The sequence below is a fragment of the Oncorhynchus mykiss genome, chromosome 2 (assembly GCF_013265735.2).
Source record: "Oncorhynchus mykiss isolate Arlee chromosome 2, USDA_OmykA_1.1, whole genome shotgun sequence".
Classification (NCBI taxonomy): Eukaryota; Metazoa; Chordata; class Actinopteri; order Salmoniformes; family Salmonidae; genus Oncorhynchus; species Oncorhynchus mykiss.
Window position 1 is genome coordinate 67,381,952 of NC_048566.1, and position 108,878 is coordinate 67,490,829.

At 43.7% G+C, this 108,878-nt stretch overlaps 2 protein-coding genes across 3 annotated transcripts; one reads left to right on the plus strand and one right to left on the minus strand.

Annotated features, from left to right (window-relative positions):
• Nucleotides 1-21,189: 21,189 nt before the first annotated feature.
• Nucleotides 21,190-104,075, minus strand: si:dkey-246g23.2 (solute carrier family 66 member 2). 2 transcript variants are annotated; one of them, XM_021569669.2, is made up of 5 exons: nucleotides 103,822-104,075; nucleotides 98,714-98,972; nucleotides 98,350-98,483; nucleotides 55,365-55,581; nucleotides 21,190-21,979 (listed from the first exon to the last, which is right to left on the minus strand). In XM_021569669.2, the coding sequence occupies exons 2-5, from the start codon at nucleotides 98,920-98,922 to the stop codon at nucleotides 21,805-21,807; spliced, it is 735 nt and encodes a 244-aa protein (XP_021425344.1). In that variant the 5' UTR covers nucleotides 98,923-98,972; nucleotides 103,822-104,075; the 3' UTR covers nucleotides 21,190-21,804. The 2 variants fall into 2 exon arrangements, with proteins under 2 accessions (XP_021425344.1, XP_021425351.1); XM_021569676.2 differs by lacking the exon at nucleotides 103,822-104,075 and adding an exon at nucleotides 103,688-103,815.
• A 101-nt stretch (nucleotides 104,076-104,176) lies between these two features.
• hsbp1b (heat shock factor binding protein 1b) lies at nucleotides 104,177-106,254 on the plus strand. The gene is made up of 4 exons (XM_021569688.2): nucleotides 104,177-104,384; nucleotides 104,894-104,960; nucleotides 105,444-105,570; nucleotides 106,115-106,254. Exons 1-3 carry the CDS (start codon nucleotides 104,340-104,342, stop codon nucleotides 105,566-105,568), a joined length of 237 nt encoding a protein of 78 aa, XP_021425363.1. The 5' UTR covers nucleotides 104,177-104,339; the 3' UTR covers nucleotides 105,569-105,570; nucleotides 106,115-106,254.
• The last annotated feature ends 2,624 nt before the right edge of the window (nucleotides 106,255-108,878 follow it).

Genomic DNA, 108,878 nt, shown 5'->3' on the forward strand with positions numbered 1-108,878 from the left:
CAGGACTGGAGTTCAGGACCTTGGCCGCAGGAGCAGGGTGGAACGACAGGGCTTTGATAGACCATTTCCGATGTAGCCTCAGGGAGGACGTCCGCAGGGAGCTAGCGTGTCGGGACACCACCCTCACGTTGGATGAGCTTATAGACATGTCCATCCGTCTTGACAACCTGCTGGCTGCCCGCGGGCGTTCGGTACAGGCCCTGCCGTTTCCACCTCCCGGCCCTCCTGCTCCCATCCCCATGGAGTTATGGTGGGCTGTTTCGAGGGGGACTGGAGGAAGAGTTTCCTCCTGCACCAGTTGTGATCGGCAAGGACACATGGCCGACCAGTGCTGGAGGAACTCGTCTGGGAGTCGGGAGGGCAGGCGGAGCACTACTCGGTCACCCCAGGTGAGTCAGCACCAGACTCACCCAGAGCTTCCTGTCGGTCATATGTATGTGTTAACCTCTTTTCCTGGGTTTTCTCCCTCTCTACAGCATAAGGCGCTAGTCGATTCAGGCGCAGCTGGGAACTTCATGGATCGTGGGCTCGCGTTAAGGCTAGGGATTCCTCTTGTGTCGTTAGACCTACCTTTCCCCGTGCACTCCTTAGATAGCCGGCCATTAGGGTCAAGTGTGGTCAAGGAGGCCACGGTGCCACTGGACATGGTAACGCAGGGGTCATTAGGAGCAGATTAGTCTATTCCTTATCGATTCACCTGCGTTTCATATGGTGTTGGGAATTCCCTGGCTAGCTCAGCACAACCCGGTGATTTCCTGGCGACAGGGGGCTCTTAAAGGGTGGTCAGAGGAGTGTTCAGGCAGGTGTATAGGAGTTGCCGTTGGTGCAACTACGGTGGAGAGTCCAGACTAGGTTTCCACCGTGCGCATTCCCTCTGAATATACAGATTTGGCTATCGCCTTCAGTAAAAGGAAGGCAACTCAATTACCACCCCATCGTTGAGGGGACTGCACGATAGACCTCCTGGAGAATGCTGCACTTCCTAGGAGTCACGTGTACCCATTGTCCCAGGAGGAGACAGTAGCTATGGAGACATATGTTGCTGAATCGCTGGGACAGGGGTACATTCGGCCCTCCGCATCACCCGTCTCCTCGAGCTTCTTTTTTTGTGAAGAAAAAGGAGGGAGGTCTGCGTCTGTGCATTGATTATCGAGGTCTAAATTCTATCACAGTGGAGTTTAGTTACCCACTACCTCTACGGCGGTGGAATCATTTCACGCTTCTTCACAAAACTGGACCTGAGGAGTGCGTATAATCTGGTGCATATCCGGGGAGGAGATGAGTGGAAAACCGCATTTAGTACTACATCTGGCCATTATGAGTACCGGGTCATGGCATATGGGTTGAAAAATGCTCCAACCGTCCTCCAATCCTTCGTAAATGAGATTCTCCGAGACCTGCTTGGGCAGGGAGTGGTATTGTACATCGATGACATCTTGATCTATTCTGCCACACGCGCGGCGCACGTGTCTCTGGTGCGTAAGGTACTTGGGTGACTGCTGGAGCATGACCTGTATTGCAAGGCCGAGAAATGTGTGTTCTTCAAACAGGCCGTTTCCTTCCTGGGTTATCGTATTTCCACCTCCGGGGTGGTAATGGAGTGTGACCGCGTTTCAGCCGTGCGTAATTGGCCGACTCCGACCACGGTGAAAGAGGTGCAGCGGTTTTTAGGGTTTGCCAATTACTATGGGAGGTTTTCCGGGGTTTTGGTCAGGTGGCTGCTCCCATTACCTCACTGCTGAAGGGAGGACCGGTGCGCTTGTGTTGGTCAGCAGAGGCGGGCAGTCGTCTGAAGGAGCTGTTCACCAATGCACCCGTGTTGGCGCATCCGACCCCTCTTTAGCGTTCATAGTGGAGGTGGACACCTTTTCCCTGTGGAACTCTCTGCCTGATTCCTTCCTCACCCACCTAGTCCCGCGTGACAATCATTGATGAGAATGTCTCAGATGACAACCGAACTGACATCATATTCATTAAGTACCACTGCATATGTTCAATTGTTCGGATTACCAGAATATAGTTAATTTCCCCCCACCTTCTGATGTTCCCAGAATCTCTATGTTAACCAAGGGTTTTGCAAATGTAACCTCAGTAGGGTAGAGAGAGGAAAAAGGGGGAAGAGGTATTTATGACTGTCATAAACCTACCCCCCAGGCCAACGTCATGACAATGTCCTGTAGTCCATGATCAGCTTTTTTGTCTTGCTGACGTTGAGGGAGAGGTTGTTGTCCTGACACCACACTGCCAGGTCTCTGACCTCCTCCTTATAGGCCAGTGGTCACCAACCATGAGTCAAGATCACTTTCTGAGTCAAAATGCAAGCCGTGATCTACCATTAAGATTTTATTTAAACATGACTTAGAACACTTAAGCCTATGCAATATTAACCTATTAAAAACAGTTCTGTGGCAATAAGGTTAGTGCAGTAGGCTATAGTCACAATATATTATCACTGCCTATTGGCTATGCATGAATTGCCCTGCCAATGTTATTCTTCTCAGATCATTTGAAGTTATATTTTTAATAACTATATGATCACACTGGTAATAGATCAATTGTTGTATTACTTGTGAGGAACAAGTGAGCATAATAATTTGCTTCATTTTTTTTACTGGACTGATGGCCTGAAGGGAGGGAGCAGCGGCGAGGCTGCCTCTCACTTGACTCACCATCCCTCCGCTCAACTCAAGTTGCACTGCATTATTTCTGCCTCATGAACCAATTCATGTTGTCCAGAGAAAGTGAAATATTCCTCGATATTAAAAAAGTTCTACCTTCAAAATGGGAACACTTTGCCTTCCAGGCGCTAGGGCTGCTGAATCAAATGCACCTAACTCATTAACTAAATAAAACGAATAGGAACACAAGGCTTTATCACTGTTTTAAAAAAAAAAGTTTGGTGATTGACTAGGAATGCCTCGGAGCAGCCCAATGCAAAGTGTTCCCATTTCATGTTGGTGACCACTGCTATAGGCTGTGTCATCGTTGTCGGTGATCAGGCCTACCTACCACTGTTGTGTCGTCGGAAAACTTAATGATGGTGTTGGAGTTGTGCACGGTCACGCAGTCATGAGTGAACAGGGAGTACAGGAGGGGACTAAGCACGCACGCCTGAAGGGCCCCATGTTTAGGGTCAGCATGGCGGATGTGTTGTTGACTACCCTCACCACTTGGGGCGCCCCATCAGGAAGTTCAGGGTCCAGTTGCATAGGGAGGTGTTCAGTCCCAGGGTCCTTACCTTAATGATGAGCATGGAAGGCACTATGGTATTGAGCTGTAGTCAATGAACAGCATTCTCACATAGGTGTTCCTCTTGTCCAGGTGGGAAAGGGCAGTGTGGGGTGCAAAAGAGATTGCGTCATCTGTGGATCTTTTGGGGCGGTATGCAATTTGGAGTGGGGTCCAGAATGTCTGGGATGATGGTGTTGATGTGAGCCATGTGCTACGGGGCAATAGTAATTTAGACAGGTTACCTTGGCTTTCTTGGGCACAGGGACTATGGTGAAGTTGAAAATGTCAGTGAAGACACTTTTGCTTGTAAGCAGGAATCAGAAAGATAGAGTTATGGTCTGATTTGCCAAACGTGGGCGAGGGAGAGGCTTGTATGTGTTTCTGTGTGTGGAATAAAGGTGATCTAGAGTTTTGTCACCTAGTTGCACTGGTGACATGCTGGTAGAAATGAGGTATAACAGATTTCGGTTTCCCTGCATTAAAATCACTGGCCGCTAGGAGCGCCGCCTCTGGATGAGCATTTTCTTGTTTGCTTATGGCCTTATACAGGTTGTAGAGTGCTGTTTGTGGTGGTAGATAGACATCTATGATACATAGATGAAAACTCTCTTGGTAGATATACTCAGCAAAAAAATATGTCTTTCAAAGATAATTCGTAAAAATCCAAATAACTTCACAGATCTTCATTGTAAAGGGTTTAAACACTGTTTCCCATGCTTGTTCAATGAACCATAAACAATTAATGAACATGCACCTGTGGAACGGTCATTAAGACACTAACAGCTTACAGACGGTAGGCAATAAAGGTCACAGTTATGAAAATACAGGTACAGGATGGCAACAACAACTGCCAGAGTTGGACTGAGGGCTTGTAGGCCTGTTGTAAGGCAGGTCCTCACCAGACATCACCGGAAAGAACGTAGTTCAAAAACTTCAAACCTCAGATTTCCCACTTCCTGTTTGGATTTCTTCTCAGGTTTTTGCCTGCCATATGAATTATGTTGAGTTATGTTATACTCACAGACATCGTTCAAACAGTTTTAGAAACTTCAGAGTGTTTTCTATCCAATACTAATAATAATATGCATATATTAGCATCTGGGACTGAGTAGGAGGCAGTTTACTCTGGGCATGCTTTTTATCCGAAAGTGAAAATGCTGCCCCCTAGCCCAAACAGGTTAAGAAAGACACACACACTTCCACCACCCAACGCTACTGTTCTGTCCTGCCAATGCATAGAAAAACCAGATAGATGTATATTGTCCATATCCTTGTTTAGCCATGACTCAGAGAAACAGAACATTTAGCAGTTCTTCTGAAGATGGGAGACAGTGCACATGAATAGATCTCAGTTAATGGAAAGCAACTAATTTAGCGGACAATCCACCATCTACAAATTGACAATTTAATCTCTGCATATCCCTCTTGACTTCCCCTTTAAAAGTATTCTTAGCTATTCTATCTCCTTAAGAAATGAAATCCTCTATCAATGTACTTAACAAGCAACTACAAATAATAGGGGAGAGTGGAGTAAGTTGAACCATTTTCTACATTCAACCTCACTCCGTCAAGGTAAATATAGCATTCTTTCTAAAAAAAGACATATACATATATTTCAGGATGTTGTGTATCCCTGGAAATAATCAAAATTCATGTAAACGTTACAGTTTCGAAAACATAGCTTGTCCCAAAAAAGTGGTCGTAAATTGAGTTGCGAGACAGGGTAAGTTAAGCCGCCTATACATTTCGGTACTAAATTAAATATCACCACTACCTTTTTAAAACCATGTCTATCTTTATTTCCCAAACACAATTCAACACAATTACAATAGCTTTTTGGTCTTTCAATCATTTTAAGCATCTTTTAAGACAGGCTTAGCACCTAACAAACACTTTGTACTTTTCCCCCCTTCACTTTTAACATAGGCCAGGCTCTGTTGTTACATTATATCCCAGCGATAATTCCTTGCATTACACCTGAGGAGAAAACACTTCAATTTGCTCAACTTGCCATTGGCACAACATTTCAACAATTTTAGCCCACACAGCTTCAATGATGCATTTTCATGCATTGTTAAGGACCTCATATTGAAGCTAATAGAGACCCCAACTGATGTGTAGCACAATCTTAAAAGTATCTACTTTGGTTTAGATGCAAGCATCATGACACCTCTAACACAAAATCAGTTTTTGGGACCTAACTTTTCCATGTGGTTTCTTCCATTCACAGACTTCATGAAATGATGACCTCTTCCTTAAATATTGTGTCAAAATATACACTTTGGTATGGTTTCCTAGAAACAAAGGTGGCTCAACTTACCCCATTGGCTCAACTTACCCCACTCTTCCCTACATGCATAAGAAAATGGGGATCCATAATAATCGGATGATCAAAGGATTTCCACACACTGAATCAGAGGCGCGCTTACAGTGTAAATGCGGTGCTTGCACTTTGTAACCTCAGAACAGGCATGGAGACTGTGTGAAGCCATTACAAGGTCAATACCAGTCCTTTCTCTGGTTCCCTGAACACTTCTTAAAGAAGCCTGCTGCTGTAACCCCATTGCCCAACACACCCCATGGATCACTTTCATTGATCTCACTCTTTCCTGGCATCTGGTTCCCTCCAATAGGACATTAATTATTCAGGAAAAAAAAGTGCAATGAGGTCTGTGTTTGGGGAGGACAGGGGAGGGTCGCCAGCAATCCCTTCCCCAGTAAAGGCCAGTGATGCAGAGAACATAATACTGTCTCCTTTTTTCAAAACTCTACACACAATTCCCAAAACTGCACACACAAAATGCAAAATGCCTCACATCTTCTTCAAAATGTAACACTGCATTCAAAATGCCATAAACACATGTCAGAATGAAGCATTTGCATCAAATGGCAAACACTGCTTTCATAATAGTACATTTTTGGATATACCATGGAAACACTGCTGTTCTAAATCTAAAGCTCTTTGGTCTTTCATAGGCTTATATCTACATTTCAATACAATGTTCTACAGTGAAAGTAATCTGCTGAGAGGGGTAACAAGTACACTGTAAACACCAATGTAATGTAGAAACAGAAAATATTTATTAGGCCAAACATAACTGTTGTATTCAGTAGCATACAACAAAACCATAAACATATGTAAACCAAAAGTATATTCTTTAGAATACAGTAAAGAACATAATTGTGTGTGTGGGGTCCCGGGGGGGCAGGGGGGGCAGTCCAGGAATTGGTAGGGGGGGGGGGGGGGGGCAGTCACCAGTGCTCAGCTACGCTTCATCTCTTCTCCGGCCTGGGTCTGGCCACAATACCACAATACTTCGTCCACATCACAAGATACGTTTTCTTTTGCCAAACATCGAGGGAAGTATCTCCTAGCATGGCGTATCCAACCTTGGATAGAGGCAACCTCTATGTCCCCACATGCGTCCTCCATTGCCTGGAGAAGAGGCATGCGGGCATAGGGTTGGCGATCATACACTTTCCAGCGCCAGGCTGAGAAGGATTCCTCTATGGGATTTAGAAAAGGTGAATATGGGGGTAGGTACAAAACTACAAATTGTGGATGGGTGGCAAACCAGTTTTGGACCAGAACAGCCCGGTGAAAACTAACATTGTCCCATAAAACCACAAATCTAGCAGGCTCCTGATCTGGATCAGGGACAAGCATTGTGTAAATTGAGCATATGGCCGGTGTTGTACGGACCCAGTGTGGCATCGTGATGGAGGACCCCGTTTTGAGTGATGGCAGCACACATAGTTATATTATCCCCACGCTGTCCAGGGACATTGGTAATTGCCCTCTGTCCTATTACATTTCTTCCGCAGCGCCTGGTTTTGGTGAGGTTGAAGCCAACCTCATCCACATAAATACATTCATGGTGAATTACATGGGCATCCAGCTTCAAAACGATCTGTAACAAACAAAATGATATACAGATAAGTAAATATGGTATGTCTGAAGTACTGGAAGTAGTGTTGCATACATACCTCTACAAAGTCATGTCCTCGTCCTCCATGATGTCTTTGCCTTTCCACTCTGTACAGAATTCAAACACAGTATGTGTTCAGCATAGGAACTGTAAACAATGAACAAAAAAATGTAGTACAGCATGATAACCAACCTCATTCATTTAATGCAGTGCAGTAAATGGATGGCTTAGAGTTACAAATGTTTATGCAATACTATGCAGTCATACGTATTTTACAGTACATTACTGTAATGCTAAAATAGTCATTAGATAGTTGCATGTTCTCATTTCTGAAGGTTCGGATTATGTAAATCGACTCTCTCATGGTCAAACCGTGGTTGATCACATTTTTATTTTACCTTTATTTAACTAGGCAAGTCAGTTAAGAACAAATTCTTACTTTCAATGACGGCCTAGGAACAATGGGTTAACTGCCTGTTCAGGGGCAGAACGACAGTTCAAACCCCACTTGTCAGCACGGGGGTTTGAACTTGCAACCTTCCAGTTACTAGTGCACCGCTCTAACCACTAGGCTACCCTGCCATGATCAAAAAATATTGCCCTAATCTCATCAGAGATGGCTCTCCTTCCTTCTCTTCTTTGCCCTCGTCCTCTTCTTCCTCTTCCTCTCCCTCCTACTCCTCTTGCTCTCTGTCCATTGTTGGCATCCATTGTTCAAAACAGGTCATCTGACCTTTGACCTATTTATAGGCCTATACTACAGTAAAGCAGTGATTGGTTAGTGAAAAGCTAGTGATTAGTGGTAAGCTATTAGTGTTTGCACATGTGAGGAGTGTGTGTGTGACCTGGTGAATAAGTGTAGCATTTTGATTGGTTGTGTTTGGAAAAGGAAAGCGAGTCACTTCCTGTTCGATTTTTGTGTTTTAGGTAGGGAATTGTGCGTAGTGTTTTGAAAAAAGTGTTTTATGCAATTGATAACTGAGTCAAAGGCTGAGAAATATCTTATGGTTTTGGATATTTGGTGTGTAGTTTTTCACTTTGAGTGAGAAGTTTCAAAAATCGTGTGACATGAAAAGATTTTGTGTGTAAGCAGTTGGAAAAAACTGTAATCAACACTCTATGCATGAACCACAGTACCGTCACAGTACCGTCATAGTACCTTCATAGTCCTGTTGTACACCAACAGGCCTGTGAATTTTTTATGACCTCTCCTGAATGGAAGGTGAAGACCAGGCCTAAAAGCCTTATAGAGGTTGACTTCTCTGACGTAAAAAAAACTAAACATACATTTCTCAAAGTGAAGAGAGTTGAACCATCAGAACAATAATGACTGCCTCTTCTGTAGCTGTAAAGCCCCTGTCTGTCCATCTGTGATCCCCAGGCATTAGGGAGTAGTTGGCTAGCCAGATGACAGACAGCCTACTCCCTTAAGCAGGACAGGGCCCCTCTACAACCAACATCCTGCAAGCAGAGATGAATACATGAAACATACTGTATAGTTTGGGTTAAGGGTAAGGTGAGGTGTTATGTGATTTGTGAGGTGCTTTGTGTCTGAAGTCACCCCAAACGTGATTAGTAAAATAATGTCATCCTCACTGATTGGCAGTTACTGTGAGCTGCAGTGCAAGGACACTGGATAGTCTCTGGATGGAGAGAGTGTTCAGATGACAAAAGAGTGTCAGTTAAGATTGCTGAGCCATTATCTTTTCTTAAAGAGTCACATGAGACATGTGAATGAATGAGAACATAATATGAGTGTGTTTTTATTTGTGACAGCAAGATAAGAGCAAAGAGGAGAGAAGCAATGAAGAGAGAATAAATTATTATAGTCATGATATCCCAAGACCAAATCAATAAAAAAGTAAGGTACAGGACTAAACAGTCATTTTCTGGTTGATCCAGCTGTGGTGTAGCTTAACTTTTAACTTCACCTTCAAGCGCAGTGCATGCAGACTGTACTGTGTGTGTGTGTGTGTGTGTGTGTGTGTGTGTGTGTGTGTGTGTGTGTGTGTGTGTGTGTGTGTGTGTGTGTGTGTGTGTGTGTGTGTGTGTGTGTGTGTGTGTGTGTGTAGGAGTGCGTACATTTTTGTGTGTGTGTGCAATTTATAATGCCCAGGGTAATTAGTCATTGTGGGATTAGTGTCTGGTAGAGGGCGTGTAATCGTTCCTGGATGAGGACTATGGCTGCCCTCCACACACCTCAAGCACTCAGCAGAGAGAGGTTTGTGTTGCCCTGTCCCGTGGGACAGCCTGGCATGGCATCCTGTAAAGACAGGGGAACAATGGAAAGGACAGGACACAACAGGGGGAAAGCATGGTGAGGGAGAAACTGAGGGCAGTGGACATGGAGAAAGGCATATAGCTGAAAGATACTGTACACATAGTCCAATACTGAACCACTGTGACAGAGGATGCATGCAATTTGATTGGAAGCCTGTCAGTAGTATTCAATTTCTATTCTATTTCCATTGAATATACCATTATCTTGATGTAAGTTAAGAGCACAGAAATGCAATTTCCTATCCACCGTCACTAACAAGCATGCTTTCATTGCATGAAATACAAAGGAGAACCAAATCATGTTAACTACATCTTAGAATTGATCCTCTGGGGACCAAAATCATCAGTGAAGAATGAAGGGGGTACAGCCTTAATCATGGATACATAATTGTTACAGAGGTTAAAGCAAGACAGTGTGTGTGTGTGTGTGTGTGTGTGTGTTAGATAGGTAGCATGTGAATTGATTCTCCATTAGTTAGAGGTATATGTGGGTGTAAAAGTACCACATGGACATTGTGCACTTGGAAAGTGCATTAATTTACCCAGCACGCCCTCCAACATCCCCTTCCCTCTCCTCCATTCATCATCTCCTCCTCCACTCACAAACAGCTCAGTCCAGCACGGCAGGGAAAGAGAGGACACCTCAAAAGTCTGAGCTCAAGAGCATCACCAACATATGTGCATCACATCCTAGCACTGGCAGTAACCTGCTTAGCAAACCCAAAATGCACCGCGGTGAATTATCGGCCAAAAATACATAAACAACCCTTCTGTTCCTTTTCTTCCCTGGTCGCACCGATTCACAGTAATGGTAGTTGGACCCTATCGACTGTGACATCCATGACTCTCAGGAATTTCCCTGCTTCCCGTTTGAGTGAAATAATAACCACGGATTGCAGCCTGGTGATGGTTATGACCCATATCAGTCACGTTGATGTATGCATCATCACCATGCTCAATTTCCCAAACTGCTCTTTTTTCATTACAGGGGGAGAATGGTGCCTGCGCTACGTCATAAACTTATACAGTGCATAAAAGGAAGTTCTAATTACCTGAGAGTAAAAATAGCTCCTGTGCCAGATTAATAGTCAGCACATCATGCTGGTATGTTCAACGTGCTGATTAGAGGTTATTTAATTTGAATCTGAATTGATGAAAAATAATTGGAATCAAGGGAGAGAAATTGGAATTGATTAAATTGTTACAGAAAAATGGAAACACAATGGGATGGAGACGACTGAGAATCACTGAAATTGACCTCAAACTAATTCAGCGCTAATTGCTTGGGGATACAGTTATGAGGTGGTGGCATGGCATGTTAAGGAGAAAAGCCTTGGTGGTCTCTCCTCTTCAGGGAAAAGCTCTGGTGAGCAGCTGGAGGAGTGGAGCGCAGTGTGGTTTCAGCAAGAGCAACTTCCTTGTCTGCTGAGAATGCCACTGTACTTTGTCTTTGCAGAGAGAACAGCTGGTGTGCGTGGCTTGACGCATGACCTTACATGCCATACGAGGAGAAAGGAGCAGTGAAAGATAAAGTAATGAAGAGAAAAAGGCATGGCCTCCATCTTCCCTGGCAACAACCCCAACGCTTCGCCCTCAATGGCTCAATGTTCCAATCAGGCGGGCAGCTGCAGTCCAGTGACATGGTGGATATTTCACCCTCTCTCTACCCGCCTCTCTCATGGCCCTTCTCATTACACTACCATATTGAGTAATTTAGCCCAAGTCCAGGGAGGGGCACTTATGAGCGTTTATACAACGGCTGGGTCTAATCCTGAATGCTTATTGGTTAAAAGCGCATTCCAGACGGTGTGTATTTCACAAGTTACCACCGGCTAGATCTTTGACGTTAAAATGCCTATTTACTCTGTTCCATCTGACTGCGCAATCCACGGTCTCATCTACCCAGCCAGGCACTTTATAAACTTGATCTCCACTATAAAAAGCATCTAGACATTATCTCACATTTCTTTTAGACTAACATTTAGTTTCCAACAGCGGAGATTTGTATAAACCTTGCTGTCTGTCTCTCGACATTTTCAACATTGTTTCAATATTCAAATTTGATCTCCAGCTATCCTATAGTAATGAACGTGTCGGGAGTCGGGATGAGCCAGACAGGCAGCGTTTCTCAGCCAGTCGAAATCAGGAATCAGCTGGCATCATTCTTATGGATATATACAAAGAAAGGTCAATTGAAAAAAGGTCAAACAAAACTAAGTGCAGCTAGTTTGCAGTCTTTACAGCTTCAGTGTTTGAAGTGATTGTGTTAGCTGTGTTGTTGGCTAGCTCCTCTGACCAACAGTGTCCTGACGAGAGAGAGCGTTTTCTATGCCAGGCGAAATCGTGCCTCATTAGGTCATTGTTATGGATGTATCCAAATAAATGTCACTAGAAAACAGATTAAACAAATGCAAATGCAGCTACTGTTGTTATTCTTTTTGACATTTGACGTGAATGTAAGTTAGCCGTAGTTGGCTAGCTAGCGAGCAAGGGATAAGAACGTTGCCAGCCAGTATGGCAATGGAACATTTAGAACGAACCACTGTTCTGTATCCATAGATACAGAATAAAAAGACTGAACGACTGGGTCGAGTCTCTGGCAACCAAACCAATAGAACGAACAACCAGCCAGCTTGAGTAGCACAGGGGCCTACAGTAACAACAACTGTGCCAAAGATCCTCCAAACACCGGCCTCTTGGGCATTATCACTTAATTAAATATATGACCCCAGTGCCTCTCTCTCTCCCTCATCCACTGTGTCTGCTCATGTCATTCATTACCCAGTGCCAGGGGGTAGGGGGTTAAGGGTTGGTTAGGCTGGTAAATAAATGTTACATGGTGGAATATTCAGGGTATTACAGAGCCCTTAGCATGCCTGGAATGAGTGAACTTGAACTGGGGAACGGCGATGGAGAGGACAGCCTTGCTCGTAACACGGCTTTACAGACAATTTGATTTTAATGTGATGACTCGGAGAGAGTCGCATGCAGAAAGAGCTGCATGACTTGCATGATGAGCACAACGACATACTACATGTCACTTCCCATCTAGAGTTCAGGTCATCTCTAAGTCCATGAGTTCCTTTAGAGTATGAGAAAGCAGCATCTTAGCCCCAACCCCCATCTCTTCCATCAAGACACCACATCCAGCCTTTACTGACTCTTCTTCCTATCGATGCTTATCTGTTATCTTCCATCTTGCTTGCCAACTCGGACACAACAGTATTGTCCTCTTGCTATATGACACTTCTAGCATTTTCCTGTGATAAATACACTGTACTCTGGGAGCCTGCATTTCATGTGGGACACCACCTACTACAGCCGGTTAATAGAAATATAAATCTCTACACGGAAGATGGATGTACGGAACATATTTCCCCACTCCAAACTTAATCTTGGAGGGAAAATGGTAGTGAAAGCTAAGGACAACAGTTCGATATATCTTGATACAGAAAACCCATTTGACACAGGAGGGTTTCTCAGTTAGACTGACTCCCAAAATACTGTAAAAGACTCAGACTTAGTAAAAAAATAAACATTTATCCATTTCAAAATCTCATTTCATTATGTAATAAAAAATCAAATATGGCTTAACATTACTGTGAATTTACACAACAAAAAACACTATAGGTTAAATGACCAGAAATAATGCCTTTATATTTCCTACTATGCCATTTTATTTTTTAGGTGTGCTCAGCTGTTTGCTTGGCCTAGGCTATATGTTAGGTCAGAGATACAGTATGTGCTTTAAACTGCCAAGCTCTCCATCACTGGGCTGTCTGTTGAGGCCAAAGTCAGAGGGTCAGATGAGGCCATCCATCACAGAGCAGGGCTTCCTGGCCTGGTCCTGGCCTGTTCCCAGCAGTGGCAACACCACTTCCCCACTGTCTGCATTCCCACCCCGGACCACACACCCCTCAACCCGGAGTCAACGATGATTACCCAGCAATCCCAGCATTGATCATTTGACACACCATCATTAATGGATGGGCCTGTCTATAAGTGGGGAAGAGGGTGGAGAATTAGAGAGGAGACATCTCATCTATAATCTAGAGACCCTCCCTCCCTCCGGTTTGAATATTTAATTTATATTCTCCTGGAGATACTGTCCACCTGGACCTCCTCTACATAGACTTATAGCTAGCTATGGTAATACATTATCCAGTTCATCTGAACCATGACAAGGAGAAGAGGCTTTGGATATACACTCCCCTACCTATTTATTTGGACAGTGAAGCTAAAACTTTTAATTTGTCTCTGTACTCCAGCATTTGGGATTTGAGATCAAATGTTTCATAGGATTTAGGATTTTATTAGGATGCCCATTAGCTGGGGTCCACACAGAACATAAAACATTACATAATACAGAACATTAATAAACAAGAACAGCTCAAGGACATAGCAACATACATTTAAATACAACAATTCAGAAGGTTTACAATTTACAATAAAAGTTACTCCAAAATGACATAATACATTATTTATCATTAATTTCAAGCACAACATAATCTGAAACACAACCAAAACAAACTGCAAATGCATCCAACAAGTTTATAGAGCCACAAGCAAGTCATTGCATTCTAGGAATATGGGACCAAATACTAAACTTTTGACTACTTATAATTGAATTTGTCTAAATACTTATTTAAAAAAATGTGTTCAAATGGGGGGACTAGACACATAAAGTGATTTCATATCTAAATGGTAAAACAGATATGAATGAAAATATCCTCAAATAAAAGGTGCCATGTTATACTGTCGTCTCATATAAAACATTTAATCTCAAATCCAAAATCCTCAAGTATTAGAGACAAACGTAACAATTTTAGCTTCACTGATTTGAACAGTGTTTCACAGGCAGGTTCCTACTCTCATCAAACCCACCCAAAAAAAGACTTGCCTGTCACCTCACTCTGAATACACATCACCTTACACAAACCTGACAAATGACCAGGTGTTGCTATGAATGGTTTATAAAAACAGTTGTTTGGGCTAATACAAATGTTTCCTAGATACACACTTTTGATTATATTACCTACAACGGACAGTAATTGATCATATGACACACATTATTATACATTATTTCCTATGAAGTAAAAAAAATATTGGGCCATCCACCATCCTCTTTGTTTTTACAGCTTTTCCTTTTTTGTTACATGTACATTCTACACACATTTTACATACATTGCACTTTTGGTTTTACAATGTAGTTACATAGCAGGAATATAGTAATTTGACATACATAACATCTGGATAGATAGTACTTTAACACATACGGTATACACAAGTGTTTTCGTGTGTATCAAGAATGGTCCTCCACCCGAAGGACATCCAGACAACTTGACACAACTGTGGGAAGCATTGGAATCAACATGAGCCAGCATCCCTGTGAAATGCTTTAGACAAATTGTAGCATCAATGCCCTGACAAATTGAGGCTGTTCTCAGGGCAAAAACTTGATATTAGTAATGTGTTCTTAATGTTTTTTTATACTCATTATACATTACAGTTGAAGTCAAATTTCTTGTAAACAAACTATAGTTTTGGCAAGTCGGCTAGGACATCTACTTTGTGCATGACACAAGTAATTTTTCCAACAATTGTTTACATACAGATTATTTCACTGTTTCACTGTGGGTCAGAAGTTTACATACACTCAGTTGACTGTGCCTTTAAACAGCTTGGAAAATGCCAGAAAATGATGTCATGGCTTTAGAAGCTTCTGATAGGCTAATTGACATCATTTGAGTCAATTGGAGGTGTACCTGTGGATGAATTTCAAGGCCTACCTTCAAATTCAGTGTATCTGCTTGCCATCATGGGAAAATCAAAAGAAATCAGCCAAGACCTCAGAAAAAATAATTGTAGACCCCCACAAGTCTGGTTCATCCTTGGGAGCAATTTCCAAATGACTGAAGGTACCATGTTAATCTGTACAAACAATAGTACGCAAGTATAAACACCATGGGATCACGCAGCCATCATACCGCTCAGGAAGGAGACGTTTTCTGTCACCTAGAGATGGATGTAACTTGGTGCGAAAAGTGTAAATCAATCCCAGAACAACAGCAAAGGACCTTGTGAAGATGCTGGAGAAAACAGGTACAAAAGTATCTATATCCACAGTAAAACAAGTCCTATATCGACATAACCTGAAAGGCCGCTCAGCAAGGAAGAAGCCACTGCTCCAAAACCGCCATAAAAAAGCCAGACTACGGTTTGCAACTGCACATGGGGACAAAGGTCGTACTTTTTGGAGAAATGTCCTCTGGTCTGATGAAACAAAAATAGAATTGTTTGGCCATAATGACCATCGTTATGTTTGGAGGAGAAAGGGAAACTGCAAACTGAAGAACACCATCCCAACCTTGATGCACGGGAGTGGCAGCATAATTTTGTTAGGGTGCTTTGCTGCAGGAGGGACTGGTGCACTTCACAAAATAGTTGGCATCATAAGGGATGAAAATTCCGTGGATATATAGAAGCAGCATCTCAAGACATCAGTCAGGAAGTTAAAGCTTGGTCGCTAATGGGTCTTCCAAATGGACAATGACCCCAAGCATACTTCCAAAGTTGTGGCAAAATGGCTTAAGGACAACAAAGTCAAGGTATTGGAGTGGCCATCACAAAGCCCTGACCTCAATCCCATAACAAATTTGTGGGCAGAACTGAAAAAGCGTGTTCGAGGAAGGAGGCCTACAAACCTGATTCAATTACACCAGCTCTGTCAGGAGGAATGGGCCAAAATTCACCCAACTTATTGTGGGAAGCTTGTGGAAGGCTACCCAAAACGTTTGACCCAAGTTAAACAATTTAAAGGCAATGCTACCAAGTACTAATTGAGTGTATAAAAACTTTTGACCCACTGGGAATGTGATGAAAGAAATAAAAGCTGAAATAAATAATTCTTTCTACTATTATTCTGACATTTCACATTCTTAAAATAAAGTGGTGATCCTAACTGACCTAAGACAGGATACATTTTACTAGGATTTTAAATGTCAGGAATTGTGAAAAACTGAGTTTAAATGTATTTGGCTAAGGTGTATGTAAACGTCCGACTTCAACTGTAACTTGCCATTGGACGGGTGTGTGTATAGATGGCCATTATTTCCTGGTGTATACAAGGCTGCCAACAGACCCCGTATTTAAACATAGGGAGGAACACAGGTATGCAAACATGCTGAGCTCAAAGAAAAACAATCATCCTGATAAAGATCAAGATAACAGCCTATAGGATATAAAAACAATAAGAAAACAACGCAAGAAGCCTTCTTGCATCAACAGCCTATATTATATGGCAGAATAAAAAGGACGATAAATAATGTAATTGTTTTTTCTATACTTACATAAAATCATAACACAAGAGCAAAGAGGTTTTGGGGATTGGGGTTACCTACACTGTATACCTACACTGTATTTTAACACCTCTTGAAATAGCACCAATAGAAGTCGTGCCAATTATTTTCTTTATTTGGAGGATGGCATCACACACACACTTTACAGGCAATCTGTCCCTGGTTTTCAGCTTCATATTGCCAGGCAGAGGCAGGCAGGGCCGTCAGCTACAGATGGGAAACCTAACGAGACAGGGACACTTTCTGCACGCTGTGCAAACATTAGCCACGTAAATGATTATCACTGTCCCAGCACTGGGAGGCCACAGGCACATATAGCCTGGCCATTCATGGAGGACAGTTGAGGAAGACAGGTAGGCAGGCACAGACATTCAGCATTCATCTCTTGATCTCTCTTCATTTCAGCAGTGTCTAGTGTTAAACTACTAAGGAAACAATGTAAGGAGAAAACAAAATGTCAGTCTGATGACCATAAAGCTGTTCCCTAACAAATCATAGGTGGCTCCGTCTTCTCGGATGGCTCTTAATAAAACTAAACAGCATGGAACTGATGACGACGCCAGTGTGACCACAGAGACTAACTGAGCTGGAAAGCCTCCATTCTAGTCTCTCTAAATGACCAGACTCAGAACACCATCACGATTTACTCCAAAACATTCCCTCCACTGACCATTGGAAGTTCTTAAAATGTGGCTACAGTACTCGTTAGCAAAGCTTAAAGGAACAATCCATGACTAACAGTATGTTTTAATGGATCCTTTGTTATCATTGTACTGTCATTTAGGTAGCTGTGATCCCAAGTATTAAATGTTCAATATAGTTCCTTTCCCTCAGTCACAGGCCAGCAGTTCTGCTTTGTGAGGAGAAAGCTGCTCTCCAGAAATAGCTGTTTGACAGTGATGAATGTGGGCCATGCTTCCTGTAGATGTACTGTACTGTATACATTCTGAGCATTGTATTTGTACCTCGGCTGAATCTGGTAATGAATGGTGTGGCTGTTGAACAAGTTGAGGAGACTTAAACCGTCATGGTCAAAACATATAGATTCAATGGTTATAAAGATGGGGAGAGGTCTGTCCGTAATAAAGAGATGCTCCGCTTTTATGACACCGCACTCTATAAAGCAAGTCAAGCAGGCTCTTGATCATTGTCCAGTTGTGTGGTCGAGTGCTGCATGAAAATACATAGTTAAGCTGCAGCTGGCCCAGAATAGAGCGGCACGACATCTTGCTCTTCATTGTAATCAGAGGGCTAATATAAATACGATGCATGCCAGTCTCTCTTGGCTGAGAGTTGTGGAGAGACAGACTGCATCACTTGTTTTTATAAGAAACAATTCAAAAATGTTTGCATAGTCAACTTACACACATCTCTGACACACACACTTACCCCACCAGATATGCCACCAAGGGTATTTTCACAGTCCCCAAACATAGAAAGTGTACAGTATTATATAGAGCCATTATCTCAAATATAACTCCCATCTCAAATTGCTGAAATGAACAGCAAACATGGTTTCAAAAAACAGATAAAGCAACACCTCACGGCACAACGCCTCTCCCCTATATGACCTAGACAGTTTGTGTGTATGTATTGATATGTAGCCTACGTGAGTCATTTTTAAATGCATGTAGTTCTGTCCTTGAGTTGTTCTTGTCTTGTGAAGGTAGGGAACAACACTCCACTACGCTGATCCTCAACACAGGGGCCCCACAAGGGTGCATGCTCAGCCCCCTCCTGTACTCCCTGTTCACCCATGACTGCATGGCCACACATGCCTCCAACTCAATCATCAAGTTTGCATATGACACAACAGTAGTAGGCTTGATTACCTACAATGACGAGACAGTCTACAGGGAGGTGAGGGCCCTGGCGGAGTGGTGCCAGGTAAATAACCTCTCCCTCAATGTCAACAAAACAAAGGAGCTGGTCGAGGACTTCAGGAGAGCAGAGGGAGTACGCCCCATCCACATTGGCGGGACCACAGTGGAGAAGTTGAAAAGTTCCTTGGCATATACATCACTGGCAATCTGATGGTCCACCCACAGAGAGTGTGATGAAGACAGCACAACAGCACCTCTTCAACCTTAACAGAGCCTCTTTGGCCCCTAAGACCCTCACAAACTTTTACAGATGCACCATTGAGAGCATCTTGTCGGGCTGTATCACCACCTGGAATGGCAACTGCACCGCCCACAACCGCAGGGCTCTCTAGAGGGTGGTACCGTCTGCACAACGCATCACCGGGGGCACACTGTCTGCCCTCCAGGACACATACAGCCCCCGATGTCACAGGAAGGCCAAAAAGGACATCAACCACCCGAGCCACGGCCTGTTCACCTGCTATCATCCAGAAGGCTAGGTCAGTACAGGTGCGTCAAAGCTGGGACCGAGAGACTGGAAAACACCTTCTATCTCAAGGCCATCGGACTCTTAAATAGCCATCACTAGCTGGCCTCCACCCAGTACCCTGCCCTGAACTTAGTCATTGTCACTAGCCGGCTACCACCCAATTACTCAACCCTGCACCTTAGAGGCTGCTGCCCTATGTGCAGTGGGGCAAAAAAGTATTTAGTCAACCACCAATTGTGCAAGTTCGCCCACTTAAAAAGATGAGAGAGGCCTGTAATTTTCATCATAGGTACACTTCAACTATAACAGACAAAATGAGAAAAAAAATCCAGAAAATCACATTGTAGGATTTTTTATGAATTTTTTGCAAATTATGGTGGAAAATAAGTATTTGGTCACCTACAAACAAGCAAGATTTATGGCTCTCACAGACCTGTAACTTCTTCTTTAAGAGGCTTCTCCACTATGGCCAAGACCAAAGAGCTGTCAAAGGACACCAGAAACAAAATTGTAGACCTGCACCAGGCTGGGAAGACTGAATCTGCAATAGGTAAGCAGCTTGGTTTGAAGAAATCAACTGTGGGAGCAATTATTAGGAAATGGAAGACCACTGATAATCTCCCTCGATCTGGGGCTCCCACGCAAGATCTCACCCGGTGGGGTCAAACTGATCACAAGAACGGTGAGCAAAGATCCCAGAACCACACGGGGGGACCTAGTGAATGACCTGCAGAGAGCTGGGACTAAAGTAACAAACGCCTACCATCAGTAACACACTACGCCGCCAGGGACTCAAATCCTGCAGTGCCAGACGTGCCCCCCTGCTTAAGCCAGTACATGTCCAGGCCCGTCTGAAGTTTGCTAGAGAGCATTTGGATGATCCAGAAGAATATTGGGAGAATGTCATATGATCAGATGAAACCAAAATATAACTTTTTGGTAAAAACTCAACTTGTCGTGTTTGGAGGACAAAGAATGCTGAGTTGCATCCAAAGAACACCATACCTACTGTGAAGCATGGGGGTGGAAACATCATGCTTTGGGGCTGTTTTTCTGCAAAGGGACCAGGACGACTGATCCGTGTAAAGGAAAGAATGAATGGGGCCATGTATCATGAGATTTTGAGTGAAAACCTCCGTCCATCAGCAAGGGCATTGAAGATGAAACGTGGCTGGGTCTTTCAGCATGACAATGATCCCAAACACACCGCCCAGGCAACGAAGGAGTGGCTTCAAAAGAAGCATTTCAAGGTCCTGGAGTGGCCTAGCCAGTCTCCAGATCTCAACCCCATAGGAAATCTTTGGAGGGAGTTGAAAGTCCGTGTTGCCCAGCAACAGCCCCAAAACATCACTGCTCTAGAGGAGATCTGCATGGAGGAATGGGCCAAAAAAACAGCAACAGTGTGTGAAAACCTTGTGAAGACTTCCAGAAAATGTTTGACCTCTGTCATTGCCAACAAAGGGTATATAACAAAGTATTGAGATAAACTTTTGTTATTGACCAAATACTTATTTTCCACCAAAATTTACAAATAAATTCATTAAAAATCCTACAATGTGATTTTCTGGATTTTTTTTTCTCATTTTGTCTGTCATAGTTGAAGTGTACCTACAGGCCTCTCTAATCTTTTTAAGTGGGAGAACTTGCACAATTGGTGGCTGACTAAATACTTTTTTGCCCCACTGTAAATAGATATGGAATCACTGGTCACTTTAATAATGTTTACATACTGTATTTTAGTCAATGCCACTTCGACATTGCTCAACATAATATTTATATATTTCTTAATTCCATTCTTTTACCTTTAGATGTGTGTATTGTTGTGAATTGTTAGATATTACTGCAATGTTGGAACACAAGCATTTCGCTACACCCGCAATAACATCTGCTAAATATGTGTATGTGACCAATAAAATTTGATTTGATGTTCTGTATTATGTCATGTTTCATGTTCTGTGAGGACCCCAGGAAGAGTAGCTGCTGCTTTAGTAACAGCTAATGGGGATTCTAATAAAATACCAAATACCAATACCTTGCCATTTTGATTTATTTAACGTTTATTTAACTAAGCAGGTCGATGAAGAACATTCTTATTTACAATGACAGCCTACTTGTAAAGCCCCACCGGCCAAACCCTCCCCTAACGATGCTGGGCCAATTGTGCTCCGCCCTATGGGACTCTCGATCACGGCCGGTTACAGCCTGGGATCGAACCCGGATCTGTAGTGACGCCTCTAGCATTGCGATGTTGTGCGCTGCGCCCCTGTGGCACTGGAGAATGCCGATGGCTAAAATCAATTCATGCTGAAACGCACACACACTGACACACATATGCATATGTCTATATTTCATCTTAAAAACACACTGAGGTACACAGTGAAGGAGGCATCAGTCAGAGTAGCCTGTCGTGTCGTTCAAGCTGCCTGTGGAACTGGTAGAGATTGACTGATGGACACACTCTGCCCTTCAGTAACTAGCAATGCAAATGACCTATGACGACACAAATGACTGGTATCAAATAGTAAAACATACACAATACCTCTGGCATTCTCCATCTAATATCTTAAAAAAAATGCATGTTAAGGCACACATGTTTAGGTATAAGTCTTTGATTAAGAGCATTTATGTATTGGAGGATGATAAGGTCATAGGGTTCATCCCAGTTTGACCCTGATGTCCTGGCCGTAAAAGAGCACCTGCAGCAGGATGGCAATGTCTATGAGGATCTGGACTGCCCCACACACCCAGAACTGGGACGGGCTGTGGTTCATCACAAAGTACGTTGTCTTGAAAATGTCTCCAGCAGTCCACAGCAGCACCATCTTCACACTGATACAAGAGAGACAATGAGAAAGAGTAAATATGTAGCAAGCTATGACAAAGAACAATAATTATCCACCATTTTATAAATGTTTAAGGTCATTTTCCCTGTAAATAGCCATGTTATTTTCTACTTGTTATTCACTGTGTATTTATTTCTTGCGTCACTATTTATATTTGTATCTTATCATTAACTCTGCATTGTAGGAAATGGACCCATAAGTAAGCATTTCACTGTTAGTCTACACCTGTTGTCTACAAAGCATGTGACAAATAAAACGTAATTTAGATTTAGATTTGATCCACATTTGGGAAAACAACATCTGTGGTCCACACGTAAAGATAGGCACATCAATAAACTGATGCCAGGACTCAACAGTATCATTGTTTCCTAAATGCAATCTGAAATCAGTACACAACAGAACGTCTGAGGAGTAAAAGAGAACAGCAGATAAACAATCAAGGAACAGAGTCAAGTGGCCAGCAAAACAATGATTGATCAGGCAGAGCGCTGCCTGGACATCAGCAGTGCAGGCTAATAACCTCAAGAGGAGCACAGCAGCTATCTCCACAGCAAAACTTATTCAAAGAACATTTTGAGTGAGAATGATTACCATTGAACTGAAGACAGACTGCTGAAAAGCAATTAAAGGCTTTATTGTAGAGTGATTCTATAGATTTGTTTACTGTGAGTTTTGCCTGAGTCCATGTTGTCATGCAGATGAGATATTTGCTCAATTATCATTGTGTGTAAAAAAAATATAAGTGCAGTATCAAAGGGTAAACCGTTTCTTATTAACTTAAAACAGCTGAGACTTGCTTTCACTGTTCTGCTGATTTGTATTGCATGTTTATCAAACTTAAGTTGAGAGTTGATTCAAAGATACTGTATTTAACATCAGAAACCTGCTTGATTCACTCTCCTTTGATCAAAATGCTGAGTGATGCTACCATTGTCTGTTGTCTGGAGGAAAAACAAATCACTGAGGTCTTATTTATATTCAATGTCAAGCATGTGTTATCACCTATTCTACAATTGAGTACATGAGTAAATGCTTAGAGGTTTGTATGGGTTGAAATAAAGGTGAGGGCATGTGTATGTGGACACATCTATAGCATATGATGTGTTTGTATACAGACCAGGAAGAATACCTTCACTGTACACGAATGTGTAGGTCAGCAAAGGTCAGTCTGCACTGTAGAGGCTGTAAGGGTGTGAGGAAAAACTCATATGTTGATGCATTAGTGGACAAAGGATGACTATACATAAACAATTCAAGTCACATACAGACAAATCTGTGAATAGGCTACAGTACAAAACAGTTATGCTGGCTATGCTCACAGATGGGGACTCTCCGAATTGCCATTCCACAGGGAAATCCAGTCTTTCTGATGGGCTAAAAGTTTTCAGAATATGTCCTCTACCGCACAAGATGAGCTCTCCTTTCCAGCAGAAACCCTCCCACTAATCCCCCCCACTTACATGTTAGATTTTTTTACATTCCCCCTCTCTTTTCTCTCCCGCCGTCATATTTGCTAATTTCTTTGCTCTAGAGACGGCAAACATCATTAACAAGGATGAATCATTAACGAGGTAATTAACAGGGGCGGGTCATCTGTACAAGAGCAGCACATCACAATGGAGACATTTATATGTCACTTGTTAAGTCCTATTCAATCAGTGTAGCTGAAGGGGAGGAGACGGGTTAAAGAACGATTTTTGACAATTGAGACATGGATTGTGTGTGTGTGCCATTCAGAGGATGAATGGGCAAGACATAAGATGTAATGCCTTTGAAAGAGATATGGTAGCAGGTGCCAGGCTCACCGGTGTGTGTGTGTCAGGAACTGCAACAGTCTCTCGTGTGTATCAAGAATGATCGACCACCCAAAGGACATCCAGCCAACTTGACAACTGTGGGAAGCATTGTAGTCAACATGGGCCAGCATCCCTGTGGAACACTCAAGACACCTTGTAGAGTCCATGCCACAACACATTGAGGCTGTTCTGAGGGCAAAAGGGTGTGCAACTCAATATTAATAAGGTGTTCATAATGTTTTGTACACTCGGTGTATGTAAATATGCTGTCCACAGACTACAGCTCAGCATTCAACCACATAGTTCCCACCAAGCTCATCACCAAGCTGGTGACCTTGAGCCTTAACACCTCCCTCTGTAAAAATATCCTGGACTTCCTGACAGGACGGCCCCAGGTGGTGAGGATAGACAACAACACCTCCGCCACGCTGACCCTCAACACAGGGGCCCATCAAGGGTGTGAGCTTAGTCATCTCCTGTACTCACTGTTCACCTACGCATGACTCCAACATCAAGTTTGCTGACGGCACAACTGTGGTAGGCCTGATCACTGATGGCGATGAGACAGCCTACAGGGAGGTCAGAGACTTAGTGTTAGTGTGGTGCCATGACAACCTCTCCCTCAACGTCAGTAAGACCAACGAGCAGAATGTGACTACAGGAGAGAGGAGAGAGCACCCCCCAATCCATAGGTTGTCTGGAGGTTAGAGCAATGGGCCAGTAACCGAAAGGTTGCTAGTTCAAATACCAGATCAGGCAAGGTGAGAAAAAATGATCTGTTGCTGTGCCCTTGAGCAAAGCACTTAACTCTAATTGCTCCAGGGGCGCTGTACAATGGCGACCCTGGCTGTGACCCCACTGTGACCCCATCTCAAAAAACATTGCCCGGGTCATACCATCACTCTCCCAGCCAAATGCAGAGAAACTCATTCACACCTTCGATTTCTCTTCGATCAACTACAGCAATGCACTGTTTGGGGGCCTCCCAGCCAATCACTACCAAAGCTCTCAATATTAGGAAAGTGTTCCTAATGTTTGGTATACTCGGTGTACAGGATCGATTTCAAAATTCTCGTGCATTTAAAGCCTTGAATGGATTGAGCCCCACCTATGTCTACAACCTCATCTCAATAGCGAGCCACCTGACACTCTCCTCTACAGCCACTGCCTCAAGTCCCCAAAACACATCTCCAAACTATGGGGGACCGAGCCTTCTGCTCCCTTGCCCCTCACCTATGGAATGCTTTCCCTAATAATCTGAGAGCCGCTCCATCAATCAAATTTCAATCAATCAATCAAATGTATTTATAAAGCCCTTTTTACATCAGCCGATGTTACAGGGTGCTATACAGAAACCCAGCCTAAATCCCCAAACAGCAAGCAACAGAAGCACGGTGGCTAGGAAACACTCTCTATAAAGGCAGGAACCTAGGAAGAAACCTAGAGAGGAACCAGGCTCTGAGGGGTGGCCTGTCCTCTTTTGGCTGTGACGGTGTGGAGATTATAACAGTACATGGCCAAGATGTTCAAACATTCATAGATGACCAGCAGGGTCATATAATAATAATAATCACAGTGGATGTAGAGGGTGCAACAGGTCAGCACCCCAGGAGTAAATGTCAGTTGGCTTTTCATAGCCGATCATTCAGAGTTAGAGACTGCAGGTGTGGTAGAGAGAGAGAGAGCTTCGAAAACAGTAGGTCTGGGACAGGTAGCACATACAGTGGACAGGTCAGGGTCCCATAGCCGCAGGCAGAACAGTTGAAACTGGAGCAGCAGCACGACCAGGTGGACTGGGGATCACTCAGAACTTTTAAAACGGGCCTGTCACGCTATCCAGATTCTCAAACCGTCATACCGTTTATGTACCATACCAGGGTATACGGTATTACTGAATGTGCACACAAGGGGCACTATTTTTGACGCACAAAACAATTAAGGCAACAGGGATCTTGATCCAGGAGGGGGTTGAATGTCTCTGCTGTAACCAAGAAGCTTGATCTTAACATCTAGACAAAAGCATAGCTGGGGCCCTGAAATGGACATAATTTATCTGACACATCTTAGATTACTTATAGTTAGAAGCAATGGCGTAGCACATACCCCCACAGCACCTGCTTCTCAAATTAAATGTATTATTATACTGTATAATTTTTTTATTTATTTTACCTTTATTTAACTAGGCAAGTCAGTTAAGAACAAATTCTTATTTTAAATGACAGCCTAGTAACAGTGGGTTAACTGCCGGTTCAGGGGCAGAATGACAGATTTGTACCTTGTCAGCTCGGGGATTTGAACTTGCAACCTTCCAGTTACTAGTCCAACGCTCTAATCACTAGGCTACCCTGCCGCCCCAAGCTAACATAGCTGCTGTCACAAACTCCAAACACTACACAGTTGTTACTGCCTAGTTGGAAAAACAATTTCTGTATTTACAGCATTCATATAAATAGACTATTATCAGGTTTTTGCTTTGGTGGACCTTTTTTAAAAGTGTACATTTGTAAATAAAACTCATGAATTAAACTATTTATATCAAATTGTTCTTCTTGTAGCCCTATTTAACATTGTTAAATAGTTAACTGTGAGATTGAACATAAGGCATCCAGATAAATGCTGATTTTTGCTCGGGTCTCGGGACTGATAGGGTTATGATGGTCCACACACCCACACAGTCGTGAAGAGAGCACAACAGCACCTCTTAGGAGGCTGAAAAGATTTGACATGATCCTCAAAATTTTCTACGGCTGCTACAGTACATCGAGAGCATCTTGACTGACTGCATCACTGCTTGGTATGGCAAATGCAGCGCACTCAACCGCAAAGCGCTACAGAGGGTGGTGTGGACAGCCCAGTACTTCACTGGGTCCAAGCTCCCTGCCATCCAGGACCTCTACATCAGGCGGTGTCCGAAGAAGGCCCGAAAATTGCCAGACTCCAGCCACCCAAGCCAAAGACTGTTTACTCCGCCACCATCCGGCAAATGGTACCGGAGCATCAGCTCTCGGACTACACAGGCTCAGAGACATATTCTACCCCCAAGCCATAAGACTGCTAAATAGTTATCAATGGTTACCTGGACTATCTGCTCTGACCCCATCTTTCACCAACTCTATGCACACTCAGAAGATACACACATACAGTGGGGCAAAAAAGTATTTAGTCAGCCACCAATTGTGCAAGTTCTCCCACTTAAAAAGATGAGAGGCCTGTAATTTTCATCATAGGTACACTTCAACTATGACAGACAAAATTAGAAAAAAAATTCAGAAAATCACATTGTATGATTTTTAATGAATTTATTTGCATATTATGGTGGAAAATAAGTATTTGGTCAATAACAAAAGTTTATCTCAATACTTTGTTATATACCCTTTGTTGGCAATGACAGAGGTCAAACGTTTTCTGGAAGTCTTCACAAGGTTTTCACACACTGTTGCTGGTATTTTGGCCCATTCCTCCATGCAGATCTCCTCTAGAGCAGTGATGTTTTGGGGCTGTTGCTGGGCAACACGGACTTTCAACTCCCTCCAAAGATTTTCTATGGGGTTGAGATCTGGAGACTGGCTAGGCCACTCCAGGACCTTGAAATGCTTCTTACGAAGCCACTCCATTGTTGCCCGGGCGGTGTGTTTGGGATCATTGTCATGCTGAAAGACCCAGCCACGTTTCATCTTCAATGCCCTTGCTGATGGAAGGAGATTTTCACTCAAAATCTCACGATACATGGCCCCATCCATTCTTTCCTTTACACGGATCAGTCGTCCTGGTGCCTTTGCAGAAAAACAGCCCCAAAGCATGATGTTTCCACCCCCATGCTTCACAGTAGATATGGTGTTCTTTGGATGCAACTCAGCATTCTTTGTCCTCCAAACACGACAAGTTGAGTTTTTACCAAAAAGTTATATTTTGGTTCATTTGACCATATGACATTCTCCCAATCTTCTTCTGGATCATCCAAATGCTCTCTAGCAAACTTCAGATGGGCCTGGGCATGTACTGGCTTAAGCAGGGAACACGTCTGGCACTTCAGGATTTGAGTCCCTGGTGGCGTAGTGTGTTACTGATGGTAGGCTTTGTTACTTTGGTCCCAGCTCTCTGCAGGTCATCACTAGGTCCCCCATGTGGTTCTGGGATTTTTGCTCACAGTTCTTGTGATCATTTTGACCCCATGGGGTGAGATCTTGCGTGGAGCCCCAGATCGAGGGAGATTATCAGTGGTCTTGTATGTCTTCCATTTCCTAATAATTGCTCCCACAGTTGATTTCTTCAAACCAAGCTGCTTACCTATTGTAGATTCAGTCTTCCCAGCCTGGTGCAGGTCTACAATTTTGTTTCTGGTGTCCTTTGACAACTCTTTGGTCTTGGCCATAGTGGAGTTTGGAGTGTGACTGTTTGAGGTTGTGGAAAGGTGTCTTTTATACTGATAACAAGTTCAAACAGGTGCCATTAATACAGGTAACGAGTGGAGGACAGAGGAGCCTCTTAAAGAAGAAGTTACAGGTCTGTGAAAGCCAGAAATCTTGCTTGTTTGTAGGTGACCAAAATTTGCAAATAAATTCATAAAAAATCCTACAATGTGATTTTCTGGATCTTTTTTCCTCATTTTGTCTGTCATAGTTGAAGTGTACAGAGGCCCATTATCATCAACCGTCACTCCTGTGTTCCAATGGCACATTATGTTAGCTAATAGTTGAGTGTCTGGAGCATTTGTGGGTTCAATTAAAGGCTCAAAATGGCCAGAAACAAAGACTTTCTTCTGAAACTCGTCAGTCTATTCTTGTTCTGAGAAATGAAGGCTATTCCATGCAAGAAATTGCCAAGAAACTGAAGATCTGGTACAACGCTGTGCACTACTCCCTCCACAGAACAGCGCAAACTGTCTCTAATCAGAATAGAAAGAGGAGTGGGAGGCCCCGGTGCACAACTGAGCAAGAGTACAAGTACATTAGAGTGTCTAGTTTGAGAAACAGGCGCCGCACAAGTCCTCAACTGGCAGCTTCATTAAATAGTACCCGCAAAACATCATTCTCAACGTCAACAGTTAAATTGTGACTCCGGGATCCTGGCCTTCTAGGCAGAGTTCCTCTGTCCAGTGTCTGTGTTCTTTTGCCCATCTTAATCTTTTATTTTTATTGGCCAGTCTGAGATATGGCTTTTTTTTTGCAACTCTGTCTAGAAGGCCAGCATCCCGGAGTCACTTCTTCACTGTTGACGTTGAGACTGGGGTTTTGCGGGTTCTATTTAATGAAGCTGCCAGTTGAGTACGCCAGTTGAAGTGTCTATACACTACATACGCACACATAAATACACACGTATCATATGCTGCTGCTACTCCGTTCTTTATTTTTCTTGTATTATTATCTATCTTGATGCCTTGTCAATTTACCCTGCCATGTACATACAGTGCCTTCAGAAAGTATTCACACCTTTAGGCTTTTTCCACATTTTGTTGTGTTACAGCCTGAATTTAAAATAGATTACATTTCGATTTTGTGTCACTGATCTACACACAATAGCCCATAATGCCAAAGTGGAATTAAGTTGTTATAAATGTTTACAAATTAACTCAATGAAAAGCTGAAATGTATTGAGTCAATAAGTGTTCAATCCTTTTGTTATGGCAAGCATAAATTCGTTTAGAAGTAAAAATGTGCTTAAGAAGTCACATAAGTTGCATGGACTACCTGTATGCAATAAGTGTTTAAAATTATTTTTAAATGACTACCCCGTCTCTGTACTCCACACATACAAACAGTTCCCAAAGTCGAGCAACAAATTTTAAGCACAGGTTCAACCACAAAGACCATGTAGGTTTTCCTGTGGTTTGCAAATTACACCTATTGGTATAGTGGTAAGAAAAGTTTACATTAAATATCCCATTGAGTATGGTGCAGTTACTAATTTTACACTTTGGATGGTGTATTAATACACCCAGTGTTATGGGTATGTCATGCCCTGATCTGTTTCCCCTGTCTTTGTGCTTGTCTTCACCCCCCTCCAGGTGTCGCCCATCTTCCCCATTATCCCGTGTATTTATACCTGTATTTTCTGTTTGTTGCCAGTTTGTTTTGTTCGTAGAACCTACCAGTGTTTTGTTTCCCTGCTCCTGCCTGTTCCCTTGCTCCTGTTTTCTAGTTCCCCGGGTTCTGACCGTTCTGCCTGCCCTGACCCTGCCTGTCGTCCTGTACCTTTGCCCCACTACTCTGGATCACCGACCTCTGCCTGACCTGACCCTGCCTGCTGTTCCGGTGCCTTACACCCTCTCTGGATTACCAACCTCTGCCTGACCTGACCTGTCATTTGCCTGCCCCTGTTACATAATAAACTTTTGTTTCTTCAACACTGTCTGCACCTGGGCCATACCTTAAAACATGATAGGGTAGGCTTGCATGTTATGGGTATGCTTAGGGCGTTTTTTTAGGGGATACAACTAAACGGAATAGAGCTAAGCACAGGCAAAATTCTAGAGGAAAACCTGGTTGTCTGCTTTCCAGCAGACACTGGGAGCTGGGAGCTCCCCCTGTTTTGCACTCAGAACAGCATCAATTCTTCGGGGCATTGACTCTACAAGGTGTCGAAAGCGTTCCAAAGGGAAGCTGGCCCATGTTTACCGCAATGCATCCCACAGTTGAATCAAGTTGGCTGGATGTCCCTTGAGTGGTGGACCTTTCTTGATACACATGGGAAACTGTTGAGCGTTACAGTTCTTGACAAAACCAGTGCGTCTGACACCTACTACCATACCCCGATCAAAGGCACTTAAATATGTTGTCTTGACTATTCACACTCTGAATGGCACACATACACAATCCATATCTCCACGTCTCAATTGTCTCAAGGCTTAAAAATCCTCCTGTGACCTGTCTCCTCCCATTCATCTACACTGATTGAAGTGGATTTGACAGCAATAAGGGATCATAGCTTTCACCTGGATTCACCTGGTCAGTCTATGTCAAGGAAAGAGCAGGTGTCCTTAATGTTTTGTACACTCAGTTTTATTTTCCATTAATCATTTTAATCCCAATTTGTAATACAACAAAATGTGGGCAAAGTCAAGGGGTGTGAATATTTTCTGAAGGCACTGTATCTACCTCAAATACCTGCACATTGATCTGGTACTGGTACTCCCTGTATATAGCTACGTTTTTGTGTATTTTAATCCTTAAGATAATGTTATAAAAAAAAGGTGAAACTCTGCATCGTTAGGCAGGGCGAGTAAGTGAGCATTTCACGGTTAAGTCTACACCCATTGTATTCGGTGCATGTGACAAATAAAATTGACACACAAATGTCACATACAGTACATACATACATACTGTACATACAGTTGAAGTCGAAAGTATACATACACTTAGGTTGGAGTCATTAAAACTTGTTTTCAACCACTTTACACATTTCTTGTTAACAAACTATAGTTTTGGCAAGTCGTTTAGGACATCTACTTTGTGCATGACACAAGAAATGTTTCCAACAATTGTTTACAGACAGATTATTTCACTTATAATTAACTATATCAGAATTCCAGTGGGTCAGAAGTTTATATACACTAAGTTGCCTGTGCCAATAAACAGCTTGGAAAATTCCAGAAAATTATGTCTTTAGAAGCTTCTGATAGGCTAATTGACATCATTTGTGTCAATTGGAGGTGTACCTGTGGATGTATTTCAAGGCCAACCTTCAAACTCAGTGCCTCTTTGCTTGACATCATGGGAAAATCAAAATAAATCAGCCAAGACCTCAGAAAAAAAAATGGTGGACCTCCAAAAGTCTGGTTCATCCTTGGGAGCAATTTCCAAACGTCTGAAGGTAAAACGTTCATCTGTACAAACAATAGTAAGCAAGTATAAACACCATGGTACCACGCAGCCGTCATACTGCTCAGGAAGGAGACGCATTCGGTCTCCTAGAGATGAACATACTTTGGTGTGAAAAGTGCAAATCAGAACAACAGCAAAGGACATTGTGAAGATGCTGGAGGAAACATGTACAAATGTATCTATATCCACAGTAAAACGAGTCCTATATCGACATAACCTGAAAGGCCGCTCAGCAAGGAAGAAGCCACTGCTCCAAAACCGCCATAAAAAAGTCAGACTACGGTTTGCAACTGCACATGGGGACAAAGATCGTACTCTTTGGAGAAATGTCCTCTGGTCTGATAAAACAAAAATAGAAATGTTTGGCCATACTCACCATCGTTATGTTTGGAGGAAAAAGGGGGAGGCTTGCAAGCCGAAGAACACAATCCCAACTGTGAAGCACGGGGGTGGCAGCATCATGTTTTGCTGCAGGAGGGACTGGTGCACTTCACAAAATAGATGGCATCATGAGGGATGAAAATTATGTGGATATATTGAAGCAACATCTCAAGACATCAGTCAGGAAGTTAAAGCTTGGTCGCAAATGGGTCTTCCAAATGGACAATGAACCCAAGCATACTTCCAAAGTTGTGGCAAGATGGCTTAAAGATGGCTTACAGACAACAAAGTCAAGGTATTGGAGTGGCCACAACAAAGCCCTGACCTCAATCCTATAAAACATTTGTGGGCATTACTGAAAAAGCGTGTTCGAGCAAGAAGGCCTACAAACCTGACTCAGTTACACCAGCTCTGTCAGGAGGAATGAGCCAAAATTCACCCAACTTATTGTGGGAAGCTTGTGGAAGGCTACCCAAGTTAAACAATTTGAAGGCAACGATACCAAATATTAATTGAGTATATGTAAACATCTGACCCACTAGGAATGTGATGAAAGAAATAAAAGCTGAAACAAATAATTCTCTCTACTATTATTCTGACATTTCACATTCTTAAAATAAAGTGGTGATCCTAACTGACCTAAGACAGAGAATTTTTACTAGGATTAAATGTCAGGAATTGTGAAAAACTGAGTTTAAATGTATTTGGCTAAGGTGTATGTAAACGTCCGACTTCAACTGTACACACTTAAACAGTCATGTCACTTGTCCTGTGGATCAACAGGAGATGAAAGTAATACTGAGTAAACAATTGATCGGGGCCTTGGGGGCCTTTGTAGGTAGGAGAAGTGATTATGGTATTGATTAGAAATACTGAAAGCGCTTTCTCTACCCACTCACTAGTCCTGACAAGTCCCCTATTGATCCCATCTAACCTGACACCTTCATCTGACCTACGTAGCAGAGCATGGGAGGGAGAACAGAGAGAGAGGGAGAGTGAGAGTCAAGGAAAGAACAGAAAATATGTGTGAGAGCGAGAACGTGTGTGTGTGAGAGACGGAGAAAGAGATTAGACACCTAATCTTCATCTCCAAAATATATATTCATCTCACGCAAACACACACTTCACAAACACAGTGTCAGCAAATCTCTCTATACACCACTTCACTAGATGCAGAGAGAGCAGGGGGATATAGTGGTGCAGATGCCAAGGATAGATGACCGAGAGACAAATGGAGGGAGGGTGTGAGTGAGGTGATAGAGGGTAGCCTGATTGGTACCTGGCTCTGGCTGTAATTGTACTCTGTGTTGAGCCAGAGCTGTCAGCCCTCCTATTAGCTTCTCTTTTGGATGCCTGGGATAGATGGAGCATCTGAAAGGTTGCAGAGGCGCTAAGAGTGCAGATAGCGACATTTACAGTAAACTCCTCCTGAACTTCCTCAGAGCCATCAGAGGAGTTAGACCACCTGACCAGCAATCCCCTCGGCTCCCTGCATCAGGGCTCATCTGTTCCGTCCTTCTTTCTGAGCCTCAGAGCTAATTACTGTACTGACGGGGGAGGAGTGGGGGAGAAGAGAGGAGTGCCGGAGCTGAGGAAATAAGTGAGGGGGAGAGGTGGAGGAGAGGAGAGTGGAAGAAAGGGAAGGAAGGACAGGAGAGAAGAGGAAAGAGGGAGGATATGAGGGAGGGGAGGGAAAGGAGGAGTCTGGGTGGGACTTTATTAAAGCAGCTCTGTTCAAACCACTGCGGTCACATTGAGACACGTCCCTCATTCCCCTGTTCTCCCTCGCTCTCCCCTTCGCTGAGGAGGCGACTGACACACAGCAGTCTAATGTGGGCACAGATGTACAGGGCTGCTCCAGGGAAGTCAACCCACTGAGAGGACTCAGTGTAGGACACTCTTAACATTCTCACTGGCCTCTCATAGGGCAGAGGTTATTGGCATAGTAGACAGTGGTTCACAATATCATGTGTCCAGCCCTATTGTAATCTGTTTTGAAGTAGACAGCAAACAGTAGGCTGCTGCTTTAATGCCCTGTCTGTAGTGTTACCATTGAGAATTCAGACACGTTTACCAAATGAAATTCAATTACGAACAAAACCGCTGTTCCTGTGGACACAAAGACTGCCCTGAGAAAGACTAGAATGTAACTGTTAATGGGGTCATATTAATGCTAGCCAGCTAACGTACTACAGTACTGTTTCTCAGAGTCAGAAATGGCTCAGCACCAGAGTCTGGTGTGATTACCCAGAGAAAGGCCTTCAGTTGAAACAGTATTACATCGCTACTTGGTGGAGTGATTAACCGTGGGACCGCAGACATCCACACCATTTTCCCAGTGGGGTGATAGAGGAGCAGAAATCAAAAGGCACAGCAGGGGGAAAAGATTCTGCTCTTAACCCAAAGGATGAAATATGCATGTGTATCGATTGTCAGGAAGCAAACACTGGAAGGTCCGCAAACTGCCAGAGAAAGATGGATCTGCTTTCCCAAACGAAGGAGGGGGGAGAGTTTGCCCTCAGATATTTCACATTCTTTACAAGAAAGTAAATAAGTCCACATTCAGGTGAGACAGACAAAAAGGGGCCCTTGACTGTGCAAATTTCCATCCATAAAAATAGTGTACAAATATTGTTGCCAGATCCTCAAAGCCCAGATTTACATAAACCTGCAGTCATTTTTCTGCCCAGAAGTAGGAGAAACACTTGCATATGCATGCAGAGTGACACTTTCTAATTCCCAGCTTTAATGTATTAGTCAAACTTCTGTTATCAACGGCCCCCGTGAGAAGCATGGTCAAGATGAAGGGAAGAGGAGTACGAGGAGGAATACTGATACAGGAGAGGTACAGATTACAGGTAAAACGAGCAGAATAAAAAGTGTTGTTTCACATTAAACCTAAAACCAGGAAAATATTTAAGTCAATAATTAAATTTGCAGTGCAAAAAGCTAACAGCAGGGTATTTAAAAAAAAAATCTATATAAATTTATTATTTTATATAAGCAAAGACAAACTACTACAAAACTGAAATCCAGGACCTAAAGAAGAAAACTCTGACTAAAACTATACACGTCATCAGATTATAATTTTATGATTCTAATCAATTTCATACAGTTGTAAGGTTTCAGAGTGGAATTATTTTATCATTATCTTTCACATATACATTATTTTATCATCATCATCTCCCGCGCCCAGCATTTCTCGTTCATCAAGTCTGTGCTGGGAAGACTGTTGGAGCATGATCTATATGTCAAACATGAGAAACTTTTGTTTTTCCAGCGGACTGTGTCCTTTTTGGGTTACCTCATATCCACGAAGGGAGTGGCCCATCTATTCAGCGATTCCTGGGGTTCGCCAACTATTTCCGGAGATTCATCTGGGGCTTCAGCACGGTGGTTGCGCCTCTTACCTCCCTGCTGTGAGGAGGTCCCCAGCGGCTTCGTTGGATGGTGGAGAGGGTGTTTGAGACAATGAAGGCACGCTTCACCACGGCTCCCGTGCTGGCACATCCCAACACCTCATTCCGGAGTTATAGATGGGCCATGATCTGACTGCGCTGACAGGTTGTCATCACGGCAGGTTAACTCCAGCTGTACCTCCTCCCGCAGTCCGCTGCGGAACACGGTGATCAGAGCCGACTCGTTCCATCCGGTGGAGGCTGCGATAGTCCGGAACTCCAGGGCAAACTCTGAGGCGGTGCTAGATCCCTGGTGTAGTCGGAGTAGACACTCACCCTCCTCCACAGGATGATAAAACACAGAGAGGAAGAGGAGAGTGAAGCGTTCGTAGGACTCGACCTCGGAGATGACGATGGCAACAAGGCACCAGCAAGGCACCTGCAAGATCCCAGACATTTCTGGGGGTATGGCCCTAGCTCTCACCCTCCGATCCAACAGGTCCCAGATGTGCTCAATGGGATTGAGATCCGGGCTCTTCGCTGGCCATGGCAGAACACTGACATACCGGTCTTGCAGGAAATCACACACAGAACGAGCAGTATGGCTAGTGGCATTGTCATGCTGGAGGGTCATGTCAGGATGAGCCTGCAGGAAGGGTACCACATGAGGGAGGAGAACGTCTTCCCTGTAACACACAGCGTTGAGATTGCCTGCATTGACAACAAGCTCAGTCCTATGATGCCGTGACACAACGCCCCAGACCATGATGGACCCTCCACCTCCAAATCGATCCCGCTCCAGAGCACAGGCTTTGGTGTAACACTCATTCGACGATAGACGCGAATCTGACTATCACCCCCGGTGAGACAAAACCACGACTCGTCAGTGAAGAACACTTTTTGCCAGTCCTGTCTAGTCCAGCGATGGTGGGTTTGTGCCCATAGGCGACATTGTTGCCAGTGATGTCTGGTGAGGACCTGCATTACAACAGGCCTACAAGCCCTCAGTCCAGCCTCTTTTAGCCTATTGCGGACAGTGTGAGCACTGATAAAGGGATTGTGCGTTCCTGGTGTAACTCAGGCAGTTGCAGTGGAGTAGGCTGAGAGCTTCAAGTTCCTTGGTGTCCACTTCACCAACAAACTAACATGGTCCAAGCACACCAAGACAGTCGTGAAGCGGGCACAACAAAACCTATTTCCCCTCAGGAAACTGAAAAGATTTGGCATGGGTCCTCAGATCCTCAAAAGTTTCTACAGCTGGAACATCGAGAGCATCCGGACCGGTTGCATCACTGCCTGGTATGGCAACTGCTCGGCATCCGACCGCAAGGCACTACAGAGGGTAGTGCGAACGGCCCAGTACATCACTGGGGCCAAGCTTCCTGCCATCCAGGACCTCTATACCAGGCGGTGTTAGAGGAAGGCCATAACAATTGCCAAAGACTCCAGCCACCCTAGTCATAGACGGTTCTCTCTGCTACAGCACGGCAAGCGGTACCGGAGCACCAAGTCTAGGTCCAAGAGGCTTCAAAACAGCTTCTATCCCCAAGCCATAAGACTCCTGAACATCTAGTCAAATGGCTACCCAGACTATTTGCATTGCGCCCCCACCCTCTCCACACCCCTGCCACCCTCTGTTGTCATCTATGCATAGTCACTTTAATAACTCTACCTACATGTACATACTATCTCAACTAACCGGTGCCCCCGCACATTGAGTCTGTACCGGCACCCCTCTGTATATATTGTTATTTTTTACTGCTGCTCTTTAATTACTTGTTACTTGTATCTCTTATTCTTATCTGTATTTTTTTTAAACTGCACTGTTGGTTAGGGGCTCGTAAGTAAGTATTTCACTGTAAGGCCTAGCAACTGTCACCATGGACGATGACTGTACTACATGCCTCTACTTCCTGGTAGCCGTCACCATGGTGGCCATGAATGGCATGAGGACCGAGGAGATGGAGAGTTACTCACTATGGTCATGGCTAATGGCTGTATTCGCCATATGACCAATGAATTAAGTGCCATTAAGTGCCACATTTTAATGTTATTTAATGTTTAATGTTATTTAACAAAGATAATAATTACACCTGTTGTATTCGGCGCATGTGACTAATAAAATTGGATTTTGATTTGATATAACTGCCAAAATAAAGCAAACACCAACAAAGTGTCTTAATACGGCGCTGGGCCACCACGAGCCGCCAGAACAGTTTCAATGTGCCTTGGTATAGATTCTACAAGTGTCTGGAACTCTATTGGAGGGATGCAATACTATTCTTCCATGAGAAATTCCATCAGGTGTTTTGTTGATTGTGGTGCAAAATGCTGTCTCGGACGCCGCTCCAGAATCTCCCATAAGTGTTCAATTGAGTTGAGATCTGGTGACTGACCCACACACACGAAACCCCCTATGCTCCTTTGAAATAAGATCCATTTAAGATATACAATATACTGTACCACACCCCCATTCCATGAATTAAACTTCGACCAACCAGCACCATCACCCACTTATCCCAAGGCAGCTCAACTTACCCTGACACCAATTTTTTTGGGGGGACAAGCCATGCTTTAAAACATGTTTACATGAATTCTGATTATTTCCAGGAATAAACAAATTGCTGAAATATGTGTTGATATCTTTGTTATAAAGAATACTATTTCCCTTGATGTAATGATGCTAAATGTATAAAATGGCTCAACATACCCAACTCTAATCTATATCTTTGTAGTGAGTGATTTTCAAGCCAGTAACACAATGACATAAAACTGAGGGACATACATGACACAAGTAACAAAAAAGAAAGTATTTTAATAGCCTTTTTTTTATTGATCTATGCATTATATTTAATACTTTTGTTCACTTTCTAGCATTCAAAATAACAGATCTCTAATTTGCTTACCTTAAGTACTTTAAAGATTGCATAAACAAAGTTTTGCAAATAAAAGACTTGCATTGTTTTATCATTGATAAACGGATCAATATGAACTAAAACATGTATGATGTGTGACTATGTCATTTTAAAGTGTTTTTCATGGTTGCAAAGTCCAGGGCCGCAAATACCACTGTAATTCAAGAAAAACCCACCAAGCACATGTTTTTAAGTGCATGGACAAACTGTTACAAACTGTCACAACATACAGGTGGAGGATAGTAGCTATTTAGATACTTCCAATTTATTAAAGACAGTGCCACACACACACACACACACACACACAGTGAGCTGCAGTCAGCCAGGGAAACTGCTAAACTGACGAGCTCTCCCCTGTCATTTCATTGCCCCGCTCCTCTCTCTCTTCTTTCCCCCTTCCTCCTCTCCTGTGCTGGCCTGGAGGGGATATTAATAATTCGGCTGATTTCCCTGTAAAGGCAGGGCCTCTAATTCAATCATGTGGCCGGGTTTGATCAATGACTCTTCAGCAGCTACAGCACCAGCCTATCAGCCTCCATCCCCTGGTTAAGACATGTGGGCTCTTTCAACTCCCTCAAAACTCCCATCACCATGATAAAATGTACCACCACACACTGCAAACAGTTCTCCAACAGGTGCAAATACACTCATTCACCTAGAACTGAAAACAGATATAAACTCACCAAGGCAAGGCAGACATTTGAAATGTCACACTCCAGTGAGAGCAAGATAACAAAGAAAGGAAGCAAGAGAGAAAGAGAGAATTTGACCCCACACACAAACAAACGATATCCTCTTCCGGTATTCACTCAATTTGAGGTAGTCACTCTGGGCTAGGGCTTATCCCAGAAATTGCCTGAGAGTAGGTGAGAGTTTCATGACGTGTGTGTGCATCCTCTTTCAAGTCATCCAGAGGAGAGGACTGGGAGCCCTTACTTGGACAAATTATTGTTATTTTATTGTTACCATTTCCTTTTTTTTTTCTCTTTCTTACTTTTTAACTGTGCGTTGTTGGGTGGGGGCTCGTAAGTAAGCATTTCACAGTAAAGTCTACGCCTGTTGTATTCGGTGCATGCGACAAATACAATTCGATTTGATTCACAGGTCACAGCTGGAAGTAGTCAGAGGACGTCATATCTTTATTCCATATCCCCAGAGCATTCCGTATGGAGAAGATGTGAAATGTACCAACCTTATGTCCTCAACTTTATAGCACCCTATAGATCACCAAATACTAAGACGCACATTAGCACCAGAGAGTGGTGTTCACAACTGTATGTGCGCTGGGCGATCTGCCCCTTCATGTTGCATTTTTATTTTACCTTTATTTAACTAGGCAAGTCAGTTAAGAACAAATTATTGTCTTCAACGACGGCCTAGGAACAGTGGGATTGATCAAAGGAAAGAAGTTATTCACATACTGCAGGACTCCATGACAGGCTCAGTATGATTGGAGAGGAGAAGGAATTAGAATATGACACACACAAACATAAAACACACACACACACACACACTACATGGCTCTATGCTAAAAAAAACAAGGCGTGAATCTGTGGAGGTAGCTAGTCTCGTGAGGTAGATTCCCCAAGTCCCCTATGGTGAGTAATTTCCACACAGCCATGCAGCACTTGGCTATTTTTATATTGTAAATCAGGAAAATGTTATTTTTCTCCCTGGGCCTCCCATGTGTAATCAGCTGCGGTATGGGCTGGGCGTCTCTAGCAATGGCCCATGGAGAAGCAGCCTCACCAGGTGGCCCCATGGGAGGGAGGTGTCTACATGTCCCTGCTTATTTAAGAGACAGATTAAAGCTTTCTCAGCTCAGCTGCACAGCAGGGACCAGCCACTAACTACCTATTTGACTTAAAGAGAAGGACCAGCACTGTGCTATGTGATCAGCACTGTGACCAGCACTGTGCTATGCATTCAGTACTGCAAGGTAGGCTCTTGTTATGGAAACCAAAACGTCAATACCTTGCTCTCACTGCTTCTCGCTCACCCCCCCACCCCATGTCTCTTCATCCTCCTCTCCATGTCTCTACTATAGTGACACTGCAGCACTATTTACAGCACTATATTGCATGATATAAAGCAATAGCATGTAATCTTTTAGAGACTCCCAGTATGATGTCACCATCTAAAAGCTGTAATAGGTCAAAAGGGACACTGTCATCACAACGTAAATAACTTCACAGGAGGCATCTGGGAATCATCACCATCAACCCACCAGCAGCAGCCCCAGCTCACCATCAACCCACCAGAAGCAGCCCCAGCTCACCATCAACCCACCAGAAGCAGCCCCAGCTCACCATCAACCCACCAGAAACAGCCCCAGCTCACCATCAACCCACCAGAAGCAGCCCCAGCTCACCATCAACCCACCAGAAACAGCCCCAGCTCACCATCAACAAACCAGCAGCAGCCCCAGCTCACCATCAACCCACCAGAAGCAGCCCCAGCTCACCATCAACCCACCAGAAACAGCCCCAGCTCACCATCAACCCACCAGAAGCAGCCCCAGCTCACCATCAACCCACCAGAAGCAGCCCCAGCTCACCATCAACCCACCAGAAACAGCCCCAGCTCACCATCAACAAACCAGCAGCAGCCCCAGCTCACCATCAACCCACCAGAAGCAGCCCCAGCTCACCATCAACCCACCAGAAACAGCCCCAGCTCACCATCAACCCACCAGAAGCAGCCCCAGCTCACCATCAACCCACCAGCAGCAGCCCCAGCAGCCCCAGTGAAGGTGTAGGCTATATGTCATGGATTTATTAGACTTTTTAAAATGGCTTGTAGGCTATGTGTTTATGTTAATTAACGGTCAATTACCATGAAACCGACAGATATTTGCTTGACAATCACCGCCACAGCCCTATGTGGGAGTGCCCTGCAGTTAAACAATTTTGGGAAAAAGTTGTTAAAAAATATTTCAAAGAGCATGAATGTAAATATTCAGTGTCCCCAACCATTATGTTACTTAATGATGATTGAATCTCTCAATCAAATAAGAGAAGCTTACTTCCAGCAGGTAGCACTGCTGCTAAATAAATCAGCTCTAGGAAGAGTCTCAGTGTTCCAAACGTCTTCCATTTAAGAATGATGGAGGCCACTGCGTCCTTGGGACCTTCAATGATGCATACGTTTTTTGGTACCCTTCCCCAGATCTGTGCCTCGACACAATCCTGTCTCGGAGCTCTACGGACAATTCCTCTGACATCGTGGCTTGGTTTTTGCTCTGGCTTGGTTTTTGCTCTGACATGCACTGTCAACTGTGGGACCTTATATATTGGGCTCCCGAGTGGCGCAGCTGTCTAAGGCACTGCATCTCGGTGCTTGAGGAGTCACTACCAGACAACCTGGTTAGAATCCAGGCTGTATCATAACCGGCTGTTATTGGGAGTCCCATAGGGCGGCGCACAATTAGTCCAGCATCGTCCGGGTTTGGCCGGTGTAGGCCGTCATTGTAAATAATAATTTGTTCTTAACTGACTTGCCTAGTTAGATAAAGGTTTAAAAAAGGTGGACAGGTGGACTCCAATCAAATTGAAAAAACATCTTAATGGAAACATGGTGCAACCTGAGCTCAATTTCAAGTCTCATAGCAAAGGGTCTGAATACTTGTGTAAATAAGGTATCTGTTTTTTTTGTTTTTAATACATTTGCAAACATATTCACATTTTTTTTTCTCGCTTTGTCATTATGGGGTATTGTGTGTAGATCGCTGAGGAAATTGTTTTATTTAATCGATTTTAGAATAAGGCTGTAACATAAAATGTGGAAAAAGTCACGGGGTCTGAATAGTTTCCCAAGGCACTGTACAAAGCAATTATATTTAATTAAAATGTTGTTACTTTGAGTCACAGGGGACCGGGTTGGTACAGGGGTGGGTTCTCTGGTCGTTGTGGGGGGATGGCGGGGGGATTGGGGGGAATGTAAGGAGAGACTCAGGGGATGGACACGTGATGAGCAACCTAGTTTTCTGGGTGTGACGGGAGCGGGCAGGAGGCATGCTTTCTTCAGGTAGAGGGGTAGGGAAGATGAAGATGTGGGAAACATGGTTTCTGGGTTGGGAGGGAGGGAGGGAGGATGCTGTAGGTCTACAGAAGACACACTGGGCTGGATGCTGCAGTAGGTCTACATATATATATTACTCATTTAGCTATTCTTCAGAGTGACTTACTGGAGCAACTAGGGTTAAGGGCCTTGCTCAAGGGCACATTAGCAGATTTTTAACCTAGTAGATTCAAACCAGAGACCTTTCGGTCACTGGCCCAACACTCTTAACCGCTAGGATATCTTCACAAAGAATGAAGACATCTCACCAGGAGTATCACCCGTTCCACACCATATGCATGTATGGTACATCCCTAGTTTCATACACAGAGTCCTGTATCTCTATAGAAGAACTCTGGGGCCTGTGGGGATTGGTGAGGAATATTTATCCCCTGGGGAGTTCCTCAATGACGCGATCATAATTAGTATTAGGCTGAATATAATTCCTAGGATAATTGATGTTATAGCCTCTACCTCTCTATTAAAAGGCCTTTTATATTATTATGAACACATAGCTTATTGGCTCTGACTTGACCTTGGGTCTGAGTTGGACTACAGTACTGTAGTCTAGGCTTGGGTGGTACCGAGATTTTCATACTGCCAACCCAGGATTTTCATATTACTGTCATGGGCTAAAAACACAAAAAAAGCCCTTTGGGCGTCTATTACCAAAATTATAAAAATATTTAGGACAAGTAATAGTGAATTCTCATGAATGCTTTTAGCTAAATGTTAACGAACACAAATTAAAAAACGAATTGCAAATATAGGCAAATCCAGCTCATGAAGTTATACAATTATAGTCAAAAATCCCAGATTACCGATATTTAACATTTTAGTGACCTTTTAAGCATTCTAGTATAGCTAAATAGTTAACACACACACGGACGCAGTGGTCTAAGGCATTGTATCTCAGTGCAAGAGGCGTCACTACAGTCCCTGGTTCGAATCCAGGCTGTATCACATCTGGCAGTCATTGGGAGTCCCATAGGGCTGCGCACAATTGGTCCAGCGTCGTCCAGGCTGCCATTGTAAATAAGAATTTCTTCTTAACTGACTTGCCTAGTTAAATAAAGGTTAAACACACACACACATGCACGCACACACACTGACCAAAAAAGTATTTTGTTGGCATTTACGTATGTCCCCATTACCAGTAAAGCATAATCAAACCTATTTCTTTCACTAACTTGCAGTGCTGTTTCATTGTTCATTTGTTCAGTCATTTCAATCTCAAGCAGGATTTCTATGGAACGCCGTTTGGGTCTTTGCGTGACAAAAAACACTATTCGAAGTGTCAAATAACACTATTTGATGGGTGAAATAACCTTGTTGACCAATCAGGACCTGAATATGACTGCACGTCACATAATAATTTAACGCGTTCATGAATTTTTTACGGAGTTATTACACCTTGATTACACTATCACTCGTATTTCACGTCACAACAATTCATCGATACGTATGCTATGATGCTGGAAAAGCTGTTTCGCGCACCTACAGTGCTGGTCATTAAAAGAAATTGCTAGCTCATGGATTCAAACAATGTGTCACGCCCTGACCATAGAAAGCTGTATATTCTCTATGTTGGTTGGGTGTGATAGTGACTAGGGTGGGTCATCTAGGTGTTTTTGTATTTCTATGGTGGCCTGATATGGTTCCCAATCAGAGGCAACTGTTTATCGTTGTCTCTGATTGGGGATCATATTTAGGTAGCCATTTCCCCATTGGTATTCGTGGGATCTTGTCGACATTTAGTTGCCTGAGTGCACACCAGTAGCTTCACGTTTCGTTTGCGCCTCCGTCTACTCATAACGACGATCGTGACAGAAGATCGCACCTAAAACGGACCAAGCAGCGTGGCGAGGAGGAATGGACATGGGAGGAAATCCTGGATGGAGAAGGACTCTGGACGCAGACCGGAGAGTATCGCCGTCCAAGGGAGCAGTTGGAGGCAGCGAGAGCGGAATGGCGACGATACGAGGAGTTAGTACAATGACGGAAGCGTGTGACCGGTCAGGCACCGTGTTATGCGGTGATGCACACGGTGTCTCCAGTGAGCATTCACAGCCCGGTGCGCTCTATTCCAGCTTCCCGCAGTTGCCATGCTAGAGTGGGCATTAAGCCAGGACGGATTGTGCCGGCTCAGTGCTCCTGGTCTCCAGTACGTCTCCTCGGTCCAGGATATCCTGCGGTCGGCAGGCCGGAGCCTCCAGCGATGGTCTGCGGTCCAGAGCCTTCAGCAGGGGTTCTCTGTCCAGAGCCTCCCGCGACGATCTACAGTCCGGTTCCTCCGGCGACGATCCACGGTCCGGTGCCTCCAGCGATGACCCACAGTCCATTGGTATTTGTGGGATCTTGTCTACATTTAGTTGCCTGAGTGCACACCAGTAGCTTCACGTTTCGTTTGTGCTTTATTTTTTTATTTTTGTGAGTTTCAGTTTATTAAAATATGTGGAACTCTACTCACGCTGAGCCTTGGTCTACTCATTACGACGATCGTGACACAATGTTCTTCCCCAAAAACATAGAAATATGACACATGTTTCAGTAGCTATAGTTAGCTAGCTAACTGTATAGATAGGTATCATCTAAAATAACCCACATTTATAAGACAGTTCATATTTGATTGAAGGTGGTCGGACCAATCTACAGTTGAAGTCGGAAGTTTACATACACCTTAGCCAAATACATTTAAACTCAGTTTTTCAAAATTCCTGACATTTAATCCTAGTAAAAAGTCCCTGTTTTAGGTCAGTTAGGATCACCACTTTATTTTAAGAATGTGAAATGTCAGAATAATAGTAGACATTGATTTATTTCAGCTTTAATTGATTTAATCACATTCCCAGTGGGTCAGAGGTTTACATACACTCAATTAGTATTTGGTAGCATTTCCTTTAAATTGTTGAACTTAGGTCAAACATTTTGGGTAGCCTTCCACAAGCTTCCCACAATAAATTGGGTGAATTTTGGCCCATTCCTCCTGTCAGAGCTGATGTAACTGAGTCAGGTTTGTAGGCCTCCTTGCTCGCACACGCCTTTTCAGTTCTGCCCACAAATGTTCTATAGGATTGAGGTCAGGGCTTTGTGATGGCCACTCCAATACCTTGACTTTGTTGTCCTTAAGCCATTTTGCTTTACTTTGGAAGTATGCTTGGGTTCATTGTTCATTTGGAAGACCCATTTGCGACCAAGCTTTAACTTTCTGACTGATGTCTTGAGATGTTGCTTCAATATATCCACATAATTTTCCTTCCTTCATGATGCCATCTATTTTGTGAAGTGCACCAGTCCCTCCTACAGCAAAGCACCCCCACAACATGATACTGCCACCCCCGTGCTTCACGATTGTTCTTTGGTTTGCAAGCCTCCCCCTTTTTCCTCCAAACATAACGATGGTCATTATGGCCCAACAGTTCTATTTTTTTGTTTCATCAGACCAGAGGACTTTTCTCCAAAAAGTACTATGTCCCCAACTCCAAAAAGTTCTGGGACACTGTGAAGTCCATGGAGAACAAGAGCACCTCCTCCCAGCTGCCCACTGCACTGAGACTAGGTAACATGGTCACCACCGATAAATCCATGATTATCGAAAACTTCAACAAGCATTTCTCAACGGCTGGCCATGCCTTCCGCCTGGCTACTCCAACCTCGGACAACAGCTCCCCCCCCCCCGCAGCTACTCGCCCAAGCCTCTCCAGGTTCTCCTTTACCCAAATCCAGATAGCAGATGTCCTGAAAGAGCTGCAAAACCTGGACCCGTACAAATCAGCTGGGCTGGACAATCTGGACCCTCTATTCCTGAAACTATCCGCCGCCATTGTCGCAACCCCTATTACCAGCCTGTTCAACCTCTCTTTCATATCGTCTGAGATCCCCAAGGATTGGAAAGCTGCCGCAGTCATCCCCCTCTTCAAAGGGGGCGACACCCTGGACCCAAACTGTTACAGACCTATATCCATCCTGCCCTGCCTATCTAAGGTCTTCGAAAGCCAAGTCAACAAACAGGTCACTGACCATCTTGAATCCCACCGTACCTTCTCCGCTGTGCAATCTGGTTTCCGAGCCGGTCACGGGTGTACCTCAGCCACGCTCAAGGTACTAAACGATATCATAACCGCCATCGATAAAAGACAGTACTGTGCAGCCGTCTTCATAGACCTTGCCAAGGCTTTCGACTCTGTCAATCACCGTATTCTTATCGGCAGACTCAGTAGCCTCGGTTTTTCGGATGACTGCCTTGCCTGGTTCACCAATTACTTTGCAGACAGAGTTCAGTGTGTCAAATCGGAGGGCATGCTGTCCGGTCCTCTGGCAGTCTCTATGGGGGTGCCACAGGGTTCAATTCTCGGGCCGACTCTTTTCTCTGTATATATCAATGATGTTTCTCATGCTGCGGGCGATTCCCTGATCCACCTCTACGCAGACGACACCATTCTATATACTTCCGGCCCGTCCTTGGACACTGTGCTATCTAACCTCCAAACGAGCTTCAATGCCATACAGCACTCCTTCCGTGGCCTCCAACTGCTCTTAAACGCTAGTAAAACCAAATGCATGCTTTTCAACCGTTCGCTGCCTGCACCCGCACGCCTGACCAGCATCACCACCCTGGATGGTTCCGACCTTGAATATGTGGACATCTATAAGTACCTAGGTGTCTGGCTAGACTCTAAACTCTCCTTCCAGACCCATATCAAACATCTCCAATCGAAAATCAAATCAAGAGTCGGCTTTCTATTCCGCAACAAAGCCTCCTTCACTCACGCCGCCAAACTTACCCTAGTAAAACTGACTATCCTACCGATCCTCGACTTCGGCGACGTCATCTACAAAATTGCTTCCAACACTCTACTCAGCAAACTGGATGCAGTTTATCACAGTGCCATCCGTTTTGTCACTAAAGCACCTTATACCACCCACCACTGCGACTTGTATGCTCTAGTCGGCTGGCCCTCGCTACATATTCGTCGCCAGACCCACTGGCTCCAGGTCATCTACAAGTCCATGCTAGGTAAAGCTCCGCCTTATCTCAGTTCACTGGTTACGATGGCAACACCCATCCGTAGCACGCGCTCCAGCAGGTGTATCTCACTGATCATCCCTAAAGCCAACACCTCATTTGGCCGCCTTTCGTTCCAGTTCTCTGCTGCCTGTGACTGGAACGAATTGCAAAAATCGCTGAAGTTGGAGACTTTTATCTCCCTCACCAACTTCAAACATCTGCTATCTGAGCAGCTAACCGATCGCTGCAGCTGTACATAGTCTATTGGTAAATAGCCCACCCATTTTCACCTACCTCATCCCCATACTGTTTTTATTTATTTATTTTTATTTTTCTGCTCTTTTGCACACCAATATCTCTACCTGTACATAACCATCTGATCATTTATCACTCCAGTGTTAATCTGCATAATTGTAATTATTTGCCTACCTCATGCCTTTTGCACACAATGTATATATAGACTCCCCTTTTTTTCTACTGTGTTATTGACTTGTTAATTGTTTACTCCATGTGTAACTCTGTGTTGTCTGTTCACACTGCTATGCCTTATCTTGGCCAGGTCGCAGTTGCAAATGAGAACTTGTTCTCAACTAGCCTACCTGGTTAAATAAAGGTGAAATAAATAAAATAAAAAAAAAAAATGTGAAGTTGCAAACCGTAGACTGGTTTTGATTTTGGAGCAGTGGCTTCTTCCTTGCTGAGCGGCCTTTCAGGTTATGTCGATATAGGACTCGTTTTACTGTGGTTATAGAAACTTTTGTAGCTGTTTCCTCCAGCATCTTCACAAGGTCCTTTGCTGTTTTTCTAGGATTTATATACACTTTTCGCACCATAGTATGTTCATCTCTAGGAGACAGAACACTTCTCCTTCCTGAGCGGTATGATGGCTGCGTGGTCCCATGATGTTTATACTTGCATACTATTGTTTGTACAGAAGAATGTGGTACCTTCAGGCATTTGGAAATTGTTCCCAAGGATGAACCAGACTTGGGGAGGTCCACAATTTATTTCTGAGGTCTTGGCTGATTTCTTTTGATTTTCCCATGATGTCAAGCAAAGAGGCACTGAGTTTGAAGGTATGCCTTGAAATACAACCACAGGCACACCTCCAATTGACTCAAATTATGTCAATTAGTCTATCAGAAGCTTCTAAATCCATGACATCATTTTCTGGAAGGCACAGTCAACTCAGTGTATGTAACTTCTGACCCACTGGAATTGTGATACAGTGAATTATAGGTGAAATAATCTGTCTGTAAACAATTGTTGGAAAAATTACTTGTGTCATGCGCAAAGTAGATGTCCTAACCGACTTGCCAAAACTATAGTTGGTTAACAAGAAATTTGTGGAGTGGTTGAAAAACAAGTTTTAATGACTCCAACATAAGTGTATGTAAACTTCCGACTTCAACTGTATGTGAAGCTAGCCACAATAAGGATCAGCCACAATAGTGGACTTTGCGGTTAACCTTCAAAATAAAAGTGTGGCATAATTATACTACTTGTATTCATTTGCATCACTGTCAATGACAGACTGTAATTTGAAGGCAAACCGCAAATTCCACTATTGTGCCTAATCCTTATTGTGGCTAGCTTTACAACACATAACCCGGTCCAGGCAAGCCTCACTAGCCAGATGAAGCTAGCTGGCTGCTTATAACGTTAGCTTTGGACAACAGGGTAGCTGGCTAGCTATTTATTTTCTTGACCTGAAGTTAAATTTCAATAGGCAAATAACAAGTGGAAACCTAGTGGAAACCTAATACTTACTCACAAGGATTCCTAAATCATTGCTAAGATTAATGAAAATTACTGCAGTTTCTACTGGTCATTGTTTTCAGGCTGGTTGTATTGGTGCTAGCTAGGTACCAAGCTAAAGCTAGCTACCCCAGAAGTTGCGGTCGAACAAATTATGCTTTATTACCAACGCAGTATTGTAAACACATCGTTCGTGGTCGGTGTTTGCTTGTCTGCAGACTTTTTTTGTACAGCTTTGACAGTGCTGCTGTATCTTTTTTGACACGCAAAGACCCAAACGGTGTTCCATAGTATGTATGTCATGAAGCTAAGAGCAGTGATGCTATTACTGTGCAACTCCGGTAGGGAAACCTCTGAAAAATAGCGCACTTGGTGTGTGTACCGGAGCTCGACCAGTTGGCGAAAGCCAACAGCACCAATGAGAGAGAACGGTTGATAGTCAAGGGCAATGAATTCTATTATCTTGGCTTTAATGGATTCCGCCTTTGAGTTGTCTCACTGAAATGTTCTTACTCTTTCAAATGATGGCTCGACATGTTGACTACTCGATCCACACATCAGACATTGTGGGTTAGGTTAGGAATGCTGTGTTGCACGTGTAGAGCCAAATTTTACGTGGCGTCATGTACCTACGTTATATAGGTATGCACGGTAGCTTTGACATCTGTTAATAACATCGGCATTAAACTAGACATCGGGCAGATACTGATGTTGGCATTTTTAGCTAATATCGTCCGATTCCAATATGTTCACCGATATATCATGCATCCCTAGTTATTGCTGGTGTAGCTAAATTTTTGTGCTTCTAGTTCCGACAGTGCAGTAATATCTAACAAGTAATCTAACAGTTCCACAACAACTACCTTATACACACAAATGTAAAGGAATGGAATTAATATGTAAATATATGGACGAGCAATGTCAGAGCGGCATAGACTGAGATACAGTAGATAGTATCGAATACAGTATATACATATGAGATAATGCAAGTAATGCAAGATATGTAAACATTAAAGTGACATTATTAAAGTGACTAGTGTCCTATTTATTAAAAGTGGCCAACGATTTCAAGTCTGTGTATGTAGGCTGCTTCCTCTTTGGCTGTTTAATTAACAGTCTAATGGCTTTGAGATAGAAGCTGTTTTTCAGTCTCTCGGTCCCAGATTTGATGCACCTGTATTAACCTCACCTTCTGGATGATAACGGGGTGAACAGGCAGTGGCTTGGGTGGTTGTTGTCCTTGATGATCTTTTTGGCCTTCCTGTGACATCGGGTGCAGTAGGTGTCCTGAAGGGCAGGTAGTTTGCCCCTGGTGATGTGTTGTGCAGACCGCACCACCCTCTGGAGAGCCCTGCGGTTGCGGGCAGTGCAGTTGCCGTACCAGGCGGTGATACAGCCCGACAGGATGCTCTCAAGCCACATTTCTTCAGCCTCCTGAGGTTGAAGAGGCACTGTTACGCTTTCTTCACTACACTGTCTGTGTGGGTGGACCATTTCAGTGATGTGTACGCCGAGGAACTTAAAACGTTCCACCTTCTCCACTGGTGTTCTGTCTATGTGGATCGGGGGGAGGGGAGTACTCCCTCTGCTGTTTCCTGAAGTTCACGATCATCTCCTTCGTTTTGTTGATGTTGAGTGAGGTTATTTTCCTGACATCACACTCCCAGAGCACTCACATCCTCCCTGTAGGCTGTCTCATTGTTGTTGGTAATCAAGTCTACTACTGTTGTGTTTGCAAGCTTGATGATTGAGATGGAGGCATACATGGCCACACAGACATGGGTGAACAGGGAGTACAGGAGGGGGCTGAGCACACACCATTGTGGGGCCCCAGTGTTGAGGATCAGCGAAGTGGAGGTGTTGTTTCCTACCTTCACCACCTGGGGGCAGCACATCAGGAAGTCCAGGACCCAATTGCACAGGGCAGGGTTCAGACCCAGGGCCTCTAGCTTAATGATGAGCTTGGAGTGTACTATGGTGTTGAATGCTAAGCTATAGTCAATGAACAGCATTATTACATAGGTATTCCTCTTGTCCAGATGGGATAGGTCAGTGTGCATTGCAATTGCATCGTCTGTGGATCTATTAGGGCGGTAAGCAAATTGAAGTGGGTCTAGGGTGTCAGGTAAGGTGATATAATTCTTGACTAGTCTCTCAAAGCACTTCATGATGACAGAAGTGAGTGCGGGGCAATAGTCACTTAGTTCAGCTACATTTGCATTCTTGGGAATAGGGACAAATGGTGGCCATCTTGAAGCATGTGGGGACAGCAGACTGGGATAGGGAGAGATTGAATATGTCCTTAAACACACCAGCCAGCTGAGGACACGGCTAGGGATGTCGTCTGGGCCGGCAATCTTGCAAGGGTTAACACGTTTAAATGTCTTACTCACGACGGCCACGGATAAGGAGACAGTCCTTGGTAGCTGGCTGTGTCCGTGGCACTGTGTTATCCTCAAAGCGAGCAAAGAACGTGTTTAGCTTGACTGTGAGGAAGTCATTGGAGTCCGCGACGTAGCTGGTTTTCCTTTTGTAGTCCGTGATTGTCTGTAGACCCTTCCACATACATCTCGTGTCTGAGCCGTTGAATTACGATTCCACTTTGTCTCTATACTGACGTTTCGCATGTTTGATTGCCTTAAGGAGGGAATGACCACTCTGTTTGTATTCTGCCACATTCCCAGTCACCTTGCCATGGTTAAATGCGGTGGTTCGCTGCCAAAGGTGATTCAACAAAGTACTGGTTAAGGATCTGAATACTTACATTGGGGCAAAAAAATATTTAGTCAGCCACCAATTGTGCAAGTTCTCCCACTTAAAAAGATAGGGCCTGTAATTTTCATCATAGGTACACTTCAACTATGACAGACAAAATGACTAAAAAAATCCAGAAAATCACATTGTAGGATTTTTATTGAATTTATTTGCAAATTATGGTGGCACAATTGGTGGCTGACTAAATACTTTTTTGCCCCACTGTATGTACATCTGATATTTCAGTTTCTTATTTTTTAAATTAATTTTCATAGTTTTTTTTCAAAAAACCTGATTTGCTTTGTCATTATGGGGTATTGTGTGTAGATTGATGAGGGGAAAAATTTGTAACGTAACAAAGTTGTAACGTAACAAAATGTGGAAAATGTCAAGGGGACTGAATACTTTCCAAAATGCAATGTAGAACGCTATAGACTCATCAGCTCCCACTTTCTCCCATTGTGCTCTTTATAACAAACTATTCTGGGGAAGTACGGTAAAGCTTCATAATGTAAAATAATGTGACACGGTGAAATTAACTCAATCTGCTTTCTCTCGTAATATATTGCACAAGTTGACTGCAGGTATTTACTTAAAAAGTAGTTAGAAACATTAAAAAGTATTAAAAAACTTCCAATAAATAGTTTCAATGGTATTGATGGTATATGAAAACCATCCCGTAGGTATTTCCAAATACCCTGGTATACGGTATACTGCCCAACCCTACTGTAGTCCAAATACAATCAGTTACATTTCTCCTCAAGACAGAATAACCATACTATGAGACAGCAGTCACAGCTCAGCACATTAACAGAAGCTATCCTTCCTCGTCCGTCCTCAGTTCCATGTAGATAAGTCAGAGTGGAGACATGCTTCAGGCAGCACAGCCTTTTATGAGGCAAATGAACCATCAAGAGCACAGTTTAAGCATGCAACGGAGGAATGAGGGCTCATTTATATGGTTTCCAACTGTAATTCATATTTTATATTAACACAATAAATATGTCACAGCCCTGGTGCTAGACTGTAATGTCTTTGTCCTTGACGTGATTGCAACGTGGCTCTGGGCGGCAACTTGCTCACCCAATCAGTGAGAACATGAGGCCCGGTTCATCTCTGTCTCTGGGTGTCTCTACAGTGGTGGATCAGTGGGTAGCATGCTCTCTCAGTGTGTTATTCTAGTACTATAGCTACTATCACTACTATGGTCACCTAAGTGTGGTCCCTCTTTCTAGGAGGCCAGCCTCTGTTCCGTATTGCCTCGCTTAACTTCAGGGTCAGCTTCAGCATGTGAAGTAACCAAAAAAGTGTTAAAGAAATCAAAATATATTTTATATTTGAGATTCTTCAAAGTAGCCACCCTTTGCCTTGATGGCAGCTTTGCACACTCTTGGCATTCTCAACCAGCTTCATGAGGTAGTCACCTGGAATGCATTTCAATTAACAGGTGTGCCTTCTTAATGCATTTGAGCCAATCATTTGTGTTGTGACAAGGTAGGAGTGGTAAACAGAAGATAGCCCTATTTGGTAAAATACCAAGTCTATATTATGGCAAGAACAGCTCAAATAAGCAAAGACAAACGACAGTCCATCATTACTTTAAGACACGAAGGTCAGTCAATACTGAACATTAACAACTTTGAAAGTTTCTTCAAGTGCAGTTGCAAAAACCATCAAGCGCTATGATGAAACTGGCTCTCATGTGGACAGCCACAGGAAAGGAAGACCCAAAGTTACCTCTGCTGCAGAGGATAAGTTCATTAGAGCTAACTGCACCTCAGATTGCAGCCCAAATAAATGTTTCAGAGTTCAAATAACAGACATCTCAAAATCAACTGTTCAGAGGAGACCGTGGATCAGGCCTTCATGGTCGAATTGCTGCAAAGAAACCATTACTAAAGGACACCAATAATAAGAAGAGACTTGCTTCGGCAAAGAAACATGAGCAATGGACATTAGACTGGTGGAAATCTGACCTTTGGTCTGATGAGTCCAAATGTTAGATTTTTGGATCCAACCGCTGTCTCTTTGTGAGACGCAGAGTAGGTGAACGGATGATCTCCGCATGTGTGGTTCATCTGTATGCCATCTGTAAATACGAAATTACGAGCCTTGTTGGTTAAGCCACAGAAAAAGTTAGCAACCTTCCCACTAGCCATGATTGGCTGATATAAATTAGTGGGCTGGACATGCCGAGAGAGGAGAGCGGATTGGTCTGCCATATTGAAGGCTGCTGTCTATTTGAGCTCGTCAGTCTGTGTTGGTAATCCTGTCAAACACTGCTTTTTTATGTATTGTGTAGTGGAGCTGCATAAGTGTTGCTCTCCACTTTCTGGAGGATCAAGTTTTGAAATCTGTGGAATTAGAGTATGATAGCTAAAGAGATGGAGAAAACACCTGTCTCCGGATTACATCTTCAAACTAAGGGCAACTGTGGTATGGCATTCCTGACAGGGAGAAGCGTTCATCATGCATGATGATGTATACAGGTAAGATAGTCTAGCAATAGCTATCTACCTTTTTAGATATCACACATTTTTAATTTTGACAGAAAGTGGTTTCATTTCAAGCTAAAGTGTACTGTTAGCTAACTAGCTAACATTAGCTGGCTGGCTCCCTAGCTGACGTTACTATTTGTTTCTCAGAGCTGTTTGCTTTTCTAGTTAGAGTCTAATGTTAGCTAGCTCCCAACACTGTGGCATTGTTGGCACTTTGTTCATTGTTGTTTAACTACCTAATGTCAGCTGGCTGGCTCGTTAGCTAACATTACGTGTGTGATCTTAAACGCTGTTTACCTAGCTAGATTCATGGTTTACCTTGCTAGCTAGCTAGCTGAATGTCTTAAGCTAAAGTGCACTGTTAACTAGCTAGCTAACGTTAACTGGCTGGCTCCCTAGCGTATTCTATTCTACAATGTAGAAAATAATACAAATAAATGAGTAGGTGTGTCTGAAATGTTGACTCCTACTGTATACACACCCACACACACGACAGACAGACCAGGTGAAAGCTATGATCCCTTATTGATGTCACCTGTTAAATCCACTTCAATCAGTGTACATGAAGATGAGACAGATTAAAGGATTTTTAAGCCTCAAGACAATTGAGACATGGATTGTGTATGTGCGCCATTCAGTGGGTGAATGGGCAAGACAAAAGATGTCAGTGCATTTGAACAGAGTATGGTAGTAGGTGCCAGGCACACTGGTTTGAGTGTGTCAAGAATTGCAACGCTGCTGGGTTTTTCACACTCAACAGTTTCCTGTGTGTATCAATAATGGTCCACCACCCAAAGGACATCCAGCCAACTTGACACAACTGCATCCCTGTTGAATGCTTTCGACATCTTGTCAAGCCCATGCCCTAAGGGCAAAAGGGGCTGCAACTCAACATTAGGAAGGTGTTCCTAATGTTTTGTAAACTCAGTGTACCACACAGAGGTTTCATGGAGTGTGTGCCAGCCTGCCAGGCCACTCACTCACCTCATGCCACGGGTGGAGTGGTTGTGGAAGTTCTGCAGAAGCTGTGGCACCCCCAGCATGGCCTCAAACAGCACGGCCAGGGAGCCCAGGCCCTCCACGAACAGCACAGAGTCCAGCAGGAGAAGGGTGAGGAAGGCACACAGCACCGTGAAGGCAAAACAGAATAGCAGGTAGTCCTCAAACGCACTCCAGCTCCAGAAGTAGCGCAGGTCCAGATCTAAGAGAGGGGGGGAGAGAAGGGGGAGGAAGAGAGAGGGAGTGATAGAGGGAGAAGGGGAGGGGGAGAGATACCTTCATTAGAAAATGCACCATCACAGACATTCATTGAACACACCACACAAATCAATAGATTGCAAGTAAGTGAATGAAACAGAGACTCAGAAGCTTTTTCATCAAATCAAAAACAATCTGGCTCTGGACCCTGCAAGTGTCATCACTGGGCCCTTTCCACCACGTAGAGCCAATACAAAGCTATAGAGAGCTATTCCTTAAATCATTTAACCAGATTGTGCTTTCAAGCTCTGCTTTTTCAAAGTAAAGTCAAATGTAGCCGTTGAGGCGAAGCCTACACTCTGACCAATGAGAAAGGGACGCAACATGGCAGCAGAAAGAAAATGTGGTCACAGACCGAGAGCTCTTTTCTCACTGTAACAAATATTCATTATTCAGATATTCTAAGAATATTTAAACTTCCATCCATTATTTTCTGTTTGCACTGGCAGCCCAATAGGGTCGGCCTACTGTATATAGTAGCAGAGCCCTAGAGAGAAGACTGTTCACAGAAAATAGAGGCATTTAAATACAGTTCCAGATCTGCTTCAGTGACGTTATTATTGCCATTGTTCATCTAACTGTATTCTAATGCAATTCATGGACAAACAACCTAAAAGGAGAGAGAATGAGGAAGACTACATGACATAAAAGCCAAGAACAGTCAGAAAGAGAGAGTACTAAAGAGACCCCCCTGAGGGTCACAAGCTGAAATAAGAGTGGCTAGGAGTGACCTAAAATCCAGAGACAATCATGCATACAGTGTCAGAGGTTCTCTGTCTGGTAATGGTATATATAAAGCCAGTCAGCTCTTCACAAGACATACCACATGATCAATGGCCTCATATTCCTTTGAAATTACTGGAGAGGGGGGAATAGAATGAGCTGACATCAGCTGAATGGGATTGATAGTTAAATAAGAGCCCATTTGTTAGTGAGCCGACTGGACTGTGACCTTCCATATAGGAAGTGGTTGTGTTCCGCGTATTGTCATTAGGTTCTGCATTCTGAGCACCTGCACACAACACACGGCAGCACCTGCCAGGGGGAACAGTGGCGACGGTGGGACACACCTGTCAGGAACACAGACCGCTACACACCACCTCCGTTGCCGGGCCCACGGCACTGTGGAAGAGGCAGAGTGAGACGTCTCATAGCGAGCACCGAGCAGCGTGCATGATTAATGATTACGCTCCTACAGATCCAACACAGAGATAGGATCTGGGGGGGGGGGGGGGGGGGGCAGGATGGATGAAGAACAGAGAGGGGGACAGGACGCGTACACTCGCTTATGACAGCACGCACACGCATACGCACACACAGTGTCGTGTCCGTCCTTGCAGGGAGGGCCAGGGCCCACCACCATGAATAATATCTGTAGAGCCAGACGCTGACACTGATAGAATCTGAACAGGGCCTAGCAGAGAGGCCTTACTCAAAAAATAATCCTCACAGGACTTCATTTTCACCTGCAGAAAATTCTGATTTTACACGCCCCCCCCCCCCCCCCCCCCCTCTGTTCTAGTGTGCTTGAAGCTTCAGGTAAAAGCTCTGCCCTTTGTCGGGCACATGAAAGCTTCTCTCCCCTTTCATTTTGACGGGCTAATCACTACTGGCACTACTACAGCTTGCCCTGTTTTCCAAACTGCGGCCTGTTTTTCCCAAATACAGCCCTCTAACTATTCACTCCTCTCGCTCTCCATGCACTCCACCTCTCCTTTTAAAAGCCGAATAGTTTTATTTGCACACTCAAAAAACACCTACAGTAAATTGTCAAGTAAAACACAATGAAGAAACATAACCAATGAATCTGAATCACATCTAAAAGAACAAATCAGTAAATGTCCCTCTCATCTCCCCCTTTTTCTCTCTCTGCCATCCAGGCTGCTACAGCATCAGAGGCAGGCCGGCCTTCCCAGTGAGATCCCTGGCTTAGCTTAGCCAGTCTGGAGAGGAGAGCAGACTTGTTGACAGGCCGCACTTCGAAAGACCCACACAAGAAGGTACTGTACTGAGGAGGAAAAGTGGGGAGGTGAGGTGCCTCTTTTTTCAACAGCCCTTCAAAGATCAAACATTTCAATTACTAAAACAGCAACAAACAAAAGTGCTCAATGGAAATACTTCAAACATCGTGACAGTGTCGGTAACCCAGGGCAAACAGGTTTACAGCGGAGTCCACCCTAACCACATCTAGGATGCCATCTAGGGTTTACATTCTGCCAGTCATCTGGAGGACAGACAGTACAACAAACAGCTGCCAGTGTTAGCAGTGTTACAGCGCCCCATCAAGATTGTCCATCTCAGCCCACAACAAGGAAAAGGAGAGGGAAAGAAAGACACATTTCACTCGAAGCATTTCATGTCATGCAGAGTAGAGATATCTAGAGAAAGACAGCTAGAGAGAGACAGCTAGAGAGAGGCCCAGAATATCCAAACTCATCATCCATGATGGGTCTACTCCATCACAGCCCACCCCAGGCTCCAAATCCCACCCCAGGCCCCATGCCCCAGTTCCAAGGGAGTCCCAGTTCCAGATGCCATCCCTGCACTGCTGTCCTCCTGCAGGATCACCAGGGCCAACCCAGCCACCCTCTCTGTCTGTCTTCTGAGCCCATGACTCTGGGACAGGTCAACCATCGGCACAGAGATACTGCCATTTCAGCTCATAGTACGCCCACGTGTATCGATTATTCAAAGGGAGGTTGGATCCAGTTAGGTTGGATCCAAGATAATAAAACCATTAAATCAGATCTGCCAGACAAACCAAGAGAATAACAGGAAGTAAGCGTACATAGTCAGCGTGGTCTGCACACATTTTACTCAGCATCACTGACTGTGACTAATAAAGCACCTCTCAATTAGAAATCTTAACAACATGGCACCTATGCCCAAGTGCCATGGGCTATGGGCAGAGATCTGGCTGTCAGAGGGGAAGCCTGCAGGACAGGCTGAGGTTTGGAGAGCACAGGCTTTAACGAAGGCAGCAGACACAGAGGGCCTGGTTTCCTCAGTCAGCAGTGGGACTGATTGGCCTCTCATTAGGAAACACTAGACCACTGTCCTGTCTCATATTACACAAGTAGGTATGTTACTGCACATACTCAACATGGAAACAAAACATACAATATGTTTCCTCTTCAAGCTTCACCTCTTTCACGTCAGACTTTACATAGGAACACTGCAGAGCTCAAAAAGTCATTAAAATCTTGCCCCTAGTCAAAAAGTAGGATTTCTTTGTATTCATCAAGTTGAATTTGAACGAATGTGACAGGGGGTTTTGATTACAGCTGTATTACAGCATCTGAGACTGACTGGGTACCAGACAGACTGACATGGACATAACTGCTGATCAGAGAGCAGTAATGTGCGCCTGAAAGTGGCTCTACTCAAATTCTACCGGAGAAAGAAAATGTACTGTACCCTTCTCATAAGCTCTTTGAATATTCTGAACAAGGACAAAGACCGTGCTGATATAGCTATGTTATTAAGCTTATATTCAATTAAGCAGCTCTAAGTACACCGATTAAATTGGAATTAAAATACAATTTCTAAATCATTTAGCCATTCAGGCATATCCATATTTGCATTTTGCTATATATATTAGATGACTGCAGTACTATTCTATTGTATTGTGGCCCTGCTGCAGTGTCCTATGGTTCTGACCTGGGTCAGTCACACATCAACCCCTGCCTGTGTTCAATTAACATTTATTCAAATAAATAATGAGGACTGATTTGCATTATATGTCATTATAATATTCATACACATAGTAGTACACAATTTTATCCTGGAAGATAATTTCACAGGCAACACAAACCAAGGCAATCACATCCCTGAATGCTCACTAAAGCAGGTCATGTTAGATGGGCCTTTTCAAGATACTTTCCATAAAAGTATGGTTAGGATTTGTCCTCGACTCCTTTTCTGAGGTAGCCTACAAGACAGACACAGTCACCTAACCTACTACAATAACAAATGTTTCTATTCTGTCAGAGCAGCAGAGATAGACTAGTATATTTGACAATGTGGATTGCAATGACCTCATTGGCCAAACAGGTTAGAACTGATCAATCAATCATCCAGAATCCTCCCAGAACACATCCTGGTAAAGGCCTGTGCAGCACTCTGACGCCTCCCAGAACACATCCTGGTAAAGGCCCGTGCAGCACTCTGACGCCTCCCAGAACACATCCTGGTAAAGGCCCGTGCAGCACTCTGACGCCTCCCAGAACACATCCTGGTAAAGGCCTGTGCAGCACTCTGACGCCTCCCAGAACACATCCTGGTAAAGGCCCGTGCAGACGCCTCCCAGGACACATCCTGGTAAAGGCCCGTGCAGCACTCTGACGCCTCCCAGAACACATCCTGGTAAAGGCCCGTGCAGCACTCTGACGCCTCCCAGAACACATCCTGGTAAAGGCCCGTGCAGCACTCAGACGCCTCCCAGGACACATCCTGGTAAAGGCCCGTGCAGACGCCTCCCAGGACACATCCTGGTAAAGGCCCGTGCAGCACTCTGACGCCTCCCAGAACACATCCTGGTAAAGGCCTGTGCAGCACTCTGACGCCTCCCAGGACACATCCTGGTAAAGGCCCGTGCAGACTCCTCCCAGGACACATCCTGGTAAAGGCCCGTGCAGCACTCAGACGCCTCCCAGGACACATCCTGGTAATGGCCCGTGCAGCACTCAGACGCCTCCCAGGACACATCCTGGTAAAGGCCCATGCAGCACTCTGACGCCTCCCAGAACACATCCTGGTAAAGGCCTGTGCAGCACTCTGACGCCTCCCTGAACACATCCTGGTAAAGGCCCGTGCAGACGCCTCCCAGGACACATCCTGGTAAAGGCCTGTGCAGACGCCTTCCAGGACACATCCTGGTAAAGGCCCGTGCAGACGCCTCCCAGGACACATCCTGGTAAAGGCCCGTGCAGACGCCTCCCAGAACACATCCTGGTAAAGGCCCGTGCAGCACTCTGACGCCTCCCAGAACACATCCTGGTAAAGGCCCGTGCAGCACTCTGACGCCTCCCAGAACACATCCTGGTAAAGGCCCGTGCAGACGCCTCCCAGAACACATCCTGGTAAAGGCCCGTGCAGCACTCTGACGCCTCCCAGAACACATCCTGGTAAAGGCCCGTGCAGCACTCTGACGCCTCCCAGAACACATCCTGGTAAAGGCCCGTGCAGCACTCTGACGCCTCCCAGAACACATCCTGGTAAAGGCCCGTGCAGCACTCTGACGCCTCCCAGGACACATCCTGGTAAAGGCCCGTGCAGCACTCTGACGCCTCCCAGAACACATCCTGGTAAAGGCCCGTGCAGACGCCTCCCAGAACACATCCTGGTAAAGGCCTGTGCAGCACTCTGACGCCTCCCTGAACACATCCTGGTAAAGGCCCGTGCAGACGCCTCCCAGGACACATCCTGGTAAAGGCCTGTGCAGACGCCTCCCAGAACACATCCTGGTAAAGGCCCGTGCAGACGCCTCCCAGGACACATCCTGGTAAAGGCCCGTGCAGCACTCTGACGCCTCCCAGAACACATCCTGGTAAAGGCCCGTGCAGCACTCTGACGCCTCCCAGAACACATCCTGGTAAAGGCCTGTGCAGCACTCTGACGCCTCCCAGGACACATCCTGGTAAAGGCCTGTGCAGCACTCCGACGCCTCCCAGAACACATCCTGGTAAAGGCCCGTGCAGCTCTCTGACACCTCCCAGGACACATCCTGGTAAAGGCCTGTGCAGCTCTCTGACGCCTCCCAGAACACATCCTGGTAAAGGCCCGTGCAGCTCTCTGACACCTCCCAGGACACATCCTGGTAAAGGCCTGTGCAGCACTCTGACGCCTCCCAGAACACATCCTGGTAAAGGCCCGTGCAGACGCCTCCCAGAACACATCCTGGTAAAGGCCCGTGCAGCACTCTGACGCCTCCCAGAACACATCCTGGTAAAGGCCCGTGCAGCACTCTGACGCCTCCCAGAACACATCCTGGTAAAGGCCCGTGCAGACGCCTCCCAGAACACATCCTGGTAAAGGCCTGTGCAGCACTCTGACGCATCCCAGAACACATCCTGGTAAAGGCCCGTGCAGACGCCTCCCAGAACACATCCTGGTAAAGGCCCGTGCAGCACTCTGACGCCTCCCAGAACACATCCTGGTAAAGGCCCGTGCAGACGCCTCCCAGGACACATCCTGGTAAAGGCCCGTGCAGCACTCTGACGCCTCCCAGAACACATTCTGGTAAAGGCCCGTGCAGCACTCTGACGCCTCCCAGGACACATCCTGGTAAAGGCCCGTGCAGCACTCTGACGCCTCCCAGAACACATCCTGGTAAAGGCCTGTGCAGCACTCTGACAACTCCCTGAACACATCCTGGTAAAGGCCCGTGCAGCTCTCTGACGCCACACAGAGTGAAAAACTATAGACTGCGGAAGGAGGAAGTAGGCAGGTCAATGCACTCCTCATCTAAATAATGACTTTTTAATGAAGGCCGGATGGTAATTAGACAGGGGTCAGACTGGGTGATGCGGTAATCACACCCCGAGAACGCCTGCCACCTTGGTAACGTTCTGACAGAGCAGCAGCTGGAATGTGCATTCAGAAAAGTATTCAGATCCCTTGAATTTTTACACATTTGTTGGTATTACATCCTTATTCTAAAATGGATTACATTAAAAAAAAACAATCCTCATCAATCTACACACAATACCTCATAATGACAAAGTTAAAACAGGATTTTAGAAACAGAAATACCTTATTTACATAAGTATTCAGACCCTTTGCTATGAGACTCGAAATTGAGCTCAGGTGCATCCTGTTTCCATGTATCATCCTTGAGATGTTTCTACAACTTGATTGGAGTCCACCTGTGGTAAATTCAATTGATTGGACATGATTTGGAAAGGCACACACCTGTACATAAGGTCCCACAGTTGACAGTGTATGTCAGAGAAAACACCAAGCCATGAGGTCGAAGGAATTTGAAGAACACAGGGAGAAGTTTAGAACCACCAAGACTCTTCCTAGAGCTGGCTGCCCGGCCAAACTGAGCAATCAGGGGAGAAGGGCCTCGGGTCAGGGAGGTGACAAAGAACCCAATGGTCAATCTGACATCTCCACTGAGGAACACTGGAGCCCTGGGAGAACCTTCCAGAATGAGAACCATCTCTGCAGCATTCCACCAGTCAGGCCTTTATGGTAGAGTGGCTAGAAGGAAGCCACTCCTCAGTAAAAGGCACATGACAGCCTGCTTGGAGTTTGCCAAAAGGCACCTTAAGGACTCTCGGACCATGAGAAATGGTTTGCTGAAACCAAGATTGAACTTTCTGGCCTGAATGCCAAGTGTCACGTCTGGAACAAACCTGGCACCATCCCTACAGTGAAGCATGGTGGTGGCAGCATCATGTTGTGGGTATGTTTTTCGGGAGCAGGGACTGGGAGACTAGTCAGGATCAAGGCAAAGAAGAACAGAGCAAAGTACAGACAGATCCTTGATGAAAACCTGCTCCAGAGCGCTCAGGACCTCAGACTGGAGTGAAGGTTCATCTTCCAACAGGATAACGAAACTAAGCACACAGCCAAGACAACGCAGGAGTGGCTTCAGGACAAGTCTCAATGTCCCTTAGTGGCCCAGCCAGAGCCCAGACTTGAACCCGATCGAACATCTCTGGAGAGACCTGAAAATAGCTGTGCAGGCACACTCCCCATCCAACCTGACAGAGCTTGAAAAGATCTACCAAGAAAGTGAGAAACTCCTCAAACAGGTGTGCCAAGCTTGTAGCGTCATACCTAAGAAGAGTTGAGGCTGTATTCACTGCCAAAAGGTGCTTCAACAAAGTACTGAGTAAAGGGTCTGAATTTTTATTTCATCTTTATTTAACCAGGTAGGCTAGTTGAACAAGTTCTTATTTGCAACTGCGACCTGGCCAAGATAAAGCAAAGCAGTGTGACACAGACAACAACACAGAGTTATACATGGAGTAAACAATAAACAAGCCAATAACACAAACAAGTCAATGACACAGTAGAGAAAATAAAGTATATATACAGTGTGTGCAAAAAGCATGAGGAGGTAGGCAATAAACAGGCCATAGGAGCGAATAATTACAATTTAGCAGATTAACACTGGAGTGATAAATGAGCAGATGATGATGTGCAAGTAGAGATACTGGTGTGCAAAAGAGCAGAAAAGTAAATCAAATAAAAACAGTATGGGGATGAGGTAGGTAGATTGGGTGGGCTATTTACAGATGGACTATGTACAGCTGCAGCGATCGGTTAGCTGCTCATTTTTTATTTCAAATTAGTTTTTTTGCAACATTTTCAAAAAACCTGTTCTTGCTTTGTCATTATGCGGTACTGTGTGTAGATTGATGAGGGAAAATTGTTTATCCATTTTAGAATAAGGCTGTAACATAACACAATTAGAAAAAGTCAAGGGGTCTGTAATACTTTCCAAATGCACTGTGTAGAACAGTCCCTATTATAGAGTTGTCAGTTCATTTATATGTTCTAAAGTCTTCATATTGGAAAGCATAAAGTAAACATTATCACAACAATCCTTTAATGGTCTTTGTACACACATTCATGGCATAGACTTGGTTCAAGACAGAGATACAAAAACAGAGGACAAGGTCATTCCTCAACAACAGCCTTTGACCACTGTCTAGCTGTCCAGTCACGAGCCAAATGAGAGAAAAAAAACACCACCAGGCATAGTCAAGGTGACATTGCCATTTCTATATCTTCGACAAGAAAAGAGCCTTGTCTGGAAAGTGGTCTGATAGATAGATTCAATTGTCTGACCAGAAATACCTAAACTCACCCCCCTCAGCCTTTTCTCAGATTATCTATTATTTACACCGGTCTTATCTGACCAGGAAGTCTTCTATTGATAATGTGTCTGCTGGGTAGCAGATAATTCACAGGCGTCATATCGAGCAGGACCTGCTAGTCCCTCTGTGCATTTTCCCTTATCAGGACCCTCCTCACTGCTCCAGCTGCTCACCTGGTGATCACTATCACACAAGTCACCTTCACATGGATTAAGTGTGTGTGTGTGTGTGTGTGTAAACACACCAGCAATAAGAATTGACCAAACCTTGTCTACTAGGCTCTTTGTTGACTGTTATGCCTACCTCTTAGAATGCTAAAAACGTACAGAGCAGTACACTACACGCTTGACCACCCTCCTTCACCAAGGTCAATCCTCTGTGTTCAACCACTCCTCTCTCCTATCCTGATGTCATCCTCTAAACATGCAGCTGGCCTGCCTACCCCGGCTGATGTTCAAATAAAACGTACCTCACAGTGCAGTGTGCAACATGCCGCATCACCTCACACTCTCCTCTCCTCTCCTCCCTCCACACACTGCTATTACAATCGGTCTGCCCTGCGCCTACATAACAGCCTTCCCTCTAACCACTTCTACAAGAGCACAGCAAGATTACAGCCTCATCCATTTGTGAGTTTTACCTGAACTCTCCTGCCATACAGGGAATGATGAGTCATTAAACTCTATTTATTTAACTCTAATCTCTATATTCTCGTTTCCACATTGTTCCCGATTGTGTGCTATTACAGTGAAGTGTCCTGGGGGGACAAAGGGAGCATGGGCTGTAATGTCACCGTGACCTTATGGTCAGGAGAAACATTATGGAAAAGTCACCATTTTATCCTTACCTACAACATGCCTTTCTGGAGAAAAAAAATTATAATTCCTAGCCCCGAGGGGGAAAAATAAAAATAATACTTTTTCAACAATGTTTTGAGGGCAAGTGGTAGCTGGGGAGTCAGTAATGACTTAGTATGGGTAGAATCAGGACAAGACAAGGACAGAGACAATAAAGGGCTTTTATCTCTAGTTCTCTGAGCTAAATGGAAGTTACACAGCAGGATTAAGACTGCAGGATGATGAGAGTGTGAGAGACAGAGCGACAGAGCGCGAGCGATAGAGTGCGAGAGCGACAGAGCGCGTTGAGCGACAGACAGAGCGTGTTGAGCGACAGACAGAGCGCGTTCAGCGACAGACAGAGCGCGTAGAGCGAAAGACAGAGCGAGCGAGAGAGAGAAAAAAGCAGTTCTGATAAGAGTTACATAAGAACAATGCAAGCCAGACAGTGAGTGGCTTCAAGGGCAAAGCATAACAGCAACACACGCACTGCAGCAGGGTTTCCTACCGCAGCAGGGTTTCCTACCGCAGCAGGCAGATGACACCAGCCAGGCTCCAGACTCTAATCTATACAATGCCAAGCTACACACCTGACTGGGACCCATTTAGGGCCAACTAACTAACTTATAAACTCATTTATGTCTCAAGCTCTGTCAGGTTGGATGGGGAGCGTTGCTGCACAGCTATTTTCAGGTCTCTCCGGAGATGTTTGATTGGGTTCAAGTCCGGGCTCTGGCCAGGCCACTAAAGGACATTCAGAGACTTGTCCCAAAGCCACTCCTGCGTGGTCTTGGCTGTGTGCTTAGGGTCGTCGTCCTGTTGGAAGGTGTACCTTTGCCCCAGTCTGAGGTCCTGAACACTTTGGAGCAGGTTTTCATCAAGGATCTCTCTGTACATTACTCCATTCCTCTTTCCCTCGGTCCTGACTAGTCTCCCAGTCCCTGCAGCTGAAAAACATCCCCACAACATGATTCTGCCACCACCATGCTTCACCATAGGGATGGTGGCAGGTTTCCTTCAGACGTGATGCTTGGCATTCAGGCCAAAGAGTTCAGTATTGGCTTCATCAGACCAGAGAATCTTGTTTCTCATGGTCTGAGAGTCCATTAGGTGCCTTTTGGTAAACTCCAAGCGGGCAGAGGAGTCAACACTACCATATAGACCTGATTGGTGGAGTGCTACAGAGATGGTTGTCCTTATCCCATCTCCACAGAGGAACTCTGGAGCTCTGTCAATGACCATCAGGTTCTTGGTCACCTCCCTGACCAAGGCTCTTTTCCCCCGATTGCTCAGTTTGGCAGGTGGCCAGGTCTAGGAAGAGTCTTGGTTGTTCCAAACTTCTTCCTGTGTTCTTGGGGACAATCAATGCTGTAGACATTTTTTTGTACCCTCCCTAGATCTATGCCTCGACACAAACCTGTCTCAGAGCTCTACGGACAATTCCTTCGACCTCATGGCTTTGTTGTTGCTCAGACATGCACTGAACAGTGGGACCTTATTTAGACTTTCCAAATCATGTCCAATCAATTGAATTTACAGGTGGGCTCCAATCAAGTGGTAGAAACATCTCAAGGATGATCAATGGAAACAGGATGCACATGAGCTCAACTTTGAGTCTCATAGCAAAGGGTCTCAATACTTATGTAAATAAGGTACATGTATGTTTAAAAAAATATATACATTCGAAATATAACAATTTTCCCTTTATCATCATAGGGTATTGTGTGTAGATTGGTGAGGTGTAAAAAAATTATTACATCGATTTTAGAACAAGGCTGTAAAGTAACAAAATGTGGAAAAAGTGAAGTGGTTTGAATACTTTCCGAATGCACTGTAGTTGCAATGCAAAATGACTAGTTGATTTGGGAAAGAGGGATGGCTGGAGGGGGTTGGGGAATGAGTGAAAGCAACATCAAAGATTAAGGGAGAGAAATAAAGTATAAGTGACATTACATTACATGGGGAACGAGACAATAGTGTGGAGGTATGCCAACTACTCTGATCTTGCTTCAATGTCAGTCTAAAATGGACAATTAAATAAAGAGCAAATAAACAAAAATATAAATGCACCATGTAACAATTTAAAATATTTTACAGAGTTACAATTCATATTAGGAAATCAGTCAATTGAAATAAATGAATTAGGCCCTAATCTATGGATTTCACATGACTGGCAATACAGATATGCATCTGAGAGTCAGACAATGGGTCACAGATAGGTCCCGTGTGGCTCAGTTGGTATACAAACGGTTGTGGGTTCAATTCCCACAGGGGACCAGTACAAAAAAAGTATGGAACTGGATAAGAGAGTATGCTAAATGACAACAAAAAAAAAGGAGGGAACCAGTCAGTATCTGGGGCTCAGGATCTTGCCACAGTATCTATGTTCATTCAAATTGCCATCGATAAAATGCAATTGTGTTTGTTGCCCATAGCTTATGCCTGCCCATACCATAACCCAACTGCCACCATGGGGCACTCTGTTTCAACGTTGACATCAGCAAACCGCTTGCCCACATTGCCCATTCACGTTGTCTGCCAAACCGGGAGTCATCCGTCAAAGCACACTTCTCCAGCATGCCAGTGGCCAACAAAAGTGAGCATTTGTCAGGTCAAGACCCTGGTGAGAACGACGAGCATGCAGATGAGCTTCCCTGAGATGGTTTCTGACAACAAAAATGATTTGGTTGTGCAAACCCACAGTTTAATCGGTTGGCTGGTCTCAGACGATACTGCAGGTGAAGAAGACTTATGAGGTCCTGGGCTGGTGTGGTTACACAGAGTCTGCAGTTGTGAGGAAGGTTGGACATACTGCCAAATTCTCTAAACAATGAAGGCGGCTTATGTTAGAGAAATAAACAAATGATCTGGCAACAGCTCTGGTGGACATTCCTGCAGTCAGCATGCCACAATTGCACACTCCCTTAAAACATCTGTGGAATTGTGTTGTGTGACGAAACTGCACATTTTAGAGTGGCCTTTTATTGTCCTTAGGACAAGGTGCACCTGTGTAATGATCATGCTGTTTAATCAGCTTCTTGATATGCTACACCTGTCAGGTGGATGTATTGTCTTGGCAAAGGAGAAATGCTCAGTAACAGAGATGTAAACAAATGGGTGCACAAAATTTGAGACAAATAAGCTTTGTATGGAACATTTCTGGGATTTTTTTATTTCAGCTGATGAAACATGGGAACAACGTTTTACATGTTGTGTTTATATTTCTGTTCAGTATATATTCCGGTCAGACGGTGGGGCAGTGGGGGTTACAGCAGTTAGGCCTCCGTTATTCCCTCCCTCCCGGGGCAACCACAGAGCATCATGGAGCAATGAGACAGCAAGGACATGGTGGTGGACGATGGGATGGGGGGGGACGTTCTCTGACAATGGCTTGGGACGATCACATCACCAACCAAGACATATTGAGGACAGTGGGGTCAGACATTGAGGACAGTGTGGCCAGTTTATTCTGGTGGATGTGGACATATCCTTTACCATTCCCCTGCATGACAAATCATAAGCGGTTGCCTCAATCTTGTCAGCCTTTCTGTCTGAATCTCTAGAACTCCACCAAACTGTATATTTTTTATGCCTTTTTCACTCCTCTGTCTCTCTACTTCCCTCTGGCATTTTCCGTCCTCGCTCCATTAACAGGGGTTGCATAGCATAGACAATAGGCGCTTCCTTATGTCCGAACAGTTTTTTTAAGTTCTCTGCATTCCCTGTTCAGTCTGTCAGTTCTGGCATATATTATTCTTACTTTGATCTGAAACAGCATTCTGAGATTGGGGACAGAGTTCAGCCAATTGATGCGTCAAGTGTGTGTGTTGGATCCTTCCTGCCAATAGAGCTAATTAATAGGAGCTTGTCAGGGTCAAGGGGCTGGAGGCACCACACTACTCTGCCTAATCACACCCTTACTGGGTATCAGCGCCAATGCAAGGTTAGAGCAGCCCACTGTAAAATGCCAGACTGGCGTTACACTAAACCGGACCTGATATTTCTGGGACACAGACTCTGGAAGGTGTTGTGTTTCTTAGAGTGAGAGGTTTGTATGGAGGGCTGGGTGCTGCTCAGGGCTGTTCTCAGTGAGCTCAGTGAGCCCAGTGTGAGACAAGGTGGAGGAGACGGGAGACGTTCAACGCCTCAGGGAGAGCCCTAGGCGCAAACAGGGCTGGACATTTTTCAGCCCATTTTTGCGTCACAACCAAAACCCACAAAAACAGTCACCAGACATCTTGCGTCCACGTGCACGAACCCACACGAGCGCACACACACAAACCCACACGTGCACGCACACACACGCACCCTCACCGCTTCACAATTCTTTTGCCAGACATATCACAGCTGTTATACAGTACAGAGGCAAACACCATACAGAGATGGGCTTTTATGTGCCATCTAATGAAATAGAGATCTTTTCATTTCCTTTTGATGGCTGCAGGTGTAGTCTAATAAGGGGTGTCAAACTCATTCTGCTGGTTTTTGTTTTTTCCTTTCAATTAAGACAAATCAGGTGAGGGAAGTTCCTTACTAATTAGTGACCGTAATTAATCAATCAAGTACAAGGGAGGAGCAAATATCAAAGTTTATTGTTATAGCAGGTGCAGCAAAATGTTAACGTAGAATGTCTCACCAATACAAATTTCACTTTTTATTTTTTTTATTTATCTAAACAAGGAATAACAATCCATAGTAGATAGTGAACATGTGTGAGAATCCAGAATATGTGGTGTGTATATGTGGTGTGTATAGACAGTATATAACTCAGAAAATAAAATGATATGTACAGAAGCAGGTATATTAGAATGAGCTGTGAGCGAGAATACAGTATATACATACAGTGAGTAAACAACAGTAAATAAACAGAATATGAAGTGACCAGCGTTCAATGACTATATACAGTGCCTTGCGAAAGTATTCGGCCCCCTTGAACTTTGCGACCTTTTGCCACATTTCAGGCTTCAAACATAAAGATATAAAACTGTATTTTTTTGTGAAGAATCAACAACAAGTGGGACACAATCATGAAGTGGAACGACATTTATTGGATATTTCAAACTTTTTTAACAAATCAAAAACTGAAAAATTGGGTGTGCAAAATTATTCAGCCCCTTTACTTTCAGTGCAGCAAACTCTCTCCAGAAGTTCAGTGAGGATCTCTGAATGATCCAATGTTGACCTAAATGACTAATGATGATACATACAATCCACCTGTGTGTAATCAAGTCTCCGTATAAATGCACCTGCACTGTGATAGTCTCAGAGGTCCGTCAAAAGTGCAGAGAGCATCATGAAGAACAAGGAACACACCAGTTAGGTCCGAGATACTGTTGTGAAGAAGTTTAAAGCCGGATTTGGATACAAAAAGATTTCCCAAGCTTTAAACATCCCAAGGAGCACTGTGCAAGCGATAATATTGAAATGGAAGGAGTATCAGACCACTGCAAATCTACCAAGACCTGGCCGTCCCTCTAAACTTTCAGCTCATACAAGGAGAAGACTGATCAGAGATGCAGCCAAGAGGCCCATGATCACTCTGGATGAACTGCAGAGATCTACAGCTGAGGTGGGAGACTCTGTCCATAGGACAACAATCAGTCGTATATTGCACAAATCTGGCCTTTATGGAAGAGTGGCAAGAAGAAAGCCATTTCTTAAAGATATCCATAAAAAGTGTTGTTTAAAGTTTGCCACAAGCCACCTGGGAGACACACCAAACATGTGGAAGAAGGTGCTCTGGTCAGATGAAACCAAAATGTAACTTTGGCGTAAAAGCAACACAGCTGACCACACCATCCCCACTGTCAAACATGGTGGTGGCAGCATCATGGTTTGGGCCTGCTTTTCTTCAACAGGGACAGGGAAGATGGTTAAAATTGATGGGAAGATGGGTGGAGCCAAATACAGGACCATTCTGGAAGAAAACCTGATGGAGTCTGCAAAAGACCTGAGACTGGGACGGAGATTTGTCTTCCAACAAGACAATGATCCAAAACATAAAGCAAAATCTACAATGGAATGGTTCAAAAATAAACATATCCAGGTGTTAGAATGGCCAAGTCAAAGTCCAGACCTGAATCCAATCGAGAATCTGTGGAAAGAACTGAAAACTGCTGTTCACAAATGCTCTCCATCCAACCTCACTGAGCTCGAGCTGTTTTGCAAGGAGGAATGGGAAAACATTTCAGTCTCTCGATGTGCAAAACTGATAGAGACATACCCCAAGCGACTTACATCTGTAATCGCAGCAAAAGGTGGCGCTACAAAGTATTAACTTAAGGGGGCTGAATAATTTTGCACGCCCAATTTTTCTGATTTTGATTTGTTAAAAAAGTTTGAAATATCCAATAAATGTCGTTCCACTTCATGATTGTGTCCCACTTGTTGTTGATTCTTCACAAAAAAATACAGTTTTATATCTTTATGTTTGAAGCCTGAAATGTGGCAAAAGGTCGCAAAGTTCAAGGGGGCCGAATACTTTCGCAAGGCACTGTACATTGAGCGTATAAAACATTAGGAACACCTGCTCTTTCCTTGACATACTGACCAGGTGACAGCTATGATCCCTTGATGTCACTTGTGCTTCTACACCTGCATTGCTTGCTGTTTGGGGTTTTAGGCTGGGTTTCTGTACAGCACTTTGAGATATCAGCTGATGTACGAAGGGCTATATAAATACATTTGATTTGATTTGATTTAAATCCACTTTAATCAGTGTAGATGAAGGGGGGGAGACAGGTTAAAAAATGATTTTTAAGCCTTGAGACATGTGTGCCATTCAAAATATTTAAGTGCCATTGAACAGGGAATGGTAGTAGGTGCCAGGCGCACTGGTTCAAATCAAATCACATTTTATTTGTCACATACACATGGTTAGCAGATGTTAATGAGAGTGTAGCGAAATGCCTGTGCTTCTAGTTCCGACAATGCAGTAATAACCAACGAGTAATCTAACCTAACAATTTCACAACAACTACCTTATGTAAAGGAATACAAGTGTAAAGGAATGAAGAAAATGTACATACAAATTTTATGAATGAGTGATGGTACAGAACGGCATAGGCAAGATGCAATAGATGGTATCGGGTAAAATATGAGATGTGTAATGTAGGGTATGTAAACATATAGAAGTGGCATTGTTTAAAGTGGCTAGTGATACATGTATTACATCAAGATGGCAAGATGCAGTAGATGGTATAGAGTACCGTATATACATATGAGATGAGTAATGTAGGGTATGTAAACATTATATGAAGTGGCATTGTTTAAAGTGGCTAGTGATACATTTTATCAATTTTACATTATTAAAGTGGCTGGAGTTTTTATTTTTTATTTTACCTTTATTCATCTAGGCAGGTCAGTTAAGAACAAATTCTTATTTTTAATGATGGCCTAGGAACAATGGGTTAACTGCCTTGTTCAGGGACAGAACGACAGATTTGTACCTCGTCAACTCGGGGATTTGAACTTGCAAACTTTCGATTACTAGTCCAATGCTCTAACCACTAGGCTACCCTGAGTCAGTATGTTGGCAGCAACCACTCAATGTTAGTGATTGCTATTTAACAGTCTGATGGCCTTGAGATAGAAGCTGTTTATCAGTCTCTCGGTCCCTGCTTTGATGCACCTGTACTGACGTCGCCTTTTGGATGATAGCGGGGTGAACAGGCAGTGGCTCGGGTGGTTGTTGTCCTTGATGATCTTTAAGGCCTTCCTGTGACATCGGGTGGTGTAGGTGTCCTGGAGAGCAGGTAATTTGCCCCCGGTGATGCGTTGTGCAAATCTCACTACCCTCTGGAGAGCCTTACAGCTGTGGGCAGAGCAGTTGCCGTACCAGGCGGTGATACAGTCCGACAGGATACTCTCGATTGTGCATCTGTAAAAGTTTGTGAGTGCTTTTGGTGACAACCTCAACCTCCTGAGGTGAGGTCTAGGGTGTCAGGTAGGTAGGGTGGAGGTGATATGGTCCTTGACTAGTCTCTCAAAGCACTTCATGATGACGGAAGTGAGTGCTACGGGGCAGTAGTCATTTAGCTCAGTTACCTTAGCTTTCTTGGGAACAGGAACAATGGTGGCCCTCTTGAAGCATGTGGGAACAGCAGACTGGGATAAGGATTGATTGAATATGTCCGTAAACACACCAGCCAGCTGGTCTGCGCATGCTCTGAGGACGCGGCTGGGGATGCCGTCTGGGCCTGCAGCCTTGCGAGGGTTAACACGTTTAAATGTTTTACTCACATCGGCTGCAGTGAAGAAGAGTCCGCAGGTTTTGGTAGCGGGCCGCGTCAGTGGCACTGTATTGTCCTCAAAGCGAGCAAAAAAGGAATTTAGTCTGTCTGGGAGCAAGACATCCTGGTCCGCGACAGGGCTGGTTTTCTTCCGTGATTGACTGTAGACCCTGCCACATACCTCTTCTGTCTGAGCCATTGAATTGCGAACCTACTTTGTCACTATACTGACGCTTAGCTTGTTTGATTGCCTTGCGGGGGGAATAGCTACACTGTTTGTATTAGGTCATGTTTCCTGTCACCTTGCCCTGATTAAAAGCAGTGGTTCGCGCTTTCAGTTTTGCGCGAATGCTGCCATCAATCCACGGTTTCTGGTTTGGGAATGTATTAATAGAAGCTGTGGGTACGAGATCGCCGATGCACTTGCTGATAAACTCACTCACCGAATCAGCGTATTCGTCAATGTTGTTGTTTGGCGCAATGCGGAACATATCCCAGTCCACGTGATCGAAGCAATCTTGAAGCTTGGAATCAGATTGGTCAGACCAGCGTTGAACAGACCTGAGTGTGGGAGCTTCCTGTTTTAGTTTCTGTCTATAGGCTGAGAGCAACAAAATGGAGTCATGGTCAGCTTTTCCGAAAGGAGGGTGGGGGAGGGCCTTATATGAGTCGCAGAAGTTAGAATAACAATGATCCAGGGTTTTACCAGCCCTGGTTGCACAATCGATATGCTGATTGAATTTAGGGAGTCTTGTTTTCAGATTAGCCTTGTTAAAATCCCCAGCTACAATGAATGCAGCCTTTGGATATGTGGTTTCCAGTTTACATAGTGTCAAATTAAGTTCGTTCAGGGGCATTGATGTGTCTGTTTGGGGGGGAATATATGCGGCTGTGATTATAATCGAAGAGAATTCTCTTGGTAGATAAGTCAGGTGAACAGAAGGACTTGAGATCCTGTATATTGTTATGATCACACCACGTCTCGTTAATCATAAGGCATACCCCCCCACCCCTCTTCTTACCAGAAAGATGCTTGTTTCTGTCTGCGCGACGCGTGGAAGAAACCAGCTGGCTGTACCGACTCCGATAGCGTGTCTCGAGTGAGCCATGTTTCCGTGAAGCAAAGAACGTTACAGTCTCTTATGTCTCTCTGGAATGCTACCCTTTGAGTGTTAACTGCAACGCTGCTGGGTTTTTCATGTTCAACAGTTTCCTGTGTGTATCAAGAATGTTCCACCCCCCAACTTGACAACTGTGGGAAGCATTGGCGTCAACATGGGCCAGCATCCCTGTGTAACACTTTTGACACATTGTAGAGTCTATGCCCCAACTAATTGAGGCTTCTGAGGGCAAAAGGGGGTGCAGCTCAATATTAGGAAGGTGTTCCTAATGTTTGTGTACTCAGTGTACATGGGGCTTAGTCTCAAGGTGCAGGGCTGAGTCCCAGGCAGGTAGCCGGCTAGTGATGGCTGTTCAACAGTCGGATGGCCTGGTGATAGGCGTTCCTCAGTCTCTCCTTCCCGGCTCTGATGCACCTGTACCGTCTCTGTCTGCTAGATGGTGGCAGAGTGAACATACCTTAGTTCGGGTGGATGAGGTCTTTAACGCCTTGTTCATAGATTTGTCTAAAGCGTTTGACGCTGTAGACCATGCAATACTTTTGGGTAAACTGTCGTCAATAGGACTGGGATTGAATTGACTCGGAAATCCTTGAAGATCATCGGTTGGCGACCACTGGTCCAGGGTGTCAGGCAATATAAGAGGTGATATGGTCCTGAACTAGCCACTCAAAGCACTTTGTGATGACCGAGATGAGTGCTATGGAACGATAGTCACTTAGTTCAGTTACCTTCGCTTGCTTTGGTAAAGGAACAATGATGGACATCTTGAATCAAGTGGTGACAGCAGACTGGGATAGAGAGAGGTTGAATATGTCCGTGAACACTCCAGCCAGCTGGTCTGCGCATGCTCTGAGGACGCGGCTTGGGATGCCGTCCAGGAAAGCAGCCTCGTAAGGGTTAACACGCTTGAAACTTCTACTCACATTGACTACAGAGAATGGGAGCCCACAGTCCTCATAAGCATAAACTCTGTTTTCCTCGATGCAGGCAAAGAAGGTGTTAAGTTTGTGTGTATGTATCTCTCTGCCTTTTAAATTTGGAAATTAGTACTTCCAGTATCAAATCTGTTGAAGATTTGAGAAAATGGTAGCGAGAGGAGAACAGCGAGCAGTGTGGTGTGTGGCAGTAGGATGATCTCGGCAGGTGTCCAGGGGCTCCCTGTGTGCAATGTGTGATGAGGTTATTTAAAATGAGGCATCCGGAGAGGTGAGGGTTCAGCCTGAGACATACACTAGCAACTTCCCAGAATCAGAACAGGAAAAAAAATTGAAATACTCCATTACTTCAAGAACAGATGAGAACTTGTGGTTTGACACAAGGCGAGCAGTCTTAGCCGCTGAACACCATATTATGTTTGACATTTTTGACAGACTAAAGTTTGACCCAACACTGACCCTGGTTGAATGGTCAGCCATGCTTTGCCTCATTTACTTGTCTGTTTCAGCTGGTAGAGGAACGGGCTTCTGATAAAATAAATTGAACACTCATAAACACTTATAAACGTGACCTGTGGAATGCACATGTAATTTAGACTTCGGAGCACTAGTGCCCATCATAATACATTAAAATGGCTTGTGGTTACATCTGTACATCATTGTTTCAAGTCCAGTGCTCTCAGGCTATTATATTTGTATCATTTCTGTGGCACACATCACAAGCAAAGTCAGTTGTATCATTTTACTTTGGCTATTTCAGCCACACCTGTTGCCGACAGGTAGGGGTGCAAAGGGTCGGAAACTAACCAGTAAATTTCTGGTATTTTCCATGGGAAGTTAAGCTAGGGAATTTAGGGAGTTTTGCTTAAATTCAAATAAGTTATAAGCTAACAGTCAACCTTTTTTTGTGGGATACACCAAGGACTACATGCTTTCTGTTAAGTTTTGATTACAATACTGGGTGGGGTGAATATATTTTATGACATACATAATTTTTTTTTTTGTTGACTAGTAAATAGTAGCCTACAGGAAAGTGTGTTTAAATCATTTCTAACTTAACAATTTCTGCTAGTTAGTTTTTGCTACCTTGTGGGTTTTAGCTTGCTTGAACCTGCTAACTGAGTAGTGTTAATTCACCTGTTTCCATACATGTTTCATGTAAAAACATTTCCTTACCAATGAGTTGTTTAACTGCGTATGCCTCATGGCCAACGTGACATGGTGTGATGAAAGAAACATACAGGAACTCAAATCCTTCTGTTCACCTGATTTAGAATTCCTCACAATCAAATGTAGACCGCATTATCTACCAAGAGAATTCTCTTCGATTATAATCACAGCCGTATATATCCCCCCCCAAGCAGACACATCGATGGCTCTGAACAAACTTTATTTAACTCTCTGCAAACTGGAAACAATTTATCCGGAGGCTGCATTCATTGTAGCTGGGGATTTTAACAAGGCTAATCTGAAAACAAGACTCCCCAAATTTTATCAGCATATCGATTGCGCAACCAGGGGAGGAAAGACCTTGGACCATTGTTACTCTAACTTCCGCAACGCATATAAGGCCCTGCCCCGCCCCCCTTTCGGAAAAGCTGACCACGACTCCATTTTGTTGATCCCTGCCTACAGACAGAAACTAAAACAAGAGGCTCCCACGCTGAGGTCTGTCCAACGCTGGTCCGACCAAGCTGACTCCACACTCCAAGACTGCTTCCATCACGTGGACTGGGAGATGTTTCGTATTGCGTCAGATAACAACATTGACGAATACGCTGATTCGGTGTGCGAGTTCATTAGAACGTGCGTTGAAGATGTCGTTCCCATAGCAACGATTAAAACATTCCCTAACCAGAAACCGTGGATTGATGGCAGCATTCGTGTGAAACTGAAAGCGCGAACCACTGCTTTTAATCAGGGCAAGGTGTCTGGTAACATGACCGAATACAAACAGTGCAGCTATTCCCTCCGCAAGGCTATCAAACAAGCTAAGCACCAGTACAGAGACAAAGTAGAATCTCAATTCAACGGCTCAGACACAAGAGGCATGTGGCAGGGTCTACAGTCAATCAAGGACTACAGGAAGAAATCCAGCCCAGTCACGGACCAGGATGTCTTGCTTCCAGGCAGACTAAATAACTTTTTTGCCCGCTTTGAGGACAATACAGTGCCACTGACACGGCCTGCAACGAAAACATGCGGTCTCTCCTTCACTGCAGCCGAGGTGAGTAAGACATTTAAACGTGTTAACCCTCGCAAGGCTGCAGGCCCAGATGGCATCCCCAGCCGCGCCCTCAGAGCATGCGCAGACCAGCTGGCCGGTGTGTTTACGGACATATTCAATCAATCCCTATACCAGTCTGCTGTTCCCACATGCTTCAAGAGGGCCACCATTGTTCCTGTTCCCAAGAAAGCTAAGGTAACTGAGCTAAATGACTACCGCCCCGTAGCACTCACATCCGTCATCATGAAGTGCTTTGAGAGACTAGTCAAGGACCATATCACCTCCACCCTACCTGACACCCTAGACCCACTCCAATTTGCTTACCGCCCAAATAGGTCCACAGACGATGCAATCTCAACCACACTGCCCTTACCCATCTGGACAAGAGGAATACCTATGTGAGAATGCTGTTCATCGACTACAGCTCGGCATTCAACACCATAGTACCCTCCAAGCTCGTCATCAAGCTCGAGACCCTGGGTCTCGACCCCGCCCTGTGCAACTGGGTACTGGACTTCCTGACGGGCCGCCCCCAGGTGGTGAGGGTAGGCAACAACATCTCCTCCCCGCTGATCCTCAACACTGGGGCCCCACAAGGGTGCGTTCTGAGCCCTCTCCTGTACTCCCTGTTCACCCACGACTGCGTGGCCACGCACGCCTCCAACTCAATCATCAAGTTTGCGGACGACACAACAGTGGTAGGCTTGATTACCAACAACGATGAGACGGCCTACAGGGAGGAGGTGAGGGCCCTCGGAGTGTGGTGTCAGGAAAATAACCTCACACTCAACGTCAACAAAACTAAGGAGATGATTGTGGACTTCAGGAAACAGCAGAGGGAACACCCCCCTATCCACATCGATGGAACAGTAGTGGAGAGGGTAGCAAGTTTTAAGTTCCTCGGCATACACATCACAGACAAACTGAATTGGTCCACTCACACAGACAGCATCGTGAAGAAGGCGCAGCAGCGCCTCTTCAACCTCAGGAGGCTGAAGAAATTCGGCTTGTCACCAAAAGCACTCACAAACTTCTACAGATGCACAATCGAGAGCATCCTGGCGGGCTGTATCACCGCCTGGTATGGCAACTGCACCGCCCTCAACCGTAAGGCTCTCCAGAGGGTAGTGAGGTCTGCACAACGCATCACCGGGGGCAAACTACCTGCCCTCCAGGACACCTACACCACCCGATGTCACAGGAAGGCCATAAAGATCATCAAGGACATCAACCACCCGAGCCACTGCCTGTTCACCCCGCTATCATCCAGAAGGCGAGGTCAGTACAGGTGCATCAAAGCTGGGACCGAGAGACTGAAAAACAGCTTCTATCTCAAGGCCATCAGACTGTTAAACAGCCACCACTAACACTGAGTGGCTGCTGCCAACACACTGACACTGACTCAACTCCAGCCACTTTAATAATGGGAATTGATGGGAAATGATGTAAATATATCACTAGCCACTTTAAACAATGCTACCTTATATAAATGTTACTTACCCTACATTATTCATCTCATATGCATACGTATATACTGTACTCTATATCATCGACGGTATCCTTATGTAATACATGTATCACTAGCCACTTTATACTATACTATGCCACTTTGTTTACATACTCATCTCATTTGTACATACTGTACCCGATACCATCTACTGTATCTTGCCTATGCTGCTCTGTACCATCACTCATTCATATATCCTTATGTACATATTCTTTATCCCCTTACACTGTGTACAAGACAGTAGTTTTGGAATTGTTAGTTAGATTACTTGTTATTACTGCATTGTCGGAACTAGAAGCACAAGCATTTCGCTACACTCGCATTAACATCTGCTAACCATGTGTATGTGACAAATAAAATTTGATTTGATTTGATTGATTTGCTTAACTATTTATCTGTACATGGAATTGTATTTGTTGTTTTTTTAAACTCTTTTTTTCTAATCTTTACAGGAAAATCTGATGTGTGGAGACATTTAGCTGCTGCTAATGTAGAAGGAAAAGCTGTGTACATTTGCAAATACTGTGCCAAATCATATGAGAAGAATGCAACAAAGCAGAATCATGCAGAATCATCTGGCCAAGTGCATATAAAGTTCCCTCAGCACTCACAACAAGCAACCTGACAAAAGTCCCTCTACTTCGATTCGAGGTGAAAGTGATGAAGCAGACACCTTATCGATAGCAACATCCCACGGTCCTCCTGGAATAAGACGTTTTTTTGACTCAATGGAGGAACGTAGTCAGAGAAATGCTGATGAATGTCTTGCTCAAGCTGTGTATGCAACTGGTTCACCTCTGATGCTCACAGGCAATAGATAACGGAAGAGATTTCTGAATATTCTTCGCCCAGCATACACCCCTCCAACCAAACATGCTTTATCTACTAAATTGCTGGATGCAGACTTCAACAGAGTTCAAGTGAAGGTCAAGCAAATCATAGAGAAAGCAGACTGTATTGCAATCATCTCTGATGCGTGGTCGAATGTTCATGGGCAAGGAATAATTAACTACATAATCTCCACCCCTCAACCAGTATTCTACAAGAGCACAGACACAAGAGACAACAGACACACCGGTCTCTACATTGCAGATGAGCTGAAGGCAGTCATCAATGACCTTGGACCACAGAAGGTATTTGCACTGGTGACAGACAATGCTGCGAACATGATGGCTGCTTGCTTCAGCCCTCACATCACACCCATTGGCTGTGCTGCCCATGCATTGAATCTGCTCCTCAAGGACATCATGGCACTGAAAACAATGGATACACTCTACAAGAGAGCCAAGGAAATGGTTAGGTATATGAAGGGTCAACAAGTTATAGCAGCAATCTACCTCACCAAGCAAAGTGAGAAGAATAAGAGCATCACATTGAAGCTGCCCAGCAACACTCATTGGGGTGGTGTTGTCGTCATCTTTGACAGTCTCCTGGAGGGGAAGGAGTCTCTCCAAGAAATGGCCATATAACAGTCTGACAACATGGCCAGCTCCATCAAGAGGATCCTCCTGGATGATGTATTTTGGGAGAAAGTGGCAAGCAGCCTGAAACCTATAGCAGTAGCCATTGCACAGATTGAGGGAGACATGATGAAACTGCAGTTCTGAAATACATCAAAAAGCGTAAAGACTTCTGCCTGAAGCCCATACACGCCGCAGCATACATGTTGGACCCAAAGTATGCAGGCAAGAGAATCCTGTCTGGTGCAGAGATCAACAAGGTCTATGGTGTCATCCCTACCATGTCTCACCACCTGGTTGAGGGCAAGGTTCTTGGCGGTCTGGTGAAGTACAATTCCAAGCAAGGGCTTTGGGATGGAGATGCAATATGGCAGTCGTGCCAACGTATCTCATCAGCCACCTGGTGGAAGGGACTTGAGACTCCTTCCCCTGTTGCCTCCATCATCCTCCAAATCCCACCAACATCAGCTGCCTCAGAGTGCAACTGGTCCTTGTTTGGGAACACACACACACACCAAAGCACGCAATACAACAACCTCAACAAGGTTTGAAAGTGACAGTGAAGATGAGGTCTCAGTCTGATGTTCAAGAGGTGGACATTGAGGAGGTCCAGGGTGAAGACATCGAAGCCCGAGAGGAAGACTAACCAAAGCTTTAGTTTCTGGACTATAATTTTACAGATGTATGTTGAAAATATTTTTGGGAGATGCGATGGATAATTGGGGATCATTCAATATTCCCTTTTGTTGTTCAGTGAAATCATCCCATGTGAAGAGTCAACTAATTGAATTAAAGTTCAATTTGTAACTAAATAGTTCTATTGGAAGGATTTCATCATTTGCAAATAATGTCTACTTATGATAAGGTAAAAGGTTTACGTTTCTGTCTCCATATGACATGGTAAATATATCTTACGCAAAAAAACATCTCAATTTAAATGGTATTAATATTAATTTGCATTTATTTCCGTTAATTCCCACAGAAAGTTTTGACCTCTAAATATTCCTCAAAATGTGCAACCCTACCAACAGGTGTATAAAATCAAGCACATAGCCATGCAATCTCCATAGACACACATTGGCAGTAGAATGGCCCGTACTGAAGAGCTCAGTGCCTTTCAAAGTGGAACTGACATAGGATGGCACTTTTCCAACAAGTCAGTTCGGCAAATTTCTGGCCTGTTAGAGCTGTCACGGTCTTCTGTAAGTGCTGTTATTGTGAAGTGGAAACATCTAGGAGCAACAACTCCTCAGCTGTGTGACGTGGTACGTCACACAAGCTCACAGAACGGGACAGCCGAGTGCTGAAGCGCGTAACATATAACAATCGTCTGCCTCTGGAAGCAACATCAGCGCAAGACCTGTTCGTTGGGAGTTTCATGAAATGGGTTTCCACGGCCGAGCAGCCGCACAGAAGCCTAAGATCACCATGCGCAATGCCAAGCGTCGGCTGGAGTGGTGTAAAGCTCGCCACCATTTTACTCTGGAGCAGTGGAAACGTGTTTTCTGGATTGATGAATCCCGCTTCACCATCTGGCAGTCCGACGGACAAATCTGGATTTGGCGGATGCCAGGAGAACGCTACCTGCCCCAATGAATAGTGCCAACTAAATGCTACAGCATTCAATTACATTCTAGACGATTCTGTGCTTCCAACTTTGTGACAACAGTTTGGGGAAGGCCCTTTTCTGTTTCAGCATGACAATCCCCCTGTGCATAAAGCGAGGTCCATACAGAAATGGTTTGTCGATATCGGTGTGGAAGAACTTGACTGGCCTGCACAGAGCCCTGACTTCAACTCCATCAAACACTTTTGGAATGAATTGGAATGCCAACTGCGAACCAGGCCTAATTGCCCAATATCAGTGCCCGACTTCACTAATGCTCTTGTGGCTGAATGGAAGCCTTCCCAGAAGAAACTTGATATTCATCATCTCCAACTTATGTGAAAATAGTGAGTTTGTCTTGCAGTCAAAAAAATGGATAAGTGTTTCCAATGACAGACAATTAGTAGGCAATGCCTACTCATAATTGGTTAAAATCCCAATGCACACCGATGAGGTCATTGAAAACACTTATCCTCCTCCATAAAACATAGAAACGTGCCATTTTCAGATATGTTGGGGTGGTGCTGGAGATGATGAATACAAAGTTCAGAAATGTAGACATTTCCCTTTAAAATAAACCCTGTTTAATCTATAAAAAACATTTGTCACAGAAAATAGATGATTTGCAGAATGGATGAGATAGAGGTCATTACCACTCAATAAATTAATAGGGACATTTTAGACATGCTGCAGAATTTTCTATCCCATCAAGGTGTGCCAAGGTTAAAAAAAGGTTGGGAACCACTGCTCTAGGGAGCCAATTTCAGCAACCTGTCTGTCACACCTGTACCTTGTCATCCTCTGACTCACAGGAAGCGAGAGGGGGGAAGACAAGAGATTAATTAAGGCCTCAATGACTGGAGATAAGAGGGAAGGCAGGGGGAAATTGGAACAGTGGTGGAAAGAGAATAGTGTCTGCTAAGAGGGGATTGAGATATACTGTAGTTAACAGGGAGCTCTAGCCTTGCAGCCCATCTATAGACAGCCCTCTGGGAGCATACAAAACATATAGAGCCCTCTGTCTGCTCTGGATTGACAGTACTGTCAGAGTCATGGGAGAACTAGTGATCAATGGTGTTGGTGTAATAAGTCCTGTTTTCCCATCTTACACTACTGTGTGTGTGTGTGTGTGTGTGTGTGTGTGTGTGTGTGTGTGTGTGTGTGTGTGTGTGTGTGTGTGGGGGGGGGGGGGGGAAGAACCAGGACACTTAGGTCAAAGATGAGCTCATGAATAAATAAATTGGCCACAAATAACCAACGGTATTCTGACAGGCCCACAGTGCAGCAACTGTCAATATGTATTGGTGACAGGAGGCACCGTGATTTGGAATTCTGCACAATGTCAATACGGTGCGACACTATTAAAGGCGCCACAAAAATGTCAATGAAAAACATCAACAAAATAAAGTACAAACACCGGGGTCACGCGAAGATACTTCCTACACTCTCTAACTACAAGTCAGTCTGCTGCGTAGGCTATCTGCTGTGTTTCTTGCCCTTTTTAATAATTCATATGACCCTGTGGGAGTAGCCACTGGCAGTAGTCTGACTCGACCTTTCCCAGAAGAGGACTGAGCACTCGGAGTTCTCCATGTTTAAGAGAGCCCAGGCATATCACCAACACCCAACCAGAAACAGAGCTTATGCAAACATTCCCATGGGGATGATTCTAAAACAAGCACACAGTCAGAGCCGTGGACAAAAGCACAACATAACAATTAAGTTAACTTCAGCAAAACCAACTGAAGAACAACAAAACTGAAGGGTTGGCTACTGATTATATTCAGCTTATGTCACCAACTGTACTCTACTTACACACCCGCTAGCTTCATTTGACTTATCTAGGCTTTAATTACACACAGTGTACACCTCTGTGTAAATACAGGGGAGTAATAAACGCTCAGCCTGTGCTGAGAGCGGTCACACCTGAGCGGCAGACAGACTGGCGGTCCCAGTCCAAACCGCAGTAGAGTAGGCCCGAACTATACTGAGCAGCACAGCCAAACTCATCCAAAACAAACAGACCACTCCATTAAGGCACCTGGCATAAGTACTCACTGTATACAGTCATCACTACTCAAGGAAGCCTACCTCTGAGTCAACAACACAGCCGCTGTCCATTCCCTCATTTTCTACAGTTACAGGTAGTGTATGGCAAAGAGCAATGAACAGACAGGATGGTGGGTGCAGTTGTGACCAGTAGATGGCTCTGTTAATTCATTAGTACATACAGGTAACTGCCAAAACAAAGGATACGACATATTCAAAGCAGGTGCTTCAACATAGGTGTGGTTCCTGAGTTAATTAAGCAGTTAACGTCCCATCATGCTTAGGGTCACGCAGAAGTTGGCATTAATAAAAACTGAACTTGACGCGAGAATGTGCTTTAGACCATGTGTATGCACAGTTTCTAGTGGTTGAAGTATTGAATTGCAAGACAAAAGTGGCGTAGTAGCCTTGTGCAAATGGGGAATATATGATGACACTATTATTCATAACAAACAAAAAAACAGGTAGCTAAATATAATAACAAGATGCAACAAGATTGGTGTTAGTGAGAGGAGCGAAAATCGATTTATAACACAACCAATGCAGAATAAATTCCTCATCTTTTCTGGCCATGGTGAGTTCATATTCCCTTAGTAGCCATACAACACCCATACGCATCTGTCATTTAATTGGACCTATTAAACAGGCTATTATAATTCCAGTTTTTGCTCTACGCATCTGAAAAGGAGAGCAGTTTATAACATGCAGTATAATTTAACAGGTGAACAGACAGATGCGCATGGGTTGATCTTTTGCATGGAAGTGCGTTACAACTGTAAGTAGGCCTACTGTAATCCAAATAGACAATGTTTCAGAATTCACGGGCAGTGCCGTATATTTAGGTTTGGGAAAAAGTCGTAAACGTAAAACATTATTGATTCAAACGTTCTGTTTACAGGTCCACAACAATTTAGAATTGTTTTTGTCTTTCAGAAACAGTCAGAGCAAATGTAACTGCAAAAGAAAACTCCACTCCAGACACACGTCACACATGATGTTGACTCTCACCGACAATAAAGCGAGTCAACCTTTCTTTAGGGACCTTGATGTATTGAGGAGAAATGCTCATTTCATTCCATCGAGTTCCCCATCTATCAGTAAGTTTCAATTAGTTTGTAATTCTTGAAACATTATTTTGGAGCACTCAGCAGCATGAAAAAAACAGTACCTTCATCATTCATTTTTGCAACTTAAAAGTTGCTAAAAGGGTTATAATAACACATCTGTATTTCCTTTTCCCCTTTTCCTCAGTCCACGTCTAAAACCTGCATCATAAGGGCAACCTGTTATGTATGGCCTTTGGGCAGTCAGTAGAAGTCAGAGCAAAGTCATTCAAGTGTTGAGCAGAGACAATAACACTGAAAGTAGTGCAGTCCACATTACAACACATTATACAGCACTCTCTCATTATTTCCTGGTGGTATTTTAATGGACTAGTCCTTGAGGTGCTATTCCAAATAATGTGCTGAGAAAACACCTGCTAGGACATATTTCGTTTTACCGTTGAGTGCCTTTAGGGTATCTTATGCACATATACTACCTACTGACCTCAGGTAACCCCCAATAAAGGAAGCTAAATGGCATCTCTCAACACAGGTACTTGTCTGCATGTGTGTTTTTGGTTTATTGTTGTGTGTGTGTGTGTGTGTGTGTGTGTGTGCAGTGGTTCGTCCTTGCAGTTGCAGAATACTAAGGCACAGCTTGCATGGTGCTGCAGAATTCTATGGCACGTTATTTAAGTGTGAACCACTGGTATCATTAATACTAGTTAGTGCTAGTTTGACCACCAGAGGGCATCTTTGAGAGGCATTTGATAGCCTTCAATAGTGGCTGTACTAGAGAATTTAAAACCTTTTTTGTAAGAACATAGAATACGTGTCTGATTTTAAGAAATGTTGCTTAATTCATTTGATTAATATTATGGTGTTTCTATTCCAAGAAAAAAGGGAAAACCCTCTGTGCTTCCAATAGGATGGAACGGAAAACATGGCGCTGTACAACATGACGGTCGGGAGTAGACTACAATACTGGGCTATTTAGCTAAAGAATCCCCGTGTCGTGAGGGCACGCGGGCGACCAGGGTTCAATTCCCCGATGGGGAGGAAGGAGTAGGCTGTCCTTATAAGAATTTGTACTTACCTGATTCCATATGTGTTATTTCATAGTTGATGTCTTCACTACTATTCTACAATGTAGAAAATAGTAAAAATAAAGAAACCCTGGAATGAGTAGGTGTCCAAACTTTTGACTGATACTTGCTTAATTTTACAGTGTTTCTATTCCAAGCAAAACGAAAAACCCTCTGGGTTTCCATTAGGATGGAACTTCAACATGCTCTTTAAATAAGACCTACACCACTTTTAACAGCACATTACTCAACACTAGGGAGACTCATGTCGCCTACGGTAGGCCTATAGTATATAGACAAATATGACGTGACTCTCCGCTAATATTTACACAGAGGATTGGAGGATTCTAAATTAAAACCAAAAGCCGCCTCATGGGTTTCCCGGTGGTGGCCGGCACGGGTATTGAACCTGCATCTGTAGCAATGCATTTTGCACTGCGCCACTCAGGAGTCCCCATCCACAAAGTATCAAAATACAGAGAGGTGTTGGTAAAGGTATATTGTCCTGCTAATAGCCCACAATGGGCTATTATAATACTATACATGGTGTCCAGGTCAGGATAACCAAAAAATGTATTTATTTTAAAGACTATCAGAAAGAATGTTATACTTATTTATTTTAATCCAGAGACATGAATGAGTCACTCAGCTTTATGTAGGTGACGGGCTATATGACTGTGCCATCAACTTGATAATATATGTCACGAGTCCGACCGAGGGTGTTTCCCTTTCCCGGGCAGGTGGCGCTCGGCGGTCGTCGTCACCGGCCTATTAGCTGCCACTGATTGTTTTTCCTTCCCCTCCTTGTATGTTGAGTGGTAGCACCTGTGAATGTGTAATTAGTTTGTCTTTATTAGACAGCCGGCCCGCCTGGTTGTTGTGCGGGATTATTTCATTGTAAACCTTCGGCTCTGTGGTATAGGCACGTTGTGTCCCATTTGTACATTTTGATTCCCTGTGTTTTGGGAGCGTAACGTTTTTGTGAGCACCCTGTGGTGCATTGGTGCGATTAAAGGACGCGCAGCATTGAACTCTCTGTCTCCTGCATTTGACTCCACACCCACGACACCCGGAGCATTACAGAATCCCGCACCCATCAAATTGATGGAGTCAGCAGGAGCAGCAGCCAACCCTCTCCCATCGATGGAGGAACGGGTTCTCCACCACACCACCGTCCTTCATCGGATCGGATCCGCGATGGATCAAGTGATGGAGAGAATGGACAGATGGGAGAGGAGTGGGCTCCTCTCTCCACCTTCGGCACCCACGGTTCCGGACTCCCCATCTCCCGACTCCAGCACCCTCCGTCTGACGCTACCGAGGGCTTATGATGGAGCGGCGGCGGGTTGCCAGGGGTTTCTGCTCCAGCTGGAGCTATACCTGGCCACCGTCAGACCCACTCCCTCAGGAGAAGAGAGGGTGAGTGTCCTCATCTCCTGCCTCACGGGTCGTGCCCTGGAATGGGCGAACGCGGTCTGGAATGGTCCAGACTCAGCGCGGGAGCACTACCCAGAGTTTTCCCGTCGCTTCCGCGCCGTGTTTGATCACCCTCTAGACGGCCGAGCGGCGGGAGAACAACTATTTCACCTCAGGCAGGAGAGGAGGAGCGCCCAGGATTACGCGCGGGAGTTTCGGACCTTGGCAGCCGGATCTGGGTGGAACGACAGGGCTCTCATGGACCACTACAGGTGTAGTCTCCGAGAGGATGTCCGCCGGGAGTTAGCGTGTCGGGACACCACTCTGTCACTGGATCAGCTGATTGACATGTCCATTCGACTGGATAATCTGCTGGCTGCCCGCGGGCGTTCAGAGAGGGTCCTGTGCGTTCCACCACCCAGCCCCTCCGCTCCCATTCCGATGGAGTTGGGAGGGGCTGCGCCGAGGGGTACCGGAGGAGGAGGCCTTCCCTGCACCAACTGTGGTCGGAGAGGACACACGTCTGATCGGTGCTGGGGGGGTCCGTCTGGGAGTAGAGATGGCAGGCGGAACGCTTCTCGGTCACCCCAGGTGAGTCAGCATCAAACTCACCCAGAACCCCCTGTTGGCCACATGTTTGTCTTAACTTTTTTCCTTCGCTTTTTTCCCTCTTCCCAGCATAGGGCGCTCGTCGATTCAGGCGCAGCTGGGAACTTTATGGATCGCGGACTCGCCCTTAAGTTAGGGGTTCCGCTGGTGCCGATAGATTCTCCTTTCCCCGTGCACTCCCTAGATAGCCGGCCATTAGGGTCAGGGATGGTCAGGGAGACCACGGTCCCACTGGACATGGTGACGCAGGGGAATCATAGGGAGCGTATCAGTTTCTTTATTATTGACTCGCCTGCGTTTCCAGTGGTGCTGGGGACTCCCTGGCTGGCCCGGCACAATCCTAAAATTTCGTGGAAACAGGGGGTTCTCCAGGGGTGGTCAGAGGAGTGTTCTGGAAGGTGTTTGGGAGTTTCCATCGGTGCCACGTCGGTGGAGAGTCCAGACCAGGGTTCCACGGTGTGCATTCCCCCCGAGTATGCCGATTTGGCAATCGCTTTCAGTAAAGTGAAAGCGACTAAATTACCACCTTATCGACCGGGAAGGGATTGTACGATAGATCTCCAGGTAGACGCTGCGCTTCCCAAGAGTCACGTGTACCCGCTGTCCCAGGAGGAGACGTTGGCAATGGAGACATATGTCACGGAGGCGCTGGGACAGGGGTACATTCGGTCCTCCATTTCACCCGTCTCCTCAAGTTTCTTTTTTGTGAGGAAAAAGGAGGGAGGCTTGCGTCCGTGTATCGATTATAGAGGTCTAAACGCCATCACAGTGGGGTATAGTTACCCTCTACCTCTCATCGCTACGGCGGTGGAATCGTTCCACGGAGCGCAGTTCTTCACAAAACTGGATCTCAGGAGCGCGTATAGTTTGGTGCGTATTCGGAAGGGAGACGAGTGGAAAACCGCATTTAGTACTACATCAGGCCACTATGAGTACCTCGTGGACTGGGAGGGGTACGGTCCGGAGGAGAGGTGCTGGGTACCGGTGGGGGACATCTTGGATCCCTCCATGTTGAGGGATTTCCATCGCCTCCATCCGGATCGCCCTGCGCCTCGTCCTCCGGGGCGACCTCGAGGCCGGTGTCGGCGCGCTGCGGGAGCCACGCGTCAGGGGGGGGGTACTGTCACGAGTCCGACCGAGGGTGTTTCCCTTTCCCGGGCAGGTGGCGCTCGGCGGTCGTCGTCACCGGCCTATTAGCTGCCACTGATTGTTTTTCCTTCCCCTCCTTGTATGTTGAGTGGTAGCACCTGTGAATGTGTAATTAGTTTGTCTTTATTAGACAGCCGGCCCGCCTGGTTGTTGTGCGGGATTATTTCATTGTAAACCTTCGGCTCTGTGGTATAGGCACGTTGTGTCCCATTTGTACATTTTGATTCCCTGTGTTTTGGGAGCGTAACGTTTTTGTGAGCACCCTGTGGTGCATTGGTGCGATTAAAGGACGCGCAGCATTGAACTCTCTGTCTCCTGCATTTGACTCCACACCCACGACACCCGGAGCATTACAATATACATATATAAATCTATATTTTGGAGTTTTTTTCGTTTAAAAAAAAACGAAAGTAAGCAATAGTAATTTGAATAATGGACAAAATAATATTTATAAAGGCCAAAACATTCATTTCTTTTTATAGAGAAATGCTGGGCCAATTGTGCGCTGCCCTATGTATCCCAATCACCGTGTGATACATAATAATACTTTTTGTTTTGTCTTTTCTGATGGATTAAACTGAAAATTGCAACCAATCACAGCCGGTTGATACAGCCAACCAAACTTAGAAATACATTTCACGGTAGAATTCCTCCCCTACCCACCTTCTAGGCAAGTCTATTGTCCAGCTATCTGCTAATAGCCACAATGGCGCAGTACAACGTGACCGTGTGTGTTTGAAAGAGTATTTTCCAGTAAGCAACAATTTGTTACCTTCATTAGACAACTTTGTTCCAATATCTGTAATTCAGTGATATTTATTCCCAGTTATTCGTTATGATCCATAACTAAATAAACATCTGCATTTTGAAAGAGTATTTTAATCATAATTTTATTAACTCCAACTAAAATGTAGTTTAAATAACTATCAGCATTTTGAATGTCTTTTTTCTAATTATTTTATAAACCAAAGCATAAAGACGTTGAATAAATACTGTACCACTGTTTTGAGCACTTAAGCATCGAATACATTGCAGGTAGGGGGATGTTCACACCTACAGTAGCCGGGCAAAAAAAAAAGAAGTCTATTGTCCTGCTGTAAAGAGTCTATAGAGAGTCTATAGAGAGTCTATAGAGAGTCTATAAAGAGTCTATAAAGAGTCTATAAAGAGTCTATAAAGAGTCTATAAAGAGTCTACTGCTAAATCGGTCTACAAGTGTTTGACTCCAGCTGTCCATCACTACTGTAAATAAAAACGCAGCATCTTGTTTACATTCTTTATTGTAACCAAAATGTCACAAATAGTTTGTACCTACCTTTCCAATTACTTTTAAAGTTTGGGATTCATTTGATTAATATTATGGTGTTTATATTCCAAGAAAAACCCTCTAGGTGTCCGTTAGGATGGAACCGAAGTCGGGAGTTGGCTACAGTGCTGGACTATTTAGCTAAAGAATCTCATGTGTCGTGCGGGCATGCGGGAGACCGGGGTTCAATTCCCCAACAGGGAGGAAGGAGTAGGCTGTCCTTGTAAATAAGAATTTGTTCTTAACTTCTCTAGGGTAGGGGGCAGCATTGGGAATTTTGGATGAAAACCCAAATGAAACTGCTTGCTACTCAGCCATAAAAGCTAGAATATGCATATAATTAGATTTGGATAGAAAACACTGAAGTTTCTAAAACTGTATGAACGATGTCTGAGTATAACAGAACTCATATGGCAGCTAAAAACCTGAGAAAAAATCCAACCAGGAAGTGGGAAATCTGAGGTTTGTAGTTTTTCCAACTCTTACCCTATCGAATACACAGTGTCTATGGGGTCATATTGCACTTCCTACAGCTTCCACTATGTGTCAACAGTCTTTAGAACCTTGTTTGAGGCTTCTACTGTGAAGTGGGGGCGAATGAGAGGGGAATAAGTCAGAGGTCTGCCAGGAGCCACGAGCTGACCATGCGCGGTCACGTGAAAGTTAGCTTGCGTTCCATTGCTTTTCTACAGACAAAGGAATTCTCCGGTTGGAACATTATTGAAGATTTATGTTAAAAACATCCTAAAGATTGATTCTATACATCGTTTGACATGTTTCTACGGACTGTAACGACACCAAATGAGTTATTTGGACATAAATGAAGGACATTATCGAACAAAACAAACATTTATTGTGGAACTGGGATTCCTGGGAGTGCATTCTGATGAAGATCATCAAAGGTAAGTGAATATTTATAATGCTATTTCTGACTTCTGTTGACTCCAACATGGTGAATATCAATTTGGCTTGATTTGTCGTCTGAGTGCCGTACTCAGATTACTGCATGGTTTGCTTTTTCCGTAAAGTTTTTTTGAAATCTGACACAGTGGTTGAATTAAGGAGAAGTGGATCTAAAATACCATGTATAACACTTGTATCTTTTAGCAATGTTTATTATCAGTATTTCTGTAAATTGATGTGGCTCTCTGAAAAATCACCGGATGTTTTGGAACTTCTGAACAGGTTTACAAACCTGACTCAGTTAAACCAGCTCTGGCTGGAGAAATGGGCCAAAATTCACCCAACTTATTGTAACCTGAAGGCTACAATTTAAAGGCAATGTTTAACAAATACTAATTGAGTGTATGTAAACTTCTGACCACTGGGAATGTGATGAAAGAAATAAAAGCTGAAATAAATCACTCTATACTATTATTCTGACATTTCATATTCTTAAAATAAGTGGTGATCCTAACTGACCTAGGACAGGGATTTTTTACTAGGATTCAATGTCAGGAATTGTGAAAAATTGAGTTTAAATGTATTTGGCTAAGGTACAGTGCCTTAAGAAAGTATTCGGCCCCCTTGAACTTTGCGACCTTTTGCCACATTTCAGGCTTCAAACATAAAGATATAAAACTGTATTTTTTTGTGAAGAATCAACAACAAGTGGGACACAATCATGAAGTGGAACGACATTTATTGGATATTTCAAACTTTTTTAACAAATCAAAAACTGAAAATTGGGCGTGCAAAATTATTCAGCCCCCTTAAGTTAATACTTTGTAGCGCCCCCTTTTGCTGCGATTACAGCTGTAAGTCGCTTGGGGTATGTCTCTATCAGTTTTGCACATCGAGAGACTGAACATTTTTCCCATTCCTCCTTGCAAAACAGCTCGAGCTCAGTGAGGTTGGATGGAGAGCATTTGTGAACAGCAGTTTTCAGTTCTTTCCACAGATTCTCGATTGGATTCAGGTCTGGACTTTGACTTGGCCATTCTAACACCTGGATATGTTTATTTTTGAACCATTCCATTGTAGATTTTGCTTTATGTTTTGGATCATTGTCTTGTTGGAAGACAAATCTCCATCCCAGTCTCAGGTCTTTTGCAGACTTCATCAGGTTTTCTTCCAGAATGGTCCTGTATTTGGCTCCATCCATCTTCCCATCAATTTTAACCATCTTCCCTGTCCCTGCTGAAGAAAAGTAGGCCCAAACCATGATGCTGCCACCACCATGTTTGACAGTGGGGATGGTGTGTTCAGATGTGTTGCTTTTATGCCAAACATAACGTTTTGCATTGTTGCCAAAAAGTTCAATTTTGGTTTCATCTGACCAGAGCACCTTCTTCCACATGTTTGGTGTGTCTCCCAGGTGGCTTGTGGCAAACTTTAAATGACACTTTTTATGGATATCTTTAAGAAATGGCTTTCTTCTTGCCACTCTTCCATAAAGGCCAGATTTGTGCAATATACGACTGATTGTTGTCCTATGGACAGAGTCTCCCACCTCAGCTGTAGATCTCTGCAGTTCATCCAGAGTGATCATGGGCCTCTTGGCTGCATCTCTGATCAGTCTTCTCCTTGTATGAGCTGAAAGTTTAGAGGGACGGCCAGGTCTTGGTAGATTTGCAGTGGTCTGATACTCCTTCCATTTCAATATTATCGCTTGCACAGTGCTCCTTGGGATGTTTAAAGCTTGGGAAATCTTTTTGTATCCAAATCCGGGTTTTAACTTCTTCACAACAGTATCTCGGACCTGCCTGGTGTGTTCCTTGTTCTTCATGATGCTCTCTGCGCTTTTAACGGACCTCTGAGACTATCACAGTGCAGGTGCATTTATACGGAGACTTGATTACACACAGGTGGATTGTATTTATCATCATTAGTCATTTAGGTCAACATTGGATCATTCAGAGATCCTCACTGAACTTCTGGAGAGAGTTTGCTGCACTGAAAGTAAAGGGGCTGAATAATTTTGCACACCCAATTTTTCTGTTTTTATTTGTTAAAAAAGTTTGAAATATCCAATAAATGTCGTTCCACTTCATGATTGTGTCCCACTTGTTGTTGATTCTTCACAAAAAAACACAGTTTTATATCTTTATGTTTGAAGCCTGAAATGTGGCAAAAGGTCGCAAAGTTCAAGGGGGCCGAATACTTTCGCAAGGCACTGTATATGTAAACTTCCGACTTCAACTGTACAGTCCTGCTAATAACAGGGTTAGTAATATATCTGTGAGAATATCCAAGGGGCTTTTATATAATTCTAAATTAATAATAAATCGCTTGGTTTAAAAAATAATATTTTGGAGATGATGGTTTTCAAATAATGTAAAATGAGTGAGAAAAAGGCCATTCTTAAACATTGTTACTAATTTGTAAATAAAGCCAGTATGTTATTTAGAATGATTTATTTCCATTTGTAGAGGGAGAGAAACCAAAAACCTACAGTCATCTCATGTGTCTCCCAGGCGAGGCCAGCACGGGTATTGAACCAGCATCTGTAGCTACACAGCTTGCACTGCTATGCAGTGTCTTAGACCTTTGCGCCACTCAGGTGCTGTACAACATGACCGGTCGGAAGTGGCCTACAGTACTACAGTAAGAGCAAAATAAAATAATAAAAACCTTAGTATAACAACAGTTTTAGTAAGTATTACTGAAGTCGGGCACAATTATACGTTTCTATTTAGGTTTATGTCGCCCATTCATTGTCGGAATGAGACACAGTAGGACCCAAAAGCATAATCAGTGCTCTAACTCCTCTTTAGCACTGGTCTGGAGCAATGAAGTGGTGACGCGGGGTACCGTACTTAACCACAAATTACCTCTTAGTCCGCAGCATAATCGCAAAACTTTTAGTGGAGCAACCACTGTATGTAGTACGGTTACATGGAGACAGGTGCTGCTGTGCTGGCTGCCATAGAGCTGGATGTCCCTGAGGTAAGGAAAGTACAGCAGTGATTAGCAGGTCTCAGATGGGGAGCGAGGGGAGGGGATAGGTGGGGGGGTTAAGGGCTATTCTGAGTATTTACCATCACACCCCTCCATCCCCTCTGAAATCAGACACGTTGCCTGCCCTTCAGCAGAAGGAAGTAGCGTTCTTGTGTCGTTGACAGTCTACTGTAGTGTCTGTGGACAGGGTGATTAGGAGCAGTCAAAACAGAATTCTCTATTGGTTTGGATGCTGAGCTCCTGGGAGCACGAAGAGAATGGATGGAGTAAATAGTGTGACTCTCCAGCTCCCAACAGGGGACAACAAATTGAGACAGTCTGGAACTCTGCCTTAGAAGACTATACTCATGACAAGACTACCAGGAAATTAAACTCTCATTCCGACACACTCGCTCTCACATCCCCAGTAAGGATTATCTACAGTATAACACAATCTCAGACACGCGCGCATGGGTACTCCCCATACTTACTCACCGATATCTACACCATGAATAACCTCACCATGAATAACTTAACCTCTCTTCACTAATCAATCAACATGAAAGGTACATTATTAGTGCCAAGAAGTTAGGGATCTAATAACTTTTAAATTATTGGAATATTACGAGATTTAATTTCGTTCTCAGTCTGCAGCCTAATAAAAAGCTGCCTTAAGATTGGCTCTGTAATTGTGCTGAAAGAGATTAAAATCTGTGTGCAAACATAATTACCCATAAATCCAGTCCATAAAAGCTGACTGAGCATGAACTTGGACAGACTCTGGCCCTCCCGGGTCCCCAGTACAATGGCTACTAGAGTACAGCCAGTCACTCTAAAAGGGTCTTCACATACATGCTACACATATACTGCACTGTAAACTTGTGACCTTGTCACGTCTCGACCGCTACCTCAGAGGTAACGCACGACACAACCGTCCCCCTTTAAACAGAAGTGTCTCATTGAGTCAACACATAATAGCAAAGCAATGTTTTTGAAACAGCTTTGAGTTTTTACCTGAAATAGTAACAGCCGGATTCATTCTGTAAATGTCGCAGTGTTTTTTTTGTTTGTTGCTAGACCGCACTGTGACACTGAGGTCCAGGCATGAATCAACTTCCCAGGGAATTATTAATATTTTAAAATTCGCAAATTTGCTTTTACCTCATATAATGACTTCCATGATATTGATCAAATGAAGCCTGTTTTTTTCTAAGATAACCTTAAACTACCTACCGCATTAAAGTTAAGAGCAACCATCTAGCTATGGTTCAGCAAAACGTCAGCATTCAGCTACAGCCAGCATGTTTATGTGAAGATATAGAAATGATTCTGTTTCGCTAGCTAACGTTACCTAGCTGTGTAGCCTATATTACAATAATATGTACGACACTATGACAGCGTTACTCTACTTTTAGAGCCGTATGGAAGGGGTAAGCATTCATTATCGATATGCTAACATTACTTGATCATGAAGCATGTTGTTAGCGAGTAGGAGTCAGCGGTGTATTGTCAGCTAATTTAGAAAATAAACCCTTTATTTGCCTGCACATGCTTGTGGAATGTTGCATTATTCAAGAGTGTAATATGGTTTGGTTGCATGATTTAATATCGTAATACTGTACTTTTCAGAATAAAAGTTGTCCGATTGTTAAATAGTTTGTGCTAACTGGCTAGTGGCCATTGTGATAGTTATGGTCAATTTGAGTTGCGGACCAAGAATGTCGTGTTTGTTTTGCTTTTTTTTGCTTCTTTTTATAATTATTTATTACAAAAAACACAAGGGGTAACATTAAAGCATTAGAACATGAAGGACAAACAATACAGCATCAAGACACTATCAAAAATGTATCAGTCTTTCCGCAACAGAGCCATCCTTGTGTGTGAAAGTGCGTGTGCATGATAGTGATGAAAAAGTAAACTATGACATATTTTTCATGATCACAATCTTGTGAATCCCGAACCCTCCAAGATCCCCCCCACAGTTCCCCAAACATCTTTCCCTCAACCATTCGAGACCCCTCCCACAGACCCCCCCCCCCGAAGAAACCCCCCCCCAATTACATTCCCCACCAACAACCAAGAGAATGAACTGAAGAGAAAAAAGGAAAAGACAGAAGAAAACAACAAATGCAAAAAAATGTAAAAATAAAAACTAATTTAAAACAAAGGACATCAAGGAGAACTGAAATCATAACAGCAATGCCTACTTTATATGTTTGTGTGCAGGTCTGGCACTGTGTGTTCTTGTATGTGTTTATTTGAATGAGAGTGTGTGTATATGCATGGGTACAAACACCTGCACGGCATCAGCCTCAGGCAAATCAGCATTAGTTGTAAAAACCCTGCCACCGTGAAATGTAAGGAAAGGATGTAACGTGAATTGAAAAGTAGAAATCTCTTTCGGAACTCTGCTCCTCAGACTCTCAATCAAGAGTCGATGAGCAGCCGCTGCTCTGTTGACCGCAGCCGCTGTTCTCTTTTACGTGACAGCCATATGCATATATCCATCCAACATTTCCCCTTCTCACACTAATCCTCGTAATAATATCTAAAAATAATAATAAAATCACTTAATGATAGTGTGTGAGAGAAAGAGAGCAAGCGAGAAAGTGAGAAATAGAACAGCCACTTTAATAATGGGAATTGATGGGAAATGATGTAAATATATCACTAGCCACTTTAAACAATGCTACCTTATATAATGTTACTTACCCTACATTATTCATCTCATATGCATACGTATATACTGTACTCTATATCATCGACTGTATCCTTATGTAATACATGTATCACTAGCCACTTTAACTATGCCACTTTGTTTACATACTCATCTCATATGTATATACTGTACTCGATACCATCTACTGTATCTTGCCTATGCTGCTCTGTACCATCACTCATTCATATATCCTTATGTACATATTCTTTATCCCCTCACACTGTGTACAAGACAGTAGTTTTGGAATTGTTAGTTAGATTACTTGTTGGTTATTACTGCATTGTCGGAACTAGAAGCACAAGCATTTCGCTACACTCGCATTAACATCTGCTAACCGTGTGTATGTGACAAATAACATTTGATTTGATTTGATTTGAAGAAAGATATTCCAGAGGCCCAAGTGATTATACCTTCTCCTATGGCCCCCCCTTTAGGCAAGAGCTCAGTGTTGAAACAGAGCTCCACTACATAGGCTTATATGTACTGTATGTGATGAGTGATCATTTGTCAAATGTGATGAGCTGTAATTGGCAAGTACTGTACATGCAGCATATTTAGCCATATATATTGCCTCTCAGGTGATATTAAAGAGTGTGTGGACTTAATGGTTGGGACTTAATAAATGTGTAATACATGTGTTTTTACAGTAACCTACAAGTGAAGTAGGGATGTTTGCCTGATGTGGTTATGGTTTGGTTACCTGTGAAGTGGTGCTGGTTGGTGCTGATCCGATTGGCTTGCTGGATGTTGCAGCAGAGGTGGAGCATAGCTAGCATGGTGATGATCATCACCACACTCTGGAGGAGCAGAGTCAGTTCAAACTGCTTCCCTATCCTGTAGGTAGATATTACAGTAACTAATCAAAATTCAGTGTCTGTACAGACAATGCTCACTTCCTCTAACCACTTAGTTTTTTTCTATCCATATGTTTAATGTAAACACGATAACCTGCAAACTGCTGTATGCTCCCAAGTGATTTGTTTCAACATGTGAGTGAGCATTCAATAGTTTATTCTGTTCACTTTGAAAACAGTCCCAGTGACCTTTCTCTCCCCTGGCCTCACCAGAAGAAGATGCGAAGGATGTTGGCGATGAGCAGCAGCAGGCAAACACGGGTGGAGAATCCCTCAGTGTTGCTGCTCCTCTGGATCTCCTGGTACTGAGGCACGTAAGGCAGGGCCCCTCCAAACACCATCACACAGGAGGCTAGCCACGACAGCAAGGTCCACGAGCCCTCCATGTTCTCCTCCAGGATGCCCACCTCAATGTCCATCTCTAGCTAGGGCCTCACAGACGGCAGCCTGGCCTCAGTCACACCCAGCCCTGTGGAGTGGACAAACAGATACTCCTGATGACCAAGCTTAGAATTAAATAACATGTGTTGTTAGAGAACTTTACCTTCACCCTCTTGTACCCTTAAAAGATGAGTTACCAACAAACTGCATGCACCATCTCCCACTCAGTCAAGACTCAACAATGCCAATGCACCTCCATATCAAATTATTTCTGGCTAACAACCTTACTGTGATTATCAATTAAAATGGTCAAAAACGACAACAATAGCTCTTAGCAAAGAGACAAGTATTTTGCTAAGACTGTCTGGGTTGGTCTGAGTGGGGAGGCGGAAACTGAAAACTAGCCGTTATTGGCAGAGAAGTTAGAAACTCTCTCTTATTGGTCTATTAACTCATTTACTGCCTGGTGATTTCACCAAACAGGCCAAAACTCCAGCCCACCAAAACAGGCTGACATTTCAGACAGCCTTTTCAAACAGCTCTTACACTAAAGAGGCATTATCATTTTCACGAGGGCGAACGTGCATAAATATGGTAGAATTCAGATATGACGTCATTGTTCTAGCACTATCCACTAAGTTTTTCAACTAAGGAGCGTGATATGGTTGGTTCAATGTGCCAATACATCAGCACAATCTACTTAGTTTTTTAAAATTGACAAGATCTGGAAGATAAACTGTAAATCATGTACACTCTGCTAATAATCATATAAAAAATAAAGAGTAACGGAGAGCAATTTACAATATGGCAAAACAAGGAATTTATGGTAAGTGGATGGGGGCTGCCATCATTATGCACCTCCGCTTTTTCACAGTATCATTCCAACATCAGTGTAGAAATATACATACATACAGTTGAAGTCGGAAGTTTACATCCACTTAGGTTGGAGTCATTAAAACTTGTTTTTCAACCACTCCACAAATTTCTTGTTAACAAACTATAGTTATGGCAAGTCGGTTAGGACATCTACTTTGTGCATGACAAGTAATTTTTCAGACAATTGTTTACAGACAGATTATTTCACTGTATCACAATTCCTGCGGATCAGAAGTTTACATACACTAAGTTGACTGTGCCTTTAAACAGCTTGGAAAATTCCAGAAAATGTCATGGCTTTAGAAGCTTCTGGTAGGCTTTTTGACATAATTTGAGTCAATTGGTAGGTGTACCTGTGGATGTATTTCAAGGCCTACCTTCAAACTCAGTGCCTCTTTGCTTGAGATCATATGGTAAAATCAAAAGAAATCAGCAAAGACATCAGAAAAAGAATTGTAAATATCCACAAGTTTGGTTCATCCTTGGGAGCAATTTCCAAAACACCTGAAGGTACCACGTTTATCTGTATAAACAATAGTACGTAGGTATAAACACCATGAGACCACGCAGCCGTCATACCACTCAGGAAGGAGATGCGTTACGTCTCCTAGAGATGAACATAATTTGGCGCGAAAAGTGCAAATCAATCCCAGAGCAGCAGCAAAGGACCTTGTGAAGATGCTGGAGGAAACAGGTACAAAACTATCTATATCGACATAACCCAAAAGGCCGCTCAGCAAAGAAGAAGCCACTGCTCCAAAACTGCCATAAAAAAGCCAGACTACGGTTTGCAGCTGCACAAGGGGACAAAGATCGTACTTTTTGGAGAAATGTAATCTGGTCTGATGAAACAAAAATAGAACTGTTTGGCCATAATAACCATTGTTATGTTTGCAGGAAAAAGGGGGAGGCTTGCAAGCCGAAGAACACCATCCCAACCATGAAGCACGGGGGTGCCAGCATCATGTTGTTGGGGTGCTTTGCTACAGGAGGGACTGGTGCCCTTCACAAAATAGATGGCATCATGAGGTAGGAACATTTTTAGATATATTGAAGCAACATCTCAAGACATCAGTCAGGAAGTTAAAGCTTGGTCGCAAATGGGTATTCCAAATGGACAATGACCACCAGCATACTTCCAAAGTTGTGGCAAAATGGTTTAAGGACAACAAAGTCAAGGTATTGGAGTGGCCATCACAAAGCCCTCACCACAATCCTACAGAAAATTTGTGGGCAGAACTGAAAAAGCGTGTGTGAACAAGGAGGCCTACAAACCTGACCTCGGTTACACCAGCTCTGGCAGGAAGAATGAGCCAAAATTCACCCAACTTATTGTGGGAAGCTTGTGGAAGGCTACCGGAAACATTTCACCCAAGATAAACAATTTCAAGACAATGCTACCAAATACTAATTGAGTGTATGTAAACTTCTGGCCCACTGGGAATGTGATGAAAGAAATAAAAGCTGAAATAAATCATTCTCTCTACTATTATTCTGACATTTCACATTCTTAAAATAAAGTGGTGATCCTAATTGACCTAAAACAGGGATTTTTACTAGGATTAAATGTCAGGAATTGTGGAAACTGAGTTTAAATGTATTTGTCTAAGGTGTATGTAAACTTCCGACTTCGACTGTACATACACTACCGGTCAAAAGTATTAGAACACCTACTCATTCAAGGGCTTTTCTTTATTTTTTACATTGTAGAATAATAGTGAAGACATTAAAACTAAAAGTGTTATTCAGATCAAAACATTTTGTATTCTTCAAAGTAGCCACCCTTTGCCTTGACAGCATTGCACACTATTGGCACTCTCTCAACCAGCTTCATGAGGAATGCTTTTCCAACTTGAAGGAGTTCCCACATATGCTGAGCACTTGTTGGCTGCTTTTCCTTCACTCTGCGGCAAAAAGAAAAGAAAATCCCTGTAATGAGTAGGTATGTGTCACAAGTTTGGACAGGTACTGTATATAACAAACGAAAATAACCTTTTTGATTGCACTGGAGCTTTAAAACATGAGTCAACTTGCCACCCACACCCATTCTCTCACACCCTGATCTGAATGAAGGATATCCCAAAAAGCCCTCTGGCATATTACTAATGTCGCAAACCTGTAAAGAGACCAAGGTTTTCCTCTAAGCAACACTGCTATATCATAACCCTGAAGACAGACCCTCTGACACACTCTGCCTTGCCTCTCTTTGCTGGAACACAGAACTGCTGCTAAAGGGTTTAAAGCTTTGAGAATGCAAATGTTTCCAGAACAGTCCATGAGCTGTTACTATTGTCCTTCCATTTTACAGTAAACATTACTACTATACATACCACTACACTTGAGTTGCCTTTTCCATAGAGAGCATTCTTGAGGGGATAAGATAGCATTATCTCTCTCTTACTAGTCTCCTCTACATAAAATGCAGCACGCTGTCTTAATATTTGCAGAAGCCAAATATGGAGTCCTCTTAAATATAATGCATACAGAACTGCCAGTATTTACATTGGATAAAAAAATAAAATACAAAAATGTTTAAGTTTTCCCTCTCGGCCCAATCTCTCAAATGACTTTTGAGAGGGTAGAGTAAAACAAAAGTTCACCTTTTTCCCTAGGAAACCAGAGGAAGAATATTGAAACAACAAAATGTCACTTCTACATCTGCATTGCTTGCTGTTTGGTGTTTTAGGCTGGGTTCCTGTGTAGCACTTGGTGACATCGGCTGATGTAAAAAGGGCTTTATAAATACATTTGATTGACCAACCTTCTTAGGGTGTGCTGAAGAAAATATGGCTGTTGAACTGTTCTGAGCAATGTAGACCACAAGGCCCATATTGATACAATGTACACATTTGCCTTAATACTACCTCCTCATGTCCCCACAGAGTGACTGATCGAGACATCTAGACTAGAGCATAAACAGAGATACTTAATTACACTCTGCATAACTCAACTCTACTAAGTGTCTAAGTATGACATGATTTCTACCAGATCATGTCATACTTCCAGGATTCCTCTCAATGAAACATTCAGTAGGGGGAGGGCAGGCAATAAAGGAAGAGGGAACTGGGAATACAGAAAGAGTGGGTGACATTTCACAGGCAATAGATACTTTGGTGACATTCAAAGTCTGTCGGGGAAAATACACATTTTGTAATTTCATATAGAGCAGCATGTGAAACGTGAGTGTGCAAGAGCTCAGAGTCATTACAATTTAGCAAAAGGTCACAAGTTGAATGTTCTTTGCTTACTTTTTCAGTTGAACATTAAGCTACAGCGAATAACTGATAGACTATCCAATAATACCCCAAATAAAATGTTCCAGTGTTTTCTTTACCATGTGCTTTTAGGCTACAGAGTTTAGGTGTCATTCAATGTCTTTGTCATACTAGGATACCTGTGTTTGGAAGACTTGGGGGAAAAACACTTATGTCAGCAAAGCATGAAGGGGTTGGGCTTCAACATGCCTCAATGTACAGGTTAATTATCATATGCCTAGTTGCATGAAAAATTCCAAATATTCCAAAATTCCAGTGCCTGTACTACCCAAAATCTGAACTTTTTGTACAAGTTATAAAGTGAAGAAACCAGATTTTGTCTTGAGGAATAAAGACATCTCCCAGCAATGGATTCCCCCATTTCAATTTAAATCCCTTTAGATTGACTAAACACCTGGCAGAAGCTGTCCTTCAGATAATATTCCCGGGGCAATGTAGTAAGTAATCTGTACATCGACAGGATAATAAACTGGTAACACGGTGAAAGAAAAAAATTACCAAAGAATGAATACAAGACCATAGAAACATATATAATTGCAGCGTGCGCGCCGATAGACGGCCATCGACAGTTTCGCTTGGAGGAAATTGATGTACATTGTGTACACTAAGAAAACGTGCACATTTTCCTTTAGGTTTTAGGCAGCTGGCCTACCTGCATGGCCGGTTACGCGTATGGTCTTCGAATATCCTGAACAATGACTCAGTAACATAGAAAGTGAGAAAAAAAATAACTTTCTATTTACTTCAAATATACTGCGGTTGCAGACGTTGTTCCACTGAACATACCTCTTCCATTTACGCGCAGATTTATTGACAACTCCTCAGTCATGCGCTCCAACCTGTTCATAGACAAATTAGATATACCGTATACAGTATACTGTCTTCACAATTTGACTTCAACCAACGCAACTATTGGCTATGAGAAAACATCTATGGGAGTCACTGCATGACACAATGATTATTCGTTTCTCAAATATGGTGTCTTTATTATTGTCATATTACAATGCAGTTCACAGTGTTCTGAGTCCAACCTCTAGTTTTAATGTGTACACACGTGAAAACCACGGGATTATAATCAGTGTGGCCAGGTTATGAAGCTCTGCATACCAAAAAAAAACTCTATGTTCCACAATCCTCCATTCCGTCAGTTTCCTGCTTCAGTGTTCTCGCGAGACAACGTGTTTTGCATCTAGAGCTGCTGGTAGGGAAAGGGATCCTGAATTTATTTCAGCCAAAGCTATTTTTAGCTAGTTAGAGTTCATTGTACACCACTTCATAACACAAGTATCGTTCACAGGAAAAACATGGCAGAAACCGATCCAAAGTCAGTTCAGGACCTTACTAATGTGGTGAGTTTATTACAATGACAGTGTGGCTAGATAGCCAAATTAGATTGCTAACACCATTCAACCAGGCCTGGAATGGATATTTGTCAATGTGCATTAGCCAATGATTTCAATAGCCTATAGCCAATACATTGGATCGTATGAAACATCTCGGGAGTAGTGAATCGAACTCTACAACGATCAGCAAAATAGCTCATCACCACCAATGGCTCCTACTGCTGTAGCTTCATCTCCCATGATCATTCTGCATAGCTTGCTAGCTAGTGTAAACAAACTGATTACAAAACGACCAATTTGTATGTGCTTTGAATCATGCTAAATAAAGTTCGACCAAATGATTCTGAATTGACCCCAAACCAGCCTTGCAGTATAGGCTAATTTGCCTTTTGGACCATCTTCATAAATTGCATGCAAGAATGGTCACATTTGGTCATTGAATACCGGTAACTAGATATAACATCAGCCTGTTTTATGTTGATACTGCTCTCTAAACTGTGCCCTCATGTTGTTAGGTCCAGACGCTGCTGCAACAGATGCAGGACAAGTTCCAGACCATGTCTGACCAGATCATCGGGAGAAATATCCTTCCAGACATCTATCACTCAGAACTGTCAGTTCAGTTATGAGCTAAATGCACTGATCAGGAAGGGGACAGCAGCATCCCCCACATATTTAGGAAACTTGGTATGGGCCTAGATCTTTCAAATCATAAGGCCCATTTATAAATAGGGGTGTCATACAGTCACACCCCCATTATATTGCCAAACAACTACCTGTCTTTACTCCCTTTTGATGTTTTTTTTTAAACATAGGCTAAGTTGTCAAATATTGCTGGTAGCACTTTACATTACAGCACAGAATGAAACGGTAATAACATAGTATAGTAGTGCATAGGAGGAATACATTAGATATATGTCTTACCAGTTGTAGTCTGGGGAATATCTGTGGGTGGTTATCATTCATGTTATTATGGAGAGAAATTCCAGCCAGCACAACCCACTGGTCAGTGTTATCCAAAGGCCTATTATGGGCCGGCCCATTGTCTTCCTCAACCATGTTCACTCGATGAGATGAGCACCCGCATTGATGACCTGGAGAAGAACATTGCCGACCTCATGACCCAGGCGGGCGTGGAGGAGATAGAAGGGGTCAAAGAACCACAGATGAAAGAAGGGCAAGGGTCATGAAGGTAATTTGACAGCATCTTAATACATGTTTTCTATTTCTGTATGTTGCAATAAATTATCATTAGTACTCACCTTCTGGCACGCATCGCTGTATCCAAGTCAGTAGTAGTCCTGGAAAAATTAAGATTTTAGGTGAAAGAAAATATCTATAATTTAAGCTGTGTAAATATCCTGGCTGGCGAACATTGATATTTACCATTTAGAAAATGTCTTATGGGTAGTATTTACATGCCTAAATTAAATTATAGTTTAGGCCTACCTTTTGATGCCACTACAATTTAAGTTGATCAAATATGTAATTGATGGACAACTGTTTATTAGTTATAAGTCATTTCAAAATGAATTATTCAGAATCTCTGAACTTCCTTTGACTTGAATTGATGGAAAGTGCTTCGTAGGTCTATAGGTAGATGATTGCAGTAAGGAACTGTAAAAAATTGCTGTCATTTTACCAAATTAATTCCCGTCTGGAAAAGTTAATGCATCTCTCCCATACAGTAGATAAGTGTATGCTCAACCAACTAAAAAAAACAGTGTCAATTACAGGTTGCCAAGTAACAAGATGTCAAGGATTTTCTCCAGGAGTAGCACACTTTTCCACTGTAACCATTCATTATTTTGATTTGGCGTGTTGTAAAGTTATTTTTTATATAAACTATTGCAATAAAAGTAACAGTTCTTATGTAGTGACTTGAAGATTTATTTGAAATGTTGTATTTCCCTCAGAACTTTTCAGGCAAGCCAGTGATAAACAGCACTCTGTGCCAAGTAGAATGCATTCCAAATTCAACTGACTTTGGTTTGTATTAATAACTTTAATAGAGCAATCTTAAACCAGTCTCATTCTTAGGAAATAAATCAACATATTCGTTTCTTGTTTGCTTGTTTTAAAAAACAGCCCGAATGCCCTGAACCTACAGTGCCTTGCGAAGGTATTCGGCCCCCTTGAACTTTGCGACCTTTTGCCACATTTCAGGCTTCAAACATAAAGATATAAAACTGTATTTTTTTGTGAAGAATCAACAACAAGTGGGACACAATCATGAAGTGGAACGACATTTATTGGATATTTCAAATTTTTTAACAAATCAAAAACTGAAAAATTGGGCGTGCAAAATTATTCAGCACCTTTACTTTCAGTGCAGCAAACTCTCTCCAGAAGTTCAGTGAGGATCTCTGAATGATCCAATGTTGACCTAAATGACTAATGATGATAAATACAATCCACCTGTGTGTAATCAAGTCTCCGTATAAATGCACCTGCACTGTGATAGTCTCAGAGGTCCGTTAAAAGCGCAGAGAGCATCATGAAGAACAAGGAACACACCAGGCAGGTCCAAGATACTGTTGTGAAGAAGTTTAAAGCCGGATTTGGATACAAAAAGATTTCCCAAGCTTTAAACATCCCAAGGAGCACTGTGCAAGCGATAATATTGAAATGGAAGGAGTATCAGACCACTGCAAATCTACCAAGACCTGGCCGTCCCTCTAAACTCTCAGCTCATACAAGGAGAAGACTGATCAGAGATGCAGCCAAGAGGCCCATGATCACTCTGGATGAACTGCAGAGATCTACAGCTGAGGTGGGAGACTCTGTCCATAGGACAACAATCAGTCGTATATTGCACAAATCTGGCCTTTATGGAAGAGTGGCAAGAAGAAAGCCATTTCTTAAAGATATCCATAAAAAGTGCAGTTTAAAGTTTGCCACAAGCCACCTGGGAGACACACCAAACATGTGGAAGAAGGTGCTCTGGTCAGATGAAACCAAAATTGAACTTTTTGGCAACAATGCAAAACGTTATGTTTGGCGTAAAAGCATCACAGCTCATCACCCTGAACACACCATCCCCACTGTCAAACATGGTGGTGGCAACATCATGGTTTGGGCCTGCTTTTCTTCAGCAGGGACAGGGAAGATGGTTAAAATTGATGGGAAGATGGATGGAGCCAAATACAGGACCATTCTGGAAGAAAACCTGATGGAGTCTGCAAAAGACCTGAGACTGGGACGGAGATTTGTCTTCCAACAAGACAATGATCCAAAACATAAATCAAAATCTACAATGGAATGGTTCAAAAATAAACATATCCAGGTGTTAGAATGGCCAAGTCAAAGTCCAGACCTGAATCTAATCGAGAATCTGTGGAAAGAACTGAAAACTGCTGTTCACAAATGCTCTCCATCCAACCTCACTGAGCTCAAGCTGTTTTGCAAGGAGGAATGGGAAAAAATTTCAGTCTCTCAATGTGCAAAACTGATAGAGACATACCCCAAGCGACTTACAGCTGTAATCGCAGCAAAAGGTGGCGCTACAAAGTATTAACTTAAGGGGGCTGAATAATTTTGCACGCCCAATTTTTCAGTTTTTGATTTGTTACATTTTTTTGAAATATCCAATAAATGTTGTTCCACTTCATGATTGTGTCCCACTTGTTGATTCTTCACAAAAAAATACAGTTTTATATCTTTATGTTTGAAGCCTGAAATGTGGCAAAAGGTCGCAAAGTTCAAGGGGGCCGAATACTTTCGCAAAGCACTTTATCTGATGGGGCTTTGAGAATCGCGCCTTCATGTGTGCATCAGGATAATGTCGCATTAGAGCAGAGTTCCCTAACTGGTGCCCCATAGGCCAAATTTGGCCCCCAAGTTAGATTTCATACTGTTGGAAATAAGTTTTTAAAAAAACAGCAAATCAACTCCAACTGGAAATCTGTTCCAACGTATTCCCACGCACAATATAGAGATGTGATCGTTTACAAACGTAACCAAATATTTTATCTGCAGGTCAATTTGCAGTCTACAAATTATTTTTAAGTATGGTCAGAGGGCCAAGAACATCCGCTCAAGAATATATATATATTTTTTTTAAACGGCCCGCGGCTAAATCTACACTGAACAAAAATATAAAACGCCACATGTAGTGTTGGTCCCATGTTTCATGAGCTGAAACAAAAGATCACAGAAATGTTCCATATGCACAAAAAAACATATTTCTCTCAAATTCTGAGCACAAATTTAGTTACATCCCTGTTAGTGAGCATTTCTCCTTTGCCAAGATAACCATCCACCTGACAGGTGTGGCATATCAAGAAGCTGATTAAACAGCATCTTCATTACACAGGTGCATCTTGTGCTGGGGACAATAAATGGCCTCTAGAATGTGCAGTTTTGTCACTACACAATGCCACAGATGTCTCAAATTGGGTTATGGTATGAACAGGAATACGCTACGGACAGCGAACAATTGCATTTTATCCATGGAAATTTGAATGCGCAGAGATACCATGATGAAATCCTGAGGCTTAT

Excerpts from the sequence above, each read along its gene's own strand:
- si:dkey-246g23.2 (XM_021569669.2), bottom strand. The coding sequence starts at position 98,922 with ATGGACATTGAGGTGGGCATCCTGGAGGAGAACATGGAGGGCTCGTGG. Across the intron at positions 55,582-98,349 it reads CAACCAGCACCACTTCACAG|ATCTGGACCTGCGCTACTTC; the intron begins GTAACCAAACCA and ends CCCCTCTCTTAG. Across the intron at positions 21,980-55,364 it reads CACTCCACCCGTGGCATGAG|TGTGAAGATGGTGCTGCTGT; the intron begins GTGAGTGAGTGG and ends CTCTTGTATCAG.
- hsbp1b (XM_021569688.2), top strand. The coding sequence starts at position 104,340 with ATGGCAGAAACCGATCCAAAGTCAGTTCAGGACCTTACTAATGTG. Across the intron at positions 104,385-104,893 it reads TTCAGGACCTTACTAATGTG|GTCCAGACGCTGCTGCAACA; the intron begins GTGAGTTTATTA and ends TCATGTTGTTAG. Across the intron at positions 104,961-105,443 it reads TGACCAGATCATCGGGAGAA|TCGATGAGATGAGCACCCGC; the intron begins ATATCCTTCCAG and ends AACCATGTTCAC.